This window comes from Sander lucioperca, chromosome 20 (genome assembly GCF_008315115.2).
Source record: "Sander lucioperca isolate FBNREF2018 chromosome 20, SLUC_FBN_1.2, whole genome shotgun sequence".
NCBI classification, from domain to species: domain Eukaryota; kingdom Metazoa; phylum Chordata; class Actinopteri; order Perciformes; family Percidae; genus Sander; species Sander lucioperca.
Window position 1 is genome coordinate 26,376,112 of NC_050192.1, and position 143,550 is coordinate 26,519,661.

General features: G+C 40.1%; 8 protein-coding genes and 2 long non-coding RNA genes across 23 annotated transcripts in view; 5 read left to right on the forward strand and 5 right to left on the reverse strand.

The window, feature by feature from the left end:
• The first annotated feature begins 3,233 nt into the window (after positions 1 to 3,233).
• On the forward strand, positions 3,234 to 31,082 carry LOC116054802 (NXPE family member 3-like). Of its 4 annotated transcripts, none has more exons than XM_035996226.1 (7): positions 3,234 to 3,325; positions 22,730 to 22,887; positions 23,508 to 23,954; positions 24,653 to 24,948; positions 27,736 to 27,806; positions 29,974 to 30,177; positions 30,255 to 31,082. In XM_035996226.1, the coding sequence occupies exons 2-7, from the start codon at positions 22,774 to 22,776 to the stop codon at positions 30,806 to 30,808; spliced, it is 1,686 nt and encodes a 561-aa protein (XP_035852119.1). In that variant the 5' UTR covers positions 3,234 to 3,325; positions 22,730 to 22,773; the 3' UTR covers positions 30,809 to 31,082. The 4 variants fall into 4 exon arrangements, with proteins under 4 accessions (XP_035852119.1, XP_035852120.1, XP_035852117.1 ...); XM_035996227.1 differs by lacking the exon at positions 3,234 to 3,325 and adding an exon at positions 18,627 to 18,750 and having other exon boundaries at positions 22,734 to 22,887; XM_035996224.1 differs by lacking the exon at positions 3,234 to 3,325 and adding an exon at positions 20,545 to 20,594 and having other exon boundaries at positions 22,734 to 22,887.
• Positions 4,867 to 11,697, forward strand: LOC116054798 (NXPE family member 3-like). Its single transcript, XM_031306539.2, has 6 exons — positions 4,867 to 5,048; positions 5,216 to 5,671; positions 8,338 to 8,630; positions 9,462 to 9,532; positions 9,663 to 9,866; positions 11,088 to 11,697. The coding sequence occupies exons 1-6, from the start codon at positions 4,935 to 4,937 to the stop codon at positions 11,639 to 11,641; spliced, it is 1,692 nt and encodes a 563-aa protein (XP_031162399.1). The 5' UTR covers positions 4,867 to 4,934; the 3' UTR covers positions 11,642 to 11,697.
• LOC118494012 lies at positions 12,212 to 31,497 on the forward strand. The gene is made up of 2 exons (XR_004896081.1): positions 12,212 to 12,282; positions 31,217 to 31,497. It is a non-coding gene; the product is annotated as an uncharacterized LOC118494012 (long non-coding RNA).
• A 932-nt stretch (positions 31,498 to 32,429) lies between these two features.
• Positions 32,430 to 44,356, forward strand: LOC116054549 (zinc finger protein 132-like). Its single transcript, XM_031306146.2, has 9 exons — positions 32,430 to 32,757; positions 34,114 to 34,316; positions 34,864 to 34,962; positions 35,179 to 35,274; positions 36,368 to 36,478; positions 38,270 to 38,393; positions 38,998 to 40,129; positions 40,299 to 40,351; positions 41,603 to 44,356. Exons 1-9 carry the CDS (start codon positions 32,724 to 32,726, stop codon positions 42,832 to 42,834), a joined length of 3,084 nt encoding a protein of 1,027 aa, XP_031162006.1. The 5' UTR covers positions 32,430 to 32,723; the 3' UTR covers positions 42,835 to 44,356.
• apex1 (APEX nuclease (multifunctional DNA repair enzyme) 1) lies at positions 44,082 to 48,218 on the reverse strand. Of its 2 annotated transcripts, none has more exons than XM_035996086.1 (5): positions 48,019 to 48,218; positions 46,466 to 46,597; positions 46,167 to 46,330; positions 45,889 to 46,081; positions 44,082 to 45,100 (listed from the first exon to the last, which is right to left on the reverse strand). In XM_035996086.1, the coding sequence occupies exons 2-5, from the start codon at positions 46,524 to 46,526 to the stop codon at positions 44,586 to 44,588; spliced, it is 933 nt and encodes a 310-aa protein (XP_035851979.1). In that variant the 5' UTR covers positions 46,527 to 46,597; positions 48,019 to 48,218; the 3' UTR covers positions 44,082 to 44,585. The 2 variants fall into 2 exon arrangements, with proteins under 2 accessions (XP_035851979.1, XP_031162015.1); XM_031306155.2 differs by having other exon boundaries at positions 48,013 to 48,127.
• Positions 47,140 to 69,346, forward strand: LOC116054552 (O-sialoglycoprotein endopeptidase). Of its 2 annotated transcripts, none has more exons than XM_031306154.2 (12): positions 47,140 to 47,419; positions 49,627 to 49,746; positions 49,844 to 49,963; positions 50,967 to 51,142; positions 51,333 to 51,428; positions 51,521 to 51,570; positions 51,676 to 51,754; positions 52,311 to 52,376; positions 52,525 to 52,615; positions 67,837 to 67,912; positions 68,437 to 68,535; positions 68,805 to 69,346. In XM_031306154.2, exons 2-12 carry the CDS (start codon positions 49,632 to 49,634, stop codon positions 68,842 to 68,844), a joined length of 1,008 nt encoding a protein of 335 aa, XP_031162014.1. In that variant the 5' UTR covers positions 47,140 to 47,419; positions 49,627 to 49,631; the 3' UTR covers positions 68,845 to 69,346. The 2 variants fall into 2 exon arrangements, with proteins under 2 accessions (XP_031162014.1, XP_031162012.1); XM_031306152.2 differs by lacking the exon at positions 47,140 to 47,419 and adding an exon at positions 48,323 to 48,494.
• On the reverse strand, positions 69,174 to 76,086 carry si:ch211-214j24.10 (uncharacterized protein LOC558894 homolog). The gene is made up of 4 exons (XM_031306151.2): positions 75,931 to 76,086; positions 70,721 to 71,518; positions 70,581 to 70,613; positions 69,174 to 70,001 (listed from the first exon to the last, which is right to left on the reverse strand). Exons 1-4 carry the CDS (start codon positions 75,944 to 75,946, stop codon positions 69,952 to 69,954), a joined length of 897 nt encoding a protein of 298 aa, XP_031162011.1. The 5' UTR covers positions 75,947 to 76,086; the 3' UTR covers positions 69,174 to 69,951.
• Positions 76,087 to 77,385: 1,299 nt separating this feature from the next.
• Positions 77,386 to 87,067, reverse strand: LOC116054550 (zinc finger protein 2 homolog). Of its 2 annotated transcripts, XM_031306149.2 has the most exons (8): positions 86,916 to 87,067; positions 85,262 to 85,464; positions 85,030 to 85,122; positions 83,203 to 83,298; positions 82,481 to 82,591; positions 81,527 to 81,650; positions 78,303 to 79,804; positions 77,386 to 78,252 (listed from the first exon to the last, which is right to left on the reverse strand). In XM_031306149.2, the coding sequence occupies exons 1-7, from the start codon at positions 86,953 to 86,955 to the stop codon at positions 78,321 to 78,323; spliced, it is 2,151 nt and encodes a 716-aa protein (XP_031162009.1). In that variant the 5' UTR covers positions 86,956 to 87,067; the 3' UTR covers positions 77,386 to 78,252; positions 78,303 to 78,320. The 2 variants fall into 2 exon arrangements, with proteins under 2 accessions (XP_031162009.1, XP_031162007.1); XM_031306147.2 differs by having other exon boundaries at positions 77,772 to 79,804.
• A 1,057-nt stretch (positions 87,068 to 88,124) lies between these two features.
• LOC116054554 lies at positions 88,125 to 89,147 on the reverse strand. The gene is made up of 2 exons (XR_004106092.2): positions 89,026 to 89,147; positions 88,125 to 88,661 (listed from the first exon to the last, which is right to left on the reverse strand). It is a non-coding gene; the product is annotated as an uncharacterized LOC116054554 (long non-coding RNA).
• A 1,544-nt stretch (positions 89,148 to 90,691) lies between these two features.
• Positions 90,692 to 143,550, reverse strand: part of nav3 (neuron navigator 3) — a 221,088-nt gene continuing 168,229 nt past the window's right edge. For 2 of the 8 annotated variants that reach the window (XM_031306145.2, XM_035996056.1), the window contains exons 13-41: positions 137,750 to 137,873; positions 135,462 to 135,771; positions 133,779 to 134,505; positions 131,195 to 131,620; positions 130,439 to 130,480; positions 127,794 to 127,948; positions 126,563 to 126,757; positions 125,672 to 125,724; positions 122,987 to 123,010; positions 121,540 to 121,563; positions 121,275 to 121,352; positions 114,435 to 114,518; positions 113,231 to 113,342; positions 111,539 to 111,663; positions 109,071 to 109,094; positions 108,414 to 108,577; positions 108,082 to 108,168; positions 107,183 to 107,336; positions 105,295 to 105,481; positions 102,015 to 102,112; positions 101,809 to 101,904; positions 101,204 to 101,372; positions 100,767 to 101,002; positions 99,163 to 99,317; positions 99,002 to 99,073; positions 98,211 to 98,407; positions 96,865 to 96,983; positions 95,957 to 96,160; positions 90,692 to 95,071 (exon numbers count right to left, since the gene is read on the reverse strand). In XM_031306145.2, coding sequence (XP_031162005.1) covers positions 94,952 to 95,071; positions 95,957 to 96,160; positions 96,865 to 96,983; positions 98,211 to 98,407; positions 99,002 to 99,073; positions 99,163 to 99,317; positions 100,767 to 101,002; positions 101,204 to 101,372; positions 101,809 to 101,904; positions 102,015 to 102,112; positions 105,295 to 105,481; positions 107,183 to 107,336; positions 108,082 to 108,168; positions 108,414 to 108,577; positions 109,071 to 109,094; positions 111,539 to 111,663; positions 113,231 to 113,342; positions 114,435 to 114,518; positions 121,275 to 121,352; positions 121,540 to 121,563; positions 122,987 to 123,010; positions 125,672 to 125,724; positions 126,563 to 126,757; positions 127,794 to 127,948; positions 130,439 to 130,480; positions 131,195 to 131,620; positions 133,779 to 134,505; positions 135,462 to 135,771; positions 137,750 to 137,873 — 4,561 coding nt within the window. In that variant the 3' untranslated portion in view covers positions 90,692 to 94,951. The remainder of the gene's footprint in view (positions 95,072 to 95,956; positions 96,161 to 96,864; positions 96,984 to 98,210; positions 98,408 to 99,001; positions 99,074 to 99,162; positions 99,318 to 100,766; positions 101,003 to 101,203; positions 101,373 to 101,808; positions 101,905 to 102,014; positions 102,113 to 105,294; positions 105,482 to 107,182; positions 107,337 to 108,081; positions 108,169 to 108,413; positions 108,578 to 109,070; positions 109,095 to 111,538; positions 111,664 to 113,230; positions 113,343 to 114,434; positions 114,519 to 121,274; positions 121,353 to 121,539; positions 121,564 to 122,986; positions 123,011 to 125,671; positions 125,725 to 126,562; positions 126,758 to 127,793; positions 127,949 to 130,438; positions 130,481 to 131,194; positions 131,621 to 133,778; positions 134,506 to 135,461; positions 135,772 to 137,749; positions 137,874 to 143,550) is intronic. The other 6 variants (XM_035996053.1, XM_035996055.1, XM_035996054.1 and 3 more) reach the window with 6 other exon arrangements.

The window sequence follows — 143,550 nt, forward strand, 5'->3', positions numbered from 1 at the left end:
TTGGATGTAATAGTAATATTAGGTTTTTCCAAATTGAAAAATTAATTTTGAACAACGTAAAATAATGGTTTATGGTCTTTATAACAAATCATATTTTTTACATTGTGTGAATGTAAATCTTTAACTTTGGATAAATACATATTTTAATTTATAATAAATAATTTCTGTATTTTTGTATCATTCTCATTTTCATTGGAAAATATTCCAATGAAAATGATTGTAGTGTGATTTTTGCGAGGATCTGTTCAAAACAATCTGTAGGATAGGATTTGTAGGATGGGACGTCTGCAGTAACAATACTTCATTCAGAATGGTTCGACACATATATTTTGCCTTTAACAAATATTGTGCCAGGGGGACAAGGGAAATTAAAATAGTATAGGCCAACACAAACACGGACTGAAAGGAATAAAATGTCCGCGCTTAATGGAATTTAATTTCCTTCTTTCCTGTGATGGCCCTGCCCCAGTATCAGCTATAACTACAGCAGAAAACTTCTAAAATAAAATTAAAATACAATTAGGCCTACATAAAGAAATCTCCTGCTACCTTTTACCTGGCTGGATACTTAAACACAGGCTTTTCCGGTGTTATGCCGAAATCTGTGACCCGTCAGATTGTTACTGTATCGCCGTCTACCTGCCGCAAATCATTTTGTGACGTTGCGGGACAAATCGGAGCCGGGCAGCGAGTTTCTTTTTTGCAGGATGGTAGAGGAAGACTCATGAATATTCATTAGGGAACTCATCCCTGATGATAATCCTGACATTCTTACCCTAACCATAACCAATTCCACTCCTCTTGCCTAAACATAACCAATCCCACCAGAGCAGGCAACGAGTACTAGCCATTCAGAGGGAGAGTAGGGCGGGTTCTTCCCCTACCATCCTGCAAAAAAAAATTTCGCACCAGGGCAGAGGCATTAATCAAAACTATATAAAACTAGTGTTCTTTTCACTGTTAGTCTCATTTCTGTTACAGGTCATTTATAATCATCAGATGGAACATTACAGTTTAATTCATTCATGGGAATGAGAGAGGGCTTTTCAAAACGTGAAATTCCAAATTTGCAGTTTGGGTAGGCAGCAGTGTTGGGTTACTTTTTCAAGTAAAAAGTAGTGTAACTACTACTACTACTGAAAATTTGGTAACCAAACGTAGTTCCTTTTTCAATTTGGCGCGACGTAACTTTTCCCAGGGACAGATTTGACAGCGACACTGCCTTCTCAGCCGCGCGCTCACAAGCTCCACACGGGACGTGACAGAGGCTGGTAGCAGAGTAATCATGGCAAAGTAAAAAGTTACTTTCCATAGGGGGTAACTAAGTAAAGTAATGGATTACTTTTTTAAGAAGTAACGAGTAACAAGCAACACTACTTTTTAAAAGTAACTTCCCCAACACTGGTAGGCAGCCATCACGAACAACAAATCCGGAAGGAGTTCATCTTTTCCTGACTCACCGACCTATGTTACAGCAGGTCAATCAGAATGTTCTGTACAAGCCCTTCAAAAAATCTGACATTTAAGTAACCGGAAGCTAATAAAAACACTGATACTCTTTTCATTGAAAAGGGAGCCAATGTAAGGCAAAGGACGGCCAATTACTTAACGTCCTATGGTCCTGTGATAAGGTCCAGGAATTTTGGACGGGGATACATGATAACCTATGTCTGATTGCAGGGACCCAGGTTCCATTCAGCCCAAGATTATTTGTCCTGAGAGATGGGACAATCCTAAGCACATAAGAAGCTGGGTCCAGACTAGTTTAATGACATATTGATGCTTTTAGGAATGATTTATTAGTATTGTATGTGATGAAAGCATCAACAGTGAAATGACCAGGAAATCCATCAGCTCTTAACATCATTTTCAGCAAAACCCAACACAATGGTAGATCATATCACTTCACACATTTGTGTGTTTATCGCCGAATTTAGTTGGTTATTGGCAATCTGACAAGATATTAAACAAGCTACCAAACAAGCTACAGTAGGTAACGTTACAATCGCTAACATAGTGGACTCTATATAACTAGACTCTAATATAATAATAATAATAATAATACATCAGTTATCATCCTTTGAAGTCATGATTGTATTGGAGAAAAGAAAATAATCTCTTAATCCAATGTTTAAAGTGAACAAAATAGCCTTGCCAGCCTACTTACTGGAGTTCCACAACTACACTACACAAGTACAAATTTAGCTGTATTATTTGTGTCCCCTTAAAAAATTGCTCGAGTTTATTCCTGGACTTGGACTCAAACTCAAACTGCTATTCTCTGACCCTACTCATGTTTTACATGAGGAGTACCAACTTCTGCCCTCTGTGAGGCACTTTAGGGTGCCAAGTTGCAGGAAAAAACAGTACAAGCACTCCTTTATCTCTCACTCCATAACACTGCTCAACCAGCCAAAATGGAGCACAAGGAGGTGATTAATACCGTGCGATTGAAGGTGTGTGTTTTTTAATGTTACCTGGTGACTGTTGGAGCAGACGATGCAAAAAAACTTAGGGCGTTTTCACACCTGAAAGTCCAAACCAAAGTCCGGACCAAGGTTCATGTTTTTGTTACATTGTATACAATTGATCTGGTAAGTTTTGGTTTCACACTGCAGTTATGCAAGCGCACTAAAGATCTATACATGACAAAACTACGTCCTGCCGTCATCACATACATGAGCTGCATCTCCAGATACTTCTAATTGATTGGTTTGTAGACGGGCTTCTGTCCTCTCGCATCCTCTCTCTGTGTCAGAGTTTTTTTAACTGACTGATGCTCTCCCCTACTGCGGCGGCTCTTTTTGTTTTGATGTGACGTTGAAAAGCAAGACACGGGAACTTTCTTTCTGGAGCATTTATTCAGAGACAAACGGAAACCTACACTGTACATTTACTACCACTTAACAGATAAACTGCTGATCTCACCGAGCTATTCCTTAAAGGAGCTTCCCCGGTCTTGTAACACAAGGAGAGTCTGCCAGAGCTTCTTGTATTTGGTCCGAAAGTCCGAACCATCCAAAAAATGCTTTCACACTATAAACGAACCGGACCATGGTTCAGTTTGGTCCGGAGCGAGACCACCTCTTTTTATCGGACCAAAATTTTGTCTTTTGATCCGGACCGTGGTCCGGGGGAGGTTTCACACCTGTGATTTTGGTTCGGCTCAAACTGGAAAGTCCGGACCAAATGAGGTATGTGTGAAAACGCCCTTACAGACAATGAAGTTTTATCTCATGTCATCATGCTGCAGGGGTGTCCGTGGCCACTACCTTTACATTTATTACCTGGAAGTCAAGCAAACAGAACGTTTACTGCAAACCAGGAAGATAACGTTCAGGATCACACTGGATTTCATCGCTGTGTTCTCTCCTAAGGATTCTTTGCTGAGGTAAGACACATGATACGCTTTAAAAAAAAACTGTTAAAGGTTTTATTACATCATGAAAACCAAATGTTGCCACTAACTTCTAATATTTACAGTATATGTAATGTGTATACTTTTGAGGTAGTTGTATTTTACTTTGAACACGTCCATTTTATGCTACTTCCTACTTCTGCTCCACTACATTTCAGAGGGAAATATTGTCTTTTGTACTCCGTTACATTTACTCGACTGTAGTTACAGATACTTTGTCGATTAGATTTACATACAGTTAAAAAGATATGATCGGTTTATAAAACAATGCATTGAAAACTTGATGTAAGTCAGGTATTGGCATCAAAATATACTTAATGTACAAAACTGAAAAAAGTACTCATTATGCTGAAGGCCCATTTAAGTACAATATATTATTGTGATATATTTTCCCTCACAGTATCTGTTCTTCTAAACTGCACTTCCATGTGTTTGTGTTTGTTCCTGGCACATAAACCTGTAAGACCTCAGTAGACCTGACAGTGATGAGACTGTTAGCACTGGACAAACCAATCTGACTAAGTGTTCCACACTAAATCGACACATTGTGGGTTAAGACCCATGCCCTTCTCTTGTCTATGGACAAAATGATGTCACCCATGTCCTTTATTGGGCACTCCCCTCACCTCTCTGCCTGTTTGGGAATGTGATTGGCCTGAAACCACATGACCATCTATCCATCCCATCTATGTGTGCCCCATTGGCTGATATGTGAGTGGATCTATATGATTGATTGTCTTTTACATTTTCAAATGTTTTGTAGTGTATGGAAAGTCTCATACACGCATTTTGGCCTTACAGTTCTATTGTAAAGAAGTTTCCATTTGGGTATGCCAAATAGGCAAACATTACCTAAAAGGGCTGGATTTATTAACATACGTAATGTCTGGGAGTTCCAGGTGAACTCATTAAAGCCATTTCATTACAGTACACTAGCTGTGTGGTCGTGCCAGGCTTTGGAGCAGCAAGCTGTGGGTCCAGAAGACTGAAGTTTTCTCCAGATTACATGGAAATCAAAAGAATCGGAATGATAAAAATAAATAAATATATAATAATATGAATATATTTTTTTTCATAACTTTTTTCAGTGTAATTAACTAATTAACAGGAGACAAGCATCTTTGATCTGTGTAGTCAGAATGAAAACAGATATTTGTGGTACTTTATAGGTCACCTTTGCAGAGTGTGGCATCAGATTGCACAGTCCATATGTTTTCAAAAATGTACATTATGTTGCACAGGGAAAATGATAGGATCACCTAGGTGTGAATCATAACGTTCAACGGTTAGGATACAATACAAATTTCCTGGGAGACTAGATTTAGCTTAGTCATTAAAATTCTTATAAAGTCTGACACACTATTTGTTTAGAGATTTCTCATTTGAATTCTAATTTTTGTAGCAATATAAGTAATATCCTTTAGTATAACAAGGTGTCAGTTACCCCATTGTTTTTGTATTCAATTTTTTATCCAGTACTGGAGGAAGTGCTCACGGTGCTAAGCTGCATCCATTGATGAAGAATATCATGAAGGCCAGAGATTGTATAAGAAAGGAGTACAGCGCCATCTTCCTCTTTCTGGCTGTGGCTGTTTTAATCCTTGTGCTACGTAACATGGAGGTCCTGGAGGTGAGAACTTGGTTTTAGTAGAATCACTTGAAGGGTTGATCCTATTTGAAATGTTTAATTTTAGTCAATTTTCACTCTATTATTTTCAAATGTGTGTTCAATGTGTATATATCTTTGCTTTGTTTAGTTAATTAGCTTTTAGTGCATTTATCACCATCTCTCTGTAGACCCCCAGCCAATTTCAGCATGAGGTGAACTCCACCATCATCGTCCCGAGAGTTTCCACTGTCCCTGACGTGCATCGAGGCTTCTGCACCTTCCAGCCACTGTCCCCTAACGACGCTCTGGAGGAACGCCTCTTACTGGACTCCATTGCTTGGCCTGGAACTTCACTTTTGCCAGCTCCTCTTTCCCTGGAGAAGACCAGTGATCCAGCTCACAGCTCCTTCACCATTCTCCCAGGGAGGGGGGGAGGACAGTGGCACGTAGGGGATCAGCTGGAGGTTAGGATCAAAATCTCTGATTTCCAGGGCCATCCCAAGAAGTCTGGAGGGGACTTCTTACTCGCCCGACTGCACAACCCGAAGTTTGGTGCAGGTGTGGTTGGGCAAGTGGTGGATCATCTGAATGGCAGCTACTCTGCTGTATTCCCTTTACCCTGGGAAGGAGATGCGCAGGTTGAGGTAATGCTAAAAACTATCATGTTAAATGTGGATGTATTGTAGGTGTTGTTTAATCTTTCTAGAATCAAACTAAGCCCCGCCCTCCTTTGTTACTGTTGCCAGAGATAGTTTAGAACTGAGACGCCATAACTCAAAGTAATTTCCTGTATCTGTGTCACGTTGGCTTCGCCACTGCCGTGCCTCTTCAGGAGATTAGAGGCAGGTCCTGAGTATATTGATCCCAATGGGAGAAGTGAACATGAACACAGATTATGACCAATTATTTTGCCCCATAGTAACCAAAGTAAATATTTGACCCATTTTTCACAAGCCACATATCTCCTGAATGCATTATTATGAATCCCACTTGGTTTCTTGGCAAGACCCGCCCTATGAAGCAGCCCGATTGGTTGGGGATGGGCATTGACCTTGAGTAGTTCAGGTCAGGATAGTAGATTGGTCAGGGGATAGGACCTTAGGGACTGTTCGTTATTTAATTAAGGGGCAACCGGAGGAGTTTTGTGGTCTCTAACCTAAAAAGACATGACCCTCCCCTTATTAGTAAAAATTTTCCTGTGACCCTCCAAAACAACTTGAAAAAGAGGCATGAGCCTCCCCTTGCATGCAAGTTTGCACTTAGCAAAGAAGTACACACACCATTTGATTTTTACAACCATGACATACAGCAGTTAACCTCGCATTCTCATCTTACACATCCCACTCCTCTGTTATGGTGTGGTGGCCATTTCAGTAGATTTACTCACTGACATTGTTGTGGAAACACAATAAGCATGGAAACTAAATGCACACTTCATGCATTACTGCATTACTTCAAATACTAAGTTCCTCCTCTAGTAAACTAGTATTCACATGAAATAAAACAATAAAACATTGAGACCATTCAGCAAAGGACGCTGGGATATAACCAATTCAACACTGGTTGCTATGGACTTGTCACTAGGCTTCGTCATTGTATATTTTAGCACATAAGTAAAGCTGCCGACATTTATATACATGGCATTTAGGAAACCTTTATTGCAAGGTTGGCACGGCAAGATGTCCAGACTAGTGCAACAGTAACTTTCGTTTTTTGCGTCCTGCTGCTCCCATCATCAGCCAGGTAATGTTTTTTTTACTAAAGCAGTATATGAAATCAGATGTATTACCTATCACCATTTAGTTGTTTTGTTTTATTTAAGATATTTATAAAATATCTGGTCATGCCAGGTCTAATTATTCCACTAATCTTTTAAACAATGCAATTACCCGTTTCAGCCACCAGGGGGCAGTGCTCCTCCTGCCCCGTCAGCAAACTCCGCGTATGCAGTCAGAACCATCTGCTAGGGGGCCGAGACTGAGAGCTACATGGATAAATATGCACCAAACAAGCCACTTTGAAATTTTGCTCTTTTCATGAATAAAAAAGTTGGGTGACCTCCCCGCCCAGACAAAAAAATGTTGGATGACCCTCCCCTCAGCAAAAAAATAAAAAGACATGACCCTCCCCTATTTTCCTCCGGTGGTCCATTCCATAAATACCGAACGGTCCCTTAACAAATCGGGTACTGTTTCCTCGCATGAACATGGACGCCTGGCCAATTGTAACTCCTGTAATTAATCTCCATGCCTTCTCTTTTCTGGCGGCCCCTCCAGAACGCAGCGCAGATGCGCCCAGTGGAAAATAGGGGTAATGGTACGTGTCCATATAGGCGCCCGCTTTGCAGCATTGCATGCTAGTGGGCTTGCCACTAGCAGCTATAAGTTTCTCTTCAATGACCACTGACAAGCAAGGAAAACTCATAAACTACACCCTCATACAAGCCCGATGGCTGCACCTGAGGCTGTCTGCTCCCAGATTTCAAAATGGACCATAATGGCGGCTCGTTTGGAACACGAAAATAGTTCACCGAAACGTGTTTCTGAAAAATTTTTATTCGTTTTTTGTGTTAGGCGCTGCAGTTGCTGAATCTGTCTTTATTTCAGATCATTTCATTTCAGGCATTTCAAAAGATTTTCTTGAGCTTTTGAGGGCCCTCTAGCCGAGTCAGACGCTCCTCATTTGCATAATGTTGAATTCAGGCAACTTTATGCAAATGAGGAGTGGGCAGCTCGGCTCGGCCCTGCTCCTCCAAAGTTCCCCCAACGCTACCACGATGCATTGCACGGCTGCTCCCATAGAAATGAATGGGAAGCGTGGAAATGACGCTGACAGTGGGCACGTACTATAATAGTACTGTAGCACCAAGGAGCCTCCTACACATGGTAATATGTGCTAGTCGTGAGCGTGATTATTTTTTTGCTCTGTTACTACTGTAGCTAGTGCTTGTGTTTTTTGGTTTCGGAAAGGCTAAGAAGACAACCCTCTTTAAACACTTTAAATCAGAGTATCTCAATTACTGCAGCCCCTTCAAACTTCAACGTGGAGATCCAAAGCTTGACAGACCTGCGGCCTTGCCTACTTAACTTACTGTACGTCTGCTAAGCTACAGTCTTGCATCTGATGTCAGGCTTTATCTTAAAAATGTATTTCCGTTGATCCAGACTAGCTAAGCTATGATTAGACAATCCATGTTAGGGGAGGGCTTTAGTGAATGAACAATTTTTCATGTGTCAAAGAAGTATTTATTTGTCTTTATTGACATGACTGAAAATGACTTAGTGAAAACTTTGGTTCTCTCCTCAATCAGGTGACGCTGGTTCACCCTAGTGAGGCTATCCCAGTGCTGAACCGGCTAAACAGCGAACAGCCTGACAGGCTTTACTTTAAGAGCCTCTTCCGCTCTGGCTCAATCTCTGAAACTAGCATCTGTAACGTCTGCCTACGTCCAACCCAGCCGCTGTGCAACTACACTGACCTCCGTACAGGCGAGCCTTGGTTCTGCTACAAGCCAAAGAAGCTGAGCTGTGATGCCAGGATCAACCACGCAATGGGAAAATACGAACAAACCTTCAGGGCCAATGAGGATAAGCTCTTTCAAAGGTGACAGAGCAGAGAGACAGGGCTGACATTTTGTGTGACTTCTAATGAACACATTCATCTAATGTTACCTATGTAGCTCCTTGGTGGAAGTTTCACAAGTGTGTAACAAAGGGCAGTTAAGATTCAATCTAAATAGATTAAAAGTTTAGATAATACAAATCAAAATAATCAATTTGAAACATACTAGTTGATTTTCAGTTAGACCATTGAATAGTGTTTGCTGTGATTGATTTGGGGGCAGCACAACAAGCTATACCTTATAATTTGTGAAGTTTAATCAGAGCTTGAGACGATGAAAACAGCTGCCTGCTGCTTCTTATCAAAAAGATGTTGAGAGCCGTGAGACCTTTAACCAAAACCATTAGATTGGGATGCTACAACACTGTAGAGCTGAGAGGAACTGCGAGGTCAGGTGATCATTGTCATCATCACTGCGAGCGACCCATTGCTTATATGAATATATTAATTAGTGCAGCTTTATCTCATGAAATGGATTTAAAGATTATTTTTTGGCCATTTTTAGGCCTTTATTGACAGGACAGCTGAAGAAATGAAAGGGGAGAGAGAGGGGGGAATGACATGCAGCAAAGGGCCGCAGGACGAAGTCGAACCTGGGCCCGCTGCGTCGAGGAGTAAACCTCTATATATGGGCACCTGCTCTACCAACTGAGCTATCCGGGCGCCCACGAAATGGTTTTTTAAAGGCTATGTTTTGTGTAATTATGTATGAACTTTCAAGGAGTTTTTTCAAATTTTAGTGCTTGAATTTGTAGTTTAAACTTAATGAAATTATTTCAAATGCCTGCCTTCTTTTTGTGTGCTCTTCTTCAGGGGTGTCAACTTGAAAGTCTTCATTCGGGCTTCAGGACCTAATATTGTCACCATGTTGCCAAAAATGAAAGGTAAAGCAGGGTGTTCATTTTCTGCCACCACAGGAAGTTATATATTTAGTATCGATAGTAAGGATAGTCCATAATAAAGGAAAACGATTTTTAAAAATAACCCTGCCCTTATCATTTAACTTCCTCTCAGGCCAATCAGAGGTGAAGAGCAGCAGCATGAAGTCGGGACCCTCTGGTTATTACTACCAGGGTGTGTGGCGAGCACTCGGTGGTACCACAGTTCGGCAATTTGACAACTCTGCCATCATTCAGTGTCTGAAAGGCAAGGGGGTCTACATGTATGGAGACTCTACCGTCAGGCAGTTTTTTGAGTACCTCAACGCAGCACTACCAGGTAACTGAACAGTTTGATTTTGAGTTTTTAGAAGTCCATGTGATTCAATTCCATAAATTTGGTGATAGAGATGATTTAAATAGCTCAATCTCCAAACTACCCCTGCTACGCAAAAATCCTGGAATCTGTGGTAAACAACCAACTCAAGTCTTTTCTTGCAAGTCACTCAGTTTTAAGCCTGTACCAGTCTGGATTTAGAGCTAATCACAGCACTATTTCAGCAGTTACAGTAGTTACAAATGATATAATATCTCATTCTGCATTAGATAAGATTAGATAAGAAACACTGTGCTGCCCTTTTGGTGGGTCTGTCAAAAGCATTTGACACAGTTTATCATCCTTTGCTTTTACAATAATGATGTAGTATCGGTTTGGGCAGAAAGGCTTGTGACTGGTTTCAAAGTTGTCTGGTTGTGTTTGAGAGGCTTCAGTGTGTAAATTCAGGAGGTGCACAATCAGAGTTTTGGCTGGTAACAAAGGGTGTGCCGCAATGTTTCATTTTAGGTCCACTCCTTTTCACCATTTTTATCAAAAATATTGTCTCTTCTTTGAATGGTTTTCAAGCTCATCTTTATGCTGATGATACTATTATATATCGTGTTGCTGATTCTGTGCAACTGGCCATAGAGAGCCTGCAACTTTCTTTTAATGCTCTTTGAGAAGCTCTTATTAGTAAGTTTGTTTTTTTAGTTTAAAGAACATACCACTCAGCCCTGGGGATTATTACCAGTGACAGCTACAATATACACTATTAAATCCTCTATGGTAAGGTCAGTTGGTCCTCTCTAATACGAGAGAGACGTAATCACTATTATCTGTATATCTTTAAAGCCCTGCTCGGAAAATTACCCTTATATCTTACATCTATGTTGAATGTTCCAATATATGATGGTAATTTTTCTGGTCCAATTTTAACTCGCTCCAGGTGCTGGGTGGTTCCCCATGACCTAAAATGTAATACTTAAAGATACTTTAGGACTCTACTTAATAACCATCCACTATCCTTCTGTAACAGTTTGAACTGATATTGTTGTTTGTATGATTGTATTTCTATTTCAACTGGTTTGTTATTGATTGTTTGATGTCTTTGTTCATGCTCAGCAGCATTAAAAATGAGGGTCTCCCTCAACTAATTCCCGCGAGTCTTCAATAAAGGTTTAAAAATGAAGACAAGAATTGTTCACACTGCAGCTTAATCTTTTCCCTCTGTAATACTTTCAGACCTTAAGGAGTTTGACCTGCACAGCCCGAAGAAAGCTGGACCGTACATCTCCTTGGACTATGCAAACAACATCTTGTTGATGTCACGCTTCCATGGTCCTCCTATCCGTATTGTCCCTGTCTCAACCAGCGAGCTTCGTTACATTGCCAATGAAATTGATGGCTTAGTTGGAGGCACGAACACTGTTGTAATTTTTGGTATTTGGGCTCACTTTGGAACTTTCCCCATGGAGATCTACATCCGGCGGCTGCAGAACATCCGCAGGGCGGTGGCGCGGCTGCTAGACAGGGCTCCAGGCACGGTGGTCATCATCCGGACAGGGAACGCCAAAGTTTTGTCACTTAGTGTGTCGCTAACCAACAGCGACTGGCACTCGCTGCAGTGTAACAAGGTGCTCAGAGCCGTGTTCAAAGGACTGAACGTTCATCTGATCGATGCCTGGGAGATGGTTTTTGCCCACCAACTGCCACACGACCTCCACCCACCATCTCCTATAATTAAAAATATGATTAACGTTATTTTGTCCTACGTGTGCCCTCAAAAGGGCGACTAGATGTGTGTGTGTTGGGGGAGAGGAGTGGGGATTAAAACGCAACCTGTTTTTACCAAGTGTTGGATTTTTCCTTCAGCAGTCCATGCACTGACTAGACTAACTACAATGTTTCTATTTTTATTTTCAGTCAGGGAATGTTGAGTGAGCACAAAAGAAACAAGACTGGATGGAAAGCAGCTCCAAGGCCAATGGCTTAATAATCACACTTATCACATACTGTACAACTTCATGCCCAAGTTTTGGGATTGTCAAGAAAAAATTCCAGCCAGGCAGGAAATCACAAACCAATGCAGAATCTGATTAAGCAGATTAAGACAAGATAGTATTGCCATGGAACTTCCTCCTTACATAATTCATAGTCAGTCTATGAAAGAAACGATGGGGTTCTAATGACAATAGGCTGGGATTTAAAGCAACACTAGAGAACTTTACCCCCTTCGGTCCCCCTACCTGTAGGGCCTACAGGTTGTGTCATTGGAACTACAGCTTGCGCTACCCGATCTGGCAAACTTGCATAATGTTATGTAATTGGCAATTTTGCTTCCAACCTGTAGGGGGACCGAAGTTGGAAAAAATCTTTTAGTGTTGCTTTAAAGACACTCATCCAGCAGTTACCTGTACTCTGCTGGTTTGACTCCAAGGTGCGATCTGGTCACTGTAGATCACCATAGTTTTCTTGTGCAATTAGTGTTTCAAGAAACAAGTTAGGGTACAAATATACTTTACCTTCCTGGTCAAATAAATTCTGGATCTGACAACTTATCTTGTCACTTCTTCTTCTAGCCTGACTTGGACACCTTCTGTAATTCCACATCATTATAAATGAAACTCACACTATAAACTTGAATTAATCAAGTGGAACTTTAACCATTTACTTTTGGGAGAATATTACTAATATTCAAACATCTGTTGAAACGTCATGTTTAATATTTTGTAGTGCTGCTATGTTGTTTTCAACAGCTCTTTGTTTTGTTTTAATGATCAGTAAGTTTTCAAATGAGGGTTGCATGAACTGCAATCAAGGCACATGTATTTATATTACACATTTTATACAAAGGGTAAATTCAAAGCAGTAAATTCACTGACAAAGCAGATGGATATGGCGTCACCTTGTGTAATGTTTACAATGCAGATCATTGGCATTAGGTCTGGCAATATGAGTAATTAGTCCATACATGCGAAATGAAATTATATTGGCCTCCAATCCAAATTTTACCCTATCACTATCCTATGCTTATACCACAGATAAACCTAGTAACCCTCGCCCCCTAAAAACAACAATGGGACACCCTCTGGGAAAAGAACATTAGATCTGGATCTCTTCAAAGATCAATACTTATCATATTAATACTTATTACTACCCATCACTAATGAATAGGCTAGATTGCCTTATAACCTTATCACCAGTGGGAGGCAGCAATGGCATATCAGTGCCTAGTCTGCCAACAGAAGAACTTTTTTTTTTTTTTCAACAAAAGGTGCAAGTTCTTAAACACAGTCCAGGCTTGTTTGGATTTCACATTTTTCTCCAGTTTTTTTGGCAAATATCTCCAGCAGGTGCCGGTAACAACAACAACAGAAATGTCTCCAGCCATAAAATGAAAATGGAGAAGAGGCTTCTGACAACAAATCGTAACTTCTTGTTTTGAATATGCATATGTTTAACGTTGTGGGACTGCAAGCATGACAATCATAAGAATGATATGTTTAGATTAAGACTCAAAGCTCACAGATGTAAGCTAAAGCTGAATACAACTGCAAGGAGACAATCTTCCATTCCTTTACTGTTGTTTACTCTGTGTGTGTGTGTGTGTGTGTGTGTGTGTGTGTGTGTGTGTGTGTGTGTTGTTGGCCTGTCAAATCTGACTCCTATTAATTAATTCCTGCGCCTTCTTTAATCGGACTTAAGTTTACCAGAACACAAGAATCAATCTGAGACGAAGAGTTCAGTTAAGCAAATTTACTGAGTACAGCATAAGACAGGGCTCTCAAGTGTCACGCATTGAGCGTGACACATTGTATTTCTCACGTGGAAAAACTATTTTATAATATATTTAATAAGCTGCAGCGCCCAAAATTTCTCTGGCGCGCCGCTCTCACTGTGGAACCGGCAGGAATCAAGCGCGTCTCCCCTGGAGTTCTTAAACGTGAATTATACTAGACGCATCCAAGGTGGCGCGTGCCATCGTGACGTCAAAATGACGTAATATCCTGCCGGCGCACCCGATTTATGGCGTGTTAGCAGAGGTCGCGCACGGCTCTTTTTTTTTCAGCGGCGTGCGACAAAGCGGAAACGGGAGGCCTGAACGAGTTCGCCGACAACCAGATGCCAGGACTCTCAGAGTGACTGCAAGTCTCTCTTGTAAACTTACTGGGTTAAGATGAGTTCTTTTATGGCGAATGAAAGGCTTGATCCGACGAAGTAGGTCATCCAATCAAATCGAAGCATTGACGGCAATGCTGCAGCCAGTTCTGCCGTTGTTTACTTTTTTCTTCTTCTTCTAGTCTGTAGAAAGAGCAACGTCGGTAGCCTTTGCTCATTAGCGCCACCTCTGTTCAGGAGAAGACTGCAACTAGTGTCGCGAGCACCAGCGCGGGTATAAATAGTCATGGCGATCCCATGACGTCATATTTGTACGCGCCAGCTGGGCTGCGTCCAGTATATAACAGCCTTTAGTTGAGCCTGCCACTTACCAGCCAATCAAAAAAAAAGAAAGGGGCTACACAGTAGCCAATCAGAAAATATTACTATTGTATCTGGATAAGATTTAACGCAACAACCAATGAAAAAAAAAAGCATAGAGCAGCGTACAGACACTTCCCTAAACGTTCGCTCATTCAGAGACCAGAGATCCAAATGGGGCTCTGTGTCTGAGATCTATCGTATCAGCAGAGCAATCACGTAATGCACAGCAGACTATGGTGCAGGTAGATTATTTTCTGAAATATAGTGACTATTATAACTTTATTTTTCTCAAAATATCACGACTCCTCCAAATCTCAGAGAACACAGACATATTTTGAGTGTGCACAAAGTTTTGAACATGAGCAGAAATCTTGCTCAAACTTAACAATATTACAGTACAGGGGTTTATTAATAAATTAAAATGAATTAATGTATGTATGATTAATGTATCATTGAGGTGAATAATTGTCATATGCACATACTCAACAAAAGATGCAAAAGAGAAGGGAAGAGTAAATGATGCTATGATATGAATAAATAGTTGAAAGCAATACAGAATGCCTGAGAGCCTTATTGCAATATTTTCCATTATGTTTTTATATTTGGATTGTAATCTATGTTTCCCTTTACATAAAGATATTTCCAGCATAAATTGATTCAGAAAAAGGTAGAAATAGGTGCATACAAATTCACCAGAATGCAGGAAATGATCATTAGTCACCATGCGGAAATGGAATAAATACTTTGTATTTGGTTGAATTGTCAGTGCCATGTGTCAAATATATTCTTCTGCAAGTCTGAGAAATTATTAATAATAACAACAAAAACACTAATAATAGGAAACACACCCATTCCCGCGATCCGTCCAACCCGCCCCCCTCTTTGACCCCCTGACAGGGGGGGGCTGACAGGTGGGGGGTAGAATGTCACTCTTGCCTGTCTTCAAAACTTGAGAGCCCTGATAAGAGTTTGTGGATTCACAAACGGCGTCTTAGTTTTCCTGGCAATAGACCCTTTTAAGTCAGAGCGGGGGCCCGTTTCAGGAAGGAGGTTTAACAAACTCTGAGTCTAACCCTGAACTCTGAGTTGATTTACTCTGAGATGGAAACTCTTGAGTTTTCGGTTCCACAACAGCTGATTTGAGTTGGTTCAATCAACTCAGAGTAGGTTCACTCAGAGTTAAGCGCGTGCACCACCACAATAAAAAGGCAGAGTGAATGGAGCCATGATACTACGATTCACCATGGTAACAACCACAAACAAACTGGTCGGCAGAAATACTCATGCGCACATACAGCGAGTTTGAACATGTATTTCGTTAAAAAAGCAACACAGCAGCCACTGCAAAAAGAGAGAGAATTGGTGTGGGAGAAAATTGCTGTTCGAGTCAATGCGTAAGCATTGACAGTGTATTAGTTTCATATTTAATCACAGGTAACCTATAATATTACTGGTGAAAACTGGAATTGTATTACACCTATAATTTCATTTGGGTGCAATCCTGCGGGCGAAAAAGTAAGCTACTAATCCCATTCTGAGCCTGCAGCACCATGATTATTAACAGAAATATAATTTATAATCATTTAATTCTTTTTAATGGCTCTCACTGGTTTGTGTCCAGGGAACACTACAAAAACATTTTAAAAAACGTTTCAGAGCGAGGCACACTTTTCTGACAGCTCTGCATACAGTGGCTTTACTAATATGCTCCGCATCACCAATGTTGTAAAGAAAACTGCCGTTTGCAAAAAAAAAAATAATGTGACACAAAGAATCTGCTGGGATGTAAAAGCATGTCCACGATGGTGGATGTTAGTGATATGAGGACGGATAAAGTATCTACATATCTAATCGACTGTGAAGAAAATACCTCTCAAATCGGTTATCTGGAAATGAAAATATCTAGTCGGGACTCATATCATCTCCCGACGTAAACTCTCTGTGAAGTAGGCCTAATACAGCTTTTTCATCAACGGGATCATCGACAAAAGGACATGCAATGTTTGAGAAAAAAAACGTTTTATAATCTGCCTAACACAGTTCATAAACCAACCCTGTTTTTTTATTCATGCAGATAACAAACTGCGCTAAAATGCGCCTGATACAGACTGACTGAATGAATGAATGAGTCAGAGGGAGGAGACTGAGAGAAACTCAAGGTTTATTGAAGAAAACCTGCTCCCGACCAGGTTAGGTTCACAGGCTCAGTTACCATAGTAACTGACTCTGAGGTTAAGTTACCTCTCTTTCTGAAACAGGCTGGAGTAACCCCTCTCTCTCAGGTTTGATTAACCTCCCTTTTATGAAACAGAAAACCCAGAATTTCCCTCATCTCAGGGTTAACAAACTCAGAGTTTTCACTAAACCTGCTTTCTGAAACGGGCCTCAGGTCTACCAAGATCTCATCTGAAAATGAACGCTGATCTGAGTTTACCCTATGTCTTTTATTCTCTCCTCACAGGGGTTGTCTCCTAGTTTCTAGACAGAAACTTACACACACACACACACACACACACACACACACACAAGGCTTGTGGTGCAACTTCCTGTCTGTTCAGCAACTTTGACTACCTTTCCTTTTTTTATTATTATTCTTTTTTTCTTATATATACATACACATACGTACACAAATGTGCACACATATGCATATACACACACGTATACACATACAAAGATAAATAAAATGACAATGACATAACTTGCATGGGGGTGTGTGCAGTCATTGAGGAAGTGGCTATACTCCAGGTTTGTGAAAGATAACAGTTTCTGTCTAAGAACAAAGACGGAAAAAAAAACATAACATAAATCAAAAACAAATAGGAGGTTGGTTTAGTCTTTACCTGTCTTACGCTTGTTACTAGGCTGTAGTAAGTTGTGATGCGCATTAATGCAAACTACATATTTCATTGAGATACAACACTTTAATTTGTTAACTATATCGTCTGTTGTCTTTAGGACATGGCTGCTAAGAAAGGTGACCATATAAAATTATACTCATCTAGAGAGTCTACATTCATGAAGTTTAGCTATTTTCAACAGTGCATCTATCCAGTCTTGAATGTGTGGAGCACTGCTTTCTCTCCATTTACAAAAAATCAGCTTTTTGGCAACAGCAAAGGCTACCGACATTCACTTATTATGATGTTGATTAGGCAATCTTGATAGAACCCCTATCATACAGAGTACAGGGTCAGGTTGGATACACATTTTTGACACGTCACAGATTGTTCTGAAAACTTCAACCCAAAGATTTTGAGCAGTGACACATTCCCATATCATATGTAGGTATGACCCTTTATCAGATGAACATTTCCAACAAGTGTTGTCTGGCCTCAGTCCCACCCTCCACATCCTACTGGGAGTCCAATGATACCTGTGTATTGTTTTAAGCTGAGTTAGTTTAAGTGAGACATTTTTAGAATTAGACTGAGCTTTTCTCCAGACTTCGCTCCATTCCTCCTCAGTTATATCACATCTTAGATCCATGGCCCAAGCCCTTTTAAGAGCAGGAAAGTTAGATGATATTATATGTATAACCTCTTTATAGAAATTTTTAAAATATCTTTTACAAGTAAACATTTATCCCAATAGGATGTTTTGGGCGGTTCTTTTGCATGATTCTTAAAAGTAGTAATTTCACTTCTCTGTTGGAGATAGCTCCACCAAGGTATTTGTTTAGGAGAGATTTCTGAGTTTATTTCTGCATATGCTTTAAACCCTTTATCATTATAGAGATCAGCTACTTCATTAATCTTATCCCCATATAAACAGTGCCATCTAATTTGTTTTCCATCTATCGTAATAGATGGGTTATCCCACATTGGTGTCCATGGGGACTGTGCCACAGATTCTTTTGTATATCTGTGTGGCTTTTTCCAGATATAATATACAAAGTTTAAGCATGGGTGGGTAAGATCTTTTCTGCACTGTTTTATAAAGAGACAATGTTTTTATCCTGTGTTCCTGCTTATCTGTCTAGTACACAATGCATTATTATGCCAGAAAAGGCTTGAACTATAGTCAACGGCTTAAGGCTAACCTTCTATGCGTCAGTGACATTTCCTTGAACCACTTCCTCAATGACTGCACACAGCTTCTTTTGCAACGTGTACAAATATAACTGCTAATATTCTACAGTGTGTGTGTGTGTGTGTGTGTGTGTGTGTGTGTGTGTGTATGAGCGACTGAAGGTGTGTCAGACGTTGTTGGGTGAACATACAGATGCTTGAGTGTTTTTTAATGTTACCTGTTGACTGCTGGAGCAAACGATGCAATAACATTTATATTTTATCTTATGTCATCATGCTGTAGGGCTGTCTGTGGCCACTTCCTTACATTTATTACCTAGAAGTCAAGCAAACGGAACCACGTTTTCTGCAAACCAACAAGATACGATCGGGATCACACTAGATTCTTTGCTGAGGTAAGACACATGATACGCTTAAAAAAATCAAATTAAAAGTTTCATTACATCATGAAAACCAAATGTTGCCACTAATTTCTAATATTTACAGTATATATAATGTGTATACTTTTGAGGTAGTTGTATTTTACTTTGAACACGTCCATTTTATGCTACTTCCTACTTCTGCTCCACTACATTTCAGAGGGAAATATTGTCTTTTGTACTCTGTTACATTTACTCGACTGTAGTTACAGATACTTTGTCGATTAGATTTACATACAGTTAAAAAGATATGATCGGTTTATAAAACCATGCATTGAAAACTTGATGTAAGTCAGGTATTGGCATCAAAATATACTTAATGTACAAAACTGAAAAAGTACTCATTATGCTGAAGGCCCGTTTAAGAACAATATATTATTGTGATATATTTCCCCTCACAGTATCTGTTCTTCTAAACTGCACTTCCATCTGTTTGTGTTTGTCCCTGGCACATTGCTGTACTATTTGGATATTTCAATGTAAACGCACATTGATTGATTGGGATTTAATGGGATTTACAAACAAATGATCGATTAGTCCTTTAGATCAGAACCTAAACCTGTAAGACCTCAATAGACCTGACAGTGATGAGACTGTTAGCACTGGGCAAACCAATCTGTCTAAGTGTTCCACACTAAATAGGCACATTTTGGGTTAAGACCCATGCCCTTCTCTTGTCTATGGACAAAATGGTGTCACCCATGTCATTTATTGGGCACTCCCCTCACCTCTCTGCCAGTTTGGGAATGTGATTGGCATGAAACCACATGACCATCTATCCATCCCATCTATATGTGTCCCATTGGCTGATATGTGAGCAGTGTGTGAACTACAGGGGAGCTAGGGGGAGCTCGGCTCCCCTTGATAAGATATGGGCTCCCCTGAAAACTGTGATTTGTGAAATTTTGGGGGGTCTCTTAAAATAATGACAATGTGTCATTTTGACGGGCAATTTCAGTTTTGTGTAATGTGATCATCATGGATTATTATGTGTAAAATTGCAAAAATATCATTCAATAATTCACTTCAATAAAGATAACTATACATGCTATTCTTGTCATGAGCATCAAGTTCAACTCATGTTTGGTATATGTTAACTCAAAGATTCGTAGAAAAAATATAAACGTTGGAGGCCATTAATCGGCGCACAAAGTCCTTGAAATCCATTCTGCTATTAGCATCATATAGCCATGGCAAAAAGAAAACTAGGCAGTTTAAGTCATTTTGGTTTTAGTAAGAAATTGTGTAGCGATGACGTTAATAGCACGACCGATTCACCTGCTGCAAGCTCTGTCAGCACATTTCCCGCCGGGGTGACAACACAAGAAGAAGCTGAAGAAGCTGAAGAAATAATGTCCTCTCTGGCTGAAGATGGTGGTGGTAACAGCTCGTCAGAGGCCGGTCATGATCCTATCCCCTCTTGCTCCTCTCTCCCGTTAAATTGGAACAGCCAGCAGTGGAGAGACTGGAAGAGCCGATATACATGGCTGTTTGTTAAAGATGGAAGCTTGGGGTGCATCGCTTAGGCCTAATTGAACGGAGGAATTATAGTATTCTTCGGTAGCCTGAGTAACTTTAACCGTTGTTCATGTGAAATCTCAAAGACAGCCTGATGCTTTGTTTATAGACTATTTGTGGGTGGCTGTTTGCTGTTTGACCTATCAATTCCTGTCGATAAAGTATAATAGGGTAAATCCTGTATAGTGCATACACTTGTAGCTGTTATGTATCTTTGTAAGTCATCGCAAGCGCATTCTGTAAGTGTTGCTGTAATTTTAACATTCAGACTTTTTCCTTTTCTAAGTGCACCTTGGAAGTAGGTGAAGTTGTGCTGGATATAACCACTCTGCGTCTGTAATGAAAGTGAAAACAGCCTCTGAGAGGCTATCTTTGGTTGCTGCTAAGATTGCATGGGGGTGTGTGCAGTCATTGAGGAAGTGGCTATACTCCAGGTTTGTGAAAGATAACAGTTTCTGTCGAAGAAACTAGAGAAGATAATTGGCCAGGTTAGCTCAGTTTATAGAGCAGGGGCATGTATATAGAGGTTTACTCCTCAACGCAGCAGCCATGGGTTTGACTCTGACCTGCGGCCCTTTGCTGCATGTCATCCCTCCCCCCCCTCTCTCCCCTAAATTTTTTTAAAGTGGCTTTTTTGTTCTAAAAAGCCTTTTAAAATGTCAATGATGTCATACACATATACGGCCAGAGATACTGCTTTACGGCAAGCTCTGAGTCACTTCCTTTTTTCTCTCGAGGCATCGACAACACAGCTGACAGGTTAGGCTCTCCCTGTCAGTACACGGGCTAGAAAGAGGTTTGCTAATGTTTTAAAGACCACGCCGAAATATTCACTCTGACATTCTGGTTCTGCTTCGGATGCCGTCATGCGGGATCTTCGATTGTAATCAGTCCTTCACTGACCAATCAGCATTCATTAGCAGAATGCTAGCGTGTTATGGGCAACAACGACTCAACCTGTAAGAAATCGAAAGGACGTAAGTACTCGTTCATTCAACTTTTGACCTATAATCCATGTTGAACTTGCAAAAACTACAATCAAATCTGAGATTTCTCAACGACAATCAGGCGAAAGAGACAAATTTAGCCGTCTAGCTCCATAGACTCCCATTCATTTTGCACTCGCCTGCGATCACCCACCCCCAGTGGAACTCTGGTGGAACTGTAACCAAATTCAGCACAATGGGGCTGAATAGGGAGTGAAAAGGCTTTCCGTAGACAGGCTTTGGTAGCCGTTAGCATCCCTTTGACTGCCATTCATTTTGACGTCACTTTGACAGCAAATAACTTTACATCTGAAGTAAAATATATATAATATATAAAAGCTCCATTACCTTGTACCTCACGTTATGGCTCCGTAGCAAAACATTTTTTTAAAATAGGCTAACGATTGTGTCATAACCACGCGACTTACTGTCGCATAGTAGAGGAATTACCGTATAGTACAGGAGAAGCTCGCAGGCAATTTCGACTTACATTAGCTGTTTAAGTTTAATTACTAATGTTAACTAGCATTTTAGTTAGCAATAATTACCCTGTGCCTATGTTATATCCTTACATATGCCTACGCTCTCCGTCTCTGCAAAATTAGGAATGATTGAGATTTCTCTTGGCACAGCTACCAGAAGACTTCCAACTTTCAGACAGGTTGCTCACATTTACGTCGTCTCTCTCAGTTGGAGGCTGCACAGTAACGCTCAGCCATCACCGGAAAAGTGCTTCTAATAGCCTTCACTGGTCTCCATCCAGAGTCTATGGGGTCGCTGTGTCCATTCTTTTTACTGTCTATGGTTTTCAAGCCATGATGTCTCTCTCTTTCTCATGGGTGGGCCAAATTCTCTGGGCGCAAAGCAGAGAAAGGGGAGGTAACCTTGCTCGCTATGACGACATAAGGAGGAGATTCCAGATTCGCCTGAATCTGAGCTTACTTTTTCTCAAAGGCAGAGCAGGATACCCAGGGCTCGGTTTACACCTGTCGCCATTTCTAGCCACTGGGGGACCATAGGCAGGCTAGGGGAACTCATATTAATATTGAAAAACCTCATAAAGTGAATTTTTTATGCCATGGGACCTTTAAACTCTGTTTGTGAACCCACAATTGTGTTGTAACTTTTATGCTGGACTGTCAAATTTGCTTAACTGAACTCTTCATCTCAGATTGATCCTTGTGTTCTGGTAAACTTAAGACCGATGAAAGAAGGCACAGGAATTAATTAATAGGAGTCAGATTTGACAGGCTTTAGGGCCTTATTTATTACAAATTCCCTCTATACCTTGGTTAATGGCTGATCAATCAAAGGAATTTCCTGGGTGACTGGATGTAGTTTAGCCCTAATGATTGAAAGCCGGACATGTCACACTATTTGTATAAAGATGATTTTACTACTTAGTTCAAGTTTTAGCACATAATATTCGTTGTTTGTGTGTTTTTTTTAATCCAGTACCAGAGGAAGTGGTCACAGTGCTATGCTGCAGCCATAGATGAAGACCACCAGGAATACCAGAGCTTGTACCAGAAGGGAGTACATTGCCATCTTCTTCTTTCTGGCTGTGGCTGTCTCCGTCATTGTGGTACATAACATGGAAGTTCTGGAGGTGAGAACTTGGTTTTGGTGGGACTGTTTATAGGGTGGACCCTGTTTGAAATGTTTAATATTAAGGTTTAATTTTCCCCTCAAACATCAGACCCCTCAGCTCCCTAGATTGAATTACCACTACGTGTTTTCTTTTTTTTTAAGATTATTTTTTGGGGCATTTTCCCTTTATTGACAGTGGATAGACCGGAAAGGGGGAGAGAGATGGGGGATGACACACAGCAAAGGGCAGCAGGTCAGATTCGAACCCGCGCCACTGCAAGCCAATGTGGGGCGAACGCTCTTACTGGGTGAGCTAGAGGCCACCCCACTATGTGTTTTCTTGCCTTTGTTTTGGTAGTTGTGGTGTTTGGTGTGGCTTCATCGTCTGCTTCACGTTGACCTGGCACTCCTTTCACAAACTTGTCCATGCTTTGCTAGCAATGCAACAGAACCACGTATTACCAATCATCACCAAAGAGATGCCCCAAAACAGCTCGGTACTGAAGCAATGACTATGAGGTTTAATGGCTTTGTCTTCTCTAATCAGTGGAGTTTTGTACTCCAGCAGTGTTTGTGTACATGAGAGGCAAATTTGATGGATGCATCTTTGTCACCATCTCTCTGTCGACCCCCTGCCAGATTCAGCATAAAGTGAACTCCACCGCCGTCGTCGTCCCGAGAGTTTCCACTGACCCTGACGTGCATCGCGACTTCTGCACCTTCCAGGCACTGTCCCCTAACGACGCTCTGGAGGAACGCCTCTTACTGGACTCCATTGCTTGGCCTGGAACTTCACTTTTGCCAGCTCCTCTTTCCCTGGAGAAGACCAGTGACCCAGCTCACAGCACCTTCACCATTCTCCCAAGGAGGGGGGGAGGACAATGGCATGTTGGGGATCAGCTGGAGGTTAGGATCAAAATCTCTGATTTCCAGGGCCATCCCAAGAAGTCTGGAGGGGACTTTTTACTCGCCCGACTGCACAACTGGAAGCTTAGTGCAGGTGTGGTTGGGCAAGTGATGGATCATCTGAATGGCAGCTACTCTGCTGTATTCCCTTTACCCTGGGAAGGAGACGCGCAGGTTGAGGTAATGTTAAAAACTATCATGTTAAATGTGGTTATATTGTAGGCATATTTAATCTTTATTCTTTATTTTATCTTTAACTATGGACAGTAAAACTAATGGACGCAGCATCGGTGGCATCGCCCATTGGTTTATGAACTGCCATTTTAAAGTCAGGAGTTTTTGGCCGTTGCCATTTGGTATTTTGGAGCCAGAAGTGACCATATTAGGAGAAAAGGGCGGAGCTGGGGAGGGTTAACTGTTGAACACAATACACTACTGTGAGCTATATAAATTAGCTGGATACATGGTTAAACGTAATTGGCTCACCAGTGTATCGGCGTGTGTACTTCGTCCATAGCAATCCCACCAATCGGTCCCAAAACGTCCCAGTTAGAGAGGACATGTTGAAAACATATTCTTTGTAAAACTTTACAATCATTCACCGAAAGAACCAAACAGGCCTGCCTTGTTGCGAAGTTTCTTCAAAACTTGACATTTTCAGCATCTAGCTGGAAGTTTGTTGTTGTTTCCCACTCGCCTATTAACTTTAACTTCTAGCACGGCACATATGCAGTTTGTAATAACTATGGCAGTTTTCCACTTAAAATTCTTAGACCTTTTGGAAACAGTGGGACTTTTCATTTCAAACAAAAGCAGGGTCTCATTTCCAGCCACCAACAGTAGCTTTTTATTAAAACTCTGGTTCTCTATTCAATCAGGTGACACTGGTTCACTCTAGTGAAGCTGTCACAGTGCTGAACAGACTGACCAGCGAACAGCCTGACAGGATTTACTTCCAAAGCCTCTTCCGCTCAGCCTTACTCTCTGAAACTACAATCTGTAACGTCTGCCTACGTCCAACAAAGCAGCCGCTGTGCAACTACACTGACCTCCGTACAGGCGAGCCTTGGTTCTGCTACAAGCCAAAGAACCTGAGCTGTGATGCCAGGATCAACCACGCAATGGGAAAATACGAACAAAACCTCGGGGCCAACGAGGAGAAGCTCTTTCAAAGGTGAGAGACAGGACTGACTTTGAAGTTTGTGATTACTGGCAGTTAAGATTAAATCTAAAGATCTTTTAAGTTTTAAAGGACAAATCAAACTAATCAGTCTTAATCATACTAGTTGACTTTCATTAAGAACATTGGATAGTATTTTCATTTTTCATTTATTCATTTATGGTTTATTGTCAATGTATACATCTTATTTGAGATTTGTCTTTTGAGAAACATTAAGTTGGCTAAAGCGTTAGCAAACAGTGGTTATTTACATCCAGTAGAGCAACAAAGTATTCCTTTGGAGTTGGGTTAATGGCTACCAAGTACAATATTCATTCACCCTTTCATGGTACGTGTACACTGCCAAGCATCATTTCCACGCTGCCCATTCATTGTCTATGGGAGCAGCCGCGCAATGCATTCCGATAGCATTGCGGCGACTTTAGAGAAGCGGGGCCTCGAATTGCCCGCTCCTCATTTGCATAAAGTTGAATCCAGGCTTCTTTCTGCAAATCAGGGACGTCTAGCTCGACTCGCCGCCTCTCAAAAACTCACGAAAATCTTTTAAGCTGACCTTTCAGCAACTGCATAGTTTATTTCTCGCACAAAATGTTTTCAGAAAAAAGTTTCCAAATGAGCCGCCATGTTGGTCTGTTTTTGAAATCCGGGTGCAGCAAGCCAATCAGGTGCAGCCATCGGGGTTGTAGGAGGGTGGAGCCTGTTTTCTTTGCTTGTCAGTGGTCATTGAAGAGAATAACTGCTAGTGAAAAAGCCCATTAAGCTTCCAATGCTGGAAAGCAGGGAGATCCTTGGCATGAAAAAAACACCACAGAGGACACGTTCCATTAGTGCCCCACAACACTTTATGGGGACATATCTGCTGTGTTCACCTGCTAGTTGCTTACTTTGTCTGCTGCTGTTTAGTGGTAGATAGTGCACAGTTGTTAAATCAGAGCTTATTTGATAAAAACAGCTACCTGCTGCTTCTAGCAGGGAGACTCAACCAAAACAGTCAAGTTGTGGGCCGTAAAACTAAAATGATGAGCTGAAAGATGCTACAACACTCTATAAAGCTGAGAGGAACTGTGAAGTCAGGTGATCATTATCTGTGGATTCCTCACTGCGAGTGACACATTACACATAGCAGGGCTCAACATAAAAAAAAATCCCCACTGGCCCCCGGGGCCAGTAGATCAGAGTTTTGCTGGCCCCTTCTACATTTTACTGGCCGTGAAAGAAATAACATAGGTGTGATTGGCAAAGGACAAAAAAGCAGGAAAATATATGCCGCACCTACCATGAAGCTTCAGAAAATGGTTATAACCCAGCTAGCCACTGCCACTGTATGTTGTGCCATTAGCAGTAAAGCTAGACCAGGGGTCATCAACTACATTTTTCCAAGAGCCAGAATTTTTTTTAAGCAGACACTCCGGGGGCCGGACTTTCAAATAAAGAAAATAAAATTATACCTAATACGCATCTCATTGTTTGATATTTCACTTTCTTACTAAATTAATGCTATATTTTTTACATGTTTTAGTGTAAGCAAACTCCTAAAAAAACATGGAAACTCCATAATGATAACTAGATAGGCTACTTAATTAGAAAATGAGCTCAGATTAGGGGGCAGTTCACTGAGGAGTGATGGTTAAAGTCTGTGATTACTGAAACGTAATCAGTGTCCTGATTGGTGGAAAATGCTTGCAGAAAGAAAGGCCTGTTGTCAGGTAAAAATGTCACTGTCAAAGAGCCTGAAGCGAAAAGTTGTGGAAAACAACAGCTTTAATGATGAATGGATTGATAAGCAGGCTAGCATTCGTCATGTATGCCTAATTTTAAATAAGATAATGCTGTTGCAAAATAATACAACCAGCAACATCACCAAGAATGAAGAACGCGGCGTCATTCACGTGCATATTAAGTAGCCACATGCATCTGTTTTGGTCTTAATACGTCCATAGGTTTATCGCTTCAGCGGAGAGGATGGTCCATTTAGACAGCAGCTACGTTTACAAGAGTTTGTCCAAAGTTCAAGATTCGTTGCAAACTAATATAAACAGTTAGACTACAAACTGACATCTTTCATTGTAGCTTGTTTATAAAAAGTCGCTATAAGAGTAGAGCTATATTTGCACAGCGCGGTGGACAAGAGTTTCTACATATTAATGCCTGTAGAACGACAGTATTGGTGCTTACAGTAACGAGTGTAGCGTAAGCGTTAGTTCATCTGCGCCATCGGCGGTAAATAATCCTCTGTATCATTTCCAGTCAGTTACATGTTCTGCGTGAAGTAACGCACACACCTCGGCCCTGCTGTGTGTGTGTGTGTGTGTGTGTGTGTGTGTGCGCAGCGCGGGCATCGCTGTTCAGAATCCCGTCTATCTTCCAAAATGCAACGCTTGTATCTAAATGAATTGGTTATAAATTACCTGAGGTGAAAATGTGAAATGTTAGCTAACATTCACACGCTTCCCGCCACTCTGTATGACGTTTGCTGATGCAGCAGACAGAGCCAGCCAGTGGGCCATTGCTTATGTCGAGCCCTGCATAGTCTTTGAATCCATTGCTTAAATGAAAAATATTAATAAGTGCAGCTTTAACTCACAAAATGTATTTTTCTAGAGAGTTTTGTGTAATGATACATTAACTTTAATGCAGTTTTTTCATATTTTAGTGCTTGATTTTTTTTAGTTTTACCTTCATTACATGATTTCAAATGTTTGTCTTCCTTTCTTGTCTGTATGTTGTTAATGTTGTAGTGTGTGTATAAGAGACATATTGTTATTGTGTGCTCTTCTTCAGTGGTGTCAACTTGAAAGTCTACCTACAGGCTTCAGGACCAGCCAATGTCACCGTGTTGCCAAAAAAAAAAGGTACATTTTTACTACTGCCATTACTAAAGAATGTGCTATAGACAATGAAAGTGAAACGTGGAAAAAGTGTACCATTTTACATGTAGAGGATTCTTTTTGACTAATCCAGTTCATTTTTTCCGACAGATCTCTAAAAGTAATTCTCCACAAATAATCTTGCAAAAGCACCACTTTAATCTTGTGATTAGCCTAGCAGATATGTGCTCATAATTTCTTGGAAACAAAGTCATTCAGCATGAAAAAGCATTAAAGGGGTGATAGAATGCAAAACCGATTTTACCTTGTCATAGTTGAATAATGACAGTTTGGAGGGTAAATAGGACATACATAGAACCTCAAAATCCCATTGACACCCCTTTCCTCTGCAAATCTCACAATTTGAAACTGCTGCTGAAAACGGGCGAATCTCAACAAAGCTAAAAATTGACATCAACTCAACTCCTACCTTATTTGGCTTTAGTCTCTACCCTTGTCACGCCCCAACATTTACATAGGCTACACCACTGACCTGAGGTCAGCTTAGTCTTCTGAATCTAGGTCACGCAGATCTCAGAAATGTTATAAATTGTTCGTCCGCTATTTAATAACTAAATTCAGTTCTGAGACTTTTTTATGCGAGAAATCAACTATGTAGAGGTCAAATATGGGCCGTTTTACGAAAATTGATGGCTAATTGCAAATTTTGTCCGACTGTGTGTCGCAGTTCAGCAGGAGATCAGCTGGCTAATGTGACAGTGCCTCGCCGCCTGGCGTGTATACCTTCACAGACCCCGGCTCGCTGAGAGCTATAGGGATCTCTGTCACAGCCAGAAGCCCACAGCGCTCCATACCCGCACAAAGTCACCATGTCAATGGCATTCTGGGTTACTGGACTACCAAATGCTGAGGCCCTGACGGAGCTCCAGGGCCTGCAGCCAGCCGCGATCTTTAGCTACCCATAGGATTAAAGGGACACTAGCAGCTAACGAAACCCCTCACATTCACAAAAATGCATTAAATTGAAATCGGACACAAGCTGTAGCTTTGTTAGACCTTATGGTAGCTGTAATATAAGTGACGTGACGAAATTCAAAGTGTAAATATATTATAGTTATTCCGAAAGTCTAGCTAGCTAGCTAGCCGCGATCTTTAGCTACCCATAGGAGTGAAGGGACACTAGCAGCTAACGAAACCCCTTACATTCACAAAAATGCATTAAATTGAAATTGGACACAAGCTGTAGCTTTGGAGCGAAGTCTCGTCAGACTGTGTGGACCTGAAGTCCGACACGTCTTACCAAATTTGCAATTAGCCAGCCATCAATTTTCGTAAAACGGCCCATATTTGAGCTTTATATAGTTGATTTCTCGCATAAAAAAGTCTCAGAAGTGAATTTAGTAACGAAACATTGCAGTGTCTGAAATATGAGACCTGCTGTCTCGTCTCCAATGTATGTGTATGTGGTTCCTCAACCAATCAGTGCGCAGCTCATCTAAATATTCATGAGCATACCATATTTGTAAGAAAAGCTCTCGTTCCAAATAGGGCCAAAACACATAAGGGCCCATAAAATAGCAACTGGGCAATTTTCAGCCCAACCAATGTTACATACCCTATTAGGAGACCTTAAGGAACAGTGTGAAATACCCTATATAATCATTCTATCACCCCTTTAAAAAATGACTAATGACTCTGAGGAAACGGTGTGTGTCTGTTTCTATGGGAGCAGCCGTGCAATGTATTCTGGTAGCATCGTGGGGACGTTGGCGTCGAGTCGCCGGTTCCTCATTTGCATAAAGTTGAAGCCAGCCTGTGGCCGGTTAGCTCAGTTGGTAGAGCGGGCACACATGTGCAGAGGTTTATTCCTCGACGCAGAAGGTCCAGGTTCAAATCCAACCTGCGAAGGTTTTCCTGAATGTCTTTCCCCTCTCTCTCCCCTTTCATGTCTCGGCTTTCCTGTCAAATAAAGGCATACATGCCCAAAAAAAAAAAAAACTTGAATCCAGGCAACTTTATGCAAATGAGGACACGTAATATAATTCGACAAAGACAAGAACGACCGATTAGTCTCTCAGGAATAAGGATAGTCAATAAATGCTCATACAATCACTTTCTACCTTGGTTTTGGTCTTTTCATTGGATTTGTCGATAATAAAAAACCTACTCTTATCCTTTAACTTCCTCTCAGGCCAATCAGAGGTGAAGAGCAGCAGCGTGAAGCCTGGACCCTCTGGTTATTACTACCAGGGTGTGTGGCAAGCACTAGGTGGCACCACAGTTCGCCAATTTAACAACTTCGCCATCAGTCAGTGTCTGAAAGGCAAGGGGGTCTACATGTACGGAGACTCCACCATCAGGCAGTGGTTTGAATACCTCAACGCAGCACTACCAGGTAGCTGATTCACAGGGATTTCTGGCTGATTTTTGTTGACACTGCAGCTGAATCTGTTCCCTCTGTAATATTTTTAGATCTTAAAGAGTTTGACCTGCACAGCCTGAAGCAAGCTGGACCTTTCATGGCCTTGGACTATGCAAACAACATCTTGGTGACGTTCCGCTGCCACGGTCCTCCTATCCGTTTTTCCAACGTCATAACCAGCGAGCTTCGCTACATTGCCAATGAAATTGATGGCTTAACCGGAGGCACCAATACTGTCGTAGTTTTCGGCATCTGGTCTCATTTCAGCACTTTTCCCATGGAGGTCTACATCCGGCGGCTGCAGAGCATCCGCAGGGCGGTGGTGCGGCTGCTGGACCGGGCTCCAGGCACGCTGGTCATCATCCGGACCGCCAACCCCAAAGCCTTGACACTTTATGAGACGATAACCAACAGCGACTGGTACTCACTGCAGCGTGATAAGGTGCTCAGAGCCGTGTTCAAAGGACTGAACGTTCATCTGATCGATGCCTGGGAGATGGTTCTTGCCCACCAACTGCCACACGACCTCCACCCACAACCTCCCATTATTAAGACTATGATGGACCTTCTCTTGTCCTACATATGCTCTAAAAATGGTGGCTAGATGCGTGTTTGTTGGGGGAGAGGAGTGGGGATTAAAACGCAATCTGTTTCTACCAAGTGTTGGATTTTTACTTCAGCAGTCCATGCACTGACTAGACTAACTACAATGTTTCTATTTTTATTTTCAGTCAAGGAATGTTGAGTGAGCACAAAAGAAACACGACTGGATGGAAAGCAGCTCCGAGCTGGGTTGGGTATTACAAATGGTTTAATAATCACACTTATCACATACTGTACAACTTCATGCCCGAGTCTAGGGATTGTCATGAAAAAATTCCATTGCCATGGAAGTTCCTTACATAATTCATAGTCAGTCTATGAAAGAAACGATGGGGTTCTAACGACAATAGGCTGGGATTTAAAGACACTCATCCAGCAGTTACCTGTGCTCTGCTGGTTTGACTCCAAGGTGCGATCTGGTCACTGTAGCTCACCATAGTTTTCTTTTAAGTGCAATTAGTGTTTCAAGAAACAAGTTAGGGTACAAATATACTTTACCTTCCTGGTCAAATAAATTCTGGATCTGACAACTTATCTTGTCACTTCTTCTTCTAGCCTGACTTGGACACCTTCTGTAATTCCACATCATTATAAATGAAACTCACACTATAAACTTGAATTAATCAAGTGGAACTTTAACCATTTACTTTTGGGAGAATATTACTAATATTCAAACATCTGTTGAAACGTCATGTTTAATATTTTGTAGTGCTGCTATGTTGTTTTCAACAGCTCTTTGTTTTGTTTTAATGATCAGTAAGTTTTCAAATGAGGGTTGCATGAACTGCAATCAAGGCACATGTATTTATATTACACATTTTATACAAAGGGTAAATTCAAAGCAGTAAATTCACTGACAAAGCAGATGGATATGGCGTCACCTTGTGTAATGTTTACAATGCAGATCATTGGCATTAGGTCTGGCAATATGAGTAATTAGTCCATACATGCGAAATGAAATTATATTGGCCTCCAATCCAAATTTTACCCTATCACTATCCTATGCTTATACCACAGATAAACCTAGTAACCCTCGCCCCCTAAAAACAACAATGGGACACCCTCTGGGAAAAGAACATTAGATCCGGATCTCTTTAAAGATCAATACTTATTATATTAATACTTATTACTACCAATCACTAATTAATAGGCTAGATTGCCCTTCTAACCTTATCACCAGTGGGAGGCAGCAAAGGCGTATCAGTGCCTAGTCTGCCAACAGAAGAAGAACTTTTTTTTTTTTTTTTTTTAGAACTATTGTGTAGGCTACCAACCATGGATGTATTAAGAGAACTACCAACCAATACATGCTTATACAATCTGTTCACTTATCTGTGGTACAAAAAGACTGAGCGAATATACAAAAATAGAACATTTGACAAACATAAAAGCACAAAGAAATACAAAATAACTTCAAATAATTAAATTAAATACCTTATACACCATAATATAAAAATACGATAAATTAAACGAGAGGTCTAGTCAGGAAACAAAAGGTGCAAGTTCTTAAACACAGTCCAGGCTTGTTTGGATTTCACATTTTTCTCAAGTTGTTTTTACATTACACTCTTAATACATCCATGAGTTTACAGGCCAAGTATTCCCAGCAGGTGGCGGTAACAACAACAACAACAACAGAAATGTCACCTGCCGTAAAATAAAAATGGAGAAGAAGAGGCTTCTGACAACATATTAATTCCACCATGTAACTAGCTACTTGTTTTGAATATGCGTACGTTTAATTGGAGTGACACTCTTATTTAGAGGGTAACTTTTGTAGGTTCAGTGGGATAGCTACCTCGTTAACGTTACTACTAACGTAAATGCTAGCCAACTGTGGCTGGGTACCTAGCTAGCTTTGTTGGCAAACAGCAGCTAACCACACCTAGTCACATTTTCAACACCGGTGTGAGAAGATGGACTCAAGTGTCTTCACGGCCGTGTCTAAAGGTTTGTTTGCTGGGAACCCAAGAACAATTAAAAGCAAATACGTGGGAAAGGGGTGGTAGTTCAGCTAACGTTGACTTTTATCAGTCCTTCTACTCTATCCATGCTAACTTCGTAAACTAGGTTAGCACATTTACTTCAGATAATAACGTTACGTTCACGTGGTTTTTGCGTGCTTGTTGTCATATGGATATGAGTGCTGCTGTATGTACCGACTTGTACAAACTTGGCGTATGTAAGTTAAGCTAACCGGGTTTGAGCAACACTTGTTATTGAACGTGCACTTAATGTTCCTAGGAAGGTTGCATTCAAAAAACATCGCTGTTCTCATAACCTCTTATATACTGTCTATGCTCATAACAGCTAGCTAATATAACGTTACAAAAGCACGATTCTCAACTTGAACGAGCAACATAGCTATTATCTTAATGTGATGCCCTCATATCCCTTGTGAATCATTAAACATCACTTTATTGTGTATTTAAAAACATTTAAAACCATCTATTTCACCAAACAGCCCCAGTCTTCCCCATCATCATACAGTCCAATGTGTTCACATAATGACACATTGACAGATTACATATCAGGCGTGTTTAATTATGATACATGGAACAGATAGGCCATCTGCATTCACTTTAACCTGCAGATTCTAATGAAATTGAACAGCCTGATTCCATTTAATCACTTTCAATGTCTTCTTTATAAATCCATGTATTCTGAATGTACATGTGCACTTTGAGTTGTTCAACATTCTGTAATTGTTTTATGTGTGTGTATTGCAACTGTATATTATATATTACTATGTATCACTAATCCGGGATTGTTCGATGCCGCCGGAAATCCCGACGGATGTTACTCTTTCGGTCGGATAGTGTTACAGGTTACCTTCCTCTTTCTTTGTGTTGGCGTTTTAAACTCCGGTGGATTTCTGAGGACTATGGTTAACTGCTCCTCAGATCTCTGCAGGGTAAATCCAGACAGCTAGCTAGACTATCTGTCCAATCTGAGTTTTCTGTTGCACGACTAAAACAACTTTTGAACGTACACGTTCCACCAAAACAAGTTCCTTCCCGAGGCTATGCAGTGGCACTGTGGCTCCGTCCAGCGCCTAGTGCCGCCCAAGACGATTGTGATTGGCTTAAAGAAATGCCAATAAACCAGAGCACATTTTTCTCCCGTTCTGGAAAGCTTTGTGGACTAGCCAGACCCTCCTCCGCAGGGCTGTGGAGGAAGGTCTGGCAATGCGAGACTATATGACATGTAATCAAGGCGTCATTGGAAATGAGAGCTGGCTCTCAATTGGCCCTCCCTGAATAAATAAAGGTGATATAGTTTCAGAGTCCTTTTCTGTTTTTTCAGGTGACCCCTTACCTCTGGCGTCGCTGCGCCTCCTGGTCCCACCTTTCCAGCTTATGGCCGTCTCCATGTGGCAGGTTCTGAAGAAACAAGATGTCCTGAACTACTGGAAAGTGGCAGAGTTTGTCTCTTTGGTGATGGACATGGTCCCAGAGCTGCTAATGTTCAAGCACAGGATGCAACTTAACCTGGGATTAAGAGCCAGGGTGGGTACCAGTGGAGGACACGAGGCATTCATTGCCAATGTAATACGTTTTAAGATTATTGATTAATGCTGCACTATATGAGGGAAAATATGCGATAACGTTGTTGAATATGGCGATAACGATATTACTTGCGATAAATAAACAGATATTAAAGTGTACTCAGTTCTTTCTGCTGCTTTCAGTTTTCTGCTTAAATGCATCAAACTGCTTGTTGAATTTAAAACAAATGAAAGGAAATCATTTCCAACATTGAACATTGAATTGAATATAAAAGGCCCCACTTTAAAAAGTGACAGTTTTAAAGTGCAGTTTTCTACTGATATTTTCTTTCAACAAACACAAAAAAATCCCTGAGTGTCTTTGGCGATACGTCGCAGCCTTTCGCGAGATGTTCATTGCGCCAGTTGATATCGCGATGAAGATAAAAAAATGATATATTGTGCAGCCCTATTATAGATAGTTATAGACAACTTATGATGTGTGAACTGTATTGTGAACACATAAACATTTTGGTGCAATGTTTTTTTTCTTTTCTTCTGCTCATCAGTATATTCTTGAGCTGTGCCGAAGTAAACAGCTTGTGGAACCGGACTTCATCTTGTCTCATCTAGACCACATAAGACCGCGACACCCCGCCCTGCTAGATGTAAGTGTCTACAGTACAGTCTAGATTAGTGGATTTTCTTTCACACATCACTTTTAAAATTCCAACCATTTTTGTAACATTTCTGCCTCTTGGATCAAAATATGTTTTTTTTTTTTTGTAAACATGTTATAGGCTTGGCCACACACTTCAACCCCACATAGGAAGTTATCCATTCGTAAACTTGTAATATGTGGAATTGTTATGTCCATGTTGCAGATGAAGAAGTCCGAACAGGAGGAACTAGTGGTTAACTTTCTTGAGTTGGTCCAGACTCTGCTCAAAGATCCCGAAGAGAGGCGAGACTATTTCTTGGTGAGGCGGTATTACTTTCACTTCTTTTGAGCCATATCCAACTGTAAATGTTACAAGTTATAATTTGGATAGTCTATATCCACGACGTTCCACTTCCGCGATTGCTCCAATGCCGCTGGAAATTCCGCCGGATGTCACTCTTTCGGACGGATGTCCCTCACCTTCCTCTTTCTTTGTGTTGGCGTTCTAAACTCTGGTGGATTTTTGAGGACTATGGTTAACTGCTCCTCAGATCTCTGCAGGGTAAATCCAGACAGCTAGCTAGACTATCTGTCCAATCTGAGTTTTCTGTTGCATGACTAAAACAACTTTTGAGCGTACACGTTCCACCAAAACAAGTTCCTTCCAGAGGCTGTTTTGCAGAGGCATCGTTGCTCCGTCCATCTTAGCTCTGCCCAAGACGATTGTGATTGGTTCAAAGAAATGCCACTAAACCAGAGCACGTTTTTCTCCCATCCCAGAATGCTGTGTGGACTAGCCAGACCTTCCTGAGCAGTGCTGTGGAGGAGGGTCTGGCACCTCAATGTATCCAAAATCTGCAAAAAGGCCCTGCAGAGACTATATTTCCTGCGCAGACTAAAACTCTTTTAATGTAGATAAGACTTTGATGGTTTTATTCTACAGACCTTATATTGAGTCCATTTTAACTTTTTGTTTGATTTCATTTTATGGGAACCTTGCAAAACAAAAGTCATCTGTCCAAAATGTTCACAGAGGCCAGTAAGATAATTGGCATACAGCAGCTCTCTCTCGCAAAGATCTTTGACAGACAACCTTTGCAGAAGGCACGGCCAAGCTTGTTGATTTCATTCCTCTTCCCTCTGGGCAGAGAGTTTTTATTTGCAAAACTTAGGCCCTTCCTAATGACACTTTTAAAAAGCACTCCTTATTTTTCAGACACTCAAGGATTTTAATACTGTTCACTTTTAAGTGATGAAATTGCTCTTAATCAATTGTTGTTGTTGTTGTTGTTGTTGTGTGCTGCTTAGAGCTGTAACAATTCCAAAGTTTTCTGTACACTTAATTGTCTCAACACCTGACTTTAGTTTTGTATTTGCCATGCATTAAACTAGTCTCTTTTTGTCTTTAAAAGGAGGTCTTCCCTGCTGAGTATGGTCCTCAGTATGACAGTGATTTGCAGATGCTGTTTTCAGAGTTCCTCTGTCGGCTGGCTCAGCTGTTGCCAGTTCCTGACCTCGAGCAGGTGAGAGGTGTCAGTTTATCACTTTTGATTTAAAAGAAAAGTTATCAGTATCTCACCATCTAAAATAACCTTAAAACTACCATAATGCTTCTATACTAATACTGCGGAATTTAATAACAAATCGTCGCATTTAAGGTAGACAAAAAGTGCTAATTTGAATGTTGGCTGACAGCCTGCCCCTCTTGTTCTCGTGGTTACCGTTTTCATGTGCCATATGCTGGTTGAGCATCAGCAACATTGCACTATTCAAAGTGTCATGCCGTGAAAAAGTGGCATGACACTAAAACAAGACTAGCACACCCAACTGTATGCTGGTGGACATTGGTATTTGCCACTGAAATAGGAGTGATAAGCCATATTTGAGTTGCACACAGCATCGGCATATCATAACAGCTTCTGTGTCGCACGGACCGCTACAGAAAAAGCCAAAAAAACTCTTCAACATTTCACCGCTGAGTGTGAGATAACACTGTCATTACTTCATTTATTACACTATTGCACTGACCTCAAATTGATGTTTTTGTTTGTCATGTTTACTTAACCTACATATTTATTTATATATATTCTATATTTTTCATATATACTATGTATATATGATGGTTGCATATTGTACATTGTACATTGTTTTCCATTTTTTTTCAAGTTTGAGTAGGTGTTCTTGTATTTTTACTGTATTTATTATTATTTCTTGTTATCCTGTGTGGATGTTGTGTGTCTTATACCTGCTGCTGTAACACAGTCATTTTCCAGTTTGAATTTTCTCTCTCTATCTCTATATTTATCTATCACATATGTCAAAAGATATCAGTCAATAAAGGTCAGAGGGGACCAGGCGCAGCACAACTGTAACAACCATCCTAGAAATAAATTCCAAAATGCTAAAATTGGAGTGGATAAATCTGGCTGCAGTGTTCTGTGTACAAACTGAAGTCTGCACAGGTCTCTTTGGCTCAGACAGGAAGGGACAAGACGTGACAAATGTATTTCAGTTTGCGGGTTCTTGAATGATAATGATCTTATCTTCAAGTAAATAAAACATAAGTCTCCAGCTGTGCTTAGTGTCACAGTTAATGAGGTTTAGATAAGATAACATAGTATATATACCATATTGCAATAATGGCTACATGATAAATGCTATATGCTACATAGTAAACACCGTTTAACCATTAGGCTCAGATTGCTTAGGCTAGAGTTCCGTCTAAATGAGGTGCAGTGCTATAATTAAAAAATGAAACTGACATAATGTCATTGAACATTATTGGCTAGTAATGTGTCCCCTTTCACACATGCAGTCTTTCCCTGAAATGTGCATGGGGTCATGTGTAAATGGGAGCAAGGATCGATATGCTGGGAAATCTGTCCCACCAATTTTCCACCTCAAGACCTAGGAACATTCCAGAGAAAATGCTGGTATGGCTGTGGCGTGAATGCAAGCCGGAACGTTGCGGGGTTAAGCACTGTTGGGCTGTCCCTTCCCCCATCTATTCTGGCATTGCCATGGCAAGTGTGAAAAGTTGCATGGCGGAAATATTCCTGAGGCTGCATCTACACTACCACGTTTGAGGTTAAAAATCGAACCGCTTAGAAATCAAATTGTAGTAGTGCAGATGTAGCCTAAATGCAGTGTGAATAGTAACGATCCCTAGCGGTGCCTGAAAGGTTATCCCAATAATTCACTGGGAACTATGTGTGAAAGAGGCTTTACAGGTGTTTAATGTTAGTATGCTGTTCATGAAGTTGAAATCATTCTATTATATTGGATTTGGTGTGATGTTTTCATGCATTTCACAGACCGTTTCCTGGCTTGGAGCCGAATGCTCTGTATTGGAGGATTGTGTGCATTCAGTCTCCGAGCCTACAGACCTGAAGAATCTGCTCCAGCACCACAGACACCTTGGGCATTTAGAGCAACATGGTAAGTCACTTCCCATAACCACTTCTACTGTATATCACTTTTATTGTTAAAGTGCTCATATTATGGTCATTTTCAGGTTCATAATTGTATTTAGAGGATGTACTTTTGTTTAGAGGTTGTTTAAACACCATATTTTTGTTGTACTGCACATTGCTGCAGCTCCTCTTTTCCCCCTGTGTGTTGAGCTCTCTGTTTTAGCTACAGAGTGAGGCATCTCACTTCTGTTCCATCTTTGTTGGGAGTCGCACATGTGCAGTAAGTACTACTAGCCAGTCAGAAGCAGAGTATGAGGGAGTGCTACGCTAGCAGCTAGGCGAGCATTATAACGTGTTACAAAGTGACGCACGTTCGTCACAGAAGTAAAGGCTGGACTACAGTAGAGCTGTTTGGAGCAGTTTGTGAACAGTGTTTTCTGTTGGAGATGGTAACTCCCTTTGGGGTGGACTTTGGGCTTTTTCACTTTGTAAACCTATAACGTGCACAAAAAAAGATATATAACACAATAAAGGAAAGGGGAAAAGCCAAAAAGCATAATATGAGACTTTAAAGACAGAACTCTATGACAATAACCGTAAGTGTGATTCTTGGCCTTTTCTCTATGCAGTTCCACCTTCTAGCATGGGCGAAAGCATCCTGTCCTCCCTCTCTGCAGCTCCCCCTAGCAAAGTGGCAAAACCTACGGAACAACCCAACCAATCCGATCCCCTGCAAGGCCTCAGTGATGACACGCACGGCGTATCAATAGTGGACGACGTAGCAGTTGAAATAATCACAGTGACCGATTACGCAGAGGTTGAATTAGACACAAGCACCGACACTGAGGTGGTGATGGGAGAAAACTGCTTAGAAGGAACAGACACTGGCACGGTGGCTGAAGAGTCGCCTGTAGTGCTTCCTGATGAGACAACCATGGAGGAAGAAGTGGGGGAAGCAACGCAAGAAAACGCTGTAAGTGGTTTGGCAGACGTCATCCATCCAGAGGTTAATAAGGATGACTCGGCGTCCTCCCAACAAAAGACCTCTGTGGGACCGCATGACTGCCCAGACTGCGAGAAGAAATTCAAGTTTGCCTCTGCGCTAATCGCCCACAGGGTCATCCACACCGGAGAGCGCCCCCACCGGTGCAACGACTGCGGCCGCTGCTTCTCTTTCAGGCAGTCCCTCGACAGGCACAGACACACGCACAAAACAGGCCGCAAGTACAACTGCGTGATCTGCCGGGAGACCTTCCACTCCCTGTCAGCCCGCACGGAGCACAAGCAAACCCACATGGAAGATGGCGTTTACACGTGTCATCAGTGCAGCAGGCAATTTAACTGGGAGCTGGCACTCGCGCGACACCTAAAAACTCACACTGCTGATCACAATGCGAACAGGTCTACAGAGAGACAGAAGGATGAGCAAGAGGTGGTTATAGGTGATGGAAATGTCAGCGAGGCTGCGGTCGTACTCGCTGACCCCGACCGCCAGCTGCAGGCGGGCGATAATGGGGGTTGTGATCCGGAGAATGCAGAGGTTCAGAGCAGTGAGCGTCCCACCTCTGAGGCTGAAAGCACGCTCCCCGAACTCGACAATGGTTCAAACATTTCCCTGGCGAAGGTCCGAACAAGTGGGCGTAAACGCAAACCGACCATGAAGATCCAGGTGATAAATTTACAGAAGCACATGGGCACTAAAAGAAGGAAGGAGATCACCAAGGCCAACCCTCCAGAGCTGAAGCCTGTGTCTTTCAATTGGTAAACATGGTTTTCCTCCAATTGCTTTTGTCATCCTGGTATTATAACATAGTTTAGCACATAGAAACATAGACTGTGATCTACCATGTTCAGTTGAATATATGGTGGCTGTGGAGGGACATCAGGCAGATAAAGCCCCTCATGGTTATTTCTCCTTTCTCTTTAACAGTGCAGAGCACTCTTACGGGTCGCCCGTGGTCTCATCAAAGGACGGCGCTGAGAGTAAGTTCACTTTTAGAAATACAATTTTGTGGTCTTTCTCACTACAATTGCATAATCGGAGAGATAACAGAACTTGGACAATACATTGCACTAAAAAAAATTAATGCAGCTGAAAATGGCAGGTCAGAAGGTAACTGATCACCCGGTAATTTGTCCATAGCGAAAATGAAATTGCAAAACATTTGCTTGAAAAAAGATGGACATTTTCCTAAAAAATATAAGTGAACTAATGTAAACTAGGAATATGGCTGAAATCTTCTATCCTGATACAGGTCCTTTCATCTCTCAGTAAGGATATATGTAACGAATTACACGCGAACTCGGATGGGTCTTCATCCCAAAGGGCTTCAATTCCCAATAATGACCGTCTCGCTCTTCACTATCCCGCTTATTACAAGCGATCCCCATTTCCTCCGCCCTCTCTCTCCCTTTGTGATCTGCTGATTAGTGGTAGGAGCTCCGTATGAGCACATATAGTGATTAAAAACAATTTTATTTTTATTTTATTTAAAAATGGTCCTTTCTTAGAGTCTATGATCAGATAGAATGCCGTGATTGACCAATCAGAATCAAGTATTCAACAAAGGTTGTGTAATAAATCACAATATAGCATGTTTTCTGGTAAATCAATAGTCTATATGTAATAACCACATGGTAAAATCTATTTTTGTATACTCCTGTTTGAATTAAATACTGCATGAATAAAAAGTAGAGTGCTTTCTGATTTAATTAAGAACTTTAGTGGAAAATGATCAAAATGTGTTAGGATCAGCAAGTCAAGCCTCATCTTAATTTGGAACGATATAGAATAATTTATTTTTCTATCGTTTTGACGATATTTAACGTCATATTGCCCAGCCCTAATGTAAACAAATGAAAGCAAAGATTCCAGACACTAAAAAAAAACAAGTAACTGCTATCATGTACAGTATAGTCATGTTTGCTGAACTAACCTGTAATCACAAGAATTCGCTCAATATTTTTTATGAAACTGAAAGGCAGCTTTATTGTTTTATATTGGATACATTACAGGTCAGCATATGCAGTTATTATTTAAGGAAAATTCAAGGAACATTTCCAACTTCTTTTTAACTGATTTGTTTGCAATGTTATTTGAGTTAAGGACAAATGACGGGGTAATAAATGCTTTGATGGCACTTACAAACAAAAAAAGTCCAAAATGAAAGCACATCATTTTTCCATGTCTTAGCAGAATGTTAATTTGTTGCTCTAATAATGTTTTTCCCTTAGGTTCTGTAGCTTTCTCCTGTCCTAAGTGCTCCTTCCAGCACTCCGAAGAAGCCCAGGTGCAGCAGCACATTGACAGGGTCCACTCTGTTAAGATTGAGGACGACGAGCAGCCCCTTGCAGGTGAAAAGGAGGGACGTTTCAGTTGTCGGGACTGCGAGAAGAGCTTCAAGTTCCAATCCCTCCTAAAAGCCCACCAGCGCATCCACACGGGCGAGCAGCCCTTCCTGTGCTCTCAGTGCGGACGGCGGTTCTCCTTCAAACAGTCTCTGGAGAGGCACAAGCAGACGCACAAGTCCGGGCGCAGGTACGAGTGCCTGATCTGCGGGGAGTTCTTCAAGTCCCTGGTGGCTCAGAGGGAGCACAAGAGCACCCACATGAAGAACGGTGAATATGTGTGTTCAGAGTGTGGCCGGGCGTTTGCCTGGAAGTCTGCACTGGTGAGGCACCTGAAGACCCACGACGAGGTGGAGCGCTCTTACACATGCCCTCGCTGCGACCTGGGCTTCAGCTGTGCCAGCTACCTCAACAAGCACCTGCAGACCCACCAGGAAGAAAGAGTGTACTCGTGCAACTGCGGAAAGAGCTTCGCCTACCGGGCAGCCCTCAGCGCACACAAGCGCATCCATCAAAAGGAGCGGCCGCACATGTGCACACAGTGCGGCAAGGGGTTCCTCTACAAGGGGGGCTTGCTGAGCCACATGAAGATCCACTCGGAGGAAAAGCCCTTCATGTGTTCCTTCTGCGGCAAGAGCTTCAAGAGGGAACGCAACATGAAGAAGCACGAGCGCTGTCACACCAGGGAGAACGTTTTCAGCTGCTCGCAGTGCGACAAGAGTTTCGTCTACAAGGCGACTCTGATCAGACACGAGCTGACTCATTCCGGCGAGAGGCCGTACCTCTGCTCCGACTGCGGGAAGGGCTTCTTTTCCCACGCCGAGCTTCTGAAGCACGAGCGTTTCCACACAGGCCACAAGCCCTTCCAGTGCCCCCACTGCGGCAAGCAATTCACCCAGTCTTGCTACCTGACCATCCACCTGCGCTACCACACCGGAGTCCGGCCATACTCCTGCACGGAGTGCGACAAGAGCTTCCTCAGTGCCAACCGCCTGAAGAGACACCAGCAAACGCATTCAGGGGAAAAGCCACACCTTTGTGTAGAATGTGGGAAGGGATTCAGGCAGTCATATAATCTCAAAATGCATCAACGGACACATATCATGAAGCTAAAATAGTCAAGAAATTTAAAGGGTAGTTTCATTATTTTAATCTGGATCCTATTTCCCCATGTATTTGTGTCTAAGTGACTAATGTGAACAAAAGTCTTTGAAATTGGTCCAGTATTGACCATGGATGCTGTAACCGGCAGCCACAAACAGGGCTGCAATGTAATCATATAGGGCAAATGTGCACCGTCTATGTACGTCCACTAAGTGTTGCTCAGTTTTTTCATTACAAGTATCTGACTACATTGTGGGAAAATGGGTGAAGACTCATTCTGAAATCTTGCAAGGTGACTTGTTATCTAAAAGATTTTCAATTGCGCATTTCTAAATTGTGCCAACAAAATGTAGAGCTACACTTTGCGCAGCTTTCGTAAACGTTACCTTTGGATACAGGCAGGCTGAAGTTGGGGCTAGTTGTGTTACAGCTACAAATAGATCTTAACACTCCATACATTGCAGACCATCTTGTCTCAGCGACCAGTAAGGTCTTCAGTGATGGCTGTCTCTACTGCCAGCCAAAGGAGAAAAAAAAATCCTATACCAAAGAACATTTTTCCTAAAGAAAAATTCTGTTCCAAGAGTGGAGGGCTGCAGACAGAGCGGAGGTAAGCTAATTCTATTAGCTAAAGTTACTGTGTTGATCTGGCACAGTAAGTTACACAGGAAAGCATGGCAGGTTAACAGCTACTTCTCAAATTTTTTTTACATAATGTTGTCAGACACTTGGAATAACAATATGGGCCTGTCAGTGTTTTTTTTGTAGATGTACGGTGCACATTTGCCCCAAAGGGACACATTGCCTCCCAGTTACAGCGATCTTGATTTTTGTTCCCATTAGTCACTTAGACACCAATGCATGGGGAAATTAGGGGACAGATTGAAAAATACCAAAATTACCCTTTAAATGGTATCGTAGTTAAGTTTAGAATGGAAGGACAAAAGCAACAGTAGATGTATTATTGTGACCCCATCTCCTATGCAATTGCAGTGAGCTGCATCTAGTATGGGAACTTGTTCATGTTGAATGTTCTCCATTATACTGAATGTATTTGATTTCCGGGTTGTGTTGTGATTAAAGCAGAGGAATGTTTTCATATGCGTTCTGATGGGACTTGTTTCTTTCTAATCATCTAGACAAGTCTTCAAATAATGAACAGAAGAAGAAACATAAATCCAGTCTTTATTTTGGGCATGTTTTACAACAGAAAAAAACAGCTTTGGAAAAGAGGCTTAAAACATTTTTTTGTGCTAGAACAAGTTAGTTTTTTTAACAGCAATGTTCTCAATTTCAGACAGTAACACAAAAACGTACTACAGGCTATGTTGCATGGAGGTCTCAGGTCGGCAGTACAGCCTGTGGCACAGGTTGTTAAAAATCATCTTCAAACATCTACGAGAAATAGCAGTATTGCATTTTTAGAGAATAGCCGAAATGAGGCGTACATCACTGGGTTTACTGACAAACTTCAATTGTATGAAGAGAATAAATGGGCATTATGAATTGTGCCGTGGAGTCATTTTATTAAAGTTTCATGTGAAAACTGAAAAAGTATTACACAACCTAAGCTACCGTTGAGCCTACTGAAGGAGAGAGTTTGGAAAGTGTGAGAAACTCCAACAAATGTAAGACTTCCCTGCACATAGGCCTCACTCTAACACACACACACTAGCATACATGATAGTTTCAGCCGAGTAGGAATGGGAAGTACTAAGAAAACAGTGAAGGCTATGTAAATCAGTAGCCGTGCTCGGACACTGACCTACACAGCTATGTGCAGAGTGATGGGGCAGTGGTCGCTTCCCAGGGCCTTGTTGCGGATCTTGCTGTCGCACAGGCCTGGCAGCAGACTGGACGACAGTACAAAGTAGTCTAGCCTCCAACCCACGTTCTTTCCGCGGGAGTTCATCATGTAGGTCCAGAAGGTGTAGGCGTTGGCCTGCTCGGGGTAAAGCTCACGGAAGCTGTCGATGAACCCGGACTCCAGCAGCTGGCCGAAGCCCTCGCGCTCCTCGGGGGTGAAGCCGGCGTTCTTCTTGTTCCCCTTTGGGTTCTTCAGGTCGATCTCCTGGTGCGCGACGTTAAGGTCGCCGCACAGCACCAGGGGCTTCTGCATGTCCAGCTCGCTCAGATACGCCCGGAAGTCCACGTCCCAGGTTTTGCGGTAGTCGAGGCGCACAAGGCCTCTGCCGGAGTTTGGCACATAGACGGTCACCAGGAAGAAGTTGGGGAACTCGGCGGTGATGACGCGGCCCTCCTTGTCATGCTCTTCGTTACCTGGAGCGGTTGTGGAGGAGGTTCGGTTAACAATTGAATGCAATTACTTCACCAGAATTTAAGACACAATAATGTATTGTGTATGTTTGTGTTCACAATGAAAATGAAGGGTAATAAAGACTCAGCACTTCAGCTTAACATTCTTCTTTGCAGTGTACAACAATATGTAACTGACAGTCTGGGAAATATGATCATTTGTTTTCTTTCAGAGTAATCTTTACAGTAAATGTGAAGCTACGGCCAGCAGCCACTTAGCTTAGCATAAAGACTGGAAACAGCTAGCCTTGCTTTGTCTAAAGCGTAATGTATGGTTCTGCAGAGGCTCCACGCAGAGCTTTGGCGATAGCCTACGTAAGTGGCCTAAAGTTTATACTTTACCTCGTTGGTGTGTGCGTCGATTTCTTTAAGAGAATAGCAGGGCCGGCGTGTGTGTGTGTGTGGTTGAGAGAGTGACGGCGATTTAGCTTCGGAGCAAGAACTCTAGAGTCATAGTGAGAGAAACAAAGTGTCTGTCCTGTGCTTTTTGACCACGGTGTAAATGTGTAGCAGGAACAGTTAAATCCAACCCTCTCCTTTATTTAATGTTTATGGAGAAAGAGAACCAGGAAATGAGTTGGGGGGGAAATGCAACGCTGCCAAGCGACGTGCCACGGCATAGATTTAACGCAGAAGCATAAATGACGCATAAAGGTAACAATCTGCCTACCTGTGCCTCTACAGCTTGAGGTCTGCTGTACAGGCCCAGTGTTAATTTGTGTCAAATGATAACATGAGAAGACACCACTCACCAATGCCATAGGTGACTTTTAGGGGTTCAGTCTTGCAGAGCATTGCCACGCCACTGTAACCCTCCTTTTCATCTGACGCGGACCAGTACTTGTGAGGGTACTCTGGCATTGAGGTGATGTCAGCAGGGAGGGATTTCTCTGCACACTTTGTCTCCTGCAGGCACAACACATCTGGAGCCTCCTCACGCACCCACTGGGAGGAAGAACACAAGCGTTAAAAACAGTCTCAAAACTTCACTCAGCAGATCATTTGTTGCTTTTCTTCACCGCTCACTCACATCCAGGCCCTTCTTTTTCACCCAGGCCCTCAGGCCGTCGACGTTCCAGGAGGTGATCTTCATGTTGGCTTCACGTCCATCTTTGCTGGTCATTTTGTCAGGAGGATCATCGTACATTATTGGGGCTTCTGGTTCCTTAGCCTTCTTTGTTTTCTTTGCAGAAGCTGTGAGATGAAAAAAAGAGATCTGGAGTTATGAAAGTGATAGGTCACATATGTTTTAGTTAGGAAAATGTATTGAAAAGTTGTTTAATATGCAGAGAACAGTATGTGACTGTGCATTAGTGCACGCTGTAGTACCAGAGCCTGTGTCAGTGTCCCCGTCTGCAGCTGCATCCTCTTCCTTCTTGCCTCTCTTCATAATTGAACTCGCTCTGACTGCAAACACACCTCGCAGACACACAACACGCACACACAACAGCACACGCGCCGCTGGAAAAACAGAAGAGGAATTTACGTGATTTGTCAAATACTACAACAATATGCAACCCTTTTACAGTGTTTTTTTTTAAATGTGCCATGAAGGCCAGCAATGGTCAGTTAATACTGTTAGAACTGCTGGTCAGACAGTCGAATTTCCCTGCGGGGATGAATATAGTATCTTCTATCTATCTAGACAAAACAAGCAATTTGAAGCGGTCACCTTGTGTTCTGGGAATTTGTGATGGGCTTTTTTTTTTTTTTTTTTTTTTTTTTTAACAATTTTGTTTGCATTTTACAATCTAACCAATTGTTTGAGAAAACAATAGACACATTGATAATGAAAATAGTTTGTAGTTGCATTAATTCCAATACAACATATTTGGGGGGGGGGGTCACAAAATTTGCACTGGAACCGATAACTGATGTTGCTTAATTAAGCCAGACCAATACTGGATTTTTTTGTATTGGAAAGTAAAACATTTTGAGATTTTAGAACAATCCAAGAATGAGAAAACTGCTGCATTGATCAGAATATTTTGGAGATAAATAAACTTGTCAGTGCTCTCTGTTGGACAAACTATGCAGCCTACTGGAGACACTGGTACTAAATTACAAATTACATAAGACATTTGTTTGGCATTATGTACTGTACTTTGTTGTTATTTATCAACCAACATATACAATAATACGATACTTCTCTGCAAAAAAAAGCTATTATCGGCCGATATATCGGTTTGTTTTTTACTTTAACGTGGCTGATTGTGGTACTGGTGTAATTTTTCTCCAGTTGTGTGTCGAGTTCATGAAGACCATCTTGGGTATCTCCAATAGGCAAGTCTGAAAACTTAAATGTGTACTAACAGTATCGTGGTAGAACGATGCCTCCCTACTTGTAAGAAATAGAAGTTCAGTTCTGAGTACTCTTATGTTACAAAATGCCTCCGTTTTACATGTATGCATTTGTTTTACAAATGGTGCCTGTCTGTCAAAGATTAAATGCGTTTTAAAGGCTTAAGTACATTCTCAGACAAAGGGGAAGCACGCTGAACGTTTATTTTGATGCATGTCGTTGCTGTGGATGAGCAATTAAGCCACACTAAATACAAAATAGTAATACATTCGCGACTAGCTGGATGCAAAATTACCAGCATGCATGCAGAAGACATAAAACCGAACAACCGAAGGAGCTTTTTAGCCGTTTTTCACGCTATATATCGCAAGCTATGCTAACGCTAGCTTTTCCTCTGTGACAAAGAGCACAGCGCGGACGGCCTCCTGCACTGGAATTGAATGGGGAATAGCCAGCCAGTTACTATTAGCTTCATACACAGCTTATTTGATTCATCCACAAATGCAAATGTAGTTAAATTATTCCATTTCAACCAGCTACACGTTCTATGAAAAGGAAATGCAAATAATCTTACTTGCACTTGGACACAACAGGATGCAAAGACCAGCCAAGTGGATCTTTACAGTCAGTCACTGCACCCAAAACACTCTCACAAAAGCACAGCTACAACGTGCTTGCTGTGGCTGTGCTTAGTAACTGCCTAACCGTATGCCTGATAAAAATGACAACAAAAAAAACGATACCCTTTTTTTTTAAGTGGACGAAAATACACACTACACATACCCTGACGTTAGCTGCTATGAATCATATTGCATCACACTGACATTTCGCTGATTCTGAAGTTAAACATTATTTATAAAAGTTTTATGGTGAGGCCATCTCTACAGCTGTCAGTGTTTGGGACCCCGAGCCTCAAATAGAGTATGAGCTGCAGAAGTTTGCTGCATGTTAACATACACAACATTGCAACTTGACGTTTGTACAATTATAAGTTTAAAAGTCGAACTGGCACGAATTTGAATTAATGTGAACCACCAAAGGAAAGCGAAAAGTTAGGTATACCAATTTTGATATTCAATGCAGCGTTAATAAAACGTTAAGCTAGTTTTACGAAGACAGTATGCTGTCACTGCTATCATAGCAGCTAACGTTACACAGCCACACAGGGTGACAGTATGCTATAGGCTAACGTTATGTATGTTACGTACAGTATAATGTGGCAATTTGTAGGTTGAGTTAGCAAGGGTAACTGTATTGGCTAATGTAGTATCTCTTCACACGTCGCATTGTCTTACATTTAAAAGTACCATTTCACAAAACCTTAACAAAGGCCCAGTTAGAATACACTCGACATACATAATTCAACTTAAAGCATTAACTTATTAAAAATCTAATTTTAAGCTTGAATTGGCTCTGTTGTGCAAGCCCATTTCTGACAGGAAAAAAAAAAAAAAAAGTTCCCTTGGCCTTTGGAGTTAAAATAGCCCCACATCATCACATACAAAGGTATGTGATGAATACCTAGAGATTGGCATGATTTTATTTCAGTTAGCCTAATAGCTGGTTTGATTTGCATTGAGAGCTGATTTTATGGAAAGTACCCCATGCCAATCTCTAGGTATGGTGAAGGGTATGTGATGATGTGGGGCTATTTTAATTCCAAAGGCCAAGGGAACTTTATCAGGATGCATAGTATCCTGGATCCATGAAATAACTGGCCTTTAAAAATAAAAATCTGCCTGCCTCTATGGGAATTTAACATAGGGGTGTAGTTACTTATGCCCCCTGTATTTTAAGGAAGAACATTTATTTATTTACGATACATTATTCATTCACAAAGAAAATTGGTGTCCTTAGAGGTTGGATTTTTCCTCATTTTTTTAATTAAGGCCTTAAGATCAATTTCCAAAAGATGATTTTTTTTTATTCCTCTTTTTAGTCAACTTTAGCATGGGTCTGTAAACGTATGAGCACCACTGTGTGTATATATATATATATATATATATATATATTTGAAATGCAAATACGCAAATTAAGCAAATTTCGTGTTTTCCCATCGCACCATTTGCTTTGCCCGCTGGAATTGTACCTTGTATGATTTCACGTGACAAATAAAGTTGATTGGTTTATTAATTTATTAGCCTTCACTGTACATTGCTTTTCTCTTTCCTAAAAATGTTTTTTTTAGCTGCCATGACTGTAGTAATTGGATTTGAGGGCAGTGCCAATAAGATCGGCATCGGAATCATCAGGGATGGCGAAGTGCTTTCCAACCCGAGACGGACCTACATTACCCCCCCTGGTCAAGGCAAGTCAGATTATGTCACCTTAACTTCACCGGTGATATGTCAAAGTCTAACAGTCTCTCGCATGTGAAGTTGACAACATGTTATTTTACCCATCAGGCTTCATGCCGAGTGACACCGCCAGGCACCACCGTGCTGTCATACTGACTGTCCTGAAGGAGGCGCTGGAGCAAGCAGGGCTGAAGCCTGCAGACATCGACTGTGTGGCATACACAAAAGGTAACGTGACACCCTTGCGGTCGGAAAAGATTTGTACTTAGCAGATGTTTGTCAGAACAAGGATTGCTGTACATTGTACTTTAACTAGGATTCGGGCTAAAAGTTTGAATACATCAGGCTCTAGACCCTTTTTGATTAAATGGGGATCATATCACCCATGTAATTCTTAAACACTTCACCCTAAATATTCACATATATATATATATATATATATATATATATATAATATATATATACATATACAATAACTATCTCTGAAGTATATTTAGAGAGAGGAGGTATACTAAGATACTAAGCTCTCATGTCATTAACCAGCCAACATACACATCAGTCATCAATCTTTAATTCTTAAATAGCTCTGCTCACTAATTTCAGCTATATATATATATATATATATATATATATATATATATATATATATATATTATTATGATTATTATAACCCTTAGCACCTTAGTTAAAGCTATAGTGCGTAGTTTTTGTCGCCCCCATGAGGAATTCAAAGTAATGACAACAACACTGTCGGTGCGTCCACATGATACAAGCCTCACGCACCTGCCTCACCCCTCCAACACGCAGTTACTAGTAGCCAAGGAGGACACGGAGGATTAAAAAAACATGATGGACTCTTCAGAATCTTCACTCAAGTTTCTACGTGCGAAAGTCACCGGACGACAGTAGTTTCTGAACATAGCCATACTGAGAAATACAGAGAGAGTTGTGTGAAGCTGATAATCTCAATTAGCTTTGTATCAACTCATTTGGCGATGGCTTGAATGTAACGGACGTTCATTATTGTAAAAAAGTTACGCACTAAAGCTTTAATGTCAGAAATTAATTGCGGTTAAACATAGAAACCGCAATTATGTAAAATAATTGCGATTAGACAATTATGTAATAGTTGTTACAGGCCTAGTTCTCTCTCAAACAAGGATATAATATCACTCCAACGTGACAAACACCTCTCTCTCATTCTCTCTTTTTCTCCCTTTTCTCTTCTCAGGTCCTGGTATGGGTGCTCCTTTGGTAACGGTGGCTCTCGTGGCTCGTACAGTCGCACAGCTTTGGGGGAAGCCGCTCCTCGGCGTCAACCACTGCATTGGACACATTGAGATGGGCCGACTCATCACACAAGCTGACAACCCTACCGTGCTTTATGTCAGTGGAGGGAACACGCAGGTTGGTTTCTGTATGCCGGCCTCTCTCCCAAGGAAAAACTAGTAGTCTGCATGATTCTAAGTATTTGGGTTTTGGTTGTTCTTTGTTTCTCTTTGGTACAAAGATAATGCACTGTATTTGCACTTTCTGAGCAATAACATACACTGAGGCATAAGTTAATTAGGTACAAATGTAATTTCTTCCTGTGCAGGTTATTGCATACTCAGAGCGGCGGTACAGAATATTTGGGGAGACCATCGACATTGCAGTTGGCAACTGTCTGGACAGGTTCGCTAGAGTTATAAAGGTCTGCGCCATTTTGGTCTTCATAATCTATTTGCCTTTTACTGTATGTGATAGATGTGTGTTCATACTTAGTGTGGCTGTTTCTCCACTCAGATTTCCAATGACCCCAGTCCAGGCTACAACATAGAGCAGATGGCCAAAAAGTGAGTGAGAGACACTGTCGCTTCACTTGGCTCTTTTGGAATGTGTTGTGTGCTTAGTATTTGTTTTTACACTACTTAACTTTGCTTTTTTGCCCATGCTGTTAGAGGGAGTCAGTATGTGGAGCTGCCATATACAGTAAAAGGAATGGATGTCTCATTCTCTGGGATCTTATCCTATATTGAGGTGAGTGTATTGCTTGTCCATTGAACTACTTCTAACTAATAAGGGCTATCATAATGGTTTTTATGTTTATGAAACTCACTCAGTGTCTTTTAATATTATTTCTTAGATATTTAGGCTACATACCAAGAAAATTCATGAATATTAACTGAGATACCCCATTACGTTGTGAGCAGTAGGCCTACGTGTGCTGTTGGCAAAATTGTGTCTAATCTGTCTGTGTCTATGTCTGACCTGGGCTGGCACATGTTCACATCAAAAAGCGTGTGCGTGCATGAGCACTACAGTCACGCGCAAAGTGTCCCGGTTTTAGTTCCGGGAAATCTGGTCACCCTATCCAAGGGGTGACTAGACACCAGTCCTATAATGTGAATGAGGAAATCAGAGAATTGTTTCAGATGTTTCCCGACTCTGACACCTGCCGTTTTTTGTTTTGTTTTTAATGTAATGATATAGATCTTAAATTTCATTCATAATGGTCTTAACAAGTCTTAAATTTGACTTTGACTGTAAAACCTACAGAAACCCTGTAACATTTGTTCCTTTTTTTCTCCCGAAGGAAGCGTCTCATAAGATGCTAAGCTCAGGTCAGTGTGCAGCAGAGGACCTATGTTTCTCCCTGCAGGTACTAAGAACTATCACTATCAGTCTGTCAATATGCTTCTGCCCCACGTGGTGGATCTGTGTAGTTCAATTAGTTAAAAAAAACTCTATACAATCATTTGTAGAAGCTATTTGAGTATTGCCCAACAATAATGCCTCTCTCCCTGCAGGAGACTGTGTTCTCCATGCTGGTGGAGATCACAGAGAGGGCCATGGCTCACTGTGGCTCCAAAGAGGTCCTTATCGTTGGGGGTGTTGGCTGTAAGTACAGTTCAGATATGTATGCTTAAATTAGAAAATCCACTCTAAAATATTTGAACTTGGTTTAAAACACTTTGTGTTATTCTTTGTGCTTCTGGGTCATGTTGTGTATAGTCTAAATGGCCAGATATTTACAGTAGCTTCAATACTACAGTTAAAATGTCACCGTGACCTTAAATATCAGTATGAAATGTGAAACAGTGAGGTTTTCATTGTAGAGCTGCCAATTTGCAAGTTCTTCGGTCAGGTTTATCAGTTATACAGGGACAAACTATTCCACCGCTAGTACCAGTAGCCTTCTACAAGTTTTCATTTATTTACCTTTTTCGACATGCTATACTATGGCTTTTTTCGACATACTATACTATGGCTTTTTTCGACATACTATACTATGGCTTGTTTATCACTTTTTTCAACACACTATACTATGACTTTTTTCGACATACTATGTTTTTTTTATCACCTTTTCGACATACTATACTATGATATTTTTATCAGTTATTTCGACATACTATACTATAACTTTTTTATCACTTTTTTCGACATGCTATACTATGGCTTTTTTCGACATACTATACTATGACCTTTTTCGACATACTATACTATGGCTTTTTTTTTACAATTTTTTCAACATACTATACAATGACTTTTTTCAACTTACTATACTATGACTTTTTTCGACATACTATACTATGGCTTCTTTCGACATACTATACTATGACTTTTTTTATCAGTTTTTTCAACATACTATACTATGACGTTTTAATTTTTTCGACATACTATACTATGGCTTTTTTCAACATACTATGATGTTTTATAACTTTTTTTGACATACTATATTATGACTTTTTTTGACATACTATACTATGGCTTTTTTATCACTTTTTTCGACATACTATACTATGACGTTTTTATCACTTTTTTCGACATACTATACTATGACGTTTTTATCACTTTTTTCGACATACTATACTATGACTTTTTTATCAATTTTTTTGACATACTATACTATGGATTCTTTCGACATACTATGGCTTTTTTCGACATACTGTACTACTGCTTTTTTTTCTCTTTTTTCGACATACTATACTATGACTTTTTTCGACCTACTATACTATGACTGTTTTATCACTTTTTTCGACATACTATACTATGGCTTTTTTATCACTTTTTTCGACATACTATACTATGGCTTCTTTCGACATACTATACTATGACTTTTTTCAACATACTATGGCTTTTTTCGACGTTTATAGATAGATAGATATTTATTGATCCCAAAAATACAAAAATTACAGTGTTAGAGCAGCAAAACATCAGTCACATAGCACAGAATATACATAAAATCATAGGATACAATATACATGAAATAATAGGATACAATATACATACATATAATATACATGAAATAATAATAGGATAGAATACAAGAACAAATATTTAAAATAAATACTAGACATACTATACTATGATTTTTTTATCACTTTTTTTGACATACTATACTATGGCTTTTTTCGACATACTATACTATGGCTTTTTAATCACTTTTTTCGACATACTATACTATTGCTTTTTTATCACTTTTTTCGACATGCTATACAATGGCTTTTTTATCACTTTTTTCGACATACTATACTATGGCTTTTTTCGACATACTATACTATGGCTTTTTTACCACTTTTTTCGACATACTATACTATGGCTTTTTTACCACTTTTTTCGACATACTATACTATGACGTTTTCATCACTTTTTTCGACATACTATACCATGGCTTTTTTACCACTTTTTTCGACATACTATACTATGGCTTTTTTCGACATACTATACTATGGCTTTTTTACCACTTTTTTCGACATACTATACTATGGCTTTTTTCGACATACTATACTCTGACGTTTTCATCACTTTTTTCGACATACTATACCATGGCTTTTTTATCACTTTTTTCGACATACCATACTATGGCTTTTTTCGACATACTATACTATGGCTTTTTTATCACTTTTTTCGACATACTATACTATGGCTTTTTTCGACATGCTATACTATGGCTTTTTAATCACTTTTTTCGACATACTATACTATGACTGTTTTCGACATACAATACTATGACTTTTTTATCACTTTTTTCGACATACTATACCATGGCTTTTTTAAACATACTATACTATTGCTTTTTTATCACTTTTTTCAACATACTATACTATAACTTTTTTATCACTTTTTTCGACATACTATACTATTGCTTTCTTTCTCTTTTTTCAACATACTATACTATGACTTTTTTTAATCACTTTTTTTGACACACTATACTATGGCTTTTTTACCACTTTTTTCGACATACTATACTATGGCTTTTTTTACCACTTTTTTCGACATACTATACTATGGCTTTTTTATCACTTTTTTTCGACATACTATACTATGACTTTATTTATCAATTTTTTTGACATACTATACTATGACGTTTTCATAACTTTTTTCGACATACTATTCCATGGCTTTTTTAAACATACTATACTATGGCTTTTTTATCACTTTTTTCGACATACTATACTATGACGTTTTCATCACTTTTTTCGACATACTATACCATGGCTTTTTTACCACTTTTTTCGACATACTATACTATGGCTTTTTTCGACATACTATGCTATAACTTTTTTATCACTTTTTTCGACATACTATACTATGGCTTTTTTATCACTATTTTCGACATACTATACTATGGCTTTTTTTACCACTTTTTTCGACATACTATACTATGGCTTTTTTTCACTTTTTTCGACATACTATACTATGACTTTTTTTATCAATTTTTTTGACATACTATACTATGACGTTTTCATAACTTTTTTCGACATACTATACCATGGCTTTTTTATCACTTTTTTCGACATACTATACTATGGCTTTTTCATCACTTTTTTCGACATGCTATACAATGGCTTTTTTATCACTTTTTTCGACATACTATACTATGGCTTTTTTATCACTTTTTTCGACATACTATGCTATAACTTTTTTATCACTTTTTTCGACATGCTATACAATGGCTTCTTTCGACATACTATACTATGACTTTTTTCAACATACTATGGCTTTTTTCGACGTTTATAGATAGATAGATATTTATTGATCCCAAAAATACAAAAATTACAGTGTTAGAGCAGCAAAACATCAGTCACACAGCACAGAATATACATAAAATTCTAGGATACAATATACATGAAATAATAGGATACAATATACATACATACAATATACATGAAATAATAATAGGATAGAATTCAAGAACAAATATTTAAATATATACTAGACATACTATACTATGATTTTTTTATCACTTTTTTTGACATACTATACTATGACTTTTTTATCACTTTTTTCGACATACTATACTATGGCTTTTTTCGACATACTATACTATGACTTTTTTATTACTGTTTTCGACACACTATACTATGGCTTTTTTATCAATTGTTTCGACACACTATGCTATGACTTCTTTCGACATACTATACTATGGCTCTTTATCATTTTTTTCGACATACTATACTATGGCATTTTTGGCACTTTTTTCGACATACTATACTATGGCTTTTTTATCACTTTTTTCGACATACTATACTATTGCTTTCTTTCTCTTTTTTCAACATACTATACCATGACTTTTTTTTAACATACTATGGCTTTTTTATCACTTTTTTTGACACACTATACTATGACGTTTTCATCACTTTTTTCGACATACTATACCATGGCTTTTTTAAAGATACTATACTGTTGCTTTTTTATCACTTTTTTCGACATACTATACTATGTCTTTTTTTATAAATTTTTTTGATATACTATATTATGGCTTTTTCATCACTTTTTTCGACATACTATACTATGGCTTTTTTTATCACTTTTTTCGACATACTATACTATGGCTTTTTTAAACATACTATACCATGGCTTTTTTTAAACATACTATACTATGGCTTTTTTTACCACTTTTTTCGACATACTATACTATGGCTTTTTTCGACATACTATACTATGACGTTTTCATCACTTTTTTCGACTTACTATACCTTGGCTTTTTTATCACTTTTTTCGACATACTATACTATGACTGTTTTCGACATACTATACTATGGCTTTTTTATCACTTTTTTCGACATACTATACTATGGCTTTTTCATCACTTTTTTCAACATACTATACTATGACTGTTTTCGACATACTATACTATGACTTTTTTATCACTTTTTTCGACATACTATACTATGGCTTTTTTCGACATACTATACTATGACTTTTTTATTACTGTTTTCGACACACTATACTATGGCTTTTTTATCAATTGTTTCGACACACTATGCTATGACTTCTTTCGACATACTATACTATGGCTCTTTATCATTTTTTTCGACATACTATACTATGGCATTTTTGGCACTTTTTTCGACATACTATACTATGGCTTTTTTATCACTTTTTTCGACATACTATACTATTGCTTTCTTTCTCTTTTTTCAACATACTATACCATGACTTTTTTTTAACATACTATGGCTTTTTTATCACTTTTTTTGACACACTATACTATGACGTTTTCATCACTTTTTTCGACATACTATACCATGGCTTTTTTAAAGATACTATACTGTTGCTTTTTTATCACTTTTTTCGACATACTATACTATGTCTTTTTTTATAAATTTTTTTGATATACTATATTATGGCTTTTTCATCACTTTTTTCGACATACTATACTATGGCTTTTTTTATCACTTTTTTCGACATACTATACTATGGCTTTTTTAAACATACTATACCATGGCTTTTTTTAAAACATACTATACTATGGCTTTTTTTACCACTTTTTTCGACATACTATACTATGGCTTTTTTCGACATACTATACTATGACGTTTTCATCACTTTTTTCGACTTACTATACCTTGGCTTTTTTATCACTTTTTTCGACATACTATACTATGACTGTTTTCGACATACTATACTATGGCTTTTTTATCACTTTTTTCGACATACTATACTATGGCTTTTTCATCACTTTTTTCAACATACTATACTATGACTGTTTTCGACATACTATACTATGACTTTTTTATCACTTTTTTCGACATACTATACAATGGCTTTTTTCGACATACTATACTATTGCTTTCTTTCTCTTTTTTCAACATACTATACTATGACTTTTTTTTAACATACTATGGCTTTTTTATCAGTTTTTTCGACATACTATACTATGGCTTTTTTACCACTTTTTTCGACATACTATACTATGACGTTTTCATCACTTTTTTCGACATACTATACTATGGCTTTTTTAAACATACTATACTATGGCTTTTTTATCACTTTTTTCGACATACTATACTGTGGCTTCTTTCGACATACTATACTATGACTTTTTTCAACATACTATGGCTTTTTTCGACGTTTATAGATAGATAGATAGATAGATAGATAGATAGATAGATAGATAGATATTTATTGATCCCAAAAATACAAAAATTACAGTGTTAGAGCAGCAAAACATCAGTCACACAGCACAGAATATACATAAAATCCTAGGATACAATATACATGAAATAATAGGATACAATATACATACATACAATATACATGAAATAATAATAGGATAGAATACAAGAACAAATATTTAAATATATACTAGACATACTATACTATGATTTTTTTTTATCACTTTTTTTGACATACTATACTATGGCTTTTTTCGACATACTATACTATGGCTTTTTTATCACTTTTTTCGACATACAGCAATATACAATATACAAGAATACAATATATACAATATACATGACATAATAATAGGATAGAATACAAGAACAAATTCAAAATTTAAATATATACTAGACATACTATACTATGATTTTTTTATCACTGTTTTCGACACACTATACTATGGCTTTTTTCGACATACTATACTATGACTTTTTTATTACTGTTTTCGACACACTATACTATGGCTTTTTTATCAATTGTTTCGACACACTATGCTATGACTTCTTTCGACATACTATACCATGGCTTTTTTATCACTTGTTTCGACATACTATACTATGGCTTTTTCATCACTTTTTTCGACATGCTATACAATGGCTTTTTTATCACTTTTTTCGACATACTACACTATGGCTTTTTTATCACTTTTTTCGACATACTATACTATGACTGTTTTCAACATACTATACTATGACTTTTTTATCACTTTTTTTTGACATACTATACCATGGCTTTTTTAAACATACTATACTATTGCTTTTTCATCACTTTTTTCGACATACTATACTATGGCTTTTTTATCACTTTTTTCGACATACTATACTATGACTTTTTTATCACTTTTTTCGACATACTATACCATGGCTTTTTTAAACATACTATACTATTGCTTTTTTATCACTTTTTTCGACTAACTATACTATGACTGTTTTCGACATACTATACTATGACTTTTTTATCACTTTTTTCAACATACTATACTATAACTATTTTATCACTTTTTTCGACATGCTATACAATGGCTTTTTTCGACATACTATACTATTGCTTTCTTTCTCTTTTTTCAACATACTATACTATGACTTTTTTTTAACATACTATGGCTTTTTTATCAGTTTTTTTGACATAATATACTATTGCTTTTTTATCACTTTTTTCAACATACTATACTATGACGTTTTTATCACTTTTTTCAACATACTATACTATGACTTTTTTCGACATACTATACTATGGCTTTTTTATCACTTTTTTCGACATACTATACTATGACTGTTTTCCATATACTATACTATGACTTTTTTATCACTTTTTTCGACATACTATACTATGGCTTTTTCATCACTTTTTTCGACATACTATACTATGACTGTTTTCGACATACTATACTATGACTTTTTTATCACTTTTTTCGACATACTATACCATGGCTTTTTTAAACATACTATACTATTGCTTTTTTATCACTTTTTTCAACATACTATACTATGGCTTTTCTATCACTTTTTTCGACATACTATACTATGACGTTTTTATCACTTTTTTCGACATACTATACCATGGCTTTTTTAAACATACTATACTATTGCTTTTTTATCACTTTTTTCAACATACTATACTATAACTTTTTTATCACTTTTTTCGACATGCTGTACTATGGCTTTTTTATCACTTTTTTCGACATACTATACTATGACTTTTTTATCACTTTTTTCGACATACTATACCATGGCTTTTTTAAACATACTATACTATTGCTTTTTTATCACTTTTTTCAACATACTATACTATAACTTTTTTATCATTTTTTTGACATACTATACTATGGCTTTTTTATCACTTTTTTCAACATACTATACTATGGCTTTTCTATCACTTTTTTCGACATACTATACTATGACGTTTTTATCACTTTTTTCGACATACTATACCATGGCTTTTCTAAACATACTATACTATTGCTTTTTTATCACTTTTTTCAACATACTATACTATAACTTTTTTATCACTTTTTTCGACATGCTGTACTATGGCTTTTTTATCACTTTTTTCGACATACTATACTATGACTTTTTTATCACTTTTTTCGACATACTATACCATGGCTTTTTTAAACATACTATACTATTGCTTTTTTATCACTTTTTTCAACATACTATACTATAACTTTTTTATCATTTTTTTGACATACTATACTATGGCTTTTTTATCACTTTTTTCGACATACTATACTATGACTGTTTTCAACATACTATACTATGACTTTTTTATCACTTTTTTTTGACATACTATACCATGGCTTTTTTAAACATACTATACTATTGCTTTTTCATCACTTTTTTCGACATACTATACTATGGCTTTTTTATCACTTTTTTCGACATACTATACTATGACTTTTTTATCACTTTTTTCGACATACTATACCATGGCTTTTTTAAACATACTATACTATTGCTTTTTTATCACTTTTTTCAACATACTATACTATAACTTTTTTATCATTTTTTTGACATACTATACTATGGCTTTTTTATCACTTTTTTCGACATACTATACTATGACTGTTTTCAACATACTATACTATGACTTTTTTATCACTTTTTTTTGACATACTATACCATGGCTTTTTTAAACATACTATACTATTGCTTTTTCATCACTTTTTTCGACATACTATACTATGGCTTTTTTATCACTTTTTTCGACATACTATACTATGACTTTTTTATCACTTTTTTCGACATACTATACCATGGCTTTTTTAAACATACTATACTATTGCTTTTTTATCACTTTTTTCAACATACTATACTATAACTTTTTTATCACTTTTTTCGACATGCTATACTATGGCTTTTTTATCACTTTTTTCGACATACTATACTATGACTGTTTTCGACATACTATACTATGACTTTTTTATCACTTTTTTCGACATACTATACCATGGCTTTTTTAAACATACTATACTATTGCTTTTTTATCACTTTTTTCAACATACTATACTATAACTATTTTATCACTTTTTTCGACATGCTATACAATGGCTTTTTTCGACATACTATACTATTGCTTTCTTTCTCTTTTTTCAACATACTATACTATGACTTTTTTTTAACATACTATGGCTTTTTTATCAGTTTTTTTGACATAATATACTATGGCTTTTTTACCATTTTTTTCAACATACTATACTATGACGTTTTTATCACTTTTTTCAACATACTATACTATGACTTTTTTCGACATACTATACTATGGCTTTTTTATCACTTTTTTCGACATACTATACTATGACTGTTTTCCATATACTATACTATGACTTTTTTATCACTTTTTTCGACATACTATACTATGGCTTTTTCATCACTTTTTTCGACATACTATACTATGACTGTTTTCGACATACTATACTATGACTTTTTTATCACTTTTTTCGACATACTATACCATGGCTTTTTTATCACTTTTTTCGACATACTATACTATGACGTTTTTATCACTTTTTTCGACATACTATACCATGGCTTTTTTAAACATACTATACTATTGCTTTTTTATCACTTTTTTCAACATACTATACTATAACTTTTTTATCACTTTTTTCGACATGCTGTACTATGGCTTTTTTATCACTTTTTTCGACATACTATACTATGGCTTTTTCATCACTTTTTTCGACATACTATACAATCGCTTTTTTTGACATACTATACTATTGCTTTCTTTCTCTTTTTTAAACATACTATACTATGACTTTTTTATCACTTTTTTCGACATACTATACCATGGCTTTTTTAAACATACTATACTATTGCTTTTTTATCACTTTTTTCAACATACTATACTATAACTTTTTTATCATTTTTTTGACATACTATACTATGGCTTTTTTATCACTTTTTTCGACATACTATACTATGACTGTTTTCAACATACTATACTATGACTTTTTTATCACTTTTTTTTTACATACTATACCATGGCTTTTTTAAACATACTATACTATTGCTTTTTCATCACTTTTTTCGACATACTATACTATGGCTTTTTTATCACTTTTTTCGACATACTATACTATGACTTTTTTATCACTTTTTTCGACATACTATACCATGGCTTTTTTAAACATACTATACTATTGCTTTTTTATCACTTTTTTCAACATACTATACTATAACTTTTTTATCATTTTTTTGACATACTATACTATGGCTTTTTTATCACTTTTTTCGACATACTATACTATGACTGTTTTCAACATACTATACTATGACTTTTTTATCACTTTTTTTTGACATACTATACCATGGCTTTTTTAAACATACTATACTATTGCTTTTTCATCACTTTTTTCGACATACTATACTATGGCTTTTTTATCACTTTTTTCGACATACTATACTATGACTTTTTTATCACTTTTTTCGACATACTATACCATGGCTTTTTTAAACATACTATACTATTGCTTTTTTATCACTTTTTTCAACATACTATACTATAACTTTTTTATCACTTTTTTCGACATACTATACTATGACTGTTTTCGACATACTATACTATGACTTTTTTATCACTTTTTTCGACATACTATACCATGGCTTTTTTAAACATACTATACTATTGCTTTTTTATCACTTTTTTCAACATACTATACTATAACTATTTTATCACTTTTTTCGACATGCTATACAATGGCTTTTTTCGACATACTATACTATTGCTTTCTTTCTCTTTTTTCAACATACTATACTATGACTTTTTTTTAACATACTATGGCTTTTTTATCAGTTTTTTTGACATAATATACTATGGCTTTTTTACCATTTTTTTCGACATACTATACTATGACGTTTTTATCACTTTTTTCAACATACTATACTATGACTTTTTTCGACATACTATACTATGGCTTTTTTATCACTTTTTTCGACATACTATACTATGACTGTTTTCCATATACTATACTATGACTTTTTTATCACTTTTTTCGACATACTATACTATGGCTTTTTCATCACTTTTTTCGACATACTATACTATGACTGTTTTCGACATACTATACTATGACTTTTTTATCACTTTTTTCGACATACTATACCATGGCTTTTTTAAACATACTATACTATTGCTTTTTTATCACTTTTTTCAACATACTATACTATGGCTTTTTTATCATTTTTTTCGACATACTATACTATGTCTTTTTTTATAAATTTTTTTGATATACTATATTATGGCTTTTTCATCACTTTTTTCGACATACTATACTATGACTGTTTTCGACATACTATACCATGGCTTTTTTATCACTTTTTTCGACATACTATACTATGGCTTTTTCATCACTTTTTTCGACATGCTATACAATGGCTTTTTTATCACTTTTTTCGACATACTATACTATGGCTTTTTTATCACTTTTTTCGACATACTATACTATGACTGTTTTCAACATACTATACTATGACTTTTTTATCACTTTTTTTTGACATACTATACCATGGCTTTTTTAAACATACTATACTATTGCTTTTTCATCACTTTTTTCGACATACTATACTATGGCTTTTTTATCACTTTTTTCGACATACTATACTATGACTTTTTTATCACTTTTTTCGACATACTATACCATGGCTTTTTTAAACATACTATACTATTGCTTTTTTATCACTTTTTTCAACATACTATACTATAACTTTTTTATCACTTTTTTCGACATGCTATACTATGGCTTTTTTATCACTTTTTTCGACATACTATACTATGACTGTTTTCGACATACTATACTATGACTTTTTTATCACTTTTTTCGACATACTATACCATGGCTTTTTTAAACATACTATACTATTGCTTTTTTATCACTTTTTTCAACATACTATACTATAACTATTTTATCACTTTTTTCGACATGCTATACAATGGCTTTTTTCGACATACTATACTATTGCTTTCTTTCTCTTTTTTCAACATACTATACTATGACTTTTTTTTAACATACTATGGCTTTTTTATCAGTTTTTTTGACATAATATACTATGGCTTTTTTACCATTTTTTTCGACATACTATACTATGACGTTTTTATCACTTTTTTCAACATACTATACTATGACTTTTTTCGACATACTATACTATGGCTTTTTTATCACTTTTTTCGACATACTATACTATGGCTTTTTTATCACTTTTTTCGACATGCTATACAATGGCTTTTTTATCACTTTTTTCGACATACCATACTATGGCATTTTTCGACATGCTATACTATGACTTTTTTATCACTTTTTTCGACATACTATACTATGACTGTTTTCGACATACTATACTATGACTTTTTTATCACTTTTTTCGACATACTAAACCATGGCTTTTTTAAACATACTATACTATTGCTTTTTTCAACATACTATGGCTTTTTTCGACGTTTATAGATAGATAGATAGATAGATAGATAGATAGATATTTATTGATCCCAAAAATACAAAAATTACAGTGTTAGAGCAGCAAAACATCAGTCACACAGCACAGAATATACATAAAATCCTACTATACTATTGCAACATACTATACTATGGCTTTTCTATCACTTTTTTCGACATACTATACTATGACGTTTTTATCACTTTTTTCGACATACTATACCATGGCTTTTTTAAACATACTATACTATTGCTTTTTTATCACTTTTTTCAACATACTATACTATAACTTTTTTATCACTTTTTTCGACATGCTATACTATGGCTTTTTTATCACTTTTTTCGACATACTATACTATGGCTTTTTCATCACTTTTTTCGACATACTATACTATGGCTTTTTCATCACTTTTTTCGACATACTATACTATGACTGTTTTCGACATACTATACTATGACTTTTTTATCACTTTTTTCGACATACTATACCATGGCTTTTTTAAACATACTATACTATTGCTTTTTTATCACTTTTTTCGACATACTAATACTATGGCTTTTTTATCACTTTTTTCGACATACTATACTATGACTTTTTTCGACATACTATACTATGGCTTTTTTATCACTTTTTTCGACATACTATACTATGACTGTTTTCCATATACTATACTATGACTTTTTTATCACTTTTTTCGACATACTATACTATGGCTTTTTCATCACTTTTTTCGACATACTATACTATGACTGTTTTCGACATACTATACTATTACTTTTTCATCACTTTTTTCGACATACTATACCATGGCTTTTTTATCACTTTTTTCGACACACTATACTATGACTTTTTTATCACTTTTTTCGACATACTATACCATGGCTTTTTTAAACATACTATACTATTGCTTTTTTATCACTTTTTTCAACATACTATACTATAACTTTTTTATCACTTTTTTCGACATGCTATACTATGGCTTTTTTATCACTTTTTTCGACATACTATACTATGGCTTTTTTATCACTTTTTTCGACATACTATACTATGGCTTTTTTATCACTTTTTTCGACATACTATACTGTAACTTTTTTATCACTTTTTTCGACTTGCTATACAATGGCTTTTTTATCACATACTATACTATGGCTTTTTTTGACATACAGTGACTTTTTTATCACTTTTTTCGACATACTATACTATGGCTTTTTTATCACTTTTTTCGACATGCTATACAATGGCTTTTTTATCACATACTATACTATGGCTTTTTTTGACATACAGTGACTGTTTTATCACTTTTTTCGACATACTATACTATGGCTTTTTTATCACTTTTTTCGACATACTATACTATGGCTTTTTTATCACTTTTTTCGACATGCTATACAATGGCTTTTTTATCACTTTTTTCGACATACCATACTATGGCATTTTTCGACATGCTATACTATGACTTTTTTATCACTTTTTTCGACATACTATACTATGACTGTTTTCGACATACTATACTATGACTTTTTTATCACTTTTTTCGACATACTAAACCATGGCTTTTTTAAACATACTATACTATTGCTTTTTTCAACATACTATGGCTTTTTTCGACGTTTATAGATAGATAGATAGATAGATAGATATTTATTGATCCCAAAAATACAAAAATTACAGTGTTAGAGCAGCAAAACATCAGTCACACAGCACAGAATATACATAAAATCCTAGGATGCAATATACATGAAATAATAGGATACAATATACATACATACAATATACATGAAATAATAATAGGATAGAATACAAGAACAAATATTTAAATATATACTAGACATACTATACTATGATTTTTTTATCACTTTTTTTGACATACTATACTATGGCTTTTTTATCACTTTTTTCGACATACTATACTATGACTTTTTTATCACTTTTTTCGACATACTATACTATGACTTTTTTTTAACATACTATGGCTTTTTTATCAGTTTTTTTCGACATACTCTACTATGACTTTTTCATCACTTTTTTCGACATACTATACTATGACTTTTTTATCACTTTTTTCGACATACTATACCATGGCTTTTTTGAACATACTATACTATTGCTTTTTTATAACTTTTTTCGACATAATAATAATAAATTGAATTTATATAGCGCTTTTCACAGACTCAAAGTCAAGCAACAGGGCAGGTAGAAAACAAAAACAATGCAAAATAGAACAAAACAGAACCAAACAAAAGAAAAGAAAACAAGATTCAGGCACAGATGAAAAGGGAGGGGGGCGTGGGGCTAAGGATAGGCAGAGGTGAAGAGATGGTGAGGGACTCAGAGGTGCGCATCTCTTGGGGGAGGGAGTTGGGAGCTGCCCTGGAGAAGGCTCTGTCCCCAAAGCTGCAGAGGTTGGACTTGTGGATGCAGAGGAGACCGGCTGAGGTGGATCTGAAGGACCTTGAGGGTGGTAGGGAGAGAGGAGGTCAGATGGTGGAGGGCTTTGTAGGTGAGGACCAGGATTTTGTAGGTATTCCGGTGGGAGATGGGAAGCCAGTGGAGTTGTTTTAGGACTGGAGTGATGTGGTGCCAGGATTTGGAGCGGATGATGAGTTAAATTACTTACTAGGTAGAGCTGATGCCAAGGAGAAGTGAGTTGCAGTAGTCCAGTTGGGAGGAGATGAAGGTGTGAATGAGTCTTTCAGCAGCGGGGGTGTGAGAGAGGGTCTGATTTTGGCAATGTTGCAGAGGTGAAAGGAGGTTTTAGACATGACTATGACTTTTTTTCGACATACTATTCTGACTTTAGTAAGTCATTGTATAGTATGTCAAAATAAGTCATAGTATAGCATGTTGATAAATGTGATAAAAAAAAGTCGGTATGTCGGAAAAAATACGGCAGCTGCAGACTGTTACGTTGTTGGAATCCCCTACAGTGAAATACAGTCACACTTTACACATTAGCTGACAGCATTTTAACCATGTTTAGATACCGGTTGTTTTGGCACCAATGCTATATTAGCAAAGACATCGTATAGTATGTCAAAAAGTGATAAAAAAAAGCCATAGTATGTTGGAAAAAGCCATAGAATAGTAGTCGAAAAAAGTATTAACTTTTTGACATACCATGAAAAAAAAAATTACTATACTTTGACTTTAGTCACAATTAGGAATCACAAAAGCCAGAAAATAATTTATTTACCACTACCAAGATGTAACCTATGTGACCTCTTGTTTCCTCTCTAGGTAACCTGCGTCTGCAGGAGATGATGGGGGTGATGTGTAAGGAGAGAGGAGCCAAGCTGTTTGCCACAGATGAACGGTAAACCAGCCGCACCACACTCCCCCTAGACTGAACTTTGAATGGTTCTGATCTTTGTATACATACACTTTAACTGTCAGGTCTCACACAGAAACACAGTACACCCAACATGGTTTAAATGCTGTGTTAAACGTTTTACAGTCTACTTCCACTCAGTCCAGTACAGGTGTAAAATTCTGCGTGGAAAAAACACAATCATCTAAATTCATGAGATTATCATGCTAAATGCTTTTTTAATGTCATTCACAACAAAATACTATGTACTGCTACTTAACATAGACGTAGAGTGAATATAATGACATGCTTGGTAAATCAGCAGTAACGTAGAGTGGTAGTAAAAACAGTAGCATGCAAAAACACTGGAATGGCCCTTAAAGAAATTTTAACACAGCTTCAATACAAAAATGACCATATCTAGCCCTTATTTGAAATAAGTTGTCGTACTTTCTCTCCATCACATGCCCTTTGTCAGAACATTGTGTTCCAGGTTCAGTCCAGATAACAGTGTTCACTTTGTGCCACAGGTTCTGCATAGACAACGGAGCAATGATTGCTCAAGCCGGCTGGGAGATGTTTAGGTCCGGTCAGGTGACGGAGCTGGAAGACTCATGGATTACACAAAGGTCTTTACACTCTGCATCTGTCTCCTTTGTAGAAAATGTTAAAAAAAGTGTTTTGCTTGGATCCCTGGGTCCCCCAGCTAAAACACCAGCAGTATAGATTTTCTGTTTACTCTCACCTCATTTAGCATCCAGGGTAAATATTTAGTAAATTCAACAAACATGTATTTGGTCCCAATACAAAAAAAAAAGTTCTAAGCACTCCCAAATGTGGGAGAAACTTTGATATTGCTAACAGTCCATGTTGACCATTAACATTTCTCCTGTTGTAGGTACAGAACAGATGAAGTGGAGGTGACGTGGCGAGACTGATGGAGCAACATCTTGGTGCTACATATGTTGTTGCAGCAGGTCTGTTATGACGATGGGACACATTTTTCTATAGGTCTTTTTGTTGAAGTGGTGGACTACCATAGTTCCCTGATAGTAACTGTTCACCTGAAACAAAGCTGAGTGGAGGTCAGGTTTACAATGCAATTTTGACAATTAACATGTACACCCAGTGCAGATTTTCCCTACAAAAATTTCTGGCACTTTAATTTGGTGTTTAACTGTTGTACTTGTAACTGTCAGGAAGGGAAATGTGATTTAACTGTACAGCAGTAAAACTTCAAATTAAAAAAAGATTAAGATGGAACATGTCAAGTTTATTCATTTTATTAAGCAATACTGTTCACTTACATTCCTCCTCTTTCTCCAGTGTAAATTTTTATTTATTCAATACATTTTCTTTCAAAAATCAACATACTGAACATGGTGAGATTCCTTATGGATTCATGAGTAACATTCACCCGATTAGGGAACCAAATAAAAACAAAAAGGACACAGCATTAAGATCTGACGGGTAAAGGGTGCCTTTGACTACACCCCTCTGTAAACTGAAGACAGATATACAAGTCCTCTGCATACATGAACCATAAAACTCAAGCAGGTACAAGACATTCTGTTTTTAATCTGGGGGGGGGGAGAAGATAAATCACTCTGGTGAGGGTTTCTTGCACACAGGGATTGGTCACGACAGATTTTTAAACAAAGTGCTTGTTTGACCACTCGCTTTACAGAGGACAAAAAAGGTGATAACGGTAGCTTTCAAAAAAGGGGGGAAATTAAATTACAGCTCCTGATTGTTTTTAAAAAGACCAGCTCTACACATACAAGATAAAAATGGTAATGAGAGGCGATGAAAACAGGTCTGATTAATTAAGGCAGGCTTCCTGTAAGGCGTTAAAAAAGTCCATTGCAGTAAGATCTCAAAGGAGTTAGTCCAAAGTGTCTCAGTGTGGCTTTGTGTGAAGACATCATCCTGAGTGCAGTGTGTGAGAGCGGGACTCATAAATTTGTCCATCTTTATGTGTTTTAATGTGCATGTAGGTGTGTGTTGTATGTGTGTTTTATATATGCTTTGGGTTTCTCACACTGCTAGGCTGGGTGCTCCTGGGCCTCCTTGTACCAGACAACCGTTTTTGGAACTGCAAAATAGAAGAACAAAACAATGTCAAAGGGAGATGTTTGGAAAAGAGAGAAAAACCAATAACATTATAGTGCCACATTGTACACATCCTTGTTCACAGGTCTACATTATGTATTGTCATGACATATAAATATCTCAGAAGTTGAAGCCCATTTCTCAAAAATGTTAAACACCATTTCATCAGATGTAAAGCAGATTCAGAAAAACATTTTGTACAAAAGTCGTGCCTGGTTCAAACGTGACCAGAACTGTAATCATGACACTAACTTCAGTTATAAATGTTTTGCGTTTTGTTTGCTACATTTGCCTGTTTGAATGTTTGTCGTTCCTGTTTAGGATTATTATAGTCACTGACTTTAGGATTTCAAACTACCATGTAATATTAATGATTACTCGAAAGATCAATGCCCATCAAGGGACTGGTGTTCAGTGTACAGTACACACTGCTTCTGCAACTGTCAATGTTCCTCTGTACTTGTCTCTTACAAATAAAAATGTTTACATCTTGCCCGTGTTTTTTTTTCCTGAGAAGGGGCAGGACAGCACTGACCAGGTTTTACGCTTTGAGGCAACGTACCTTTTTTCTGTTTGTTACAGATGGCATTCCACTCTGAAACAAAAGGAGACTTACTGTTAGAATTAATACAGTGAGAGGACAATGTTCCAAATAAAACAAAAATCTGGCAGGATGTCTCCAAAGCTTCTCATAGCTCTCACCTCTATTGTGATAGTTAAAAGCCTCCACTAGATGGCGACAACTAAGCAGCAGCTTCCCGTTGCTCTCGTCCCCTTCTGGGCGTGCGGCAGGGGTAATGGAGGCAGCAACTGGGACAGGCGTTTCCCCCGGAGGCTGGACTGTGAAAACTGACTCAAACTGTAGCTCTGCTGCCTGTTGAGCATCTGTAGGCTGAGGAGGGAGGGCGTTGGCAGCGGGGCGAGGGCCAGGACCCTCTGTGGCGGGCCTCGCCTCGCTGATGAAGCTGAGACCCCACTGGTTCTGTAGCAGCACGCCGATGGCAGGGCGCTCCTCCTCCAGCCCTCCGCTTGCTGCTCCCGCCTTCACCTTGGAGGCGTAGCTGACGGCCGGCTGCAGCTTGGCGGGGCTGTCCTGCACTGGGAAGGCAGGCGGGGGCTTGAGCAGCGACAGACTGTCCTCCACCCACCTCTCCTTTTGGTGAACCTTTTGTGGCCGCTCGCTCGCTCGGCTGACCGCCTTCTGACTTTCCCTGCGAAGGCTGCGGCCTTTGTGCTGGTGGCCCTTGCGGTCTCTGTCCCTGCGGTAGCTGAAGGTGTGTGTGTGGCCGGGGACGATCAGGTCGCCTTCAGGTGAAAGCTGCCGGGGCTGTTGGTCACTGCCAGAGATGCAGCCTCCACCCCCACCGCCTCCGCAGTTGCCCGAGCCAGGAGACAGGCGACGGTTGCGAATGTGTGGCTCTGAGTTGGTTGCTGCAACGAGGACGGCTGGATCGCACAGGGTATCGGACTCACACACGGTGTTGCTGGCTTCCCATGTACCTGAAAGAGATGTTGACATAGTGGTCAAAAATACTAATATCTTCATATCACACATACCAGAAACAAGTTACAGTTATTGGTGCTTAAGGCTACCATGTGAAACAATTACAATTGGAGAACATCAACATTTGGAAAAAGCCTTAAAAAACTCAATTAGGGATGTAGCGAAATTTAATTGAACAATACCAGTTTAGCTTGGATATCAAACAGATTCTCAGAGAACTTATGCTTTAAAAAAGAAAGAAGCAGCCCTCCAAATATTTGTATAATGCACCAGGTTAATGTTTACCTCAAGTTGTTTTACATGACAGTCATTGAAAAAGCATATATTGACAGATCAATTTGGGGAGTTTATTAAATCGATATCTGATCACTCAAAGATGGATTTTAATTTGAGAATTTATTATTTTTACCCAGCCCCAATACACAACTCATGATTTGATTTACAATTTGAAGTTCAATATTTTTTTCACGTTTTCTTAACAGAACGAGCTGCAGACTGAAAAATATTTATTTATATAAACTGTGCAAAGCAACATGTCCTCTTATCAAAAGCGCAACTGAAATTGTACTTTATTTTAAATAAACTTTTGATTTGTTTGACAATTCCCACATCAAAATGACTAAATTGAAGGAAAAAAATCTCTTGGAAATAAATGAACTAAGAACATGCAGTGGCGTCGGAAGTTAAAGTAAAATCAAGAGTAGATCCGCCCGACGTCTTTAAAAAATTGCCGCGCAATTTTATTTTATTTTTTATTTTTGTTCTCAACCGGTTGTAATCTTTACACATTTATATCGACTCCACTGTCAAAAAACAACAACAACATTGTCCTGCTCTTATTTAACAACAGTCTTGAGTTAGTTGCCCATCACCATGTTGGTTAGTCAAGAATCTAACTATGTGTAGCCAAACAGGCGTTTCACACCACAAGCTTGTTCCCTTGGCAGTGGTTCTGCTCCATAAAAAAGGATCTTTGCACTTGGCTGTTTGATATAAACAAACATAAGGGCTTGATGACACATTTTCACGTGACTCCACGAGCCAGAGTTTTGGCACAACAACAGTTGCCTGTATTGCTGCCTATTTGCCAAGTTCTGGAGAAAAGAACAAGATGAGCTGGGGTCTGTTTCACAAAAGCAGAATTTATAAATCCAGGATAACCGATAAAGCGAGGCTTGACCTAGTCTAATCTGTTCATCCTGGTTTGGTGCGTTTCACGATGACTGTAACAGTGTGTATTTATCAGTTATTTCCACCCCAGCAAAATATAAGGTCAAAAAACATTGGGGTGTCCTCTCCCTGTTTCCTGAATGTACAGTAGCCTACACTATAGCTACTGGTCCAGTCAACTAGACTATAATTTGGGAGGATTGTACAATTAAGATAAGTTTTTATAATTGTACAATCCTCCCAAAGTATAGTCCCAGTTTACTGGAGAGAACACACATTGTGTGCCAAGAATGCCAAATAAAATGCACATGGAAGAGTAATATACATGGTCCTTTATTGTTAAAGATTACAAAAAAGGAAACAAATCAACTAAAATAATTAAAGGTGTATTGTTCTCTGAGCAATCTGCCATTATTAAAACCACTATAGAAACACACATGTATTACAGCACTTTATATACTGCCCTTCATCACTGACTTCATTTAAAACTGTATCAGTCTTTTCTAATTATCTCAAAAACTGCCGTAATATATTCATCAAACTTCTAACAACAATATGAACAGTAACAATGACTGACACATGAATAATTATTTTAAAAAATGGTCACAATGTTAAAATACAGTGCTTAACTGAACAGTGTTGTAGTTTAATGCCAGCTAATAACAATAAGTTGCTGAGTGAACAGAAATTTAGGTGCTCTGCTTTTGTGAAACCGAGTCAAGGCTAAACTGAGCCAGGATAACTGGGAAATCCCGGTTTAGGCTAATCCACTATCTAGGTTTTGTTAAATAGCCTTCTGATACCGAATTAAGAGGACGGAACAGCTGGGGAGAAACAGCTCATATGGCGTTTCTCCTGCGTACAGTAGAAAAAAATACAAACCCCAAATTATCCAGTAAATGTGTGGACTGTTGTAATGCGAAAACAATTAGTTGATTGTCAAAGTTGACCGATAATTAATCGCCAAGCATTTTGATAAGTGATATTCCTGCTACCCATCTATCCCACTAATTGGTGAACTCATGTATAAAGCAAAAACTATGAGGATTTGCATCTTTACCTGTGTTAACATTACTGTAAATGAAAGTTTTTTGAAAAGTTGACAAAATAAGCATCATATAAACTTTGCATCGGGCTCTCCCAAGTTCTCTAACTCAGTATTTCTCAAAGAGCGTTCTGAGAGTAGATGTGGTAAAATATCATGTTTCATTTAAAATTCAAAACAGCGTTTCTCGAACTGTCTGCCAGAAACTACAAAGCCCAACAGTGATTAAACTAGACGTTTTTTTCTCTAATAAAATCAACTCATAATATGTAAATTCAAACATAATTTGAATTGGCTGTTTTGTGTGTTGTCAGATTTCAGTAACAAAGCTTACCGTTTCCCAACAATGCCTCCAATTTAAGTCACAAATTTAGTGTGACATTTGAAGGAAAAACGGAGGAATAAAGTTTACCTTACTGTCAACCAGTGGTGGAGTGTAACTATGTACATTTACCCAAGTACTGTAAATTAAGTACAAATTTGAGGTACTTATACTTTACTTGAGTCTTTTCTTTTCATGCCACTTCCTACTTCTACTCCGCTACATTTCAGAGAGAAATATTGTACTTTTTACTAAGAGTTTTGCACACAAAACATGTAGTTTATAAAACACAATGTTTTACTATAAATGAAACTACCCAACAACATAACGGCCTACAAGTCCAGCTGAAATGTTCAGATCACTAAACACACAACTGTTTGGATCGTTTCCAGTTTCTAAAATGTGAGGATTTGTCAGCATTAAGTACTTTTACTTGTAATACTTTAAGTACATTTTCCTGATGATACATACTTTTACTTAAGTAACATTTTCAATACAGGACTTTTACTTGTAACAGAGTATTTTACAGCGTGGTGTTAGTACTTTTACTTAAGTAAAGGATATGAATACTTCTTTCACCACTGTTGTCAACTGACAAGATGTTGAAGACAGACATTGCTTCTTCGTCATTAAGATGGCAATAGAGACAATGAGTGAGTAAGCCATTTGTAAAAACTATTATTTGGCTGTAATTTCGATTCTACTGTTAAGTGAAAGGCCTATTATTTTGGGAGGTAGGTGGTCAGTTTTAGTAGTAAAGTGGTCCTTTGAGAAACACTCCCCTAACTCACTGTTTTGATATTTTATATACTAATTAAAAGAATGAAAAAAGGCAGATTTATCAAGAACTAAAATACTATGTTAGTGGCAAGTATACATTTAGTTTATTTAAAGAAAACAGAATTGCTGTAATACCTCTGTGAGGACTGCAGCCTACAGCTTCCAATCCTGTCGCCATACATCTCACTGTTACTGTACCGATGTTACACAACAACCTGTGTCATTCAGCCACCCGTGATGGCTCTTCGTGATAAAGGAATGATTGGTTTACTAAGCATTGCCGAGTAGATTAACTAATGAGTTTAAGCCGACCCATTTTCCGTCCGCATGGCACACGACAGACATTAGAGCTCGTTGTTTAGGCATGCCAACTGAAAACACGTCCTCGGTGACAATAAGAGCTAAACTCCCAACAGGTGATGTGTATGGTTAGCTACATAACTTGTAGGGTCACAACACTCACAACGATTAAGAAATTGGTACACCCGGCGGCCTGAATAGCGTGCCCGCTCCAAAGCGCCACATTTCAAATCAACCAACGTTTACGTTAGTTTACCACTCCAAGGAGACCGTCTCTAACACCGCGACAGAAATTTCTAGAAACTAGCCAACTGTACATACTCTCCGGTCTCTGACTAAAACAGTCACTTGGCTACTTTATTAGCGTCTCTTCAGACATACGTATCAACAAGCTAGCATTCGTGCGTGCGGTGCTGGCAGCTAACAAGACAGCAAGAGCTAGGAACCAGCACCAATGTTAGCCAACTTTAATTAGCAGCGTCACGGTGCGGCGACTTAAACTCGACGGTTTTATTCATCTGCCGTTGCAACATGGTCAATCAAGTTCAACGATGTCTCAACATCCAACCGTTGTCGTCCAGGGAATGGCTTTATGTTGTACCACCTCAAGAAATGAGCAGCTAACTAGCATGTTAGCCGAAGTCAAAGTTTCATAACCCCCCATTCAAAGCGGCGAGCAGGCGGCTATCGATAGCGCTAGCACAGTTGCTAACACCTTCGGCAAGACGACAAAATAGCCTCTGGAAGTGAAGAATTTCGGTCTGCTATGTCAGAAAGTTGTACAAACTTACCTGTTTTGATATGCATGTCTCGTTAAACGTGTTGCGGAAGCTAAACCGTTTAGTAACTTTTGTTTACAGCGTTAAGATAACGACGGCTCGCTGGATGAATCTTGAGTGGCCACCCGGAAGCGACACGAGAATGTGGGTGGGACCGGAAGTTCCTGCAGATAAGCGGTCCGGCGGGAAACTTGAGGGAATTTTAACATTCAAATATGATTCAAACCTTCCTATGATGATAACAGTGATGATCACTGAACAGTTTACTGTGATCGAGAGATGTTTTCTTTAAAAAGGCAGATTTATTTTAAAGAGGCAGGACATTTTAACTTTGAATGGAGCCACGTTTTATTGTGTTACACTTTATGTAAAACCATAGACTGTAGTGTAAAACACTTTAACAACCATCATCAACCAAGACATTCAAAAACAATGGGAAAGGCAAAATGGAGAGAAATTAGACCTTAGATATCCCTTATGCAGAATATCGATCCTGATCTGTCACACAGATGAGACAGCAATATTAATAATAATAATAATTCATTACATTTATATAGCGCTTTATCACAGACACTCCTTTGAGTGGGTGATGCACGGCAGTCTTATGACGCCAGATGCTCACCACACATCAGCTTTTAAGTGACTTACATAAAATATTATCAAAAAACCGAAAATGCAAGCGAATAAAATTGGGACTACTGGTTTGGGGAAGTAAACTAAGCTCTACCAAAGTAAAAGTTATCCAAATTCAAGGTAATAAAATAAAAGGGTTCCCTACCTATGTGTCACCACCAGGGGGTCGCAAGATGATTAATATAATAGGAAAGTAAAACAAGTTTTATTTCTGACTTTTCATGACCATAACTGTTGTTCTTTTCTTGAGATATAAGACATTTTCTTCAGGCTTCTACTCATTTTCTAAAGGAAACAATAAGGATATCACTGGTGGAACTGCTCCCAACTTATTGACGTATGCAATGTGTGTATAAAAAGAATAAAACGTAGCTTATACAAATATGGTCTGTTTTGACCAATGTCTTACCTCTAAAATATAAATATGTCCCTGTTTGTACTACATACTAGTTCCTTGTTCCACAGCTCAAAAGTAATAGAAATGTCCCACACTCACAACACTGTTCTAAAGGGTCTAAATGCATTTGAGATTTTTATTAGCAAGAGGTTGTTACTGTAACAACCGGTGTTTACAGTATATGACTGGCCCCATCAGCAATCATTAGAAAACCTAACTTGATTATACAAAAGATCAGAGCATTCATCATGGATGTAGAGCCAGTTCTTTCATGTTCTATTAGTCTTGAGTTGATTACAGACACCCTGCTCTTGTACCTTATTCCTTTGTTTTCTTAAATGTCCGATAAGATAAACTTTGATCAGTTTACATAGAAACCTGTTCTCAGCCATACAGTGGAGGGGAAGCATGCACAGCCTGGTCATCTAATTGCATTATTGTTTTAGTATCAACATACGTTATTTCCATCACTACGCAGATGAATGTAGAAACCAACGAATGAGCCATTAACAATCACAATAAACAAAACTAACCTTGGATATGTGAGCAGTCCTCCTCCTGTTGATTGGTGGTACCATCTTTAAAATCTTTGGCATTCTCTCCCTTTTTCACAGATTGTTGTGGCCCCTCACCACTGCTACACCTTTTCAGTGCTTTGTTTCTAATCATTTGTATTTTGCTTCCCTTGTTCATATTTTGACTTTCTTCATCCTCCCCTAGCCCAGAGACTTCCCTCTCTGCCTTCGCTTCACTTCCATGAATCTTCATTTTCTTTGGTTCCTCTGTGGACAGTTTGGCCGTCATTCTGGTCCCGTTTCTCTCCGGAGCTCCAATTGTCCTTTCTTCCCTGCTCTTTGACTTTGCTTGGCTTTATATCTTTTCCCACACTCTACCCTCCTGATTCTCCACCTCCTCTCTTTGATCAATGACCTTTTGAAATGTCCTTACTATGACCCTACATGTTATCTACCATCTCTGTCTACTCCCCTGGACAGATCACATGTAAGTCATAGAAACTTGACTGTAAAATAATTATCCAAACCAACTGGTTGGCAACAGGCTATACGGGTTCTCTGCCCTGTCTGTCATGTACCTTTTTACAGTCCTTGTTTAGTTGGCTCATTTTAAAGTGAGCCCTCTCCCTGGGGCCGGAAAATTAAGTCTGAGGGGTCCCGAGACAATTTTCCGGAAAGAAAAGCACACAAAAATGGACAATTTTTGAGATTTTTTTCATGTGAAGTACTATACATTTAAGAAGGTTCTTATATAACAGATCACATTAAAAAACCTATAGATTAAAGACAGTTTATTATTGTTGTGACAAAGCAACAATCTTCCTCTTCCAATAAATACATCATTAGCTCCTAACAGCTCAAAGACTCAATGATTCCACAACTACACCCTTCTCCATGTGTGTGCGTACGTGTCTCTTCAGCCTCGTAGAAGTAGAGAAACTCTTCTTACAGAGCAGACAGCTGTGTGGCTTCTCTCCGGTGTGTGTCCGGATGTGCATGTTGAGGTCCGAGGAGCACCTGAACCTCCTCTCGCAGTAGGAGCAGGGGTAGGGCCTCTCTCCTGTGTGGATCCGCTTGTGGAGCAGGAGCTCGCCTGAGGTGAGGAAGGTCTTGCCGCACTGGGAGCACTGGTGGGGCCGCTCCCCCGTGTGAGTCAGGTTGTGTCGGACGAGCGAGGTCGACTTGGCGAACCTCTTCCCGCAACGGGTGCACGCAAACGGCCGCTCTCCTGTGTGCGTATTGAGGTGTTCGCTCTGAGCTCGCTTGGTTTTGAAGCTCTTCAGGCAATGTGGGCAACTGAACGGCCTGAAGTTACTGTGGCTGCGCTGATGCCTTACCAGCTCTCCGTGTGTGAGGAACGTCTTCTGGCAGGTGGTACAGAGGTACGGCCTCTCGCCCGTGTGGATTCTTTCATGGCGCGTGAGGCTGGCCAGTTGGGCGAAGCTCTTCTCGCAGTAGGAGCACTGGAAAGGCCGCTGGCCGTTGTGAGTCAGCAGGTGCCTGTTGAGGATCTGCAGCTGTGTGAAGCTCTTTCCGCACTCTGTGCAGGGGTACGGACGCTCCCTGGTGTGGATCTGCTGGTGCTTATTCAGCAGCCACACATGCGTGAAGCTTTTCCCACACTCGCAGGCAAACGGCCGCTCACCGGTGTGTTTCATCTGGTGTCTCTTGAGGTCCGACGCTCGGCTGTATATCTTCTCGCACAGGGAGCATTTGTACTGACGCCTGACCATGTGCCTCTGCCTGTGCTTCAGCCGCTCCAGGATGCTACCGAAGCTCTCGCCACATTTCTGGCATTTGTACTGACCGTCCACATTCTCTGATACCTCCTCTGCTACGATGACCTCTGTCGTGAGCTCGAGGGGAGGGTTGCACGTCTGTCCGCAGGACGTTCGTTCGAAATGCAGCTTGAGCAAGCCCATCTGTGTGAAGCGTTTGCCGCACTGGGAGCAGAGGAAGGGCCGTTCCCCTGTGTGAATGCGCTGATGTCTAGTCAGATCCCAAGAGTTCTTGAAGCCCTTCTTACACTCCTCGCAAGTGTACGGGCGCTCGCCTGTGTGTGTCCGTTGGTGACGCGTCACGTCTGAGGCGCGTGTGAACGTTTTGCCACACTCCTGGCACATGTGAGGGTCAGGCCTGTCGTGGATGGGGAAAGGCTTGGGGAACTCAGGACGCTGGGCCTTCTTCTTGGGGATATCCGCAGTCTCTGCAGACCTCTGGAGTTTGCTGTACTGCTCAGGGTGACTGTGCTCAATGTGCTGCAGCAGGTAGGACTCCTGCATGTGGAAGAACGGACACTCTGAGCAGGCAAAGACCTGGGTGGATATCTCCAAAGTGGTACCTGTGCAAAACACAGAAAATATACATAGTTGTTTTATGTTTCAATAAAAATTATTTTTACGGTTATGTGCCGTCTATCTAACAATGAGCTGGCTAAAAAATGTGTCCACAACCGTCATATTTTATCTCCATCCACACAAAAATACCTGAACAACAACAGGAGAACAACTCAAGTGTGATTTTTGGTTTTCGCCGTAGCCTACGTAAGTGGCCTGAATTTTATACTTGTGCGTTGGTGTGTGTGTCAATCTTTGTAAGGGAATAGCAGGGCCGGCGTGTGTGGTGGAGCAAGTAAGCGAGTAAGAGAGTGACGCGATTAGCTTCGGAGCGAGCACCGAATCTAGTCATAGTGAGAGAAACAAAGTGTCTAGTATACTCTCAAATGAGTATAAAATAATGACTTGATTGCAAAATACTAGCAGTGTTTCTTTCCTACGCTGTGACGCACTGTTAATAAATCACTACTTTATGATCGCAAATACACATAAATGCAGGATAATGATAATGGCGGTCTGGTCAGCTTACATCATCGTTTTCCTAAAGCTCAGTTTTCCCCGTCCACACGAAAACATGAGGTACGCTTTGAGATTCATCCACTCTGGGGAAAGTTTTTGAAAATGGTACAGTTTGAGGTGAGAATAAATGCCAGCGTATTGTGACAGAGGGCCAAAACAGAAAAAAAGCTATGTTTTTTAACTGAGCTGACTTAGTGTAGACACCTTGTCTGAAGCCTTGTTATTATTTGTACAGGATATTATTTACATGCAACAGTTATATTTGATAGCAGTTACTTATTGAATAAAAAGCAGCAGAAGATAAAACTTAGTACTACAGCTTTGATCTGCCCGAACCCAATTGGACCCAAACCTGAAGCGCCAGGTTTGGAACGAGCCGGGCATCATTGTTTAGTTTTTTTGCGATCAACTTTTTATTAGCACCTTCAGACATACAAAAGAAATTCCACAATGTGTGACAGGTAACATCAGATGGTGCACAGAACAGATCAACACAAATTGAACAAGAACAAAAACCATCTCTCACCCCCAACCTCTGCGGTCTTGAGGAAAAAAAACAAACAAACAAACAGAAATCACACCTTGCCTAGTCACTCTCCTTTAATTCTTGTGATGCTGAGGTCATTAGGTCTGATATTTGTGCTGCTGTGTTATTCCACAGGGCTATAGTCGATGATTTGGCTTTGTTAATCCTTGCTGTAGAGAGCTCAAGCATAACTATGTCCAGAAAATACGCCAACCACTGTTTTATACAAAGCGAGTGAGGGGGGGGGTCGGGCAGTCATTTTTAAAATTCCCCTGTATTAGAATCGGGTCGGGTACGCGCACATTTCCCTGTTATTTTTTTCTTTCAATGCAGACCTTATAGTCTGTGTAATGTCATAATAAATGTATGGGCTGTATACAGCTGTGTGTGACCACAATGTTCTAGATATATGTAACTTACACGCATCGATAAAAAAGCAAAAGACATTCAGGGTTTTAATCGGGCTCAGGCCTAAAACTGCTGCCGTGGTTCAGGCATGTAGGGTCGGGCCGGAGTTTTTGAGCCCAATCATAGCTTTACTTTCTTATTTTCATTTGAGTGTATTTCTGTTTGATATTTCACTTTGTACTCACGTCTCACTTGTAAATGAGATCTTGATCTCAATGTGATTTCCTGATTAAATAAAGTATATACAGTATATAAACGGATGTGTCTGGTTTACCTTGTGTTCCAAGGTGCTCAAGGCATTTGTGGTGCTGCAGGAGAGACCTCAGGTCGTCGGGATTGGCGAGCGCTTGCAGGCAGTCCTTCAGTATAGAGGGGGCAGAGGTCAGCCATGACACCGTCTGTTTATGGACAAGAGCCAACGTGTCAGCAAGAAGAAGGTGATCGTACAGTCAGTTCAGAGTGAAATGTGACAAAACTGACAGCCAATACTGGCCAATATTAATATTTTTTTTATGTACACATGACAAACTAAATATACTATGTTATCAATAGTATTTTTCATAATGACAGAATAAATTAACTTTAAATCAAATATATTAAAGCCTGTTTGCTAAACACAACACTCAAAGTGAAAAGGAAATGTTCTTATATCGTCATAATAATGTTATAACCTTTATTCCAGACTTAAAATCAGAAATAGAAAAGTTGGGACATTCTGGGACAAGACAGTTTATGTTTCAAGTAGCAGCTGCTGCAATAAGTATATATATATATATATATATATATATATATATATATGGTATTGTCCTGCGACCAATACGAGACGATACCATAAGCCCATTTAACACAATCAGTTACATTTATATGTATTTACAAAAAGCAACTAAAATATGATTCGACAATTTCATTACTAAGCTCTTCCAGATATTTAAATTAAAAACAAACTACTCTTTTTTAGTAAAAAGAATAAATATGAAGGGGGAATTTCAAAATAAAGGCACATCCTAAAGATGACGATATGTATCGATATTTTCACTTTGTATCAATAGTATTGGATAGTCTTATTAGTTATTATTATTAGTTATTGTACACACAATTATACTAAGTATATTTAAAGTACGGAGTGACCAATTCAATATTCACAGACAGAACAAAACTACAAATACATACAGGATAAAAATGGTGCCTAAAATTGTGGAGAATGTGGTAATGTAATGTGGTTTTCTACCTGACTGAGGTCTGGTACTGGCAGGAGTTTCTCCAGTTTAGACAGAAACTCCCACACGAGGAGCTGCATGTCTGTTTCGTAGCTGGGACCATACTCTGTTGGAAAAACCTCCTGGGGAGTACAAAGGTAGCAGTTGCTCAGTCAAAATTAAGTAAAAAAAACAAACGTGCAGAAAAAGATTCTCTTTCGGGTGCTAGCTGGGTTACATGTTAGTCTATATCCATGACGTTCCACTTCCGGGATTGCTCCGGTGCCGCCGGAAATTCCGCCGGATGTCACTCTTTTCAGCCGGATGTCTGTCACCTTCCAATTTCTTTGTGTTGGCGTTCTAAAGTCCGGTGGATTTCTGAGGACTATGGTTAACTGCTCCTCAGATCTCTGCAGGGTAAATCCAGACAGCTAGCTAGACTATCTGTCCAATCTGAGTTTTCTGTTGCACGACTAAAACTACTTTTGAACGTACACATGTTCCACCAGAACGAGTTTCTTACAGAGGCTATTTTGCAGAGGCAACGGGGTTTTGTCCTGTGCTTAGCACCGCCCATAACGATTGTGATCGGTTTTAAAGAAAAGCCAATAAACCAGAGCATTCTCTCATCCCAGAATGGTGTGTGGTAGTCCACACACCATTCTGGGATGAGAGAATGCTAGTGCCAGACCCTCCTCCGCAGCGCTGTGGAGGAAGGTCTGGCAATGTGAGACTACATGTGAAGCTGCCTTGCCTGGTAGAAATGCTCCCTCTCTGCTGGGTCTTTCAGTAGTGTTTGGATGAGCTCCACAAAAATGGCCTCCTCTGCATCCACCTCTGCATCCCCACTCTGAAAGACATTAATCACCGTTATTTATCAAAACAATATAAGCATATCAATGCTCCATCTGACCAGTACAAGCTCAAGCCACTGTACTGAATAAAGACTGGGGGCCCTATCTTGCACCCAGCGCAATTGACTTTGTACACCGATGCATGTATAATTCCTATTTTGCACCCAACGCATAGCAGACTTTTCCCTCCACAGACTCACGTCGGTAAATTAAGGAATGAACTTGCGCTCCCGGGGGCGGTTCAGCAAAAAGAGGAGGCGTGTTCTCGCACAAACGTGCTATTTTGCAGTTTCAGAAAACAGTTCCGCCACAGACCAGGAAAAACCTAGTCTAAAGTCAGTGGCGCGTTATTCAGATGCTATTTTAAGGGCGCATGCTTGGCCATAATGTACACCACGCATACACTTTGCTTCTCTCATCTCACGGACCCAGCAGTTCCCATTTATGCAAACCATACATAAATACAAGAAAAAATATGACCTTGTTTTACACAACATTTCCATGAATCATGGATGTGTTGATGACATAAATGAGGAAATATTAGAGGACTTAAGGAGATGTGATATTGAACTGCATGTGCCGATGCCACTAAACCCAAATGCCCCAGCAGAATGTTAGACTACACTGCAAAAATATCACGATGCATTCATAACCTCGTGATTCAGTGAGAGTGAGCCCAAAACATTGGAAAGTATGTTTTTGTGACATTTCTTTATTTGACATTTTGTCAAAAAGAAAAATCGATAGCAAACGTCGGTCTCCTCGGCTGTGAACCGTTCCTGGCGTGCGCCCATGGATGTATTAAGAGCGTGCGCCTAGCAAATCCGCCATTATAATAGCAATCCGCCATGAACCAAACTACACCTATGAGTAATGTAGCTACTTCAGACCAACCCTTTTTAGATTTGCGTCGGGCGCAAGAGTCATTTATCCATCCGGTATAATAGCAACAGCGCCCGAGATCCGCCCACAAAGCTACTTGCCTTTGGAGTTTGATACTTGCGTTTCAGATCGTTAAAATAGGGCCCTAGAACTGCAAAGATTAATTGATTGTCAACTATTAAATGAATCGCCATATATTTTGATAATCGATTAATCTTCTAAAATGTGAATATTGTTCTAGTTTCTTCACTCCTCTGTGACAGTAAACTGAATATCTTTGAGTTCACAAAACAAGACATGTGAGGACGTCCTCTTGGGCTTTAGAAAACACTGATCCTAGAGCTGGGTGATATGGAAAAAAAAAAATCAAATATCACGATATGTTTGACAAATATATATATATATAATAGTGCGGAGATGTTGTAGGGTTGACTATTGGTGCTTTCACATAATATTTACTCTGAGTTTTGATAAATAATCACCAATAATGTGAACACAATGACTAAGTGGGTAAATGCAAGGAGTTCAGAAAGCTACACCACTTTTCTGGAATGCAGCCTTTAAAACCGGGAAAAGACAACGCTTGTGTCATATCACGATATCCAAAATTTCAGACGATATCTAGCCTCATATATCGATGTCGATATAATATCAATATATTGCCCAGCCCAAACTGATGGACATTTTTTTGACCATTTTCTGACATTTTATAGAGCAAACAACTAATCGAGAAAATAACCAACAGTTTAATCGACAATGAAAATAATCGTTAGTTGCAGCCCTAGAAAAGACTTTTTGGAATTGTAATAAGGCAGCTGTGAAAACACTGTCACACTCTCACTTACTCCTGTGTATCCCAGAGGGCGGATTCGTTCTAGGTGAGGCTGTACGCACAAAATGTTGGCCGTTTCCTCATTTCTGCACAACTCAAGAATAATCTGAGGAGAAAGATGTTGAAAGAAGAGACAGGTGTCCCCTCAGCAAGACATTGAGTTAACCACATCCATGAAGTATGACAATATTGTATGAGTGTCGACATTTCTGTAACTTGATCACATGTGAAACCCGCTGACTCACTTTGGCTCTCAGTCGCAGAAGCAGCGTGCCTCTTTGCTTTGGGTTGAGCAGCTCTGGCACTGTAGCCGTGACCAGCGTCACAAACTCATCGAGATTTTCATAATCGAGAACCTCTCTCCGCTGAGCCACTTGCCACATCGCTGCAGAAAGCAGCCGCAGAGGAGGTATCAGCAGCCTCAATGATGACAACGGCAGGAATATATCTGTGCAAACATAGACATGGGGTGGACAGGGTCATGATCAGTGATGGAAGAAGTATTCAGATCCTTTACTTAAGTAAAAGTACTAATACCACACTGTAAAAACACACTGTTACAATTAAAAGTCCTGAATTGAAAATGTTACTTAAGTCAAATTATGCAAGTATCATCAGGAAAATGTACTTACAGTATTACAAGTTATATACTCAATGCAGAAAAATCCTCACATTTTAGAAACTGGAAACGATAAAAACAGTTCTGTTAATCAGCTAAGTGTTTAATCGTCTAATCATTTCATCTGGACTTGTTCTTGGGTAGTTTAATTTATAATAAAACATTGTATTTTATAAAGTACATGTGTTTTGTGTGCAAAAATCGTAATTTGTAAAGTAACTAAAGCTGTCAGATTAATGTAGTGAAGTAAAGAGTACAATATTTCTCTCTGAAATGTAGCGGAGTAGAAGTAGAAAGTGGCACGAAAAGACTCAAGTAAAGTACAAGCACCTCTAATTTGTACTTAAGTACAGTACTTAAGTAAATGTACTTGGTTACATTCCACCACTGGTCATGATATACCTTTATGAAGTGTCTTCTTGTTACACATGGAAGTAGTAGAACCTGACTGTAATGTGTGCACGTTTGCTTATAAAATAAAACATATATACTTATACACAGGGTCTGGTGTGTGACTATTTAGGTTGAACACTTCGTTTAAATATGGCTTAAATATTGAAAAGGCGAAGGTCTTAAAGTATGCGTAGGTAATTAATTGGTCATTGGGGAACCTCCTGTATGAGGTTTTGTTAGAGTAAACCCAACACACCTCCACAGTGCATGTATTTGGAGTATTGGCAGATTAGGGAACTGTATTACAGCAAAAACATGCAAATTACACAACAAATAGTATCGAAAGCTGTTGTTGTATTGAATATCTAAAACAACTGACAAGATAAAAGAAACGCCTATTAAACTGATTAATACTGCCACAGTAGCTTTGGTGTGTTGAAAACTGGAGTGAGGATATACAACAGCAATGTTTTAGCCTCATGTTTTCTAGCTCCGTGCATTATATTTTAGCCTACTTTACTTAATACTTTGTCCTATTCCTGTTGCCTTTAAAACTGCCCAGGTCACATATAATGTACTGAACCTAGAAACATTGAGTGGCTTTAGCTAAGTTAGCCACACAGCCAAAACAGTGGGACATTTGGCTTAGAAGATACTGGTTTACAGCTTGTCGAAATCACAAAGTAAACTCCACACCTTCGTTTACTCAACAGCAATGCTCAAGTTCGTACATAAAGTAAATAATTTCATAATTTGCTGTGTTACGTTTGTTAGCTACAATCACTGCTATTAGCTGTGGTTACGAGATAACGACACTATGCATACAGCTAACGTTAGTTGGCTGTTAGCTATGCCAACATTATGAAACACAACACAATAAAACGGACCTGTGTTTTCCACTTGATATGAACTGCCTGTCGTTTCCATGATTAAGAAAATGTAGAATCACTTTCAAAAGTCTCTTAACAAACCAGCACAAGCTTGCAAGCCATTTGTTAGCACCTTACAGACCGGAAACACGTGCACTGCACTTTCACAATAAGAGCTTTAAGTAACAACCAGTCTACGGTTAACAACCTGTATATGCTCGGTAAGAATACATTTTAGCTATACAAAAGTACTTCTAAGTAATAGCACCAACTGATAATATGCAGAATGCAATGATTATATATATTTAACATAAAGAAAACGAATTAATGTATGGAGACAGTCAGACAGACAGATTAGATAATCCATGTAGGCAAAAACCCAGTAGGTGGCTTGTCCATAACAGGTGAACTAAACAGTGTATTAATGCTTGTTGGTTGTGTATTGCCATTAAAGTTATTAACTACCAAATTATAAACACAGCAGCAGAAATAACTCTCCAAGGCAATTTAGCAAAAGATGCATAATAAATGAAAGACATATTGTACTTATATAATAAAAATGTGTGTAAATATGAATATGACACGGTGCTAAACAAGAAACAAATGGTCACCATTTAGAAGGTAGGTAAAACATTTTATTTACCATGTGCAAACTTTCAAGATTTTAATGTGCTGGAATTAAATTCTACAATATCAAATTTTCCTTCATGGTGTGCGAGTAAAATCATTTTTCTCCACTGTCATCACAGCCCCCACACTGGATCATAAGATGGCCATTGTCACTTTTAATAAAAAATAATTATATAGTTTATCTCCTGCCCACGGCAACAACGTGAATCCATCCATGCAGAAAGACAGTCCACAGCAACTGGCAACAGGTCACCAGGGAAGGAGCTCTGTGGGACAAATCTCAGATGTCAGAGCAGGATGCCACATGTATGAAACTTGCCGTGGTCTAAGGCGCGGAAACCTGGGATGTGATATCCAATAAAGTGGTGTTAAATTCAGTCGAAGCTGGGTTAGCATTCCTAATAGCAGGGCAGGACCAACACTCCATGTCTTCAGACTCCAGAGTCCAGGAGACAACCCTTCAACAAAAGTAAGTTAAAAGTTCATCAAACTAAATACAGGTACAGATGACATACAATGAATTGACCAGCCTACAACATTGTTCTTTAAACTGAAGGGCAGGATTTTTCAAATGTTGACTGGGGGAAGCAGGTTATACAAATGTCAGCACCAATATCACTGCATTGTGCTGTAAAAACACTCAGTACCTGCAAAAAGTATTCACCTCAGCCTACCTCTACCTCGGACTTTATGTTTATGATTTAAATCCAATTACTGGTAAATTAAATTCCTCACAAAAAACTGCATCATGAAGGCAATGTCTCATCAGTCATTAAAATTGAAATGGCACACATTAAAGCTGAAATGAACTGGTCGATAATTGTATTAGTGGGTCTACAGATAAGACACTGACATCTATTCAGATAATAAATTACTCTCTTGGGTAATTTGAATTTCCCAAGCACAAATACCAAACATTTGCTTGTTCCGGCTTCTCAAATATGCGGATTCCATGCTTTTCTTGGTCCTATATAAGAGTAAACTGGGTATGTTTAACGTTACATTGTTACCACTGTGGTTACCCATAACGTTACCTAATATTATTTGAACAGGCAACCCCACACACCGATAAAAGGCAACAATAGTGGTTAGGTTGAGTACTGTCTATTAGTAAGAATTCTTACTCAGGTTTAACTAATATACAGGTTTACGTGCAATGTTCAAAATTAGCACCATCCACCAGCGAAATGCTGGTAAAATATGCAATTGGCTGGTAGATTAGCTTCACCCACCAGCCAAAAAAACAATGGTAGTCTATTGAGTGGATATTAAAATTGGAACATTCACTAGCCATTTGGCTGGTGGATGAAAAAGTTAATTTTGAACCCTGCTTACGTGCAGTTTAGTGTCACAAATTATTTTCCAAAAACTGAGTGTCCCAAATGATGAGGGTCTTATTTGAAACAGGTTAAGGTTAGGGGTAGCGGTAGGGTTTGTGACACTAAACTGCACATATAGACGTTAAGGGGGAATTTGTGACACTAAACTGCACGTATACCTAATAGACAATTCTGTTAATGACAAAATAGTGAAAAATAAATAGCGTTATTTCAATTATCTATCACTATGTTTATAAGACTAACTAGCTAGCTAGCTCAGTAACGTTAGCTAGTTGAGCGACTTCCGTACATGGATGTATTAAGAGAACCTTCCGTAGCTAGGCGCCCTCAACGTGAGCTAGAAACCTCTTCTTTGATTCCCACTTACCTTTCTACGGGACTATGAAATACATGACGAGGAAAAATGCGATGTCAAGGAGCACGAACATCCAAAAGTCATACCAGTAGGAGTGTTTCGGTAAAAATATCGAAACTTCTTTCGATTTAAACACTTTAAGGTCTTTATCTGACTCCGTCACGGGAGTTGCGCCTGGTGCCATCTTTGCTGGCTACAGCTCGAGCTTTCCGGAAAAGAACACACACAGTCCTTCAAAATAAAATAAAAACGTGTTTAATCTGTTCTTTCTTTCCATTGAAAACAGTACTTTTGACATTTTAAAATACAAGTAACACGCCAGTCTCACTTTCGAATATTGCATTCTGTGATAATATATAGGCCATTGGCTTTTTTGGTTTATTTGTATTTGTATTGTAAACAATAGATGTCAGAAAGACATCACCAAAACGTGTTACCCTTTGGGCTCTATCAAGTCACTCTTCTTATTCCAGTGACATCACATGACTATGTCACTCTTTATTACATCAGTTCGATGATATTTAGTGTTATCACAGATGTCTTTAAGTTATTACGTTTTCTATAGAAAACAATTTAGCTTACATTTTTTGATATTACATTATTGATTATACTTGACATTGCTACCAAGATCATTGTCACATTCACAGATACATGTCACATTCACATTATATTTTTGATAACAGCAGCTTAGTTGTCCACTTATTGTAACAATGACACACCGCTGGTAGGTATTGTGTCAATAAAGTTTTTATCTTCTAACTGTTGACCCCTAATGCTACTGTTGACAGCAGTTAGTTTACAATAGCTTCATTCTGACAGACCAAGCTTTAAGATGTATCACCCTCAAGGTGAGGAGAAAGTTTCTCTATTAACACTTGGGAATTAAATTAATTAAAGGTATCACTGACACTTAGGCAAAAGAGTGTATTTCATACATGTAGCCTAACAGTCACTTGGGACCATTTGTTAAACATTTAAAGGACCAGGGTGTAGGATTTAGGGGATCTATTGTCAGTAATGGAATATATAATTCATAATTATCTTTTTCTTAGTGTATAAATCACCTGTAACTAAGAGTTGTTGTGTTTCCATTAGCTTATAAATGAGCCCTTACATATGGAGCGGGACCTTTTTCCATGGAGCCCGCCATGTTTCTACAGTAGCCCAAAACAGACAATCCAAACACCGGCTTTAAAGAGGGCCTTTCACATTTTAACGTTATTTGAAGTTTCTCATACACATTTGGAGAGGAAGGGGTGAGGGGAGGCGTACACACTGCTCCTTTAAGACTTGATTTGTCACGTGTACTAAATGTTTTTTTGGTGTCATCTCAAAGTACAAGGACACTGTAAGATACTGACACTCTTTATATCTACTGATGCATTTATCCTCCATTCCATAAACTGGCCAAAACAAACCACACAAACATTTCAATTGGACACAGAAAAAAAGCTCAGCATCTTGTTTGCTCGTGTGACACCAAATACTATTTATTAGGGCTTTACAAAGACTACAAAATCCTCCAGATGAGTTAAATCACTGTCTCTGTCTATTTACATGATATGTTACATACAAATGTACAAAATATAAAACATTTAAGGACAAATGTTTCACCCAAAAAGAAGAAAACGTTCTCTCAAACCAGAGTAAATGCTATGGTTTTCAACTGAGATGTAACTGCAAAGTGGTAAGTGTGGAAAAATGACCAGCTGATCATCAACACTATGGTGGACACACTAATAACGGTGTCAACAATCTGCTAGCTCGGAAACTCAGGGTCTACAACGGGAGTGTAGAAGAGGGTGAATTGTGGGAGATCTAAGCTCAGGTTAGATACATGGGTGTAACTGTAGGTAAGGAGCAACTTGTTACCATGGTAACTAACTGTCCCCTTATCATGCAACTTACACATCCTTGCAGACACAAGGCTGGCCAAGTTGGCCAGATATATGTGCGAACCATCAGAGGCTTGGCTGCAGAGACACATGTGAAGCTGAACACAGGTAGGATTGTAGAGGGTAGGATTGTCCTGAGGTTATGACAACATGATTTCTTGGTCTATGATGGGCTTTGACTGACCAGTAGCACCTGTTGGGTTGTTGGTGAATGTATACAGTACGGTGTCAGGTCAGCTTCGGTGCCTCGGCCTCAAGCCTAACAGTGGCGGTAAGCTTGGGTGAAGATGTCCAGAGAGGAAGTGCATCTAAGGAACAACAGGCATTCCTAAAGACGGAGAGGATCCAGAGAATATTATGGCAGGAGGGGGTGGGGGAATACTGGAAAAGTGCCCATTTTTTTGTTCTCAGTCTGTGATATTAGTGAGTTAAAAACGGTTTCTTACTGTACACCGTATGCGTCCTGCATAGGCAAAACATCCAATCACCACAAGACACACACCTGTTTCTGACAGCGTGTTGAGTTTTTGCATTTCTTTTTTTTTTCTCTGTTTTCAAAGTACAATAATTTACTCAGCGGGTTAAGCATATTGTAACATCAACAGGGCAGAATGCATTTTTGATTCACTGTGCAAGACTTAAGTATTTACAACCCACCCCGACCTCAAAGTGTGCAAAACCAACCCACTCATTAAACAAAGAGAGGACAATCAAAATTCAAAATGGCTTCCGTCCAATACACGCATACGTAACGGTAAAGGTCTCTTCTCAATGCATTCCCCTTTTAAAAAGCTTCAAAACATGCTCATCAGGCTAGAAAACCCAAAACAGTTTGGTTGTGCTCCTGTCAGTTCAAGTGAGCCCAGCTCAACTGGGCAAAAAACAACAACTTAAAAATACCACACCCCTTTTTAAATGTTTTTACAATATTGGTCAGTTTTAAATTCAAATACAGCATCAACTCTTTTATACTTTTACTGTCAGAAACAAGAAAGGGAGGTTTGGATGAAGAGGGAGTCACAAAACAAAAGAGGCTGTTTTCCCAACTACAAGCAGCTTTTTTGACGTAGCAGGAAGCAGATTATCATCATTATCATAATTCGACATTAGCATCTCTTCTTCTCACTTTAGCCAATGGGAGCAGAGGATACCTCCCAAACCTTTGCACATTTAAGGCAGTGGGTGCAGGTGCTGAACAAGAGTGCCAGAAAGTTCCAAGCATGACACTGTCAGCTCATTCAATTCAATATTACAAATACTTTGCTGATTGATTAGCTCAGATTCATATCTGTTGGAGTGAAGGTCTTGACATTTTTCAAAGTCAGTATACTGCTTTTCTCTTACTTTCTGAATTTCCCTGTTGCAGCAAGCCCCACACACTTGGTTCTCCATGTAGGATAACACAAAAGTCAGAATTCAGCTATTTGCAATTAACTGTTCGCTAAGCCCCGACCCCCTTCGCAAACGTTGCTACGCCTGTCAAGCTTTCAATTCTCACACCTATACAGCTTACAATAACCATTGCATATTTGCCACAAGCTGTAGCTAGCTAGCTAATTAGTCTAACGTTCTACTTTTTAATGTTTCCAAATCTAGTAAATGGGTCTTAAATGTGGACTTGATGGCTACATCCATGATACTGGGCTAAAAGACTAAGGATAAAGCAGCATTAACAGCCAACAGTTAGCATCCAACCAGTTGTTGATCCATGTAGTACACATGGAAATAAAGAAACGGCATGGTTCTTGTACTGCTATAATGCAAAGCTAGTTAACCTGGTAACATCAGACTGCTATTTAATTCTAACATGAATCTGTTTGGCTGCGTAGCTTGCATACTTGTTCATATTTTCAGTATGTTTTCACTTTTTAATGTTGCAACAGAAAACCCTTTTAGGATGAGGACTAACCTTGTGTTTGGCAAATGCTATCTCAGGGTAATATTGGCTGGGGTTGCTGGAGTGTTGCTTCCCCTAATTTAATAAAGAGCAGGTTATGCTTGGTTACTACTGTAGGTGGTAGGCTAGTTAGCCAATAATGATAACATTTGCAACTAACACTCCAAAGTCTTTAAATGCTGAGTATCTCTCGAACTACATCTCCATGCACACCACTGACGTGAAGAAAGCTTGACAGAGTTGCCGAGTTACGGTTGCTAATGATTGGACAATCGCTGTTCAAGGGAGGAGTTTAATGAACGGTCGATTGGGACAGTTCTGTGAGGACCCACAGAAGGCGCCGCCTGCTGTATTATGGTGCATTGTAAGCTATGGAGTGACAACAGGCTGTAGAGCGTGGAAAGCCAAGAACAACGTAATCTAAATTTACAACCATGATCAGCTGTGCATTGAAGTCCTGTGTGTATGTGTGGTTGTGTGTGTGTGTGTGGACATGTGGCAGTAAATCAAAGGGAAACATTGGCACTTGTCCATTTTGTTTTCTTCACAGCAGCAATGTGGCTGGATGACACACAGACAATCCACTTGTCTTGTGCTTGCTGTTTGCATGCAGGTCAGTGAGGAGCAGCTTGGCAGTGCCTGACACTGAGGAGGCTCAGGGCAGGAGACCAGCACCATGAAGCCCAACTGACAACTGAGCAGAAGGGTTGTGTGCCCTTTGTGTGCGTGTTATGTTATGAAAATGTAATTCTTGTGATCCTAGCTGGGCTGCAGAAGGTTTTGCAAATGTCTCAAATCAACCACATATGATGCCATCATGGAGGTGCAGAATAGTCTTTATGCTCAGAAAAGGCAAAGTCACCCTAATAAGGTGAATATAGTGCTAAACAATGTGTCCCTCAGCTCTGAATCCACTCCGATATAGTAACTTGTGAGGAACCAGTTCAGATAAACAGCTGGTTGTTGACTGTGTCAGACATTATTGAAGCACACAATCAATCTGATGGACCTGTGATGAATCTAAAGAAAATCTGTTTACGGACAGTTTTCTGTTGTGGCCACCAAAGGGCATTACATCACCTAAAAACACTATTCTCCTCTCCTCTTACTTGACTCCCTCAATAGGTTAGGTTTAGAGACGAGGATCCCAGGGTGCTAAAAATAGTGCCTTGCTCAAGGACACTTTGGCAGGCTGGATTGTTGGTCACATGGGGGCTTAAAAACCAATCAAAGCCTCTGATTAAAGGACAGTGTCCTCCTGCTGCCTGTGTCTAAGTGCATGAGTGTATATGTTTGTGTGAGAAGCACCTCTGTAAACAAGGAAATACATAAACAAGAAAACCTGCAACCACCCCCCTCCCCCATTGTAAACATCTGAAGATATATATCTGGGATTAACAAAAGAAGGAAAAAAAGAAAAATACAGTATAAACTCGTGGCTTTCTCTTTTTTTCTGACACCCAAAGTTAAAATAATGGGCTGACCTGTGGTTCCTCATGGCTGAGCACAAATGTGATTTACTCCTTGGAAGTCAACTTCAGAAGAAATTCTGTCCCTTGTCAGACACATCTTGCCTGCACATATATGAAAAGTTGTATTCTCAAATGTTATACATCCATTAAAAAAGGACTAGCTGACCTTATTAGTGGATGTGTTTAAAATATATCTGTGGATCCAACTCAGACGATTGTTTATCATTTTGACCACTGAGGCTGAGAAGTTGGCTACTGCTCTTTAAAACACACAATAATTTGATTTAGTATTGCACCATTGTAATGTAAAAAATATGTGTTTTCTTTCAAATGGTGGGTATACCATTTTGGATAATAAAACTTTTCATACACCCTACATCTGTGCACTATACAGGTGTCTGGTAGGCTCAAAGGTTCCCAGGTTGGAGGGGTCCGCTGTCTCCCAGCGCAACAACGCTCTTGGTCTCATAGTGCAGACTCCAGCGAGGAGTCCAGCTGGTCGTCATGATGACTGGTGCTGTCACTGTCGCAGCTCTGTGTGCTGGAGTAGTTAGCTGCCTCCTGTAGCCGTAGCAACATGTTCATCTGAAAACACAACACAAACAAGGAAACGCCTTAATGACAGAGATTGTGCGTGGAAAACGGTCCAATCCGTACAGTGTCTGCCTGACTTAATGTACACAGATGCCTGATCACACAGAGCTCTAAACTGATCACAAGAATCGTATCTAAAAATTAGAAAAATGAATCAAACTGTTCTGGTCAAGCGACTGTGCCTGGTCGAAAGTGGCACCTTCCTTCCTGTTTGTACCAGTAAAAAGCCTACTCAGTGAGTAGACAGCACGCCACACTTAAAACACCTGTTATATACCGAAGTCTAATGACTCACAAACTTTGTCTTTATACTTTACACGTGGTAAGCAGCACTTTTAAAACCTTGCGGTAAATCACCACAATAAAACGACATAACTTCTCATCCCTGCAACTGAGCTAATGGTCTCAATAATGCACTTAATGCTAAAGTGCTAAATCAAGCCAGTTGTTTTTGGATGACTACCCTTTAATTCCTTTTGGGCTGCAATAACCCACCACATGGAAATTCTCTCTCTCTCGCTCTCTCTCTCTCTCTCTCTCTCTCTCTCTCCCTGAATAGTTCAGCCTCCTGTGTGTGTGTTTTTTCTTCTTCCCTATAGATATGACTTTACTTGGAAAAAGTCAAGGTAACACTCATCCCAGGTTTCTATGGAAACAAGCATCCTTGAATTGAAAAACTTTAAACTAAATAGATCAAATACATATAACTCCAATGTAAGAAACCGTGGAGTTATTGTAATTCACTTTTAAGTCCTTCCATGTGTATATAGTCCTTTCATCTGCTCTAATGTTGTTATGTGTCTTAAATGCTATACATAAACTACAAACTCCTGAACAGAATAATCAATACAATTGTTTTGTGTATGTCTTCCTCACCAGTGGGTCTCCCTCTGTGTCACTCTGAGACACCTGCTTGGACGAGGCTCCCTCCTTGGATGAGCTGTAGCCGTCGTATCCCACGTCCTCCGGCCTCAGTTGGAGCAGTGACTGGCCGTCCTGCTGCAGCGAGGCGGCGTTCCATGGATACGTGTCGTTCACCCACTTGGATGGATCCTCCCATGCTGTTCTCTTGCCGTATAGCTGCAGGTGTGACAAAGAGGGAGAGGAGGTATGAATGAGGAATGGACATGACCAAATAAAAAATATCCAAACCCTACATCGGTGCCTGAATTTGAGAGGGAGAAACTGGATTTATTTTCTGAATCGGATTCTGATATTTCTATAAAGGTGCATCCCAGCACCAGTCTTATGCGTACAGGGACAAATAAAGGAGTCCAAACTAACCTGCTATTGTTATTCATATATGTGCCTCCTGTGATGTGCAGTGTCATAAAAATCAGAGTGTGTGTTGACTATCATTATCTTCTCAGTTCCATTACTCGTCTCATATTGTTTAACCAGCTGTGCCAGTCACAGACTGGTGCATGAAGAAAATGGCCGACTGTAAAAGTACAGAAGTATTGGTCACTAAATGTGCTTAAAGTATCAATAGTAAAAGTACTCATTATGTAGAATGACTTCTGTCGACTCCTGTAATAACTATAGCTGTCAAATAAATGGTGAAAAGTGCAATATTTCCTTCTGAAATGTAGTGGAGTAGATGTATACTTATATAAAGTACAAGTACTTCTAAATTGTACTTCACTACAGTAGTCGAGTGAATGAACTTAGTTACTTTCCACCACCATGAGTGGTAAAAGAACCTTTGTCCTGGAGGTTTAAATTCTAGTCGCCACTGAGGCTGGTGATCCAGAGAGTGGATTTCCAGTGTTGCCAGGACGTACCTGTAGCCCTTCCCTGACAGCCTCCAGCAGGTAGGGCACCAGGGAGTAGTTCCACAGGTCAGTGAACCAAACCCGAGAGCCTTCTACATCCATGGGACACGACAGGAAGAGACGGGGGCCTGTAGGGACAAAAGAGCCTAGGTGATAAGTGTTTGTGGAATAGAAGGTGGAAAGACCACAGACACTGAAAAGACTCTTAACACACGTCGCAGAAGAGTGGCGGCACAAGAACATCTAACAGGGTTATGGTGTGTGTCCATTGTCAGCGTCATTTCAACGCATCCCATTCATTTCTATGCGAGCAGTTGTGCAATGCATTCTGGTAGCATCATGGGGACTTTGGAGAAGAAGCCGGGCATCGAGTCACCGGCTCCTCATTTGCATAAAGTTGAATCCAGCCAACACTATGCAAATGAGTAGCAGCCGGCTTGTCTCGACGCCTCTCAAAAGCTGACGAAAATCTATAAAACTGACCTTTGTCGACCTAAAACGAAGACAGATTCAGCAACTGCATAGCCTATTTCTCGCATAAAATATTGTCAGAAATACGTTTCGGTGAACAATTTTCGTAAAATAAGAGATCGTATTGCGAACGAGCCGCCATTATGGTCAGTTTTGAAATCCGGGAGCAGCCAGCCCCATGTGACGCGCTTGTCCAATCAGCTGCAACCATCGCGGTTGTAGGAGGGTGTAGACTGTTTTCTTTGCTTGTCAGTGGTCATTGAAGAGAAACTGGTGGCAAGCCCAATGGTAGCAATGCTGGGAAGCGGAGCGATCCCATCTGTGAAAACAACGCGTATGTGGATACGTACCTTTACACTTACACTTTTAATTCTAGCAATATTTCATGTTTCATTCACTAATAGTCTTGCATTGCCAGATCTCCACAGTGCTGTATTAGTGCTGAAGTATGGTCTGTCTACACCGCTTATAATAATACATTTTATTTATGGGCGTCTTTCTCGATACTCAAGGACACCTTACATGAACAAATAGTAAAAGATAAAAACAGATGCAGGAAGGGGACGTCTGAGAGATGCGCAGGATGTCAGGCTTTATCCTGTTGAGCCACTGATTGTGACTCATTCACTAAAAATCAAAGACTTAATATTTGTGTGTTCAGTACTTCACCCAAATCTCTCTTTATATTCCGTCACCTTCTTAAATATGATAAAAAAAAACTAAGGAGGACATTTGCGATAGGACTAAGACTAAATGAGTGAGAGTGTGTGTGTGTGTGTGTGTGTGTGTGTGTGTGTGTGTGTGTGTGTGTGTGTGTGTGTGTGTGTGTGTGTGTGTGTGTGTGTGTGTGTGTGTGTGTGTGTGTGTGTGTGTGTGTGACTGACCTATGGTGACATCGGAGGAGCTGTGTGCCTCCAGGAAGCCGTTGAGGTGCTGCCAGGTCTTGGGGATCCAGTCGATGATCTTAATCAGGTCATTGCTGCGCGTGTTCTTATCGATCTCCGTCTCTATCAGCTTCCGCCGCAGGAAGCGGCCCAGGAAACCTTTGACCGGCTCGGTGTGGTTGGTGCACAGCACCCACCTACGACAGGACACGCGATCCATGGTGAAACAGAAAGGAGAGAGCTAATACACACAGCTCAACACTAAACCACATTTCTCATCAAAGCAGCTCAGAGATTTGGACTTATTTCACTTCACCATAATATATTCATAATAAATTCATGTCTGGCCCATGATAAGCTTTCCCAAATTACTTTATATTTGCCAAATCATCAGCTAGTCAGACATGCCAAGCAGAAAGGATCCTCACTCAGAACTTACATTAATCAATTAATTAATTAATTTATTTCCATTTAACGAGGCTAATTATCAAAGCGATGTAATTACAGCATTCCCCTGTGGAAGAATGCCTTTAGTTTACAGTGAGTGAGAAATAACATGTGGATGGTGGACTGAAATCAAACACATTATCTGACAGGTGAAATGATGCAAATCAAATAAAACTACAAGTAATTTCTCTGTGGAACCAGTCATGTGTACAAATTACATATATTACACTATGATGAGTAAATTATAGAAATCACCAATGCCATAATATGTTGAGAGACAGTTTCAATACAGTGACATTTCTATATAAGTTAACAAGGTTGTGGTTAAAGTGTGTGTCACAAACCTGAAGTTGTGGTGTAGCTCGAGGTTAGGAGAGGAGGACACTCCCTGGTTCATGGTCCCAATAACATAAGGGCTGGATAGAGACAAACACAGTCACAATCAAAGTGCTTCACTCAAATTTGACTTGACTCGACTTTTTCATATGATGCATTTCGGACTCACCATTTGTGGTACTTGCAGTTGAGGAAGCCGTTGAATATGTCACTGAGGGAGCCGATGTGGTGGAGGTTGTCCAGGATCACCACAGTGGGGAGCTCTGTGTCCGTCTCCTCAGAGCTGCACTGTTCTGCCAGGGTGGAAAGGTACTGACGCAGGTCCTGGGGAAGAAAGCATCAACACAGGTTTTCATTTGGATGCAATATAGTCTATATCCACGACGTTACACTTCTGGGATTGCTCTGTTGCTGCCGGAAATTCCACCGGATGACACTCTATTTGGCCGGATGTCTGTCACCTTGCGCTTTCTTTGTGTTGGAATTCTAACCTCCAGTGGATTTATGAGGACTATGGTTAACTGCTCCTCAGATCTCTGCAGGGTATCTGTCCAATCTGAGTTTTCTGTTGCACGACTAAAACAACGTTTAAACGTACACATGTTCCACCAAAACATGTTGCCTCCCGAGGCTATTTTGCAGCGGCACCGTGGCTCTGTCCGCTTGTGGCACTTGTGATTAGTTTAAAGAAATGCCAATAAACCAGAGCATGTTTTCCTCCCATCCCAGAATGCTGTGTGGACTAGCCAGACCCTCCTCTGCAGCGCTGTGAAGGAAGGTCTGGCAAAGTGAGACTAGATGCAATAAAACTACAAATGGGTCTTTTTGCCAACATAAAAACAGCTGCTTGTGATGCATTCTGGAGCCCATTATTTAAATAATAGTATATTTGTCTTATGCTGGAGGATGATGAAAAACATCAGAGGAAAATGTAAGGTTGTAGAGTCAGTCCGTCAGAATCACACAACTTAAAAATATCTTGTTCAGCATTCGGTTTCAAGGAGTCGGCTGTTCATCTTTTCCAGTAAGTATACTACATTTTGTTTTAAGCCTTGTTTTTCACTACCATCCTAATTAATATCACAGTTAGTGCTAGCTGGCTACTTAGCGTTTAGCTTAACAATCTGCCCAAGCTCCACCGTCTCATCCAAATATGGTCAGTTCTGGCTCAAAAAAACCAAGATGGCGACAGCCAAAATGCCAAACTGAGACTTCAAAACGGTAGTCCACAAACTAATGGGTGACATTATGATGGCTACTTCCACTTCTTTTTATACAGTCTATGAATGCAACCAGGTGTACATCTTTTTTTTTTTTTTTTTAAGATTCTTTTTTGGGCTTTTCAGCCTTTAATTTTTGACAGGACAGCTAGGTGAGAAAGGAGAGAGAGAGAGAGGGGGAAGACATGCAGGAAATCGTCACAGGTCAGATTCGAACCCTGGACCTCTGCGTCGAGGCATAAACCTCCAAGTATATGTGCGCCTGCTCTACCCACTGAGCCAACCCGGCCACCAGGTGTACATCTTTGAAGATCTGTTAATATGTGTGTTGTCTGGTGAGCTGGTTGTCACTTTTTACAATTTAAGAAAGAAAAAAAAATTGATATCTGCTTCTACATGCACATATCATGACAATCTTCTCTAGAATGTTGAAAGGCATTCTGGGAGATGTAGCCATCACTAAGAAGAAGCAATACTGTAGATAAGGCAGACTGGGTGAGAGTGAACACACCAGAAATTCAAATTCAAAGAATGTATCAATTCCTCTTCCTACCTTGCTGGAATTCTGGTCCACGTTGAAACTGGCAACGTTGTGCTCGGTCACCTGCTGCCCCATCTGGGAAATGATGTACTCGGCCAGCTTGGCAGCCATGAAGGATTTACCAGTGCCGCTGGGTCCTGAGAGGATGATACGGCGATGCTCCATCAACAGGTTGAGGTACCGCTGGATGATGGGCTTCGGAATCAGCGTGTCAAACACCAGGCTGTCTATACTGTTCTCCCTCACACCTACAGAGGAAGGGAGGAAGGAGGGAGCGAATAGGATGGATAGAAGGAAGAGAAGGATATGAATGTAGTTATATGTTGTATTAAGACTGCAGTTCAAGTTAACATGTATTTCTCTATTCCAAAACACTATCCTTAAGAATCCAAAGCTTGTTCCTACATCAGCTGTAATCCTGAAATAGAAATGTTTCCTTGCTGCCATACCTTTGAGGTTGACCTTAATGATGTTGTTGTCGCCCACCAGGTAGCCGCAGGGCAGCAGCTCAGGCACTTCGGAGGTGTGGGAGCGAACCACGTCGCCCATCCTGTAGCAGACGATGCTGTCTGAGCTGAGACCCAGGCTGGTCAGAGGGTCCACCCGAAACACATACTCCTGCAGGGAGGGAGGGGTTCAAACAAAGAACTGCACTATTGATCATGCTTAAATATAGCCTGGGATTCTTGTTGTCCAACCTATTTTAAAATGGACAGTTGTTGTGTGCATCTGTTGTTGTTGTTGTTTTATAATGTATAGTTTCTGTAATTTTATATACCTGATAAAAACACTGAATAAAAGAGGATATACAAGCAGTAACAGAGACAGTGTCAATCAAGTGGAATAAAATGCTGATTAACAGGTTCCTGGTTTCAATTAAGTGTCTTACAGCTATATAACAATGTAATATACAACACCATTTAGTGTGCCTGACCTATACTTCCACTATTCAACTACCATGAAATATGTGTGCCTTTCCTGCTATGACATGTCAAAGTGTCTATTATGTGCCTAAGTAACAAACCTGAACCTCTGAGCAATGGTGTGTTTTTACCTTGAAGAGGCGTCTGATGACTCCATCCAGAACATCCCACTTGGTTTTCCCACTCACACCGATAGACCCAATCAGGTACGCATGGGTTTGTGTACCCTGAAGAGTTTTCAAATTGATCAAAACAACAGGAGAGTCAGATCAAATAAAACTACAGTGGTTTTAGCTGGAGGAAAAGATTAATAATGTTTAACTCTTTATCCACTGACCTTGGTGCTGTATGGCCCACTGTTGATGGTAACCACTATTCGCACACTCCGGCCCTCTTTGCGTAGATTGCCCTCGTAGCCGTCATCTAGCAGAATATCTGAAAACAGAACTTTCTGTTAGGAAAACACAGACTTTAATCCATCAGAGCCTTGATTCATTATAAACAAAATCTCACTCTGCCTGCTGGCAAATTAGAGCTGGAAATGGACAAACAGACGACAAAAGTAAAAGATAGCTAATGGGTTTCTTTCATGCGATAATTACTTTTACATCTAATCAATGTTTTCATACAGAGAGTTTTCTAGTGAGTGCACAGAATGATAATGTAAGAATGACTGTGTGTTAGGAAATTAAATAGAGAACAATCTAAGGGAAAGGAACAGAGATTGTTTTAGAAGAATAAGTTGAGATGGAAAATCATTCAAAAGGAAGAGGTGTATTGGAGGTTTTTAGTCAGTAGGAGGATGGGGGCTGTGACAGCAGTGGGACAAAATCACACACAGCTGTTCGAATGAAAAAAATCACTTATGATTTTCATCAACCTGACAATGTGTGTGAAGAAGTAGACACTAACGTCACCTTGAAGCAACAATCAGCCCTCCAATAGGCGACTTAGAGTCCCTCCATTTAAATGCAACAGGCTAAAGAGAATTCTTTTATACGTCAGTCTATCCTGTTGCTAAACCAGATTCAGTGTGCTGCTAACTGAGATCTGGATCCAGAGGATATAATGTAATATGCATAACTGTCATGACTGTTTGATGTGTTTTGTACGTATATGTAAAGGGTCATGTGTGTAACTGTATGTTCAACTGGTGTGTAAAGTTCTTGAACGGTACTGCCTAACGGGGTATTCAGACCAAAAAAAGCGATCCAGCGATTTGGAAAAGGGTCACTGAAACGGCCTATTTGTGTGACATCCTATTGTGTACTTTAACCCCCCAACGTAGCACAAGTAGACTTTATATTTCACAATTACTGGTTTCTATCAGATCGTTTAGAGATTTTGACGTTTCCGACCGCACTTGAAGGCAGCTTTATTTCACAGGAGAGAGAGAAAGACAAGAGACGAGCGAGACCTAGCGAGTGCTTTGTCGTTGCAGGAGACATTCAGCTGTTACACAAACTCCCGGGCAGTTCAGTGCTTGTGTTTCGTTTCTTACCCTCATAGTGTTTTAAAACTTTCCTGTGGCAGTGATGTTTCCCGTTTACTGTACGGGATTCTCACACCGCCTCAAACCAGAGCTCAAAACACTCTGACAAGTCTGATTGCCGGTTACATGATTGGCCACCGCAGGGTGACGTGGAGTTGCATTTCTCCAAAAGTTGAGTCGGTCTTTTTGCCGCATGTCTGCTGCGTTCTTTTGAGTGTTCCCCTGCGGTAACCCCCGCCTCAGCCTAAACACACTACCCCCATTCAAAATGAATGGAAAGACCTGCGTTTTTGCCCAACCGTCGGATGACCGACGCAGGCTGTCTGAACGCAGCCTAAGGATGCAAAATGATAATGCTATATTTTTGGTCTCCACCAACTCCTGGGAAAATATGTGGCTATTTAGTTAGCCAAATGCTCCTGTGTTTACTAGGTGGCCACTAACTTTGTCTGTTTTGTTTGTTTAGTGCTGGACAGGTAGTGTAAAGTGGGTTTTTAGAGTTTTAACTCTGAAAACTGCTGCCTGCTGCTACCACAAACAAAGCCATTAGAGCTGCGAGAGTGACCCGTAAGTTACAGGCCAGAAAACCAAAACTATGAGCTGAAAGATACCACAACGCTCTATGGAGCTGAGAGGAACTGCAGTGGCAGGTGATAATTCTCTGTGGTTTTGTCACAGCAAGCGACAGCTTTCACGTACAAGTACTGATGTGATCCATTGTTAATGTAAAAATATTGATAACAGCTTTAACTATTAGGGACTCATACTCCCGAGTGCTAAATAACAAACAATACAAAACTGCAGCAAATAGAAGTTTGATTTATTTGTTTCCTGCCACCTTTAACCTTTGACCACAACCACACCGCTAACAACTCCATCATGAGTCTCTCTTCATTCTCCTTTTCCCAGACTCCATTTTGGAGAACGAAGAAGATACTTTGCATTCGGCTGGCTTCCCTTAGCTTAGGGCTCTGTGTTGGGGTGATAACGGCCCGTTGGCCCACGCGTCTTCCCACGCGTCAACGCTCTCGGCTCATCCCTCCATCAATTAATGAGGGCCCGAGTCCTCGGAGAGAGCTGCGCCTTCTATGTTAATTACAGGACAAGTGAGAGGGACAAAACTCTTTCACTTCTTCAGGCCTGGAGAGATTTTCAGCATATGTGTTTGTGAGTGTGTGTGTGTGTGTGTGTGTCTGTCGCCAGCCCTCGTGGTAGAGAGAGCAGCTATTTCATCATTTCATGCGGCTCCTCTGAATCACTCTCCACAAACACAATTCTCTCACATTTATTGAGGCGGTGTGGAGAGAGCTAATCCAACTTGATGCCACAGAAGAAGAAAAAAACTTCTGCCCTGAGAGCTGCTGCAGACCATAAAGTGTGTCCTACGGCTTAACTAAAGAGAAGAACATGGCACTGACAATGCCATACTTGAAGGTTTAATTCTTAATGGCTTAATACACCTGCAAAAATGTTAAAGAAAAACAATAACCAACTTGTCCTTCTGAAAACTAAAAAGTATTTCTGGGGGGTATTATGTTGAATACTCAGTCCTTATTAGCAGTTGAAAGCATTCTGAGATGCATTATTCTTGGTTTGTAAAGACTCGGGCTGGGACGATTCGATTCTTTCACGATACATGGGTGCCGAGTTGTATTGCAATTTTCATTTATTGCGATTCTAGAAGTATTGCGATTCAATGGTGTTTTTTTTTCCTTTTCCAATTCTAGAGACAATACCAGTATATCATTAGTCTTTTCTAAAAACTAAATGTTTTCTAAAAAGAATGCACATCATATATCAGTCTGACTTTTATTTCATGTGTAAAGAACATTTCAACATTTCTGCTTTCGCTCTGTTTTGCTGGAAACGGATATGATGCAGTCGCCGTCAGCAGTGCAGTATAAACAGAAAATATTTAGGTGAATCATTGGTAAAAAATATCAATTCTAGGGAAAAGAAAAAACAGCTAAAATAAAATAAAGATACATAAGATTTTTGATTTTTTTCCCCCCACCCCTAGTGAAGACTTCTCCCACTCTCACATTTCCTGCTCTCAATTCACGCTGATGTACACAAACACATCCGACAGATGCGCCGCAGACACCACAGCTGACACTGAACTGACCTGACATGATGGTGTCCGTGATGTTGAGGTTGTTGAGCGACAGCCCCAAGGACTGACGGGAGGAGGACGAGGACGTGCTGGAGGTCTCGGAGGGCGGCCGGGCCGTCTTGACGGGCGTGGCCGTTGGCGTTGCGTTACCGCTGGACTTGAGGCGATCGTTCTCTGCTTTCAGCGCCTCGATCTCATTCTATTTAGTGACAAAAGAATGAAAATCAGACAAAATGCCTCATTCATTTCCAGATTATGCATCGCTTCTATTGGACTCCCGCCAGATTGTTTAGCATTGGTCTGAAAGACACACCAAATTGTTGGAAATGTAAGACAGAGGACAGCCAATTACTTCATGTCCTATGGTCCTGAGTCCTGAATTTGGACCGGGATACATGATAACCTATGTCTGATTGCAGGGACCCAGGTTCTATTCAGCCCAAGATTATTTGTTCTGGGAGATGGATCAATCTTAAGTGGGATGGATAAACACATAAGAAGCTGGGTCCAGACTAGTTTAATGATAGCCAGACAGATTATTTTAAGAGGATGGAAGAATGAAGGGATGCCGTCAATCCAGGAGTGGGCTTATGAGATGGCTAGGGTGGCAGTGGCCCGTTCAAAATGTCATATAAATGGTTTGCCAGAGTGGATGTCTATACTAGGAAATGGGGAAAGTACCTGAACTTTCTGGAGGGCTCCTAGGAAGCTTTGTGCTGGGGAGAGCCGTGTATGATGGGCTTATGGTGTTGTCATTTATACATATAAATGCATATGTTTATTTGGTTTATGGCTTATCGTCTATTTTGATATTATTTTGTTGAATGGTCTTAAATACTGTAGTTACTGTGTCATCTTTTCTTGATTTTTGTCTGGGTGGGTGGTATGTTTTGTATGTTGTTAAAATATAAAAATATAATATAATATAATATAAATTTTTTGAGCTTTATGGCTCTCTTTGTACCGGTTAAGTCTCAGATAAGGAGCCTGACATGATCCCCCAGATCTGAGCCGAGACTATAGGCTTCTACAGACGAGGCAATCCACATCCACAAAGAGCCACTTAATTGAGACATTTATGGTGATATTCTTTGAACATATGCTCCTTTTAGGAATATGAAATGTCGCAGCACCTTTGAACATTAAACTTTAAACTGATGGGTGGTGTCTCATTGCAATACATCAATGGGAATTATATAAATAAATCAGATAAGTGTATTTGTAGGGAGAAAAACATCACTTTGTATCTTTTTATCCCGCTTCATGGGCAATTGTAGTAAAGTAAGTAATTTATTAATTGCCAGTTTTGGAGGCAATACATCATGCTGGCTCAGTGTAACTTGTGATAGATGGAAAGCCACAGTATCCTATGTTCTCCTAGTTTTATGTTTCCTTGCATTACTTTTTCTCCATGAGATGCCTCTAGAGAAAACTGATGGTTTGATATGGCCTAAGAAGTAGGGCTGACACCGATTAAAGAAATTCTTAGTTGACTAACACTCATTTGATTCTGTCGACTAATTGATTAGTTGATTTAACCGAGAGGTCTGGAGAACTGAGTTTCTCCAGCTAGAATCGTGCAAAAGCACCACTTTAAATCTTCTGCTTACCAGAGATGTGCTCATAAGTTATTTGGCAAAAAGTTTTCAGCATGACAAAAAGCATAAAACGTGACTAATCGACTAAGAGGGGACAGCCCTACTAAGAAGACAGGTATAAACATGACTGATGAATCCTTCATGTTTGGCAGAAGAGATATTCAGATTTGAGTTCTTTACTACCATGACCTCCTGACAAATGGGCAATTTGGTTCCAGTTTGACCTTTTCAAACATAAATCGATGCCCACAGGTCAATCAGCAGGCACTTGACCTGCATTCAGCCGGAGAGTGTAACCACACCTGCATGCGGTTCATGGCCTCTCGGATCTGGTCCAGGTGGTGGGCGGAGCTGAGCGCCTCCAGGCGGATGTCCGTCAGCTTGAGCTCCTTCTCCCTCAGCTCGTTCTTCAGCTGGAGGATGGTCTCCGCCTCGGCTTCGGTGCATTCGCACAGCCTGCAACCGGGGTTACACACAGGGGGGTCACCAAACACACACACAAACACAATCTTAAAGAGAAAAAATACACACTGAAAGGAAACAAGAGAGCTGAAGTTCAGAGGGGAGTTGGAGTCAGTGGTGAAAACCGCACAGGCAGGTACAACATGGAAGTGAATGGGGAAACTGGGACATTTGGGACAGCAAATCCACCCCCATTTACAATACTCCCCATTGAGTTACAATGCATTGATCACACAGTAAACAACTACAGAATAAATGTTGGTGCTGTGGTAGTAGCCCTTTCATCATTATTCAGTTATTTGCATAATAAACAGGCAGAGATCTGATACATAACTAGAGTTAGATGCAATGCTATTTTGCTGTCAAAAACACGACAAGAATGTGTCACGTGTGAAATTCCATAACTGACACATCCACATGCTCTGCTTCTTAAAAAGGAAATTATCTTACCAGCTGCCACACAGCACAGAGCTGCTGGTTGGCAACATGACCACATGTTGTCCCTTTTGCAGTGACATAGAGCCAATTTGTTCTGGTATATGCTTGTCCTTTTCACCCTTTATTCAGCCTACCGCTACAACCGGCCACTTCAGAGGTCCTGGTTCAGTTTGTGAACCACAGAGATCATCACCTCCGACATGCCAAGATGCTTATGGCACTAAGATGCAGAATAAAGTCACACAAACACACCCCACTGCACACACACTCCCCTGGGAGCGTGCCACACAGTGCCTATTACCGAGATCTGTGCTTGTAGACCACATGACCGTTTTGCCTTTTCTTTGGCGTCCAAATGGGAGAGGACTTGCTATCGCAAACGCACTTGCTAGAGCAGGAGAGACGTTAAAGAAAAGGATGAACAGAGAGGTCGGAAAAGAGGTAAAAGAAAGTTGTGGTAAGGATTAACAGACATTTGTGAAAACAAAAAAAAAGAACTACTGCTGTGCAAGACTTTGTTGTGCAATGATATATGCAAGTATGTACAAGGGGAGAGAATTACCTGTGGAGATATATATATATATATATATATATATATATATGTACACTGTATGTATGTGTGTAAAAACTCACTCTGTGGTGGAGGGCGAAGAATGCAGCGTGGCGATGCTGCCTTGCCGGTTGTCGTGCTGCAGTTTGGGCGAGGACGGCAGCGAGTCGTTCATCTCCTCCATCTCGTCGTGGGACTGGGATTTGGTTTTCTTCTTGCTAAACGCCTGCTTGAAGGAGCTGCGCAACTGCAAGACAGATAACACAAATATACAGAGGCGAAGACGTCAATATCGTCATCCATTAACCTCTTCAATCACATCATGTCAGTTCCCAAGAGATAAGCTCTGGTGACATCACATCCTGCCAGATCAGGAAGTCACTGTGTGTTGTTTCCAAGCACATGGTCACTGTCTGGTTAAAAAGGTAAAGAGGGAGGCAAAAAGCAAGGCCGTAAGTAGAGATGGAAATGAGGGGGGGGGGGAACCAGGCTTTTTAATGACCCTAAAAATGAAGGCTGAACAGGCAATCAAAATGAAGAATGGAGGAGGAAAAGATGGAGGGAGGAACAAGGGGAGGATTGCCGTATCCATGCTGACGTTTCCAGAAAAGGGAAAGAAGAAATTGCTCTGAGAGGGGAAAAAAAAGCAGAAACGGATGAAGGAGCAAAGAGAGGAAAGGATAGGGAGGATGGGGAATAACCACAGCACACACACGGAAGACACTCCGGGAGCCACTGACCTGAGCCGGGATGGTATCAGCCACCTGAAGACGCAGAACACACCCAACGTTAAGCCACGCCAACACACACTCTTTACTGAGCACTTTGTTCTAAGCAAATACAGGTAGTGCTGTTGCGAGGTTGATGATAACGAAGATGATTTCTATAGTGATTACGTTCAGAGCATCCCAATGTATCGTCCTGCTATCTGATTGAGATATACACAGCCATGTTTATCTGATTTTTAACATGGGTGTCCACAACCAGGCAAAGAAATGAGTAGGTTCCCATGCTAAGAAAACATGTTTTCCATATGGGTTATTTAGTGCATTTTGTGTACAAGACCTGCACTGTAAGTACAGTATGTGGCACCAGACAAGCTTACACGGTTATAAGCATGTAGTACAAGACGTTGCATGAAATCAACAGGACCCATGCTAAACAGAACAAACAAACAGCACATTCATTCAATATAAGTACACTCAATACACAACATTTTACAACACCGCCCAGTGCATTCTGGGAGAGGCTCCAGGCCCCCTGCTACCCTGAGCAGGAGAAGCAGCTATAGAAAATGAACAACATATATCATTCTGGCAGATTTTTACACACGTCATGTCATGTTAGTCTTAAAGGTTGAGCCTTCTATGGACAGTCCTGATGTTCACTCGTGTTTGCAGTTATGAGTATGCTAAAAATGTCCTCTGTGGGGACATTTTTGACACCTTCCACAGGGAGGTCTGTGTCTGTGCTTTAGGCTGCTTGAGCAGGTCAGATGCTTGCTGGCATAAAGTCCTTGCCTTATCTACCCATCATGACCTGATGCTTTCCTGCTCTCTCTTCACTCCCTTCTCAGTAACCTCAGTTCAACTCTATCAGTGTCTCCCCTCGTGTGTGCACCAAGGCAGGATTTATGCAAATGAATAATTAATTGCTGCTTAAATAAGGGATTGATTTGTATTCATGAGCCTGATTTTTTTTTTTTGGGAGTGTCTCACTTAACATAGCAGGCAAGGGTGTCACTCTCAGTGGTGAACTTTTGGGCTGTTAGCATGCATTTCATTTCAAGGGCAGGCGTTTTGCATTGCAGCAGAGAGTGAACACTGGCTCTGGCTCTGCGCTCTTTGGCTGAGACGGAACTTCTAATATGTCATCTGGCTGACTCAGGGGGCTGCAGCAAAATAACAGCTCTCCAGCCAGGGACTCTGAGCTGCTATTGTAGAATGAAGCAACGGACAGAAAAATTGGAGGGAGGGACAGAGAGAGAGGAGAGAGCTTTATAGTTGTGCATTTTTTGATAATTGGCTTTTTCTGCGTAGATTTGTGACTATTTGTGGATACAGACCTCAGTAGAAAGGGAACCACAAAGCAGGTGTAAGTACATCCTAGACACTTAAGACCACCAAAGAGAGACAGAAGTTAAAGTGAACTTTATGGAAGACTTGAGTCTTTCTAGACCTTGAAACTTGACCAAGTCCAGTTGAGTACCTGAGGGATTAAGAGTCCTTCTAAAAAGTACTGTGGGAGGTGAGAGTGTTTCTCTTCTGCCCAGACTTTCCCACTCAACTCAGCTTTCAAGCTGAACTTAAGTATCCATGACGTTAGTGGCCACTTGGCTCCTTTCCAACCTAATTTCCATGCTGCTGTCACTGTATATGAAATTCAAAGTGCATCTCAAACAATAATTGCAGGGTGTTTAAGTCCTCTGCCCGGCACCTCTGTTAGCCCTCACCGCTGGATGGTACCTCAGCCACTCAGCTGTGCAACCATCTCAGCATTGTAACCTAGCAACGGGAATATGATGGCCCGTTAAGCAAGAGGTGAATGCGATATTAAGATTTTGCTGAAGAACTGTGAGAATCGGTAAAACGAAAATGCTCTGCCTTCAATCGGAAAAGTGTCCAAACAAAAACAACAACTTTGGATTGTGAAGGTAAGTGGTGAGCTGATCACAAGCTGTGATTGGATGGAAATTAGCCCAACCAATTATTCACAGGCTGACTCACTCAACAGCAGTTTCACAAGGGATGTAAGAAGGAAAAAGAATGGAAAGGCAAATCTTAGGTCGAGCTATATGCAGGTATATTCAGGATATTCAACACATTCTACCCTTACGTGTCAGGCATCTAGTTGATTTCAAAGCTCTTTCAGTGGGTGCAACAGTACAATAAGCTTTATATCCTAGATCCACAAAAATGATATATCTCCTAAACAATGATTAGAAAACTAAATGTAAAAATATGCGTCTTCTGATTGAATAAATTTGAGATGAAAACACTTAAGTTTCATAGCCTGTAGGTATGCTTAAATCCAATTCAACTCCCAAGTAGCAGAGTGAAATTGTTGGTGAGTAATTTACAGATTTCTTTTGATTTGTTTTTATATTTTCTGGTATTTTGTGCCCCATCTGAGATTTCCTTTTTTGTTGTTGCCAATTTTTGGACTCAACCTTTCATTGCAGCTTTTGTCTCACAATGATGACACCTACCCAGCTCTTCTTCTTCTTCTTTTTGTCTTCGGTGTCCTTTCCCAGACTGCCCATGCTAGAGTGACTGGCTGCGCTGTTGATGCTGGACATGCTTTCTGACGAGTGCTGCCGTCTAATCCGCAGGTCTGGAAGTGACAGACAGAAACTACCTTAGTGCACTGAAAGGATGAGATACAACGTAATGCTGATCCATGTACCAAAGTGTTGCAATGCGACCCCCATGGTTACTGGTGGTATCAGATATTGAAGTTTAACTGCCTTTTCACACCTGAAAGCCCAAGGTTTATGTTTTTGTAACATTGTACATTTGATCTGGTTAGTTTTGGCTTTACACTGCAGTTATGCAAGCACACTAAAGAACTATACATGACAGAACTACGTCCTGTTGTCATCACATACGTGAGCCGCGTCTCCCGGTACTTGTAGTTGATTGGTTTGTAGACGGGCTTCCCTCGTCCTCTCGTTTTTTCAACTGACTGCTGCGGATCTTTTTGTTTTGTTGCATTGTTGAGAAGCAATACACGGGAACTTTACTTGGGTTTTGAGGAGCTGCAGCATTTATTAGCAGAGACAAACTGAATCCTACACTGTACATTAAGACTATTAAACTGCCAATTTATTTGCTGTTACGATAGCCGACAGCTGTCTGCTCTGAGTGCATTCACCGTCACTCTCTCTCATGTAAGCCTATACACTAAGCACTGAGCATCCCCGGTCTTATACCACGACGTTAGCCTGCCAGAGCTTCCTGTATTTGGTCCGAAAGTCCGAACCATCCAAAAAATGAATTCACACTGGAAACGAAATGGACCATTGTTTAGTTTGATCCGGACCGAGACTACCTCTTTTGGTCGGACCAAATTTCGGCTGTGTGGTCCGGACCATGGTCCGGGGGGAGGTTTCACACCTGTAATTTTGGTTCGGATCAAACTGAAAAGTCTGAAAGTCCAGATCAAACGAGGTAGTGTGAAAGCCCCCTAAAACTTCAGCAAACACACACGCTGAGTAGCTACTTAGAAAATACAGTGCACCTACAATCGCCGCCTGTTATTTTGATAAAGAAGTCACCTAAAAATAATTGCAACCTCTGTGACAAATGTGTTACTACTTCACAATAAAAGCCAGCCTGTGTTTCACAAATTCATATTGTGAACAAGCAGCAGGAGGAAAATGTTGGGTAAGCATTAGCACTTAATACAACTGTAAGAGAGTGAACAGTAAACAGTGAGGCTGATATCAATTAGATAAAATCAGCCAGGTTACATGCATGGATCGTTTAATGTGAATCCCTTGAGCATGTGAAGGCAATTTGTAGCCACACTCCTCCAGTAACTATATAAAACAACTATATAAAGAGATCATTACTGAATGTAAATACACTGAATGGCTTTTGCTGAAAAAAAAAAGGACCATAAATAGTATATAACTTATTATAACTTTAATGTTCAGCTATGTTGGGGTTAGCTTGGCTTGAATGAGGAGGTTGGACACTTGAAAAGGTAATTTATCAAGGCTTTCCAAAACTGACCTATACAGCACAAACACTTCAAGTATTAGGGGTCTAACTCCCCCTGGGGCCAATCAGGCTAAAAATGCATCCACTCATGAAACACTAAGGCATCTAAGGGCCCCTCAAAACACCACGATTTAAGAGAAGTTTGGTCCAACAGTCCCTGCTGGTTTCTTCGTTACCTTTGTGAAGGTGGTCAGGGCCGTTGAGCGCCACCTGGATGGCTGTCTGAGCGTCAGTGTTCTGGGTCTTCAGTGTCTCTATTGTCTCCCTCAACTCAACCAACTCAGTCTCCTGGAGAGAGAGACAAGAGAGTCGTTTAACAAAAGGATGACGCACCAAAAACTGTTCTTAGTTTGGCCAAATGTGCGAAGCTTCATCACTGGAAACAAATTCCTAAATTTGGCATTGGCATGGCATTCCGTAGAAGGGAATCAGAGACAAAAACGAAGGGAGGGTGTTTTGAAGAAGATAGGAGTCTCCCAGTGGATTTGCCCCAACCCCCACACCACCTGCTTAGAATAATAAAAAAAAAAAACTCTACTCTGTTGAACCAACACGATCAGCTAGAAGGAGTCTCCTATTCTGCCATGCCATGCCTGAAAACCCACTAAGGGCTGCAGATAGGGTTTCCGCTTTAATTAAAAGTTGGGACAGCCTTGTTTAACAAAGACATCCCACCAGATCCCAGTCTGCTTTAATTTATAGAGGATTAAAAAGCTGCCAGGGCTCATCAGCACTCTGTGTGTGTGTGTGTGTGTGTGTGTGTGTGTGTTTGAACAGAAGGAAGTATTCATAATTTGTGTTAGGGATATATCTTTGAGCATACTGGTGTTGCTGCTGCTGCTGCTACTGTGTGATCAGTGTTTCAGCGCAATTCAAGCTCTTCTGAAACCTCCTGTAAGCCAAAAAGTCGACTTGAAAATGGGAGAGAAATAGACCTGGGAGGAGATAAATGCTGGAGGATTTTTGAAGCATACACTGGTTTTATCACTTAGGTTCATGAAATATGCTGAACCCTTGCAAGCCTGTGCAAAACCAGGCTTTTTACCTCCTTGTGAAGCAAAAAGATTTGCACTTTAAGCAAGTCAAACACCTTTGATTAAGGTTAGGAGAAAAGTTAGAGAAAAATTCAGGCAACAGCAAAAACTTTAATAAGAAAAATCTTCGTGAAACCCTAGAAACCTTTCACATGGGTCAGGAACTGAACCTAAAGATAAAAAAAAAATCCCATTAACCCGCAGCCGCCGACCTCTACAGTCTTACGTTTCACTGCACTATTTCAATGTCAAACCAGTGCCTGGTTTTTCATTTCTCCTCCCTGTAATCCCTTCGCCATGGAGTTCACATCCAGTATATTTCAAATTCCAGACTAAGCTCTTGCACCTTTTGTTCAGCGGTCATGGTGAGGCTCTGCAGGCGGCAGGTCATGTTGCTCAGGCTCTTCTCAAAGGCCGCCACCAGGTGAGCCTGCAGACACAGAGAGACACAAATACAGTCTTCAGCTACTGCAGGAGTGTAGGGTAACGTGCCATTAAGTCATTTTAGCATTTATTTTTCCACAGGCAAACTATAAAAACTTCATAAAAGGGTAAAACGTGTACATTTCAAATACTGTTTTATTCTCTTAGAATATTAAAAACTAAAAAGACCCCTATCCACAGTAAAATTGTCAAATTGTACAGTACAATAAACACAATGTATCACTATGTATAAATCAATATACATGAATGTTTTCAAAAATGTTTTCCTCCCTTGAAGAAAAAGCCTATACAGAGAATTAATGAGTTTGTCCGCTGGTTGTTGACGATAGCTTTCAAGTGAGTTTTCGCTTGAGCCAAAGACGACTGAGGAGCAAACGAGATGTGGTGTGGAACGTTTGTACACCCAAGTCTGAAGTTTTTTACTGCGCCCGCCTGAAGAGGTTCCCTGTACCTTATAAAGAACTGCTGCTGGGAGATCTAGCTTTTAATAAAACAACAAAAACACATAGCCCTTCACTTTGAGTCACTCTCAGATTTCAAGGGCAAGTTCACACAAAGCATGTTCAGAACGGTTTATTTTATTTATAACAGGGAGTTTGTTAAGAGCGTTTTACAGTATATAACTTCACAGTTGCATCTTATTGCTACAAAAATGTCTTTCTGGACTAACAGCACTAAGAAAACACTCAGCAGCACTGAGAGAATGATGTCGATATCACAGATGAATGCCCTCCCTGACTTCATCTGTCACCTGAAGATGCAGAGGCGACACGCTGAAGGATGGCAAATGCTTCACGACATCACGCCATCTGCTCTGCTGAACCTGTAGTTTGTGTGTGTGTGTCTGAAAGATGTGTATCTGTGCATGTGTTTTTTTGAATATGTTTATGTCTGAATGTCTGGTCAAGCCTTATGTTCAAAGTTGTGTGTCCTTGTACAAATCTGAGTCTGTAAAATCTGTGTGTGTAGATGTGTGTGTGTGTGTGTGTGTGTGTGTGTGTGTGTGTGTGTGTGTGTGTGTGTTCTGCCAGCTCATCCTCCCATCCTTTGCTAGAGACCCTGAGACACCTGTCAGGCCTGGTGTGTCACAGAGAGGTGGGCAGCATGCCCAGACAGATCAGACAATCTCTGCTTTACACAAACACACACACACACACACACACACACACACACACACACACACACACACACACACAACTTTGCATTGTAACACATACAAGGACTTTCAAGGATTTGTTCCCAAATGTGCAATTTAGCTCTGTCACAATGGGAAAAATGCCTCATCTTTCTATCCCTGTGATGACTTAAGGACCCAAAAATACACACACGCGCACACGCACACGCACAAGGACACGCACACACACACACACACACACACACACACACACACACACACACACACACACACACACACACACACACACACACACATGCACCCTGTGTTGCCTCTTCCATTCTGTGTCCCTGGCTGAATCAGCAAGGGTCTTGACCTTTAGAAATGCCAACTGTTCCAACTCGTCTCTCCAACTTCACATCTCTTTCCAACTCCACCTGTGAGCTCCTTCTCAACACCCCCCTGCCCACCTGTCCGCCATGAAGGAGGCGCTGATCAGACTCTAACGTGTCCTGTGGCCGAACCATCTGTCCTGCTCCTGGGGCCCAGCCCCGGCGGACACGCGTGCACCCTGAACCCCTGTTTTTCTGACCGCCGTCCTGATCCTGGGGTCTGGGGTAGAGGTTGACGGTGGGCCAAACCAGTGAACTGGACGAGCAGAAGTCATTGGTGTTGGTGCAGTCGGACGCCATTGCTAAAGACGCGGATGACATCTCAAGGGGGTTTTATGTTGGCAGAAGACGGACGGCGCACAGTCACGACTACAGTGGTCTAAGCCAGAAGCTACTGCTGGGCTGCCTTCTTTAAACACTATGGCATGAAGGGGAGGGGGCGAATGGGAGGGAGGAAAGGGGATGATAAAGAAGAATACGGCCAAAAGAAGAATAAGAAGAACAGGGAGTTATAGGGAGGGAGGAACCCTTTTCAAGCTGAGGAGAAAGGGAGAGGCGACAAGGTTAGAAAGACACAGTGACGGTTGAGTAGAAAAAGGAAGAAGATCGAGAGGAGCGGAGGGGCACATGGTTGAACTATTAAACCCGATTTAGTGTCAGTCCAGGCAGGAAAGCATATCCTCTTCACAGGCTTTAAGGTGGTACAATACCTTATCATACCAGTTTGGCAGCATTTGTTTTTCTTAATCCCTTTTAACAGGATGTTGGTTTTACTCATTCTGCTACATTTTTATTAAATAATACCAAAAACAAACACACAGTTAATTAAAATGACGTATGTGGGGAGTTCTTAATGGTAACTTCTTTTAATGGTAGTCATTTTCGATGACAGCATGCACGACCGAGGGTACTGAAACCCCTGTAATATTTAATTTAAAGTGCTCATTTTCAGGTTCATAATTGTATTTAGAGGTTGTACCAGAATAGGTTTACATGGTTTAATTTTCAGCAAACACCATATTTTTGTTGTAATGCACATTGCTGCAGCTCCTCTTTTCACCCTGTGTGTTGAGCTCTCTGTTTTAGCTACAGAGTGAGGCATCTCACTTCTGTTCCATCTTTGTTGGGAGTCGCACATGCGCATTAGCTAGGTCAGCACAGCTGGCTTGTCAGTTGCAGAGTATGAGGGCGTGCTACGCTAGCAGCTAGGCGAGCATTATAACGTGTGTTACAAAGTGACGCACGTTTGTCACGGAAGTAAAGGTTGGACTACAATAGAGCTGTTTGGAGCAGTTTGTGATCAGTGTTTTCTGTTGGAGATGGTAAGTCCCTTTGGGGGGGACTTTGGGCTTTTTCACTTTGTAAACCTATAACGTGAACAAAAAGACATAACACAATAAAGGAAAGGGAAAAAGCCAAAAAGCATAATATGAGCACTTTAAGATCCAAGTTCAATTTCCCACACAAAACAAACCCAAAAAATTATAATAATTATGTATGCAGAGGTTCAGCAAATTAGAGAGATCAAGATCAGGTGACCTTAATCACTGAAAGATTTCCTCTGTGGCTCTTTGATGAAAAGACAGGCGATCAATGAAAACACATTCAGCCATTGCAAATGTGCATGACGGCACCAGAGACCGCTTTTCCACACAAAATACCCTCTCTCCCTAACCTTAAAATAAGGATTGCAGAGAATAAGACATTTGGATGCTTGACACCCTTTCTAAAACTACATGGTCAAATATGCATTAAGTTGAGGTCACAAATTGAAATGACCTTTTAGAATACACACCATAACCCATAACACTGTAATGTATTAAGAATAAATGGCAAGGAAAATAGTGTTACATAACATCATATTAAGGAAGCAAGACATCCTCAAAATACTGTTTCAAAGTGCCTTTTAAAACAAGGTTGTTCCGTCTTCTTCCTGAGTAGATGACATTTTAAAAATACCATCATATGCAGCTTTTATTTTAGCCAAACATCTACCAATGTGTAGGTTCCTGTACAAATGCGTGTATTTCACGCATACACGTGTTCAGGAACATAAATGGCTACATCCACACTACTATGCTTTCTTTAAAAACAAATATCTTTTGCTACGTTTACGCCTACGCCACTACTGAGACCTTTTCGAGCGCCTAAAACGATTTGAAATACGCCGACCCCGTTTTGGTTTGAAAAATCCGGTGTTATGTTGTAGTCTGGACGGGCACAAACGGAGATCTTTGGAAACGACGATACGCGTCAGTCAGTCTTATCGGTTAGGTATAGGCTTACACACCTTTCAGTAACAGATCTCCACCTCGTCGTTGGTCCAAGCAAATAAATCCCTGGTCTAACTTTTTCCCATTGTTGTTTGCTTTCTTCATAGTATTTTCTGTATTTTTCAACCTTATACATGATTTTACTGTAGTACATGTAGCCTAAGCGATGTCTCTGGCAGGTCTTGCACATGGCACAGTGAGTGTCTAGTTTTGGGCCGTGGGTGGACAGCATGTCAGGGCTACTGAGGCACACACAGAAGGATAAGACGAGCAACCCACCACGCTGTCACGTAGTTACAGTGTGATACAGCTCCAGCACAACACAGCCAGTGTTTGTTTTTAAAATCCCAAGCCTCTAACATGAGAGTGGGAGCTGTAAAGCACATATGGGTGTTTGCATATGGCTTGGCACAGTAAGGCATGAGACTGGTAACCTTTTCCACTGCTGTTTTGATGTTCAGTGACCCTGTTAAGGGCCAGTGAATATCAACAACATGTATGGCGAAACAGTCTTTTATTCAGATTGTGTCTTGGAATATATCTCCCTTTTAAATAAATGTACTACACAAAGCTGTGGCAAATTGAAAATATATGCAACACACTGTTTGGCCCCTGCAAAGTGTAAATTGTTGTTCTCACCAGGCCATGCTTGATTATTTCTTGAATGTTTTTTTCTGCCTTATATTGTTGCAGTGTTACAGCATATCTTTCTACTTGTTGCAGGATGATTACAATCCTGTCAGTAGCTTTTGAAACCAGTATCAAATACTGTAAATTATATGGCAGCATTGGCAGGCTTTTACTTTACCATAACCATACTGAACTGTAAAGAAACAGTAAGAATTCTCTGCAATGTTTTAAAACGTTACACATACTGTAAAATGTGGGTGCAAGCTGCAAGTTTTTTTTTTTCAAGCAAGTTGCTTGAAAAATGTAGCCAATTACTCATTACTTATTACTCACTGTTTATCACATTACTAATTTCTCAACAGCAAAAGTAATTCCTTACAACACTCATGAACATTACTTTAGTTTTGTTACTCATCCCAGCTCCGTCACAGGTGCATTTAAATGGCACACCCACATGTCAAATATTATTTAAGTTATAACAAAAGTATAAAGTTAGTTTATGTGTATTTTAAATGTGTTTATATAGCTTAACGTTAGCCCCAATAACGGCAACGGACAGGTGATAACTGAATGTAGGCTTACCGGTGGCTAACAACACAACATGTCGGTTCATATTTGTAAATTGGGTTTCTACTAGAACAGGGGTCTTCAACATTTTTTAAGCCAAGGACCCCTTATCTGAGAGAGGGACGGAGCAGGGACGCCCTACTACATATGTTGTATAAAACTGAGTTTCATATTAAACTGGGCCTATAATAACAGCGGTCTAAAGCCTTTATACATACTGTACCTTTTTAGTGTACAGAATACTAAGCTATTAAATAATTGTTGCCATGTTTTTATAAATCATGTTTTAATGTTAAACATACATGTGGCACAGTGAATCCTTAGAATGAACTGTATGTGGATGTTAGTGACTACCTTACCTATGTGTTTTTTTTTTTTCTCACAAATTGGCTGATTTATATTTGCTAATAATATGTTGGATTCATGTTAAGACATTTTCTTTTTTTTTTTTGAAGACCTCTGTACTAGAACATATGTACATGCTTTAATGTTCAAAAAACACATTATTTTTCTCATACTGTCTGTATATACCTGAGTTCACCCTCTGTCTGAAACACTCTGTTTTACCACCTGTCTCTTTAAGCCCCCCCTCCCAAAAAAGCCCAGTCTGCTCTGATTGGTCAGTGTTTCCGGGTCTTCCCCATCTGTGCTCTCGGAGTCTCTGCACCGTGATTGCAGCCGGGGATTTACTGTAACGGCACTGTAGCGGCACTTTCTACCTATATATAGTATAGTTGTGACATCACAACTGTACGGAAGTCCTGACGGCTCGTTTAAAGGCACAGTTTCTAAATACAGGCGGTGTGCATTTCTCTGTGGATTAAGCATTTTGATACTTTCACAGTATTTATATAGCACCTCAACCTACTTTATAATAAAAAAAGATATGGAAATCTTACTTTTTACAATGTAGGACCTTTAAGAGTATTGAATGGTGAATTATTCCACTGAGACTGTACTGCAAATGGGAAACTCTATGCATAGTTAAGCTTTATGTGAGATTTCCCATCAACAAATTTGACATGACCAAAACAAACCGGAAGTTGTCTGACTGTCCCTACATAACTCCTCTTTTATAAAGGCATGGCTCCCTTTTCCAGTCGTCAAGTTTTCCTGCAGTTTAGCCTTCAGTTTCTGCTCTGAACAACTTTGTGATCAAAGCGTCCGACCGAAGCGAAGACCCTGTCTGCCTCCACGCTTGATCAGGCACTTGGCATTGAGGGCGTGGGGGCTGAGCCGAGGAAGACGCTGGAGTTTGTCGATCTATCTGCATCTGAGCATTTCGTCGCGGGGTTGGAGGTCTCTGTATCTCACTCTGTTTCACCCACGCATGACGCACTTGAGTCTAGATTCACTTATCCTCATCTCCCTGTTCTCTTTCTGCACCCGTCTATCTCTATTTGATACTTCCCGCATGGTTGAATGGTGGAGAGGCTCCTGTTCTCGCTAAAACCCCACCGGCTGAGACAAAAGCAAAGAGACAATCCTCGCTGTACCGCAGATACGCATAAGACACGCATAAGAAAACATCCCACCTAAGGACAGGCACGCAAAAACACACACCAACAAAAATCAAACAAGCAAAAGCCTAAATACACACACGGTGGCTTCAAACACAAAGAAAAGGAATTAGTGGGCGTCTTAAAGATTTATATTCCTTCCAGAGCTTCAATAGGCAGCGCTTCACATAAAAGCTCTCTGACAGCTGGTTATCATGCAAATGAGCCGGCTGTTTTGACAGCGCATTTTGAAGTAAACAGACTCACATTGGCAGACAGCTGAGACGTCAGGGTCGCCACCTTCTCCTGAGAGGCGTCCAGCTCCCGACGCAGCTTTCTGATTTGCTGTTTGGGGAAGAAAAGTGAAGAGGTATAGTTAACACTCCTGAAAAAAAACCCACAAAGAAAATAAGACGTGTTGAACTTGCAACTCCTGTGTTGATATCTTTGATGTAAAAACCGTGCAGTTACATGGTAATACTGTGTAAAAAGACACTGGGGTGAAGTGTGAACACAAAGTGTGGGGGATTACCGTGGAATTTTGGACTGTTTGGCCCTTGATTGAAAAGAGAAGAGTAAAAATTAACACTATGTTGCATGCCTATATCAAACAGCATGTACTGATGTGGCTGGAGAGAAAGGTGTTATCACAAGCCACAGCACTGGTTTTCTCATAGTTATACTCTAAGCAGCCAAGCAAGAGATATAGGTAAGTATTCCTGATCTGGATCAAATAGCATTTGCAAATACCTGATATTGTTTCTTGCATAATAAGATAATTGCAAGATGTGTCAGTTTACCAAAGTGAACAACACAAGTACAAGAAAGTATGGACAATCACAGAAATCACACTGCTTAGTTCCAAAGTGCTGTCAACATCAGAATTTTGGTTTGACGTGTATGTCTTTTTTTTTCTAAATATATCATTCATATTTAACAATATATAATGCATATGACAAAAGGCATATTTCCCCCTTGTTTCAACAGAATGCATTGGCAGTTTTGGCATTTTAGGAGGATTTAGATTTAGATTTTAACTCAAAACAATGCTAACACTGCTTAGCCACGTTGGTGTGCCAACATAACACCGAATGTCTCAAGTAAATGATGATAAATTCAAGTCCTGTGCAGGTCAGAAAACAACTTCAGATGTTTGAAGGAAAAACAACCAGAATTGGGTCACTTGTGGTACTGCACTGTGACTGTAGTCCAGGATTGTCACTTTGTACTGTGTGAGCTGTCCTTAAATGCTACACCCCCCACCCATCTGGCAGGGTTAAAACAAACTATTAACAATTACTGTTTGACCCAAACTAGAAGTTAAAGCTCTAATAAACAAGGACAGACAACAGGAATTCTAAGAGAAGTCACAAAATCAAACCATAAATCTGGAAAATCAAAGAAGAATCAGTGATTAACTGAACAGGATTGTTGAAGGAAGCCAAACAAAAAAAAAAGAGCAGGGCAGGGCATGCATTACATATGTATAGTGTATGTTTCAGTAATGAGTAAATTACATAAGCTATGTAGCACACGGCTGATGAAGATGAAATAAATGCAAAAGATGGTAATAGAAAGCAATGCAACATGGGGTTAAACTGCTTTATTGTAGAACGTGAAACACATTCTTATCCACCATCACATTTCTCATATTCATGTAGTTTTTGGTTGAAACTCATCATCAATAGGCCAAATGCAGAAAAACTGCCTTAATGCGTGTGACTTGGAGGTTTTTGGCAGGAATCCCCGGGGGAAAAAGTCAGGTAACTTGAAACTTAATAAGACAAAACTCCTTTTTTTTTCCTCCCAGCTACCTTTGATGTGCTCATGAGCAAGGCACTTAACCCCCCACCCGCATCTGCAGTGCAGCTACACTGAGCACCTTCAATGTGTAAATGTCTTCAACTGTATGAATGTGAAGCAGGAAGGTGCTAAAGAGAAGCAGACGTGCAGACAGACGACATATTACCCCTCCTTACCTCTGAGTGGGCTTTCTCCTCCGTCTGTAAAGTAGAAACATACAAAATTAAAACCAAAAAAGGTTATTGGCTTTGTGTGTTGTGTTTAATCAAACAAACTTTTTAAAAATGAATTAGAATATACAGCATGAGAAGCCTTTTAATGCAAATGAATTATAAAATGGCCAATACATAGCCGAAGAGAATCAAATAAATGAAATGAGATTAAAACAGAATATATCACTATCTCCCTCATTCGTCCAGGCCTGTCTCTGCAACTTGCGAGTGAAATTTGAAATAGGCGGAGGTGGGTGGTAATCGATTCTTCCCCATAAAACAAATCTGTTGCCTCGCTGAACGTGAAGACTTGGAGCGTTGCCTGTTCTATTGTGAGCCCAACACTTGCCCAGAGTCTTATTGGCTAAAGTAAAGTGAGTAGCATGCAGCGATGGAGTTATTTTTTGGTTCTACAGAAACAGAGGGGACAAGACAGAAATATTGGAAGAGAGTATATGTGAGATGCAATGCCACACTGCATCACTCGGAAGAGCTGAAGGCTTTAATTTAACGCTAGGATGATTTCAGCCTTAAAATTTGCACCAACAATCAATGTTTAAAAGCACAATCTCGCTGTCCCAAAATGTCCTCCTAGCTCACTTTTCTGTGCGCTGTACTGAGTTTCAAAGCAATGAGTTGAGACGTTTAAGGATTTGGGGGCGCTGTTGGGTACTATAACAAAATAAGGCAGCTTTAAACCTGCATTAACTGATTTACAAACTGTAAACATATCACTGACACATTATTACCTTATAAATGTATTATGGCAAACTTGTTAGCACACAGTTGCATATTTCCACATTAAGCAGACACAAAGCAACAATAGAATTCATTTGAAGTGGTTTTCCTGGCCACCTGGTGGATACAAGTCAAATATTTATTCTCCTATTTAACTCCTGAAAAAAAATATCTGGCTTTTCAGCTGCTAAATGCTACTATGTTACCGACTAGTTGCCAAGTTAGCCGTTTGGTGCTTGGCAGGTAGTGGAACAGTTTATCAGAGCTTGTTCACTGAAAACTGTCTTCTGTGTCTGGAAACAAAACTGATGAGAAGGGCGAGACTCAACCAAAACATTAATGTTGCTGTTTGGAACACCAAAACAATGAGTGGAAAGAGGCTAAAAAACTCCACAGAGATGAGTGGAACTGCCAGTTAGGTTGTAATTCTCTGCGCGGTTGTCACTAAGAAACTCATTACATTGCTAATATACCACCCCAATTTCAATGAAGTTGGGACGTTGTGTAAAACGTAAATAAAAACAGAATACAATGATTTGCAAATCCTTTTCAACCTATATTCAATTGAATATACTACAAAGACAATATATTTAATGTTCAAACTGATAAACTTTATTGTTTTTTTGCAACTATTCACTCATTTTAAATGTGATGCCTGCAACATGTTTCAAAAAAGCTGGAACATGGGCAACAAAAGACTGGGAAAGTTGAGGAATGCTCAAAAAACACCTGTTTGGAACATTCCACAGGTGAAAGGTTAATTGGTCATGATTTGGTATAAAAGGAGCATCCCCAAAAGGCTCAGTTGTTCACAAGCAAGGATGGGGCGAGGCTCACCACTTTGTGAACAACTGCGTGAGAAAATAGTCCAACCTCAATGTACAATTGCAAGGAATTTAGGGATTTCATCATCTACAGTCCATAACATCATCAAAAGATCCAGAGAATCTGTAGAAATCTCTGCAGGTAAGCAGCAAGGCCGAAAACTAGCATTGAATGCCCGTGACCTTCGATCCCTCAGGCGGCACTGCATTAAAAACTGACATCACTATGTCATGTCCTCCGGGCCAAAGAACCACAAAGGACCATCTAGATTGTTATCAGTGCAAAGTTCATAAGCCAGCATCTGTGATGGTATGGGGGTGTGTTAGGGCCTATGGCATGGTAACTTGCACATCTGTCAAGGCACCATTAATGCTAAAAGGTACATACAGGTTTTGGAGCAACATATGCTGCCATCCAAGCAATGTCTTTTTCAGGGACGTCCCTGCTTATTTCAGCAAGACAATGCAAAGCCACATTCTGCCCGTGTTAACAACAGCGCGGCGTCGTAGTAAAAAAGTGCCGGTACTAGACTGGCCTGCCTGCAGTCCAGACCTGTCTCCCATTGAAAATGTGTGGTGCATTATGAAGCGCAAAATACGACAACAGAGACTGTTGCGCAACTGAAGTTGCACATCAAGCAGGAATGGGAAATTCCACCTACAAAAAAACAATTAGTGTCCTCAGTTCCCAAACGCTTATTGAGTGTTGTTAAAAAGGAAAGGTGATGTAACACAGTGGTAAACATGCCCTTGTCCCAGCTTTTTTAGAACGTGTTGCAGGCATCAAATTTAAATGAGTGAATATTTGCAACAACAAAAAAAAACAATAAAGTTTATCAGTTTGAACATCAAATATATCTTGTGTTTGTATTGTATCCAATTGAATATAGGCTGAAAAGGATTTACAAATCATTGTATTCTGTTTTTATATAAGTTTTATACAACGTCCCAACTTCATTGGAACTGGGGTTGTAAATAGTGATTGGAGAAGCTTTACTAGTTTTACACAAAGTATACAGCACTGGACTGTCATGCTAACTCTGAAAACTAAGGTCAAATTAGAAAGAGAAGCTGACCAGCTACTTACCGCAGAGTACAGTGAAGATGTGCTGGAGACCAGAGACAATGAAGAGCCATGGACTGTAAGCACATACGGAGAGTAATGAGCGACAGAAGTGTAAAAACATAAATACTAGGTGACCATTCAATATTTCCAATGAATTTGACCATGAGCGAGTTCTAAAGTCAATTTAATTGCTTTCTTATTTATTCTTGATTACCCAGCTGACTCAATAGCCCTTACATGCTTTGGTAACTTATTCAGATGATGTGAGATGTGAACAGTTATAAGAAGGCAAAAATACATGATTTGACTGTTAAAAAGCTGACCTCTAAATGTGTGCAATCACAGCCTCTTACATCACCCACAAAAAGATCAGAGCAGAGCGAGCCGTCAGCCAAGTCACTCACAGTGTGAACACACAGCGAGAGCTCATCAAATCTGGTATTAAAGGTGCTGTAGGTAGGATTGTGAAGATCCAGGACAAAGAATTTGAACATCAACAACTTCTCAGTCCCTCCCCCCTTTCCGCTAAAGCCCCAAATGGTCTCCTAAGCCCCTCCCCCCAACAAGGGAATGCGTGTGCATGAGCAGTGATTGACATGCAGTTATACGCTGTGGATTTTTGCAAATCACATTACAGGCTGTAGGTGGTGCCAGAGGAGCTGGATTTTTATTAAATGACCTGCTTCATGTAGTTCTACTGGAACATAGGGTCAGTTTCAGCAAATATGACAGAAAGTTAGTTTTATAAGTCTTACCTACTGCACCTTTAAAGTACCTGATGACTGATGGGACTTTACTTTGGTGAATGTGGCCCTGAAATGATTTCTAATGGCTCCTTAGTAGGGAGGTAATCTTTGGAACGCAGTTCATTTGAAGAGTGTGTTTATGAGCGTGTCCCACCATGTGTCCTACCTTCGTCAGTGCTGTCCCTGAAGGAGCCGGAGCGGCTGATGGCCCGTGGCCGGTCATCCAGGGAGGTTGCGCTACCACCCAGTGGGTGACCCTCTCCGTACAGTTCAAAGGAGTCCTGGGCAGGGATGCTGTTGGAGCGGCTCATGCTGCTGCTGCCCGGTGGCAGGTTATACTGGCTGATGTTGGTGGGGCTCACTGCGCGGAGGAGAAAAACACCAACATCAGTGTTCAAGTTATAGGCTAAAAAGGTGTAAATTGCATCAGTGATTAATAATTCATTCAACAAATAAGAACACACACACAGCTAGATATGATCGTATAATGTTGCAGATGTGCTATGATTTTTTCTAGACTTTAAAATATTTTTAATCACAGCATGACATTTATTTCTTCATTTAATCATACAGTTCAGTGTCATACAGTTTGTTTTACCGAGGCAATGTGTTGACTGGTCATATCCCGCTTCACAGAATGTTTTTAAAATAAAGAACTTTACAAAGATGGTTAAACAATTTAAAGTCATGGAAGAGACAAAAAACGAGAGAAAAAGGATTATGAATTATTATGATATCAGAAATAAATGGAAATGCATTAGCTAGTCTAACAAGTATGCATATATAGGATATACTCCATGTATTATATATCCACTTGGATCCTAAATGAGGACACTGCCTAAGACTGCCCCCGTCATACACATTATTATTATTATTATTATTATTATTATTATTATTATTATTAATGTTTTAATGCATAAATTGAAGGAACTGATATAATACTGAAATTGTAATTTTATATGATTTCACAGGACAAATAATAAATTGATTGATTGATTGACTGATTCATTGATTTAGTGCATAATATGAACACATTAATATTCACAGCGGAATTTTAATGCATTGGAAAACATTTAAACTACCAAGTTCCCTTGTTGGAAGCAAATTTACTGAAACTGCAAAATAACTGCTGTAGAGCTGCAGATCTGGACCAATTGGCTTTCAGAGATCTCCTTTGATTGCAGAACTTCCTTTTTTCACTTTGTTATTTTTTACCATTTGGTTCGTTTATGTTGTCTTTTACGTCGGCCTGAAATCGAAAGCATTCACAAGTTGTATAGGCTAGAAATACATTATTTTAACACATACAATAACTGGGAGCAAATACAAAAACTGGATATTCACGGCGCTATCTATTCCAGATGTGCTACAATTAGAGGTTATTCGTATAGACGTACGCAGGTTGGAGTAGTGGTATTTTCCAGTAGTGGTGCAGGAAGCTCCAGGAGACAGTGGGGATTGGCTGCCTGTGTCCTGAAGTCCCCCTGTTGAATGGGACCTCAACCACTCCTTCCCTTCCTCATGGGACGCCTGCCGGGAGGACGGAGGGTACCTGAAACCCACGAAGACACAGTAAACCCGAGGCAAAAAGAGACGTTTGGTAGTCTAAAGTCCAAGTAGTGCAGTTTCTGTGATGATGAAATGAGTGCAGAGCTACATAATAGAAGCATGTGAGCAGATGGCAAAAAAAAAACATGCATCCAAACACACACATTCAGTTATACTGTATATACACACTGCTTTGGCTCAAAGCTACCAAACACACTGACACTGCCGTTCATCTCTTCTCTCCCCAGCTCCAAAGTGGCTCAGCAACAGAAGGCCGCCTTATCGCAGGCATGACAATTGGCCATATTTAATCCTCTGAGGATGTTAATTGAGTTTGCACTCATCCCTTTTCAGAGCCGACTTCCTTCCAACGCCCCCATTACTACACTTGTCACATTTGACCCTGCTCCAGTCCCCCAACGCCTGTGCTTCGTATTCTTCCCACCAGGGATTGGGTGGTGAATAGTGTTGAATAGTGTGACACAGCAGCATTCGTCACTCACTGGTGTTGAAATGGAACAGACTGAAATATCCACGGGTCAGTGTTTGACTCAGTGTACTTTGTGCTTACAAAATGCCCATAAGCAGGACAAATATGCTTATTTATATGACTAAAGGAGGCAATTACTAATCTAAGCTCCTTTTGTAGGATATCTAAAGATCAGGCAGAAAATGTTGTCTGGTATAAGATGTGAACAGACGGCCGTAAAACATTTGTGATCAGAAAAAACTGTTGAGAAGAAAACACTGCAGTCTGTACTGCACATCCCATCCAACAGGCATAAAGTGTAGTATGAGATCAGATGCTTTAAGGCCCAAAAAGAACATCAGCACCAAATGCCATCGAAATGAAAGAATGGTTTGAAACCAGCATGCCCCATCCAACCCCTCTGCAGCAGTGCTGTATAATTGGCTAGAGAGGTTGTTCCCTACAGAGGTTGGGTCACTGTGATGAATGGGTTATGGTATTTCTGTTTCAGTCTCTTTAGTCGCAGCTAAAATCAAAGTATCCATTCTACTTCTCCCCCTAGGCAAGCAGAGCAAATATTATCAGGAGGTTTAGGCCATTTTAGGGAGCTGAGGAAGAACTGCTCTGTCATGGCGACTGTGTTTGCCCCATTTCTAAATGATGAGAATCAGATGAGGATGCACATGGAGAGGCAGACATACAAACGGACAGACAAACGCATTCCTGACTGATCATCTGAGGCAGCATTTTTACTGCATCAGAATTTTAGACTCACCTAAAGTGAGTTATAATCTAATGTGGATTTTAGGATCTGTGGTACAAAATCAGATCCTGAAACATGAGAGACCTATCATTACTTATGTGCCACAGCATTTCGTGGAGGTAAAACAATAGGTTAACATTTCTTACTTCATTGAGGTTTGGGAAGACACCCTAGTTAAGTCAAACACTATTACTGGGTACATAAGGTGACCAAAGTGTGTTGGAAAATATAAGAGAACAGATGAGCATGTATTTTGTATTTTTTCCTCTATGTATTGCATAATGCATTCTGCAAATTCACAGCTAGTCAGATGTCTGCAGAAATGTGGTCCTGCAGTGTGAATGCTGCATGAGATAATCACAAGATTTGCTTATCAATAGATCTGTGGTTCCCAACCTTTTTTGTCAACTGCACACCTGCAGCCCTGTCAGATGAACTAAAGTACCCCTTCAAAAAGTACCTCAGCAACTTCCAATAATTGCATTCAAACCATGTAGGCGTTAGAGCTAGTTATCTTGTTCATCCATCACTTAAAGTTTCAACTTAACTATTTCAACTGTTATCCAATACTTTAAGCTAATTATTTACAAATGTGTATCCATTACTTAGAGCTAAGTATGTTAACTGTTTATCCACTGCTTAAAGCGTATCATTTCAAATGTCTATCTACTACTTAAAGCTAAATATTTCAACTGTTCTAAGCTAATTATTTCAATTGTTTATCCAGTACTTAAAGCTAAATATTTCAACTGCTAATTATTTTAACTGTGTATCCAATGCTCTAAGCTAATTATTTCAACTATTTATCCATTACTTAAAGCTAACTATTTCAACTGCTAACTATTTCAACTGTTTATCCAATACTTTAGGCTGACAATTTTAACAGTTTAACCATTATTTTAAGCTATTGTAACTGTTTATCCATTACTTTTAGCTACATTTTTCAACCATGTATCCCTTACTGTTATAGCTTACTCAATATATGGATACATGTTTTTTTCTACATACATATATTTGTTTCAAAATAGTTGAGCTTCTTCACATTACCTTATAAGCTCAAGGAATTGCAGAAGAGTACTCCTTGGGGTAGCTATAGGTAACTGGTTGGGAATCACTGCTATAGGGCAACACCATGCCACATGTATACAACAACATGGAAAGTACATTTGCTATCAGAATGATTATTGTCATGCAAATGTGTACTAATGAGCTTGAGTGAATAAAAGAAGAACGGTTGAGAATGGAATCTGGCTGAGTTGTACCTCAGTCCCTTTTTGGGAAGCGTGTTTCTGTCAAGAGGCATGCTGTTAAAACACAGAGAATGAGTGAATTAGATGGACACCAGAAAACATTTGACTTTGGTGATAAATGAGAAAAATACTCTTTGGTCACATCAACTTGACTTTCGACACACACATACACAAAGACATCCACAATGGAGAAACATGTACAGACAACAAATATTAAACAGGCCAATTTAAATAAATAAATTGTTTCATTTTTGAGACATACAGCTAAACTAGCAAGGGAAAATAAATTTGTGCCTTATGTCTTCTTCGCTATGTAATGTATTGCATGCACAGTATGTGGACAAAGCAATGAAACACCCTGATAAAGATTTCTCATGGGAATGAGCGTCTGAAATGATCTGGATATATTGTGGGACTTTTTCTAGCATGGCTTTGGACCCACAACTAACTTTAATGGTGATCCCAGATACACTTAGTACCTGGTCAATGCAACAGACAACCTGTTGGCAGGTCAGTTGGGTAAATGAGTATTAAAAGGATTAGACTCTGGAAATGATATATAATAATACAAAAACCATGCCAGAAAAAGAAACTTAAATTCAACCAAACTGTGTGCTGGATGGGTGATTTTTTTCCTTCTAATTATATTACTTAGGCTTCCTCTGCATTGTATGTCTATATCTTAGGGTAGAGAGATATACTTTATGTCTCTGTACTCAAATGAAACAATGAATACGATTCAGCCCGATCGTATTCCCTGTTACTCACCCCTCAGACAGGGTGGACTTGACACTGCCGGTTCGTGTAACCTTGGGCCCGTGGTGGCCTAGCGGCAGATCAATGGACTCAGAGCTGGTGTGCAGACTGGTCATGCTTTGGCAACTCAGTGTGTCCTTGCTGCCAGCTGACGAGCTACATGCAGGCCAGGGGCGAGAGTTGGAGGGCAGGGAGAGGCCAGAGGCCGGACTGGAGGCCGGGGAGTCAGTGCACAGGTCTGGGGTTTTACCGTACAGTGGGCTGCTGCCACCGCTCAGGCCGCCACCGCTGCACAGGCTCCCAGTGCCAGAGGATGGTGAGTCCAGGCTGGCCTGCCTTGCCAGTGTGCCGTGGGGGCTGCCCAGTATTGAGGGGCACTTGCCAGAGTCGGGAGTGCCCGGAGAGCTGGCCTTGCTGCTGGCTTTGGTGCCAAACAATCTGGGGGTAGAGAGGTTGGTGCAGTCATTTAGAAATGCTCAAGGACAAGGGATGAGCATCTGTAAGATCCATACTGGAAAATGAAGAACTTTGGTACTTTGAGAAAGTGGATTACATTGAGCTTATCTAATGTATATTATATGAAATTGTATTACTGCATTGGTCACACGCATCAAGAAACTCAGGGATCACTGCAGTAGAGTGAAAAACAGCTACTAAAACATCCCCACATCTTTATTGTAACACCAACTTTAAAGCAACATTGCAAAACTTTTTGACCTTCACATAACACCTTTAAAATCATTTTGATGCTACACTGACTTGTAAGGGAGAATGGTTCCCCTGCCATTCCCACTCTGCGCCCCGAACGCCTGTTCTTGTAACTTTGGTGAGCGGGTACAAACTTTTTTTTTTTGGTGAAACTGGATCCTATTTTATGGAGAAAATGTTTTCTGGTTTTCCCTCTGAGGTTTATCGGCTGCTCTGCCTTGACTCTCTGGAATTTAGTGAGTTTTTCTGATGGACAGAAAGCTTTACTTGTAGCTAAAGTAAAGCTAGCCTCTACCGGCTGCTAACTGTAGCTGCCGTCAGCTAGTTAGCTGTGGTGCAAGGACTGGGAGCTGGGAGCACCCAGGGAGTGTTGGTGTTAACACTACTAGCACAGGAGCTTTGGGTCGCTGGGAGGAGGAGGTTGTCAGGCCCGGACGGAGGGGAATGCTGGTGGGTTCGGCAGCCTCTACAGACATCATGGCAGAGGCAAAGAGACATTTATGGAGGACAGAGCAAGAGGCCGCCGGACAAGAGTAAATCTCGGAGGGACTTGTAGTCCTTAAGAAGAGCTTTGCGGAATAAAAGGGTGCAAGACAAACGGCGAGCTGGCCATCTTACTGTTGGACTAGTAAGTTATATTAGCTGGTTTGCTATGTCTTATGTTGTTGCACTTGCTTGATGTTTGGCTGTGTTAGCCAAGTTGTCGACTCGCTCATCTTTGATCATGAGTAATGTAATAATAACAAATGCACGTGTACATCTGTCAATATTTACCACAGCGGTGTAGAAGTGAATTGCACTCGGAAACTTAAGGGGTGCCAAAACACATAAAATAACAATGTTATCCAATGTTGCTTTAAACTACAGATAAAACACTAAGCACACTTCCCAACACATGTATCCCTCACAGCAAACTCCACCTCATTTTAGCTGCAAACTCTCAGTAATTTACATCAACACATCTGCTTTCACAGCTTTGCCCGTTTCAACCCTGTGACTTTAAAGAACCTAATCTGTTAGGCCACTCAACTCTGTTTGCCTCCCACATATGTTCAGACAGCCTGCTACTCATATTTCGCCGGTCCCAGTCTGTCATCGCAATCCCACAAAATATATAAGTGACGCTCTCTTGAGGGAAAAAAGAAGAGGCTTGAAGACATGCAGATGAAACAAGTTTGCTTGACAAATCGGATGGGATGCATGTTTGGACACGCCTGCAGAGCGCATGCTTCTAATGAGTCAGGGACTGGCGTGCCGAGAAACTCCTCTCTCCTGTCTGTTCTGATCAAGACTGCTAAGCTGGATATGCTTAAATGAAAAGCCATCACCCCTTCATCTTTGGAGTAAAGATATGTTTCATCTGCAGTGGTTTATCACCTACACCAGGGAACAATCTATGTAATGACAGCCCTTGGCTGTGCAGCCGAGTAAACGCGCTCAATCAATCTTTCTATGAAGGCGCTAAAACATGATTTATTAAGTGTCTTAAATTCATTTTGGCGCATCCAAACATATCTAAATTTGCCAGAGATGACAGAGTAGTTTTTTTAGCCATGGTGACGCTACACCACTATAGATGACGTCTTCAATAAATGCCCCTATCTGTTACAGGAGTCTGGGGAACAGTCTGCATCAGGTAAACATTGCTGAGCACTACAAACATCAGTTCATTATAATGAATAGATTAAACCAGAATCGTCGAAGAAAGACCTAAACTTATATTGCAGCTAAAGGCATGCTTGCTGTACTGAGAAAAGCATCCCTTATTGCTAATAATCAAAGGACTGAAAAAGTTCAGCATGTGATGAAATGCTTGATTCATGTAGAAACACACATGGCCAGGGACAAAGACAGAACAGAAGCTGTAGGCATGTGCTGTGTGTCTGACCTGCGGAAAGTAGGAGAAGCAATATCTGGGTACTTGGAGCCGGGCTGCCTGAGGCCTGATTGGCCTGTTGAACTGGAGGTGGGGCTGGACTTGGGGGAGGTGGATAGTCCAGCTGAGGTGTCCTGGTCTGACACCGCCACTTTCTCCTTGTCTGTCTGGTTGATGGTGATGGGACTGGAGCGGTCTGAGCCCACTTTTCCATCCCTGCGTTTGGCACCCGCTTGTGTCGCTGCCCCTCCAGCTGACTTGCCACTAACGTTGGAGTCGATGCTGCTGGAACTGGAGCGATGCCCACTGCGCCCGGCTCCCACCCCGCTGGAGGATTTGGCCGGTCTGGGTAGAGAGCGGTACTGCAGGGTCACTTTGGAGCCACTGCAGCTGAGTAGGATGCCGTCATCCTGGGGCTGCGAGCCGTCCAGGCTGGTCTTACGCACACCACCGATGCCTGTGCCTTTGCCGAGGGCAGCTGAGGATTTGGGCGCCTTGCCCAGGGTGGCTGAGCCGCTGGCGAGCGTTGCACCACTGGAGGTGATTAGGGTACCACTGGGACCCGGGATCTTCTTGTATCCAAAAGAAGCAGTGGTGGGTGGGCGTCCGATGCCAGAGGGAGGTTTCTTACCTTCATCTCCACTACTCTTCCCAGCGTCTGAGGGTGAGCGCTGGATGGCAGCTGAACTCTTGGAAGGCGCCTTGCCCTTCTCAGAGGCCTTAGCATCATCAGTTTTGCCTGTCAATTTGCATAAAGACGTATTAGCATAAATACAAAAACATTACCCTCAGCAGATTCTTGGCCCAACACTTGTTTTTATCACCTGTGGTGCCACAGTTCAGGAAAGAAAAGCCAAATTAGTGTACATGTTGGCCAACAGCCAGAGGCCTGTTTATCCCAGCTCAGCTGCATTGAAAAGCAATACTTATATGCAACAAAACTGCTAAACTTGCTGAGTGATCTGAAAATGAAAGAGCAGCTGCACAGTGTCCAAGCACAGGTATCAGTGAATAAAAATCATCAAATAGTTTTCGGGCAGAGGCAACAAATCCGCTGCAAATCATAACTCTCCATTCTAAAACATGTTCCACCAAAATCAATATTAGTATAAAAGTGAGGCACATTATAGGCCCTTTTTACTAAAGACATTTTGATGTGTCATTGGAGGAAAAGCATAGTGTTTAAATAATAAAATGAATGATGTAGGGATGCTGATTTTTTTTCTGACCGATAGCCAACCCCTCATTAACCGATCATTTACTGTTTAATCGACTAGCAGGCAACTTGTCAGCTGTGTGTCTGCCTGGCATACTCTGCGACAGTCAATGTAACCCGCCAGTCCTCACCAGTATAGTGGCATGTGTCACATAGCTCTCTGCTGTGAGCGCCGACAGATTATCTCATACATTTCCTACATGGCGTAATACTTTATATATTAAGGGCCCAATACAATGAAAAACACTGTTTCTGTGTTGGTAACTTGTAGCCTTTGGACATTTTGTCTTACTACCTGTATCATCACATGGACATATAAGTAAAAAGTGTTTTTTCCACCCTTTTCTCTCCCTTTAAAGTGTCAACTCTTTTTTCACTTTTTCTTTTCAATAAAGATTCAACACATTCACATTACATCACATTGAGTGTCCTATTGTACTTCATTTCCACTTTTAGATTAGAAAAACAACAACTCCTACCTGGTGTTTTGTGGGCAGCAGAGGTACCCTTAGTCCTGGGTGGTGTGATGCCAACCTGAGCCGTCATGCCCCTCCTCCACGAGCCCGTCTGGGACATCTGGGCCAGGGCAGCGGCCTTCTGACTGGCGTCTTCATACTGGCCCTGGGCTTGAGAAGAAGAGGAGGATGAGGAAGGCTTCCAGCGGGAGGAGCCGCTGCTGGGGTCCATGCTTGTGTCCAGCTCCTCCTCCACCTTCTTCAGGTCCTCGGCTCCGGCCCAGCTGCTGCTCACTTCCTGCTCTGCATGCTTGGACCTGCTTTCTCTCTGGGACTGGGGAGGGGGGTGATGGTGGTGGGTGTCAAAGAAAGCAAATAAAGATAGATTGTTCAGTAAAATAATGAAACTATGGTACTAAAATCTCAAATTTTGTAGTCTCCTTAAACACACCAGTGGGGGAGTTTAAAAATACTACCTGCTCACCACTACGGTACCATGTAAGGACAGATCTTCTTGGCATACTTAAGAAAATTGTTAAGGAATGATGTAAAGTATTGGATATTTCTAGTTAATAGTCTAAAACATAAACCTTCGGTATGATCCTTTAAGAAACGTTATTTAAACACACACAGCCACCACAATGAGATATACAGTAAGTCCCTGCACAAGCGGAGCAGCGGGGTGTGTGTCTGTGTGTGAAGTCATAGCTATCTTTGGAATTACCCATGTCCAGATCTCATCTTTTGGGACACATGCAAACACACCCACACAGCAGTGATAACTAGCCTACCTTGACAGATGGCCAGTCTCCCTAGCAACACCAGAGTCTCTTAGGCCCAGTCTGTTGAGTATTTCATGAGAGGCCAAAGATACTTGGCAGAATACAGCAAAAGCCGGTGGGGAGAGCTGAGCAGTGGCCTTCAGTTCACAGTTTATTCCCTCAGCTGTGATGTCAGAGCTCACACACAGACTGGCCTTGGTTTCATGCTAAACCAGCATGTACGTAACTCCGCATTTGATGAAGAAATTTAGTCAGATCTAGCAATTCAATCTATTTTTATCACAAAATGAGACTTGATTTCCATCTTTTAGATCTCATTTTGCATCAGTATCTGTAACTGCTTTGTAAACTTCCCCTGGCATGATTTGTGTTAAAGTGGTACTCAAGTGATTTAGTATTGCACTTTCATAAAGTTCAGGGACTCACAAGACACACGTTAAAAAAAGAATGGTCAAAATCTGCCAACATTTCCTGACTTTATTCTCTTGTTTGGGACAAACCAGTCATGCAAAGTCATGGCCCACCATACTCTGCCTCTGATTGGCTAGTACTTTGTTGCCTTCGTTGATTGGGTTTAGGCATGAGGAGTGAGATTGGCTAGGGTAAAAATAACAGGTTAAGCCAATCAGAGGCAGAGTAGGGCAGCTCATGCCTTCGCCATCCTGGGAAGGTCTACTGGACACAGCGGTGCTTTGAGCTAAATGCTTATGCTAGCACGGAAACATGCTCACAATGACAATACTAACATGTGGATGTTTAGCATGTATATGTTTATATGTTGGACAGTCTGGCGAGGTCAGTGACTTGAGTCTGTTCGGTGTGTTCCGTGCTGTCGTCGGTTGGAGCTGTCGACCTTCATTTTGGCCGACCTGACATGCTCAGTCGGAGACAGGGCAGTCGGGACTCACCCGGAAATGGCAAGCGGGATGACCGTGACTAAGCCTCTCAAAATCTGACGAAAATCTTTTAAACTGACCTTTGTTGATCTGAAATGAAGACAGTTTTAGCAACTGCATGGCCTATTTCTCGCTTAAAATGTTTTCAGAAACACGCTTCGGTGAACTATTTAAGTACAATATGAGATCGTAATCTGAATGAGTCGCCATTAATGGCCGGTTGAAGCAGTAGCCAGACCCACGTGACGCGTTCGTCCAATCAGCTGCCGGTTTTCATTTTTTGGACAACAATACAGATTAGCGCCACCTGCTGTTATGGAGACGTATTACGTCTCGTCGCTTTGGTATGTTCCAAGGCACTTTTTTGACCAACTCAGGGAGACTGATCAGTCCAACTGCTTTTTCTGCCGACGGTCGGCCGTCTGGTTGGTCTGTAACGGCCTTTAGTTTAGCATGTTAGCATGCTAACATTGGCTAACTAGCACTAAACAAAGTACAGCTGAGGCTGATGGGAATCACATTCGTTATATAGCAGAATACCAAAGTATTTGAGAAATTAAAATGTTGACCTGATGATGGCACAGGAGAAACCAAAGCTATTACAATGCTAAAAGGTTAGTGCTTGTGTCCTTACCTGCACTCCCTTGCTTTTGCGTGATGAGCTGACAGCGGAGTAGGCGGGTGTGTTCAGGTCATCGGTACTGATGTTGTCCAACGTGTCGCTCAGGCCGCTGCTCACAGAGCTGCTGTCGTCCCAACTACAGGAGGAGAGGACCAGAGGAGAGGGAAGAGTAGAGGTCGGTAAGTTCATTTTTCTAGTTTATGTAGTAAATCAAGGACGGTTTAGAATGGAGACACCCCAACTCAGAGTAATTTCCTGTATCTGTGTAACGTGGTCTTCACCACTGCCACGCCTCTTTAGGAGACTAGCAGCAGGTCCTGAGTGTATTAGACTATATCCACGACATTTCATTTTCTGGGATTGTTCAGGTGCCGCCGGAAATTCTGCTGAATGTCCCTAATTTTGGCCGGATATCCGTTACCTTCCTCTTTCTTTGTGTTGGCGTTCTAAACTCTGGTGGATTTATGAGGACTATGGTTAACTACTCAGATCTCTGCAGGGTAAATCCAGACAGCTAGCTAGACTATCTGTCCAATCTGAGTTTTCTCTTGCACGACTAAAACAACTTCTGAACGTACACGTTCCACCAAAACAAGTTCCTTCCCGAGGCTGTTTTGCAGAGGCGCCGTTGCTCCGTCCAGCGCTTAGCGTAGATATGTATGTCTATGCTTAGCGCCGCCCAAGACGATTGTGATTGGTTTAAAGAACTGCCAGTAAACCAGAGCACGTTTTTCTCCCATCCTGGAATGCTGTGTGGACTAGCCAGACCCTCCTCCGCAGAGCTGTGGAGGAAGGTCTGGCAATGCGAGACTATAAGTGTATTCACTCCAAAGGGAGAAATGAATGTGAACACATATTATGATTAGTATTCTTTCGCCCCATAGTCACCAAAGCAAATATTGGACCCATTTTCACAAGCCACATATCTCCTGAACAATCTGAAACTAAAATGAAATTTCTCAGACAATTGAATCAGGAGAAAATCAACTTTATTCAAGACCTCTTTCCATTTAAGCAACAAACTCGATCTGGCAACACAGATAAGCTAACGTCAACTAACGTTTGTGAACGCTGTAACAAAACAAATTTTCGTGGTGCTTAATATGTTTTTTTGTGTAAATAGCTAATGTTAGCAAAAGAAAATATTAATTTTGCAGTTTCATCTGGTCGTATACAGCAGTGCTCCATCTGCCATCTTCATCTTTTCACTCTAATTAAAACTTTGAAATGTCACGGAAGGATTGCAGAAAAAAAGCTGGAATGAAGTATGTGTATAATTTTCTCACCAGCTAGGCTAGCAGACCGGTAGATCATTTGTAACTGCCCAATTTGTCTCTTCAAACAGCTGTGCTCCTTTTGAGGGCCCAATTGACTTGTGGGTATTTGAGTTCTTTTTTTAGGAAGAAAAAAAATCGGCATTGGCTCATTAATTGTTAAGCTTCTCATTAACTCTGAGTGTGCGGAGGAATAAAGAGATCTTCACTGTCTGGCACCTTCATTATTTAGCTGTTGTTGAAGGGTGACAGAAACCAAGAGCTCCCGAAATGAGGAGCGTATGGATCAAACAGGGATCACTTTTTACACTACTCTGTTTATTTACAACAATTTACAATTTACAGCTCGGACGCTCCTGCAATAGTTTCTCTAATCTGCAAACTCATTTTTCAGCTATCAGACACAATAAATCACCTTCAATAGTAATATATTCTCTCTCTCTCTCACACACACACACACACACACACACACACACACACAGACACAAACACACACACATACACACGCACACACACACACACACACACACACACACACACACACACACAAAGACAGAAGAAGACAGGCAGCCAGCACCGCAGCTGTGACAGCTTACACACTAACAGTATAGATACACAGATACTGCACGAAATACTGCATGTGCATGTGCGTTTGCCTTTGTGTATGTGTGTGTGTGTGTGTGTGTGTGTGTGTGTGTGTGTGTGTGTGACTCCAGCCTTAGTTTGCATGACAAATCTGACTGAAACATTCTTAAGAGTGTAATTTAAATGTGGAAGGAACAATAATGAATGAGCAGTGCAGCAGGCAGAGCGAGAAAGATGAAAATCAATGCTCACAAAATGACACAACTGTGACAGATTACAAAGAGCCAACTATTTCCTTTAGTAAAGATCCTTTCATCTGATGGGAATTTTCAGCCTGACGAATTCCAAACACACCCTGCATTTAAAATGATTTCTTTTTTAAATAAAAATCTGAAACTACTTCAAGAAGCTAATTACACTTTTTTTCAACCAGTCAATTCAGCTCGCCATCTATAATTCATCGCAGACGAGGATGAGACCCGACAGCTGCCTGAAAATTGGAGAATAATGAGTCGTTCTTTAGAAGGCTCACAAAGGAGGAAGAAATGTGGGCGAGCCGGAGATGTGCGGACATGAACACCAGCGGTCCGGGGATGATAATGGCGTTATCGATTTTCTAAAGTTTGCTCAGACAATCAATAACAATAAGAGTTGTTGTGCTTAAAACATGCATGCCATTGATCAGCTATATTGCATCCTTTTTATTAAATGGAGTGTTAATAGTCGTGAAAATAAAATAAAAAACATCTTAACGTGAAACAATCTTGCTATCATAAAAGTTAAGTTGTGTATGGATATGTAAAGGTAGTTGCTACATGCAAAAATGAATAGATGGTCTGTATTGATCAGACACCAGTAAAAGGGTTTGTAATGAATGCAGGGCAGGGCAGACACCTTGCAACCCAGTTGTCCACTGGTGCAGTGTGAAATTGATTTGCTCATATGAAAGTTAGAGAATGAGCAGCATTTATCTTCACTGCCCAAATCTGACAAAGTCTATGACTCGGCATAGAAGCACAAACTGCAGGCTTTGTTTCAGGATGGAATATTATAACTGCATATAATATGTTTGAGTTATACAACATTTTTGGCTGAGGAAAATAAAACAACCCATTTCTGTAAGTCTTTTCTGTGGTCAAGTGGCTAAAAATCTGTTGTGTTTAGAAAAGAACAAACCACAAAGAAGAAAAAGGGCAATGGGCCTTTGTGTTATTGATCATCATAACCAATTTCCTTTTTTTGCCATCCTTAATCTGTCATTTTGAGATTTAATATGCCTTCAATTCAAAGCCATTATCGGAGAAGCGCCTCAGAGATGGATGCTTAAAGCACACAGCAGCGTGTCGTAAGAAAAATAAATGGCATCCTTGCTGTCAATCGGAGCTTTGCTGTCGTGTAGCTACATCTTTCCTGCAGTTCTTTAATAAAAAAGAGGCTGCTGCTGAGTGCTCTGAGTGGAGCTCTGATATCAAACACAAGTCGAGCCGACTGTTGGACAAAGTGTTTCTGCGCACACACAAGGCTTTTGCAAGCAAAGCCTGTGGAAATCGATGGCTTTGAAACATGCCTGGCTTGTTTCCCTTTAATCATTTCCTCTCATCTGCACTTAAGCTTGTCTTTGCTGATGCCGTGGCTTTGTCTTCATTTGAGGGCAGCATCATCTGACAGCAGCTGACTGCTTGTTTCCAAGAAGGCAACAGCAAGTTGAGGAACATATCCGAGTGTCGAGGTTAAATGTGGAGTTGTTGCTGGGTGGGGTTTTTAAGTTTTGGCGGCAACAGCGGCTGCCCGGTCACCTTGACAATCTGATTTAAAGTTACCCTGTGCTCAGCTTTATGGTGACAGGGGAGGTGCCGTGCACTCTGCAGCTTCCTCTGAGACCAGCCTTCAGTGCGTGACAGACAACAGGGGCAGTCAGAGCCAAATGTAATGCTTCCAACAAAATGAAGCAGTCCAAAGTGACTTGGCTGCACTCCAAGACACAGCCTTTGCCTGCAGACATACACAAAAACGGTCTCTATAAATACTTATATTTATTTGGTGTACAAAAATATTGGTTCTGAGATCAAACACGCATCACATTTTCAGAGACAAACAATTTTACTAGTGCTAATTGCTCCTTGTGCCTAATTGCACATCACAAATATCATTCAAGCTTCTTTTAAAGTGAGAAAAGGTTCACTTTTTTCATGTCACTATTCATTTCCTCCAAACTGAGACAAATTGGACTTGATAGCATGAAATGCTGCACATTTACTTGGGTAATACAAAGGAGGGGAATGGTGAAACAGCAGTGAGAGGATGGTTAGTCTATCATCATAATATGCAAGGCAGATGGCTGTGAAGAAGCTCATTGACTTCCAGTTCTTATCTAAACATGCAAAGAGTCTTTTCCCCTGGCTGCAACATATCGCTCCTTCCCCCTATGGTGGTCTCTCTAATACAATATTGAAAATCTTCTTTCTGGAGAATTAGTCTGAACTATGGGTTTCTTGGATAATTCTTGCTTAATTAACATAATGAGTCACAGGGAATAGCTCTTGGAGTTATAATCACAACGTAAAGATGCCCTTTAGCTTTTGCATTCGCTTCTTAATGTAATTCTTTAAGCAAATTAGTGTTAACTACCCAACTGAGTGAGTATAATGGAACACAATAAAAAGCAGAACTTGGTGAAAGGAGACGCAAACAATGGACATATCATAGGTAAAGACGTTGTGAACACAATGGCCTCAAAGCTTTCAGGTAATGCTGTAGAGATAGTAACAAAGCTAGAGGGCAAAACACATGTACAGATTGGCTGTGTACACTGCTGCTCTCTTCCCACAGCTACTACTGGGGGGCTATTGAGAAAGGCCATTAAAGGAGCTTTAGGTATTCCATCTCTGGTTTGTTTTCTAATAATAATAATAACTTATTATTTTCGCCGTGCGCGATCAAGGAAGGCTTGTATCATGTGGACGCGTCGACAGTTTTGTTGTCATTACTTAGAATTCCTCATTGGGAAGACAGAAACTATGCACTATAGCTGTACGATTTATAAACAATAAAAAATAAGTATATAAAACTCAATTTTTAAATCATTTATAATCTGTAATTATTCATTTTTGTCAATTATTGATTGAATTTACCATTAATACTATACCATGAATAACCATTTCATGTATGTACATTTTACGATTACCTCTCTATATAGTAGTTTCCATTTTAAGTGGCGGGGCCCACCATACCCGTGCTGGCTTTAAAATTGCACATTAGGGATTCACAGGAAGCGATGCAGCATGTTATCCAGCATCCCTGTTTATTCTCCTTCAGCCAACCCAGAGCCACCAGTGTCTGACAATAAAACGTTTCCTCCTCAAATGTCAAAACATGGGGTGGTTTTAAATGTGAAGCATTCCCAGAAAATATAATGCATTTGTCACTGAGGTTAGCACTGATTCATTAAAAATGCTTTTACAAGACAACCGTCTTTTTTTTTGACGAGTAATGAAACAAGAAGCAGCAGCCACAGTGAACTGTCAGTATTTCTAAAATAAAGTAGCCGCTCAATGAATGTTAGCTGTCCTCAGAACTGTGGGAAAGCGGACAAGGTATCATAGACACCCAAAAAGATGTCACATCATTAAAGACGGTTGTAACCCCAGTTTAAGATGCCAATGATGTAAAAGTAGACTATAAAAACATATAAACATGTCCACTTTCTATCAGGGAATGCTATGTAGCAGATATTGTTTAGCTGTTGCTTTTAAGTCAAGAGGATACAACTCCTCTTTAAAAGAAATGAGGTAGCTTATTCCCTGCCATGGCACCAGCGCCCATTTTCCAAAGTATAGGGAGCACCAACAACTCCATAAACCCCGCAGATAGGGCAGGGAAAACCTTTATGATGCCATCCTCAGTGCCGAGCAGCTCAGCGCACACTAACAGATGACCGTGGTTGTCTGTATGAAT

Bases quoted from the DNA above. Each gene is read 5' to 3' on its own strand.
- LOC116054798 (XM_031306539.2), top strand. From the start codon at position 4,935: ATGAAGAATATCATGAAGGCCAGAGATTGTATAAGAAAGGAGTACAGC. The intron at 9,533-9,662 runs GTAAAGCAGGGT...ACTTCCTCTCAG, and splicing joins CATGTTGCCAAAAATGAAAG to GCCAATCAGAGGTGAAGAGC. The intron at 9,867-11,087 runs GTAACTGAACAG...TAATACTTTCAG, and splicing joins CCTCAACGCAGCACTACCAG to ACCTTAAGGAGTTTGACCTG.
- LOC116054802 (XM_035996226.1), top strand. From the start codon at position 22,774: ATGAAGACCACCAGGAATACCAGAGCTTGTACCAGAAGGGAGTACATT. The intron at 22,888-23,507 runs GTGAGAACTTGG...ACCCCCTGCCAG, and splicing joins ATAACATGGAAGTTCTGGAG to ATTCAGCATAAAGTGAACTC. The intron at 23,955-24,652 runs GTAATGTTAAAA...CTATTCAATCAG, and splicing joins AAGGAGACGCGCAGGTTGAG to GTGACACTGGTTCACTCTAG.
- LOC116054549 (XM_031306146.2), top strand. From the start codon at position 32,724: ATGGACTCAAGTGTCTTCACGGCCGTGTCTAAAG. The intron at 34,317-34,863 runs GTGGGTACCAGT...TCTGCTCATCAG, and splicing joins ACCTGGGATTAAGAGCCAGG to TATATTCTTGAGCTGTGCCG. The intron at 38,394-38,997 runs GTAAGTCACTTC...TTCTCTATGCAG, and splicing joins TGGGCATTTAGAGCAACATG to TTCCACCTTCTAGCATGGGC.
- apex1 (XM_035996086.1), bottom strand. From the start codon at position 46,526: ATGAAGAGAGGCAAGAAGGAAGAGGATGCAGCTGCAGACGGGGACACT. The intron at 46,331-46,465 runs GTACTACAGCGT...TTCATCTCACAG, and splicing joins GGACACTGACACAGGCTCTG to CTTCTGCAAAGAAAACAAAG. The intron at 46,082-46,166 runs GTGAGTGAGCGG...TCTTCCTCCCAG, and splicing joins TGAAAAAGAAGGGCCTGGAT to TGGGTGCGTGAGGAGGCTCC.
- LOC116054552 (XM_031306154.2), top strand. From the start codon at position 49,632: ATGACTGTAGTAATTGGATTTGAGGGCAGTGCCAATAAGATCGGCATC. The intron at 51,571-51,675 runs GTGAGTGAGAGA...CCATGCTGTTAG, and splicing joins ATAGAGCAGATGGCCAAAAA to AGGGAGTCAGTATGTGGAGC. The intron at 67,913-68,436 runs GTAAACCAGCCG...TTTGTGCCACAG, and splicing joins CTGTTTGCCACAGATGAACG to GTTCTGCATAGACAACGGAG.
- si:ch211-214j24.10 (XM_031306151.2), bottom strand. The intron at 70,614-70,720 runs GTGAGAGCTATG...CTTTTGTTTCAG, and splicing joins TTTTAACTATCACAATAGAG to AGTGGAATGCCATCTGTAAC. The intron at 70,002-70,580 runs GTACGTTGCCTC...TCTATTTTGCAG, and splicing joins CTGTAACAAACAGAAAAAAG to TTCCAAAAACGGTTGTCTGG.
- LOC116054550 (XM_031306149.2), bottom strand. From the start codon at position 86,955: ATGGAAACGACAGGCAGTTCATATCAAGTGGAAAACACAG. The intron at 85,465-86,915 runs GTCCGTTTTATT...ATGTTTGCACAG, and splicing joins ATATCAAGTGGAAAACACAG to ATATATTCCTGCCGTTGTCA. The intron at 79,805-81,526 runs GTAAACCAGACA...TGTTTTGCACAG, and splicing joins TGAGCACCTTGGAACACAAG to GTACCACTTTGGAGATATCC.